The sequence below is a fragment of the Dipodomys merriami genome, unplaced genomic scaffold (assembly GCF_024711535.1).
Source record: "Dipodomys merriami isolate MVZ:Mamm:240054 unplaced genomic scaffold, mDipMer1.0.p SCAF_23, whole genome shotgun sequence".
NCBI lineage: Eukaryota > Metazoa > Chordata > Mammalia > Rodentia > Heteromyidae > Dipodomys > Dipodomys merriami.
Genome location: NW_027203715.1, coordinates 26,843,958 through 26,988,136, shown reverse-complemented (window position 1 = coordinate 26,988,136; position 144,179 = coordinate 26,843,958).

Sequence of the window (144,179 nt, the reverse complement as noted above, 5' to 3'; positions counted from 1 at the left end):
GCCTAAGACTCACCCTAACCCTAACCCTAAACCTAAACCTAATCCTCACCCTATCCCTAACCCTAACCCTAACCCACACACTCACCCTAGCCCCCACCCTAACCTCATCCTAACCCTATCCCTAAACTTAAACCTCACCCTCATCCTAACACTCACCCTAACCCTTACCCCTAACCTAATCCTATCACTGACCCTAACTTTAACCCTAAAACTCACACTAACCCTAACCCTCACCCTAATCCTAACCCTACCCCACAGCGTATCCCTCATCCTAACCCTAACCCTAATCATATCCCTCAACCTAACCCTAACCCTAACATTAACCTGAACCCTCACCCAAAACCTAACCCTCACCTTCACCCTCACACTCACCCTCAGCCTAATCCTAACACTAACCCTAATCCTAAACCTAACCCTCACCCACAGCCTCACCCTAACTCTAACCCGAACCCTAACCATAAACCTCCCCCTTCACCCAAACCCTCACCCGAACCCTCACACTCACCCTACGGCTCACCCTCACCTTAAAACCTAAACCTAACCCTAAACCTCACCCTCACCCTCAAACTCACCCTAACCCTAAGCCTCACTGTTACCCTAAACCTCACCCTAACCCTTAACCTTACACTAACCCTAAACCTCACACTAAACCTAAGCCTCACCCTCACCCTTACCCTAACCCTACCCTCACCCTAACCCTCAACCTAAACGTAACGCTCACCCTCACCCTATCCCTAACCCTAACCCTAACCCTCAACCTAACCCTAACCCTCAAACTCACACTAACCCTAACCCTCACACTAAACCTAACCCTCACCCTAACATTAACCCTACCCCTCACCCTACCCCTCACCCTCAACCTAGCCCTCACCCCTAACCTAATCCTAACCCTGACCCTAAACTTAACCCTAAAACTCACACTAACCCTAATCCTCACCCTAACCCTAACCCTACCACACAGCCTAACCCTCATCGTAACCCTAACCCTAACCCTATCCCTCACCCTAACCCTAACCCTAACATTAACACTAACCCTCACCCAAAACCTAACCCTCACCCTCACCCTCACCATCACCCTAAATCTAAACCTAACCTTACCCCTCACACTCACCCTCACCCTAACCCTAACCCTAACCGTCACCTTAACCCTCACCCTAATCCTAACCCTGATCCTAACCATCACCCTAAAGCTAACACTAAACCTAAACCTCACCCTCACCCTAACCGTCACCGTCACCCTAACCCTCACTCAAACCTGAACCCTCACCTCAACCTAACCCTCACCCTTACCCTAAACTTAAACCTAACCCTAATCCTCTCCCTAACACTCAACCTCACCTAAGCCTAACCCTAACCCTAATCCTAAACCTAACCCTCACCCTCACCCTAACCCTAATCCTAAACCGAACCCTCAACTTCACCCTAAATCTACCTCTAAACATCACCGTCACACTCACCCTTACCCTATCCCCAACCCTAAACCTTAGCCAAACCCTAACCCTCACCCTAACCCTAACCATAACCCTCACCCTAACCCTAACAATAACCCTATCCCTCACACTAACCCTTATCCTCACACTTACCCTAAACCTAACCCTAAAGCTCACACTAACCCTAAACCTCACCCCAACCCTGACCCTACCCCTCACCCTAAACCTCACCCTAATCCAAACCCTAACCCTAACCAACACCCTAAACCTAACTGTAACCCTCACCCTCATGCTAACCCTCATCCACACCCTAATCCTCACACTCACCCGAAACCTCACCCTCACCCTAACCCTCACCCTCACCCTAAACATCACCCTAAACCTAACCCTCACCCTAACCCTAATCATAAACCTCAAACTCACCCTCACCCTCAGCCTAACCCTAGTCCGTAACCTAATCATAATACTCACCCTCACCCTAACCCTCACACTAACCCTTACCCGATCCTTCACCTAACCCTAACCCTAACCCACACACTAACCCGAACACTCACCCTAACCATAAAACTAACCCGAACCCTTACCCGAACCCTAATCCTAACCGTAACAGTAACCCTAACCCTAAAGCTAGTCCTCACACTAACAATAACCCTCACCCACACTTTAACCCGAACCTTCACCCGAACGCTCACCCTAACCCTAACCATAAACCTAACACTAACACTCCCACTAAACCTAATCTTCACCCTAACTGTAACCCTACCCATCAGCCTAAACCTCAGCCTAACCCTAACCCTAACCCTAACCCTAATCCTAAACCTAATCCTCACACTCACACTCACCCTATCCCTAACCCTAACATTCACCCTCACCCTAAGGCTAACACTAACCCTCACCCTCACCCTCAGCCAAACCCTTAACCTCACCTTAACGCTAACCAAAACCCTCACCCTAACCCTAAAACTACCCCTGAAACTAACCCTAACCCTAACCCTCAACCCACCCATGATGCTAACACAAATGCTCATTCTCAAACTAACCCTTAGATTAAACTTTACCCTCAACATAACCCTATCCCTCACCCTCTCCTTAACCCTCACCCTATCCCTTCCCCTCCCCCTAAACCTCATCCTATCCCAAACCAAAACCCTAACCCTAAACTTCACCCTAACCCTCACTCTAACCCTAACCCTAACCCTCACCCTAACCCTCACCCTCACCCTAAACCTAATCCTAACCCTGACCCTCACCCTAGCTGACATCCTAACTCTTACCCTCACCCTAACCCTAACCCTAACCCTCACCATAACCCTAAAACTACCCCTCAGCCTAACCCTAACCCTAACCCTCAACCCAACCCTGATGCTATCACAAATGCTCACTCTCAACCTAACCTTTAGATTAACCCTTACCCTCACCATAACCCTATCCCTCACCCTAACCCTAACCCTTACCCTCACTCTAACTGTCATCATAAGCCTTACCCTCACCCTAAACCTAAACCTAATCCTAAACCTAACCCTCACCCTAACCCTAACCCTCACCCGAACCCTCAGTCTCACGTTCACCGTCACCCTAAACATCAACCTAACCCTCACCCTCACCCTAACCTTAACCCTAACACTGACCCTAACCCTAACCCTCACCTTAAACCTCACCCTCACCCTAATCCTCACCCTAAACTTAACCCTAAACTTTTCCTAAACAAAAACATCACCCTCACATTAGTCCTCACCCTAAACCTAACCCTAACCTTAATCCTCACCCTCATCCTCACCTTCACCCTCAGACTCAGCCTCAGCCTCACCCTAACCCTAAACCTAATCCTAACCCTAACCCTGATCCTCACCCTCACTCTAACCGTAACCCTAACCTACACCCTAGCCCTAACCCTAACCCTAACCCTAACCTTAACACTCAACCTAATCCTAAACCTAACCCTAATGCTAACCCTAACCCTCACCCTCACCCTAACCCACACCCTAACCCTCAACCTCAGCCTAAACATCTCCCTAACCCCAACCCTCACCCTAACTCTAAGACTAACCCTCACCCTGAACCTAACCTCAGCTTAATCCTCATCCTCACCCAAATCCTCACCCTAACCCTAACCTTTACCTAACCAAAACCCTCACCCTCACCCTCAGCCTAACCCTCACCCTCACCCAAGCCCTCACCTTAACCCTAAACTTAACCCTAACACGCACCCTCAACCTCCTCTTCCCCATCAGCCTTACCCTAACCATAACCCTAAGCCTAACCCTAACCCTCAACCCCACCCTCACCCTCACCCTAACCCTAACCCTAACAATAACCCTCACAATAACCCTTAAGGTTAGGATACCTTAACCCTAACAATAACTCTAACCCTAGCCCTAACCCTAAAACTCACCCTAACCCTAATCCTAACCCTAACCCTCAACCTCACCCTCACCATCATTCTAACCCTCACCTTCACGCTGACCCTCACCATCACACTAACCCACACACTAACCCTAACCCTCACCCTAGCCCTAACACTAACCCTAACCCTCACTTTCCCCCTGACCCTCAGCATAACCCTAACTCTAACCCTAATCCTAAACTAATCTCACCCTCACCCTAACCCTCCCCCTCAGCCTCACCCTCACCCTCACCCTCACACTAACACTCAACATCACCCTAAACATCACCTTAACCCTAAACCTCAAACTGAACCTAACCGTAATGCTCACTCTAACCCTAACCCTCAAACTAACCCTCACACTAAACATTATCCTAACACTAACCCTAACCCTACCCCTAACCTTCACACTAACTCTAACCGTCAGTCTAACCGTATCCCGACACCTCACCCTAACTCTCACCTTAACCCTAAAACTAACCCTAACACTCAGCCTAACGCTAACTCTAAACCTAACCCTCACCCTCACCCTATACCTCACCATCACCCTAACGTTCACCCTAACCCTAACCCTAACCCTCACCCTAACCCTTACTTTAACCCTAACCCTCACCCTAAACCTAACCCTCACCCTAACAATAACACTCACACTAAACCTAAACCTAGCCCTAACCCTCACCCTCACCCTCAACATAACCCTAACACTCATCTTAACCCTAACCCTAAACCTAAACCTCACAGTAAAACTAAACCTCACCCTAACCCTAATCCTCAAACTAAACCTAACAATCACTCTATCCCTAACCCTACCCCTCATCCTAAACCTCACCCTAAACCTAACCCTAACCCTAATCCTCACCCTATCCCTAACCTTAACCCTAACCCTCACCCTAACCCTCACCCTCACCCTAACCCTAATGCTAACCCTAAGCCTCACCCTCACCCTAACCCTCAACCTAACCCTTACCCTCACCCTAACCCTTACCCTGACCCTAACACTAACCATCACTCTCGCCCTAATCCTCACCCTAACATTTACCCATACCCTCACCCTAACCCTAACCCTCACCCTTAACCTAACCCTAACCCTAGCCCTAACACTCACCCTAAACCTAACCCTCACTCTTACACTCACCCTCAAACTCAGCCAAAACCTAATCCTAACCCTAATCCTAACCCTAACCCTCACCCTAACTCTAACCCTAACCCTCAACCTCACCCTAACCATATACCTATCCCTCACCCTAACACTAACACTCACCCTATACCACACCCTCCCCCTAACCCTAAACCAAAACCGAACGCTCACCCTAAACCTCACCCTAACCCTAACACTAAACCTAATCTTCATCCTCACAATAAACCTCACCCTATACCTTACCCTCACCATTACCCTAACCCAAACCTAAACCTAATCCTCAACCACACCCTAACCTTCACCCTCACCTTAACCCTCACCCTCACCCTAAACATCACCCAAACCCTCACCCTCATGGTAACCCTAACCTTAACCCTCACCCTAAACCTAAGCCTCACTCTCACACTAATCCTCACCATAAACCTAACCCTGACCTAAAAGGAACCCTCACCCTAACCCTCACACTAACCCTCACCCTCACCCTAGCCCTCACCCTAAACCTAACCCGAACCCGAACCCTAACCCTAAACCTAACCCTAACCCTATTCCTATTCCTAACCCTCAACCTAAACCTAACTCTAACATTAACCCTCACCCTCACCCTCACCCTCACTGAACACTCACCCTCACCATAAACATCACCCTAACCATAACCCACACCCTAACCTAACCTCAGATTAACCCTCACCCTTAACCTAATGCTCACCCTAACCCTAAGACTAACGTGAACGAATCCCTCATCCTCACACTAACCCTCACCCTAGCCCTAAACCTAACCCTAACCATAACACATACCCACACCCTAAAACTCACCCTCATCCTCACTCTAATCCTAATCCTAACCCTAATCCTAACCCTCATGCTCACCCTACCCCTCTCCCTAACCTTAACTGTATCCCTAACCCTCACCCTCATCCTAACCATCACGCTCACCCGAACACTCACCCTCAACCTAAACGATACTCACAATAAATATCAGGTTAACCCTAACCCTCAACCTAACCCTAACTCTAACCCTCAGACTAATGCTCAGCCGAACCCTAACCATAACCATAACCTTCACCCTAACCCAAACCCTACCCATAAAACTCACACTAAACCTAACCCTCACCCTCACCCTCAGGCTAACTCTAATACTAACTCTAACCCTCACCCTCAACCTAACTCTAAACCTAAACCTAACCCTAACCCTCACCCTCACCATATCCCTAAACCTATCCCTAACCCTCACCCTAACCCTAACCCAAAAACTATACCTCACCCTCACCCTAACCCTCACCCTAACCCTCACACTAAACCTCACCCTAAACACTTACCCTCACCATAAACCTCACTATAACCCTAATCCTCACCCTAAACCTAACCCTCACCAACAACCTAACCCTCACCCCCAGCGGAACCCTAACCCACACCCTAACACTCACCCTAACCCTAACCCTAACACTATTCCTCAACCTAAACCTAACCCTTAAACTCACCCTAACCCTACACCTACGCCTAACCCTCACCCACACCCTCACCCTAACCCTCACCCTCAACCTAACCCTCACCCTAACCATAACCCTACCCTTCACCCTAAACCTCACACTAACCCTAACCCTAATCCAAACCCTCAACCTAACCCTAAAGCTACCCCTAACCCTCAACCTCACACTAAACCTAAACCTAACACTAACACTCAATCTAACCCTAATTCTCACCCACACCCTAACCCTCACCCTCACCTTAACCCTCACCCTAACTCTAAACATCACCCAAACCCTAACACTCACCCTAACCCTAGCCCTAACCTTCACCTAACCCTAATCCAAAGCCTAATCATAAACCTCACCCTATTCCTCAACATAACCCTAACGCTTGGCTAAAAGAAACTCTCAATCTGAAACTCACACTAACCATCACCCTCACCCTAACCATCAGCCTAATCCTAACCCTAACCCTAACCCTCACCCTCACCCTAAACCTCACTCTAACCCTTACCCTCACCCTAACCCTAAGCCTAACACTAACCCTAAACCTAAACCTCAGCCTCACCCTCACCATCACCCTCACCTTTAGCCTAACCCTAACCCTAACCCTATTCCCAATCCTAACACTCTCCCTAAAACTTACCCTAACCCTCACCCCCACCCTAACTTTCACCCTCACCCTAAACATCACCCTAATAATAAAACTCACCCTAACCCTACCGCTAAACCTTACCCTAACCCTAACCTCATCTTAACCCTAACCCTGACGTAAACGAAACCCTCACCCTCAACCTCACACTAACCCTCACCCTCACCCTAGCCCTCACCCTCACCCTAACCCTAACTATAACCCTCAACCTCACCCTCAACCTCACCCTCAACCTAAACCTAACCCTAAGCCTAACCCTAACCCTCACCCTCACCCTCACCCCAACCCTAACCCTAACCCTAACAGTCACCCCAAACCTAACCCTCAACTTAACACTAACCCTCACTCTCACCCTCACCCTAATCCTAACCATAACTCTAATCCTAACCCTCACCCTCACCATAACCCTCATCCTAAACCATACCCTCACCCTCACCCTAAGTGTAACCCTAAACCTCACAGTAACCCTAACACTCAACCTAATCCTAACCCTAACCTTAACCCTCAACCTCATCCTAATCCTCAACCTAACATTTCCTTAACCCTTACCTAAACTAAACCTTCACTCTCACCCTCACCCTAACCCTCACCCTAACCCTAACCCTACCCTTCACCCTAACCCTCATACTAACCCTAACCCTAATCTTAACCGTCAACCTAATCCTAACCCTAGCTCTTACCCTCACCCTCACACTAACCCTAAACCTAATGCTAACACTCAACCTAACACTAATGCTCACCCACACCCTAACTCTCACCCTCACTCGAACCCTTACCCTCACCCGAACCCTCATCCTCGCTCTAATCCTCACCGTCACGCTAAACATCACCCAAACCCTAACCCTCACCCTAACCCTTGCTCTAACCCTCACCCTAACCCTAAACCTCAACCTAACCCTCACCCTCACGTTAATCCTCAACATAACACTAAACCTTGGCTAAAAGAAACCCTCACCCTAACCCTCATACTAACCCTCACCCTCACCCCAGCCCTCACCCTAATCTTAACCCTAACCCTAAACCTCACACTCACACTAAACCTCACTGTAACCCTTCCCCTCACCCTAACCCTAACCCTAACAATTAGCCTCACAGTACCCGTAACTCTCACCTTAACCCTAACGCTAACCCTAACCCAAACTCTCACCCTCACCCTCAGCCTCACCCTCACCCTCACCTTCAGCCTAACCCTAACCGTAACCCTGTTCCCAAACCTAAACCTCACCCTCACCCTTACCCTAACCCTCACCCTCACCCTAACCCTCACCCTCACCCGAAACATCACCCTATCCCTAAACTTCACCCTAACCCTAACCCTAACCCTAACCCTGAACCTAACCTCAGGTTAAACCTAACCCTGAGGTAAATGAAACCCTCACCGTAAACCTCATACTAACCCTACCCTCACCCTAACCAACACCTTCACCCTAACCTTAATCCTAAACATCAACCTCAACCTCACCCTCACCCTCAGCCTAAACCTAACCCTAAACCTAACCCTAACCCTCACCCTCACCCTTAACCCAACCCTAATCCTCACCCTAACACTAGCCATTCATCCTTACCATCACCCTAATCCTAACTGTAACTCTAATCCTAACCCTCACCCTCACCCTAAACCTCACCCTAACACTTACCCTCACCCTCACCCTAACCATCACCTTCACCCTAACCTTAATCCTAAACATCAACCTCAACCTCACCCTCACCCTCAGCCTAAACCTAACCCTAAACCTAACCCTAACCCTCACCCTCAACCTCAACCCAACCCTAATCCTCACCTTAACACTAACCATTCATCCTTACCATCACCCTAATCCTAACCGTAACTCTAATCCTAACCCTCACCCTCACCCTAAACCTCACCCTAACACTTACCCTCACCCTCACCCTAACCCTAACCCTCACAGTAATCCTAACCCTCACCCTAACCCTAATCCTCACCTTAACCCTCAACCTCACCCTAATCCTCACCCTAACCTAACCTTAACCCTTACCTAAACTAAACCCTCACCCTAAACCCCACCCTCACCCTAGCCCACCCCCTAACCCTAACCCTAAACATAACCCTCACAGTAACCCTAACCCTAACCCTCTGTCTGAACTTTATCCTAACCCTAAAGCTAAAACTAACCTTCAACCTAATCAAACCCTAACCCAAACCCTCACACTAACCCTAACTCTAACCCTCAGCCTAATGCTCATCCTAACCCTAACCATAAACCTAACCTTCACCCTAAACCTAACCCTAACCCTCAACCTAACCCTAAACCTCACCCTCAACCTCACACTCACCCTAAGCACAAACCTAGTGCTAACCCTAATCTTAACCCTCACGCTCAACCTAACTGTAACCCTAAACCAAACTCTCCCCCTTCCCCTCACCCTCACTCTAAACCTCACTCTAACCCTACCCCTAAACCTCAACCTAACTTGCATCCTAACCCTAACCCTAGCACTAACCCTAACCCTGACCCTCAATTTAACCCTCTCCATAACCCTAAGTCTAACCCTAAACCTCACCCTCACCCTAACCCTAATCCTAACACTAAACCTAAACCTCACCCTAACTCTCACAATAACCCTCAGCCTCACCCTAAACATCACCCTAAGCTTAACCCACACCCTAACTCTAACCCTAACCCTCACCCTCACCCTAACCACAGCTTAACCCTAACCCAGATGTAAACGAAATCCTCACCCTCACTCTCACCCTAATCCTCACCCTAACCCTAACCCTGATGTAAAAGAAACCCTCACCCTAACCCTCACACTAACCCGCACCCTCACCCTAGCCCTCACCCTCACCCTCACCCTAACACTAACCATCAACCTCACCCTCAGCCTAAACCTAACCCTAACCTAACGCTAACCCTCAACCTTACCCGCACCCTAACGCTAACAATAACCCTAACCCTCACCCTAATACTAAACCTCAACCTCACCCTAACCCTAATCCTAACCCTAACTCTAATCCTAACCCTCATCCTCACCCTAACCCTCACCCTAACCCTTACCCTCACCTTCACCTAAACCTAACCCTAACCCTCACACTAACCCGAACCCTCTCCCTAACCGTAACACTAACCTTACCCCTTAGTCTAAGACTCACCTTAACCCTAAACCTAAACCTAAACATAACCCTCACCCTATCCCTAACCCTAATCCTAACCCTCACACTAACCCTAGCCCTCACCCTAACCTCAGCCTAACCCTATCCCTAACCCTAAACCTCACCCTCATCCTAACCCTCACACTAACCCTTACCCTCACCCTAATACTAACCCTGACCCTAATCTTAACCCTAAATCTCACACTAACCCTAACCCTCACCCTAACACTAACCCTACCCCACAGCCTAACCCTCATTATAAAACTAATCCTAACCCTATCCCTCACCCTAACCCTAACCCTAATATTAAGCCTAACCCTCACCCTAACCCTAATCCAAAACCTAACCCTCACCCACACACTCACCCTAACTCTATCCCGAACACTAACCATAACCCTCCCCCTCCCCTTCCCCCTCACCCGAACTCTCACTCTCACCCTAATACTCACCCTCACCCTAACCTTAACCCTATCCCTAACCCTCACCCTAAACTTAAACCTCACACATACCATCAACCTCACACTCACCCTAACCCTCACCATCACCCTAAACCTAACCCTAACCATAAACCTCACGCTAACCCTAAACCTAACCCCTCCCCTCACCTGAAACTTCACCCTCACCCTCACCCTAACAATAACCCTCACCTTAATCCTAACCCTAACACTCACCCTAACCCTAACCCTCACCTCAGCCCTCAACCTCATCCTAATCCTCACCCTAAACTTACCCTAACCCTAACCTAAAGTAAACCCTCACCCTCACCCTAACCCAAAGCTAAAACTAACCTCATACTAACGCTAACCCTAATCCTCAGCCTAACGTTCATCCTAAACCTAACCCTAACCCTAACCCTCACCCTAACCCTAACCATAACCCTAACCCTCACCCTATCCCTAACCATCACCCTCACCCTCACCCTAAGCCTAATCCTAAACCTAACCCTCACCCTCACCCTAAAATTAATCCTAACCGTAACCCTCACCCTCACCCTGATCCTAACCCTCATCCTAAACCTAAGCCTCTCCCTAACCCTAAACGTAGCCCTAACCATCACCTTCATCCTCATCCTCACCCTTAACCTAATCCTAACCCTCGACCTAAACCTTACCCTCACCCTAACCCTAACCATAACCCGCACACTAAACCTAACCCTCACCCTCACCGTTACCCTAACCCTACCCCTCACCCTAACCCTCACGTTCACCCTAACTCTAACCCTAAACCTAACCCTAACCCTCACACTAACCCTAATCCTAACCCTCACCCTCACCCGAACCTTCACCCTCACCCTCACCCTAAACATCACCCTAACATTAACCCTCACCCTAATCGTAACCCTAAGGCTCAACCTAACCATAACCCTCAACTTAACCATCAATCTCACCCTAATCCTCACCCTAACCTAACTTTAACCCTTACCTAAACTAAACCCTCAACCTAACCCTCACCCTCACCCTAGCCCACACCCTAACCTAACGCTAAACATAACCCCCACACTAACCCTAAACCTAACCATCAGCCTAAACCTTATCCTAAACCTAAAACTAACCTTCACCCTAACCAAATCCTAACCCTAACATTAACCTTAACCCTAACCCTCACACTAACCCTAAACCGAACCCTCAGTCTTACACTCATCCTAACCCTACCACTAACCCTAACCCTAACCCTAAACCTAACCCTAACCCTCACCCTAAACCTCACCCTAACCCTTACTCTCACCATAACCTTAACCCTAACCCACACCCTAACCCTCACCTGAACCCTCACCCTCACCCTCACCCTAACCGTAACCGTAACCCTCACCCGAACCCTAACCCTAACCCTAACTCTAACCCTCACCCTCAATTGAACCCTAACCCGAACTCTAACCCTATACCTCACCCTAACCCTAACTCTAACCCTAACCCTAACACTTACTTTCATCCTAATCCTCACCCTAAGCCTTTTCCTCACACTAACCCTAAACCTAACCCTCACCATCACCCTAACCCTCACCCTCACCCTAACCATCACCTTCACCCTCACCCTCACCCTAAACATCACCCTAAACCTCACCCAAACCCTAATGCTCAGCCTAACGCTAATCCTAAACCTCACCTTAACCCTAAACCTCACCTTCAACCTCACCCTCAGCCTAATCCTAACCCTAAACCTAACCCTAACCCTTTCCTAACAGAAAACCGCACCCTCACCCTAACCCTCGCCCTCACCCTAGCCCTGACCCTCACCCTAAGCCTAAGCCAAACCCTAACCCTCACCTTCAAACTCATCCTCAACCGCAGCCTCACCCTAACCCTACACCTAATCCTAACCCTAACCCTCACCCTCACCCTCACACTAATCCTAACCCTAAACCTAATGCTAACCCTAAAACTCACCCTCACCTTAACACTAATCCTAACCCACACCCTACCCTAACCCTAACCCTAATGCTATACCTAAACCTAATCCTCACCCTAAGACTAATGCTGACCTTAATACTCAACCACAACCTAAATCTCACCCTAACACTTAGCCTCATCCTAACTCTAACCCTAACCCTAAACCTAAACCTAACGCTCACCCAAACATTCACCCTAACCCTTACACTAACCCTATTCCTCACCGTCACCCTAACCCTCACCATATCCCTTTTCCTCACACTAACCCTAACCCTTACCCTACACCTCATCCTAATTCTAACCCTAAACTCAACCCTAACCCTAACCCTCACCCTAACCCTAAACCAAACCCTCATCCAAACGCTCACCCTAACCCCAACACTAACCGTATCCCTCACCCTCACCCTAACCCTAACCCTTTACCCGCACCCTAAGCCTAACACTACCCCTAAAACTAATCCTAACCCTAACACTCACCCTCACACTCACCTTAACTCGAACCCTAAGCGTAAACCTAACCCTCAACCTAACCATAAACCTATCCCTAACCCACACCCTAACCCTAAACATCACCCTAAACCTAACCCTAACCCTCACCCTCACCCTAACCATAACACTCACCCTAACCCTTACCCTCACCGTCACCTTATCCCTCACCCTAAACCTAACCGTGACCCACACCCTAACACTCACACTCACCCGAACCCTCACCCACAGCCTCACCGTAACCCTAACCCTAACCCTCACACCGACACTAACCCTCACCCTAACCCTAACTTTAAACCTCACACTCACCCTAACCCTAACCCTAACCCTTACCCTAACCCTCACCCTAACCCTTAATCTAACCTTAACCCTCACTCTCACCCTAATCCTCAAACTAACCCTTAATCCTTACACTAACCCTAACCCTAACCCTCAAACTAAATCAAATCCTCACCCTAACCCTAACCATAACCCTCACCCTCACCCTAACCCTAACCCTCACCCTAATCCTAACCCTAAACCTAACCCTCACCCTCACCCTAACCCTCACCTTCAACCTAACTCTCACCCTAACCCTAACCCTCACCAACAACCTAAGCCACACCCTCAACCGAATCCTCCCTCTCACCCTCACCCTCACCCTAAACATCACCCTAACCCAAACCCTCAACTTAACCCTAACCCTAACCCGCACCCTAAACCTAACCCTCAACTTAAACCTCACCCTCACCCTAAACCTAATCCTAAACCATTCCTAACCAAAAACCTCACCTTCACCTTAACCCTTACCCTATCCCTCACCCTCACCCTAGCCCTCACCCTAAACCTAACGCTAAACTTAACCCTCACCCTCATGCTCACCCTCACCCTCAAACTCACTATCAGTCTCACCCTAACCATAAACCTAATCCTATCCCTAACCCTGACCCTCACGCTCACTCTAAACCTAACCCTAACCTGCACCCTAAGCCTAACCCTAACCCTAATGCTTACCCTAACCCTCAACCTCACCCTAACCCTAACCATAACACTCAACCTAAACCTAATCCTAATCCTAATGCTAACCCTAACCCTCACCCTCACCATAACCCTGACCATAACCCTTACCCTAACCCTCACCCTCACTCTATCCCTAACCCTAACACTCACCCTAACCCTAAATCTAACCCTAACCCTAATCCTATCCCTCAGCCAAACCCTCACCCTCACCCTAATCCTCACCCTCTCACTAACATTAATGCTAACCCTAACCATCAACCTCAACCCAACCGTCGCTCTAACCTTTACCTTCACCATAACCCTATCCCTCAACCTCAACCTAACCCTCACCGTAAACCTTACACTCAGCCTAACCCTCATCCAACCCTAACCCTAAACCTAACCCTAACACTCAACCTTACCCTAACCCTAAACCTAATCCTAACCCTAACCCTCACCCTCACCCTAACCCTGACCCTGACCCTAACACTTACCCTTACCCTCATCCTCACTCTCACCCTAACCCTCACCCAACCCTAAACGGAACCCTAAAACTCACCCTAACCCCTAGCCTAACATTCACCCTAAACCCAACGTTAACCCTAACCCTCAGTCTCAACCTAACCCTCACCCTAACCCTTTTCCTCACACTAACCCTAACCCTAACCATAAACCTCACAAAAAGCATAACCCTCATCCTAACCCTAACCCTGCCTCTCACCCTAACCCTAACCCTAACCCTAACGCTCAACCTAACCCTAACCTTCACCCTCACCCTAATCCTCACCCTAAACCTAACCCTAACCCTTACCTAACCGAAACCCTCACAATTAACCTCACCCTCTCCCTCACCCTCAGCCTAACCCTGACACTAACACTAATCCTAACCCTAACTCTTACCCTCAACCTAAACCTAACCCTAACCCTAACCCTCACCGTCACCCCCCCCACTCACCCTCACCCTCACCCTAACCTTCACCCTAACGCTTACTCTCACACTAAACCTAACCTTTCCACTAAACCTAACCCTCACCCTATACCTAACCATAATCCTCACCTTAACCCTCCTCCTAACCCTAACCCTAACCCTCAACCAAACCCTAACCCTAAACATTACATTAACACTAACCCTCACCCTCACCCTCAGCCTAACAATAACCCTAACCCTAATCCTAACCCTAACACTCACCCTCACACTCACCCTAACTCGAACCCTAATCGTAAACCTAACCCACACCCTAATCCTAAACATCACCCTAACCCTAACCCTAACCCTCACCCTCACCCAAACCCTAACCCTCACCCTAACTCTTACCTTAACCCTAACGCTAACCCTAACCCTCACCCTCACGCTAAACCTCACTCTAACCCATACCCTCACCATAACCCTAAGGGTAACCCTAAACCTAATCCTCACATTCACCCTAACCCTAACCATCACCCTACCGCTCACCTTAACCCTAACCCTCACCCTCACCCTAACCCTCACCGTCACCTTAACCCTCACCCTAAACCTAACTGTCACCCACACCCTAACACTCACACTCACCCTAAACCTCACCCTCACCCTCACCCTAACCCTAAACCTATCCCTCACCCAAACCCTAACCCTCACCCTAACCCTACCTTTAAGCCTCACACTCACCCCAACCCTAACCCTATTCCTAACCCTTACCCTAACCCTAACCCTTAATCTAACCCTAACCCTCACTCTCACCCTAATCCTCAACCTAACCCTTATCCTTACACTAAGTATAACTCTAACCCTCACACTAAACATATCCCTCACCCTAACCCTAACCATAACACTCACCCTAAACCTCACACTAACCTGAAACCTCACCAAAATCCTAACCCTCACTCTCACCCTCACCCTCACCCTAACCCTCACCAATACCCTAACCCACACCCTCAGCTGAACCCCCACTCTCACGCTCACCCTCACCCTAAACATCACCCTCACCCTAACCCTAACCCTCACCCTAACCCTAACTCTCACCTTAAACCTCACCCTCAACCTATTCCTCACCCTAAAACTAACCCTAACCCTTTCCTAACCGAAAACCTCACCTTCACCCTAACTTTCACCCTAGCCCTCCCCCTAACCCTAGACCTCACCCTAAACCTAATGCTAAACTTAACCCTCACCTTCACGCTCACCCTCACACTCAGCCTCACCGTAAACCTAATCCTAAACCTAACCCTAACCCGGACCCTCACCCTCAATCTAACCCTAACCCTAACCTGCAACCTAACCCTAACCCTAATGCTAAACATTACCCTCAACCTTACCCTAACCCTAACCCTAACACTCACCCTAAACCTAACCCTAACCCTAATGCTAACCCTAACCCTCACCCTCACCCTAACCATGACCCTAATTCTAACCCTACCCCTCAGCCTACCCCTCACCCTCACCCTAACCCTCACCCTCACCCTAACACTAATGCTAACCCTAATCCTCAACCTCACACTAACCGTTTCCCTAACCCTTACCCTCACCATAACCCTATCCCTCAACCTCAAACTAACCCTCACCCTAACCCTTTCGCTCACCCTAACCCTCACCCAACCCTAACCCTAACCCTCACGCTAACCCCCACCCTAAACTTCACCCTAACCCTAAGGGTAACCCTAAACCTCAGTCTCACCCTAACCCTCACCCTAAGCCTTATCCTCACACTAACCCTAACCCTAACCCGGAACCCTCACAATAAGCCTAACCCTCATACTAACCCTAACCCTACCTCTCACCCTAACACTCACCCTAAACCTAACCCTAACCCCAACCCAAACACTAACCCTAACCCTAATCCTCACCTGAACCCTAACACTCATGGTCACCCTAAGCCTCACCCTTACCCTAACCCTCACCTACACCCTAACAATTCCTCTACCCTGAACCCTAACTCTCACCCTAAACCTGACCCTCACCCTAAACATCACCCTAACCCTTACGCTCACCCTAACCCTCACCCTCACCCACACCCTAACCCTCACCGTCACCCGAAACCTCTCACTCTCCCTAAATTTCACCTTCACCTTAAACATCACCCTAACCCTCACTCTCACCCTAACCCTCACTCTAACACTTAACATCACCCTAACCCTAACCCTAACCCTAACTCTCACACTAAACCTAACCCTCACCCTAAATCTAACACTAAATCTACCCGTACCCCTAACCCTCACCCTAACCATAGCCATGAAAGCTAGGGTGAGTCTTAATCATATTCTCAACCTCAGCCTCACCTTAACCCTAACCCTAATCCTAGCGTTCAACCTAACCATAACTCTAACCCTAACCCTAACTCTGAACCTCACCTTCACCCTCACCCTCACCCTCACCCTAATCCTAACCCTAACCCTAATACTAACCCTAAACCTAACACTACACCTACATCTACCCCTACCCCTAACCCTAACCCTCACACTCACCCTCACACTTACCCTCACCCTCACCATAAACCTCACATTAACTCCAACCCTCACCCTCACCCTATACCTCACCCTCACCCTCACCCTACACCTAAACCTAACCCACAACCTCACGCTCACCCTCACACTCACCCTAACCCTAAACCTCACCCTCGCCCTAACCCGAACCCTAACACTCACAATAACCCTAACCCTAACCCTCACCCTCAGCCTCACCCTAACCCTAACGTTAACCCTCACCATAACCCTCACCCTAACCCTAATGCAAACCCGAAACCTCACCTCACCCTAAACCAAAAGCTAACCCTAACTGTCACCCTCACCCTAAACCTCACAATAACCCTTACTCTCATCCTAACTCTAACCCTAACCCTCACACTAACCCTAACCCTCAACCTAACCCTAAACCTAACTGTGACCCTAACCCTCACCCTATTCCTCACCCTAACCCTATCCCTCTCCCTAAACCTAACCCTAACCCTCACCCTAAACCTAACCCTAAACCTCACCCTAACCCTAACCCTCACACTCACCATCTGCCTACCACTAACCATAACCCTAATCCTAACCCTAAAGCTCACCCTCATACTCACCCTAACTCAAACCGTAACCCTAACCCTAACCCTATCCCTAACCCTCACCCTAACCCTAAACCTCATCCTAACCCTAATCCTAACCCTCATCCTAACCCTAACCCTAACCCTAATCCTAACCCTAACCCTCACCCTCACCCTCACCCTAACTCTAAATCTAAACCTAAACCTAACACTCACCCTCACCCTCACCCTAACCTCAAACTATCCCTAACCCTCACCCTAACCTTAAAACTCACCCTATACCTCACACTCACCCTAACGCTAACCCTAACTCTAACCCTCACCCTAACCCTGACCCTAACCCTAACAATAACCCTAACAGTCATCCACACACTAAACCTCACCCTAACACTTACCCTCAACATAACCTGAACCCTAAGCCTAAACCTAATCCTAACCCTAAACCTAACTCTCACCCACACACTAAAGCTAACCCTGACCCTAACCCTAATCCTAATCCTAAACCTAACCCTCACCCTCAAACTCAACCCACCCCTAACTCTAACCCTAACCCTCACCCTAACCCTAACCCTCACCCTAAACCTAACCCTCAACCTAACCCTAACCCTCACACTCACCCTAAACCTCACCCGAACCCTAACATTACCACTCTCCCTAACCCTCACCCTCACCCTCACCCTAACCCTAAACTTTACCCTAATCCTCATTCTAACCCTAACCCTTACCCTATCCCTAAACCTGCCCCTCAACCTAACCCTCATCCTCATCCTTATACTAACACTAACCCTCACCCTAAACCTAAACCTAACCCTAACCCTACCACTCAGCCTAACCCTCACCCAAATCATAACACTAATACTCACCCTATACCTAACCCTAACACTAACACTAACCCTCACCATCACCCTAGACCTCACCGTAAGACTAACCCTAACCATAACCATCACCCTCACACTAACACTAACCCTAACCCTAACACTAACCAAAATTCTCACCCTAACCCTCACCACCAACCTAACCCTAACCCTCACCCTTTCCCTCACCCAAACCCTAACCTAACCCTCACCCTCAATCTAACCCTCATTCTAAACCATACCCTCACCATAACCCTAACCCTAAACCTCACCGTAACCCTCACCCTAAACTTAACACTAAACCTAACCCTAACCCTAACCCTCACCCTCACCCTCACCCTCACCTAACACTAACCCTAAACCTAAAAATCACCCTAACCCTAACCCTACCCCTCACTCTCACCCTAACCTTCAACCTCACCCTAACCCTAACCCTAACCCTTACCGTCACACAAAAGCTAACCGTCAGAGAACCCGAACTCTCACCCTCAGCCTCATCCTCAGCCTAAATATCACACTAACCCTAACCCTCACCCTAACCCTAAACCTAACACTCAGCCTATACCTAACGGCCACCCTAACCCAAAACCTCACCCTAATCCTCAAACGAACCCTAACGCTAACGATGATCCTAACCCTAACCCTCACCCTCACCCTAACCCTCACACTAACCCTTACCCAGACCCTCACCCTAAACCTCACATTAACCCTAACCCTCAAACTAACATTAACCCTAACCCTAACCCTCACCCTCACCATAACCCTTACCTTCACCCTCACCCTCACCCTAAACCTAACCCTAACCCTCACCCTCACCCTCAACCTTACCCTCACCCTAACCCTCACCCTCACCCTCACCCTAAACCTGACCCTAACCCTAACACTCAACCTAAACCTAACACTCACCATAACCCTAAACCTAACCCTCACCCTCAACCTCACCCTAACCCTAACTCTAAACATCAACTTCACCCTCACACTCACCCTCACCCTCAGCCTAATCCTAACGCTAAACCTAACCCTAACCCTACCTCTAGCCTCATCCTAAACTTAACCCTCACCCTAACAATCACACTAACCCTTACCCTCACCCTCACCCTAAACCTCACATTAACCCTAACCCTCAAACTGATACTAACCCTAACCCTAAACCTCACTCTTACCCTCACCCTAATCCTAACTCTCACCCTCACCCTCACCCTAAATCTAACCCTAACCCTAACCCTAAACCTAAACCTAAACCTCACCCTCACCCTCACCCTCACGCTAATCCTAACCCTCACCCTCACCCTCACCCTAACCCTAACCCTAACCCTCACCATAACTCTCACCCTAACCCTAATGCAAACCCGAAACCTCACCTCACCCTAAACCTAAAGCTAACCCTAACTGTCAACCTCACCCTAAACCTCACAGTAACACTTACCCTCACCCTAACACTAACCCTAAGCCTCACACTAACCCTAATCCTCAACCTAACCCTAAACCTACCCGTGACCCTAACTCTCACCCTATCACTCACCCTAACCCTATCCCTCTCCCTAACCCTAACCCTACCCCTCAACCTAAACCTAACCTTAAACTTGACCCTAACCCTAACCCTCACCCTCACCCTCACCCTCTGCCTAACACTAACCCTAACCCTAATCTTAACCATAAAGCTCACCCTCATACTCACCCAACTCAAAACGTAACCCTAACCCTATCCCTAACCCTCACCCTAACCCTAAACCTCATCCTAACCCTAATCCTAACCCTCAACTTCACCCTAATCCTAACCCTAACCCTATCCCTCACTGTAACCCTAACGCTAACCCTAACTCTCACCCTCACCCTAAACCTCACCCTGACCCTTACCCTCTCCATAACATTAACCCTAACCCTAAACCTAATACACTAATTATAAACCCTAACACTAACCGTCACCCACACCCTAACCCTCACCCGAAACCCAAAACTCAGCCTCACCCTCACCCTAACCGTAACCCTAATACTCACCCCAAACCTAACCCTCACCCGAACCCTAACTCTAACCCTCACCCTCAACTTAACCCTAACCCGAACCCAAACCCTAAAACTCACCCTAACCCTAAAGCTAAACTTAACCCTAAATCTTACTCTCATCCTAATCCTCACTGTAACCCTTTTCCTCACACTAACCCTAACCCTAAACCGTACACTAACTCAAACCCTCACCCTAAACCTAACCCTAACCCTCACCCTGAACCTAACCTAACCCTTTTCCACACCCTCACCCTAATCCTCACCGTCACCCTAACCCTCACCCTAAACCTCACCCTCACCTATTCCCTAACCCTCACCCTCATCCCACACTTACCCTCACCCTAAACATCAACCTAACCCTAACCCTCAGCCTAACCCTAACCCTAACCCTCACCTTAACCCTAACGCTAACCCTAACCCTCACTCTCACCCTAAACCTCACACTAACCCATACCTTCACCATAACCCTAAGGATAACACTAACCCTAACACTCACCCTCACCCTAAACCTCACCCTAACCCATACCCTCAACATAACCCTAGGGGAAACCCTAACCCAAATCCTCACACTCACCCTAACACTTACCCTCACCCTTACCCCAACCCTCAATGTCACCTTAACCCTCACCCTAACCCTAACCGTCACCCACACCCTAACACTTACACTCATCCGAAACCTCACCCTAAGCCTCACCCTAACCCAAACCCTAACCCTCACCCCAACCCTAACCCTCACCCTAACCCTAACTTTAACCCTCATCCTCACCCTTACCCTAACCCTAATCTTTACCCTAACCCTCACCCTAAACCTTAATCTAACCCTAACCCTAACCCTAATACTCACTCTAACCCTAACCTTCATCCTAACCCTCACCCTCACCCTAACCCTCACCCTAACCCTAACCCTAACCCTAAACCTCACCCTAAACATAACATTAACCCTCACCCTCACCATAAGCCTCACCCTAGCCCTAACCGGAACGTTAAAACTCACCCTAACCCTAACCCAAACCCTTACTCTCACCCTCACACTCACCCTAACCCTCACAACTAATATTAAACCTCACCCTAACCCTAACACAATCACTAAACAAAACCCTCATCCTATCCCTCACACTAACCCTCACCCTCAACATCACCCTAAACCTAACACTAACCCTCACCCTCAACCTAATCCTTAACCTCACCTAACCCTAACCCTTACCCTTACCCTAACCGTCTCCCTAATCCTAACATTCACCCTAACCCTAACCCTACCCCTTACCCTAACCCTCATCCTAAACCTAATCCTAACCCTAACCCTCACCCTAACACTAACCCTAACCCTACCCCTAACCCTCAAATATACCCTAACCCTCACCGTAACCCTAATGCAAACCCGAACCCTAAACCTCACTCTAAACCTAACCCTAACCCTAAACCTCACACTAACCCTAACCATCAACCTAACCCTAAAATTCATCCTATCCTTAACCCTCACCCTAATCCTCACCCTGACCCGAATCCTAACCCTTACCTAACTGACACGCTCTCCCTCACCCTCTCCTTCTCCCTAACCCGCAACCTCATATTAGACCTCACCATAAACCTTACACTAAACCTAACAAAAACCCTCACACTAACCCTCACCCTCACACTAAACCTCACCCTAATCCATACCCTCACCCTAACCCTAACCCTAACTCTAACCCTCACACTAACCCTAACCCTCACCCTAAGCCTCACCCTATAACTAACCCTAACTCTAAAACCTAACCCTAACTCTCACCATCACCCTAACCCTCACCCTCAACCTAACCCTAAAATTAACCCTAACCCTCACCTTAACCCTCACCTAAACCTAACCCTAACCCTAAACCTCACACTAACAAGCACCCTAACCGTAAACCTAATCCTCACCATATTCCTAACACTCACACTAACCCTAACCCTCACCCTAAACCTAAACTTAACCCTATCCCTCACCCTCAAGCTCACCCTCAGTTTAACCCTAACCCTAACACTAATCCTAACCCTAACCCTCACCCACACTCTCACCCTCACCCTAACCCTATCCCTAACCCTCAACCTCACCCTCAGCCTCACCCAACCCTCACCCTCACCCTAACCCTAACCCTAACCCTATCCTGATCGCTCAGCCTAACCCTAACCCTAACCCTAATGCTAACCCTATCCCTCACCCTCACCTTAACCCTCACACTAACCCTTACCCTCACCCTTACCCTAACCATCCCCCTCATTCTAACCCTCACTCTAACCCTCACCCTAACCCTAACCCTAACCCTAACTTTAACACTAACACTAACACCAACACTAACCCTCACCCTCACCCTCACCCTCAGCCTAACCTAACCCTAACCCTCAACCTCACCCTAACGCTGACGCTAACCCTAACCCTCACCCACACCCTAACCCTCTCACCAACCCTAACCCTCATCCTAAACCTAACCCTCACATGAAAGGTAACCCTCACCGTAACCCAAACCCTCACACTAACCCTAAACCTAATGCTAACCCTAAACCTCACCCTCACCTTAGCCCTAATCCTAACCCTCACCCTAACCCTAACCCTAATGCTATACCTAAACCTAAACCTGACCCTAAGAATGATGCTAAGCCTAATAGGAGACCTCACCCTAACATTTACCATCAGCCTAACCCTCACCCTAACCCTATCCCACAGCCTAACCCTAACCCTCAGCCTAAACATTACGCTAACCCTAACCCTAACCCTCAGCCTAACCCTCATCCTAACCCTCAGCCTAAACCTCATCCTAACCCTCACCCTCACCCTCACACTAACTCTAAACCTAAACCTAAACCTAACACTCACCCTCACCCTCACCCTAACCTAACACTATCCCTAACCCTCACACTAAACCTAAACCTCATCCTATACCTCACCCTCACCCTAACGCTAACCCTAAACCTAACCCTCTCCCTAATCCTCACCCTAGCCCTAATAATAACCCTAACCCTCATCCACACACTAAACCTCACCCTAAACTTACCCTCACCATAACCTTAACCCTAAGCCTAAACCTAAACCTAACCCTCACACTCAAACTCACCTTACCCCTAAATCTAACACTAACCCTCACCATAAACCTAACCCTAAACCTAACCCTCAACCTAACCCTAACCCTCACACTCATCCTAAACCTCACCCTAACCCTAACATTACCCCTCTCCCTAACCATCACCCTGACCCTAACCCTAACACTCAACCTAACCCCACCCATACCCATCACCCTCACTGTCACACTAACCCTAAACCTAATGCTAACCCTCACCATACCCCTAATCCCACCCACACCCTAACCCGATCCCTCACCCTCACCCAAACCCTCATCCTCACCCTAACCCTCATCCTCACCCTAAACATCACCCAAACCCTAACCCTCACCCTAACCCTGACCCTCACTCTCAGCCTAACCCTAATCCTAACCCTATTGCTAATCCTAACTCTCACCCTCACACTCACCCTAAACCTAACCCTAACACTCACCCTCATCCTCACCCTAACTCTAACCCTATCCCTAACCCTCACCCTAACACTAACCCTCACCCTATACCTCACCCTCACCCTAACCCAAACCCTAAACCTAACCCTCACCCTAACACTCACCCTAACCCTCACACTAACCCTAATCCTCATCCTCAAACTAAACCTCACCTTAACCCTCACCCTCACCCTAACTCTAATGCTAACCCTAACCCTCACCTTCACACTCACTCTCAACCTAACCCTTACCCTTACCCTAACCCTAACTCTCTTCCTCAACCTTAACCTCACCCTAACCCTTACCCTCACCATAACCCGCAAACTAACCCTAAACCTAAACCTACCGCTCACCCTAACCCTCACCCTAAACATAACCCTAACCCTAACCCTAATGCTCACCCTAACCCTAAACTTGACCCTCACCCTAACACTCACCGTAACGCTTATCCTCACACTAAACTTATCCCTGACCCTAACCCTAATCCTAACTCTCAGCAGAACACTCACCCTCATCCTAACCCTCACCCGGACACTAAACATCACCCTAAAGCTAACCCTTACCCTAATGCTAAACCTAACCCTCACCTTCACCCTAAACCTCACCATAATCCTAACCCTCACAGTAACACTAAACCTAACCCTCACCCTACCCCTAACCCCTACCCTCATCCTAACTCTAACCTTCACCCTCACCCTCATCCTAACCCTAAACCTAACCCTAACACTCATCCTAAACCTAACGCTAAACGTAATGCTAACCCTAAACCTCACACTCACCCTAACCCTCACACTAAACCTTACCATCACCCTAACACTAACCCAACTCTCACACTAAACCTAACCTTCACCCTAACCCTCAGCCTACCCCTCCTCCTAACCCTCAACCTAAACCTAACCCTAAAGCTAATCCTCACCCTATCTTTAACCTTAACCCAAACCCTCACCCTAACCCTCATCCTCACCCTAAACTTAATGCTAACCCTAATCCTAACCCTCACCCTAACCCTCACCCTTACCCTAACCCACACCCTAAACTTCACCCTAACCCTAACCGTAAACCTAACCTTCACCCTAACCCTCACCCTAACCCTAACCCTCACACTCATCCTAACCCTCACCCTAAACTTTAGACTTACCCTAACCCTACACCTAACCCTCAGACTAACCCTAACCTTAAACCTCAGCCTAACCCTTATGCTAACCCTAAATATAATCCTAAACCACACCCTAAACATAAACCTAACCCTAACCCACACACTAAGCTTAACCCTCACCCTAACTCTAACCCTAACCCGAACCTTCACCCTCACCCTGACCCTCACCTCAGTCTGACACTAACACTAACCCTATTCCTAATCCTAACTCTCAGCCTCACCCTCACCCTAACCATCACCCTAACCCTAACCCTCACCCTAACCCTAACCCTAACCATCAGGCTAAACCTAACCTCAGGTTAACCCTCACCCTCACCCTAATCCTCACACTAACCCTAACACTTACATAACTGAAACACTCACCCTCACCCAAACCTCAAATTCACCCTAGCCCTCACCCTAACCCTAACACTAATCCTAACCCTAACCCTCAACCGACCCTCACCCTCACCCTAAACCTAACCCTAATGCTGAACCTCACCCTCACCCTCACCCTAAACCTAAACATAACCCTCACCCTAAACCTAACCCTCATCCTTACGCTCACCCTATACCTAACACTAACACAACACCACACCCTTACTCTAACCCTCACCCTCACCCTTATCCTCACAATAAACTTAATCCTAACCCTCACACTAACCCTAATCCTCACCCTATCCCTAACCCTAACCCGAAACCTCACCCTAACCCTCACCCTAACCCTTACCCTCACCCTAACCATAACCCTCACCCTAACCCTAAAATTCACCCTAATCCTTACCCTCGCCCTAACCCGCAAAATAACCCTAACCGTAAACCTACGGCTCACCTTAACCCTCACCTTAAGCATAAACCTAACCCTAACCATCACCCTAACCTTAACCCTCACCCTCACCCTAACCCTCACCCTAACACTTATCCTCACACTAACACTAATCCTAACCCTCACCCTAACTCTCACACTAACACTAATCCTTACCCTATCACTAACCCTAACCCTAACACTCACACTAACCCTAACCCTAAACCTTACACTCACCCTAACCCTAAAACTCACCCTCACCCTTAACCTCACCCTAACGATTACCCTCACCCTAACCCGCAAACTAACCCTAACCATAAACCTACGGCTCACCCTAACCCTCACCCTCATCATAACCCTATACCTAACACTCACCCTAACCCTAAACCTCACCCTCACCCTAAACCTCACCCTCACCCTAACCCTCACCGTAACACTTACCCTCACACTAACCCAATCCCTAACCCTAACACTAATTCTCAACAGAACACTCACCCTCACCCTAACCGTCACCCTCACACTAAACATCACCCAAACCTAACCATCACCGTAACCCTAACCCTACTCCTCACCCTAACCCTAACCCTCACCTTAACCCTAACTCTCACACTAATCCTAACCCTAACACTTACCCTCACCCTCACCCTCACCCTAACCCTAATCCTCATCCTAACACTAACCTTCACCCTCAGCCTCACCCTAACCCTAACCCTAACCCCAACCCACACCCTCACCCTACACCTCACCCTAACCCTAACCCTAACACTTACTTACATGAAAACCTCACCCTCACCCTCACCCTCACTCTAAACCTCACCCTCACCCTTGCCCTCACCCTAAAACTAACCCTAACACTAAACCTAACCCTAACCCTCACCATCACCTTAACCCTAACCCTAAACATAACCCTAACATTCATCCTAACCCTAACTCTAAACCTAATGCAAACCATAAACCACACAACCACCCTAAACTTCACCCTAACACTTACTGTCACCCTAACCCTAACCCTAAACCTAACACTAAACCTCACCCTCACCCTAACCCTAAGCCTTCCCCTCAGCCTAAACCTCACCATAAACCTAACCCTAACCCTAATCCTCAACATATCCTTAAGCTTAAGGCAAAACCTCACACTAACCCTCACCCTAACCCTAACCCTAACGCTAAACCTAATCTTCAGCCTCACCAGTACACTCACCCTAACCCTTACACTCTCCCTAACACTTACCCACACCCTCACCCTCACCCTAACCCTAAACCTAAACTTCACCATAACGCTCACACTAACCCTAACCTTCACCCTCAACGTAACCCTCAACCTAAACTTTACCCTCACACTAATCCTTACCCTAACCCTAAACTTAACCCTCACACTAACCCTAACCCTAACCCTCAGCCTAAACCTTATGCTAACACTAAATCTAACACTAACCCTCACACTAACCCTAAACCTAACCCTAACCCTAACGGTGACACTAACCCTAACCCTAACCCTCAGCCTAACCCTCATCCTAACCATAACCCTAACCCTAATCCTAACACTCACACTCACCCTCACCCTAACTCTAAACCTAAACCTAACACTCACCCTCACCCTCACCATAACCTAACACTATCCCTAACCTTCATCCTAACCCTATACCTCAACCTATACCTCAGCCTCATCCTAACCCTAACCGTAACCCTAACCGTAACCCTCACCCTAACCCTAAAACTAACCCTAAACCTCATCCTCACACTAAACCTAACCCTAAACTTTACCCTCACCATAACCTTAAACCTAAGCCTAAACCTAATCCTCACCCTAACCCTAAACCTCACCAACACACTAACCCTCACCCTCACCCTCACCCTCACCGTAACACTCACCCTAACCCTAAACCTAATCCTAATCCTAAACCTAACCCTCACCCTCAAACTCACCCTAACCCTAACCCTCAACCTCACCCTATCCATTACCCTCAGCCTAACCCTAATAATGACCTAATCCTAAACGTCACCCTCACCCTCACCCTAACTCTAACCCTAAACCTAAACCTAACACTCACCCTCACCCTTACCCATAACCCTAACAGTATCCCTAACCCTCAAACTAACCCTAACCCTCACCTAATCCTAAACCTAACCCTCACCCTCAAACTCACCCTAAGTCTAACGCAAACTCTACCCTTAACCCTCACCCTCACCCTCACCCTCAACCTAACCCTCACACTCACCCTAAACCTCACCCTAAACCTGACCCTAACCCTGTACCTACTCCTCACCCTAACCCTAACCCTAACCCTCAACCTACCCCTAACGCTAACCCACACCTTAAACCTAATCCTCACCTACACCCTAACCCTCACTCTCACTCTAAATATCAACCAAATCCTAACCCTCACCCTAACCCTAACACAAACCCTAATCCAAACCCTCACACTCACTCTAACCCTCACCCTAACCTTTACTCTCACCCTAACCCTTACCCTCACCCTAACCCTAACCATAACACTCACATTAACCATAACCCTCACTCTAACCCTAATCCTAACCCTGACCCTAACCTTCACCCTCACCCTTACCCTCAGACTCTGCTTAACCCTAACCCTAATCCTATTCCTAGCACTAACCCTCTGCCTCACCCAAAACAAAACCCTAACCCTTACCCTCACCCTCACCCTCACCCTCACCCTAACCCTCACCCTAAACATCACCCTAACCCTAACCCTCACCTTAAACCTAACACTACCCCTCACACTAACCCTCACCCTAACCCTAACCCTAACCCTCACCCTCACTTTCACCCTCACCCTCAGCCTAACCCTAACCCTAACACTTATCCTAATCCTAAACCTCACCATAATCCTCCACCTAACCCTGACCATAACCCTCACCCTCACCCTAACACTAACCCTAACCCTAACTCTCACCCTAACCCTAACCCTAACCCTCAACCTAACCCTAACCCTCACCCTGACCCTCACACTAAACCTAACCATAACCCTAACCCTCACTCTAACACTTACCCTGACCCTAACCCGAACCCTAAACCTAACCCGAACCCTCACCTTAACCCTAACCCTCATCCTAAACATAAGCCTCACCCACACTCTCACCCTCACCCTAACCCTAACCCTCATCCTAACCTTAAACCTAAACCTAACGCTAACCCTAAACCTCACCCTCACCCTAAACCTCACCCTAACCCTTACCCTCACCCTAAAACTAACCCTAACCCTCACACTAAACCTAAACTTCACCCTAAACCTAACCCTAATCCTCACACTTAACCTAACCCTCACCTTAACCCTCACCCTAAACCTAACCCTCACCCTTACCCTAACCCTAATGCTAACACTAACCATCACCCTCCTCCTAACCCTCACCCTCACCCTAACTCTCACTCTAACACTTACCCACACCCTAACCCACAAACGAACCCTAACCCTACACCTAACCTTCACCCTAACCCTCACGTTACCCCTAACCATAACCCTAACCCTAACCCTCACCCGAACTCTCACGGTAACCCTAGCCCTCAACCTCTCCACAACCCTCACTCTAAACTTTACCCTCAACCTAACCCAAACCCTATCCCTAAACCTAACACTCACACTAAATCTAACCCTTACCCTCAGCCTGGCCCTTAGACTAAACCTAAACCTAACAGTAACCCTCACCCTAACCGTAACCCTAACCCAAAACCTCACACTCAACCTCCACTTCCCCCTCAGCCTTACCCTTTACATAATCCTAACCCTAACCGTGAACCCCACCCTCACCCTAACCCTAACCCTAACCCTAACGCAAACCCTCACCCTCACCCACACCTAACCCAAACCCTAACCCTAACAATAAACCTAACCCTAACCCTCACCCTAAAACTCCACTTAACCTAATCTTAACCCTAACCCTCACCTTCACCCTCATTCTAACACTCACCCACACCCTGACCCTCACCATCACACTAACCCCCACACTACCTCGAATCCTCACCCTAACCCTAACCCTAACCCTCACCCTCACTTTCATCCTCACCCTCAGCCTAACCCTAACACTAATCCTAACCCTAACCCTCACCCTTACCCTAAACCTAACCCTAACACTCACCCTCACCCTCACCCGCACCCGCACCCTCACACTAAACCTCACCCTCACTCTCACCCTCACACTATCCCTCAACTTCACCCTAAACATCACCCCAACACTAACCCTCACACTAACTCTAATCCTAACCTTCACCTTACCCCTAAACCTCACCATAACGCTCACCCTAACCCTAACGCTAACCCTAACCCTCACCCTCACACTAACCCACACCCTAACTCTTATCCTCACACTAACGCTAACCCTAACCCTAACTCTAACCTTCACACTAACCCTAACCCTCACTCTAACCCTATCCCTACACTTCACCCTGACTCTCATACTAACCCTAATCCTCAACCACACCCTAATCCTCACCCTCACCCAAACACTCACCCTCACCTGAACACTCACACTCGCCCTAACACTCACCCTCACAATAAACATCACCCTAACCCTAAATCTCACCCTAACCCAAACCCTAAACCTCACCCTAAATCTAATCCTCAACCTAAACCTATCCCTCACCCTGACCCTCACCCTAAACCTAACCCTAACCCTAACCCTCACCCTTACCCTAACCCTAATACTCACCCTAAACCTAAACTTCACCCTCACATTAAACCTAACCCTCACCCTCACACTAAACCTAACCCTCATCCTAATCCTTACCCTCACCCTCAACCTCTCCCTCACCCTAACCCTCATCCTAAACCTAACCTCAAAACTAATGCTAACCCTAAACCTCAGCCTCACCCTAACCCTCACCCTAACCCTTACCCTCAACCTAACCCTAACCCTAACCAACACACTAAACCTAACCCTCACTCTAACCCTAACCCTAAACCTCACACTAAACCTAACCCTCAACCTAACCCTAACCCTACCCCTGAGCCTAAACCTCACCCTAAATCTAACCTTAACCGAAATCCTCACCCTATCAGTAACCTTAACCCTAACGCTCACCCTCAACCGCTCCTTCCCCCTGAGCCTTACCCTAACCATAACCATAATCCTAACACTCAACCTAACCCTCACCCTAAACCTATCCCTCAGCCTCACCCTAACCCTTACCCTAACCATTACCCTCAACCTAACCAAAACCCTAACCCTAAACCTAACACTCATATTAACCGTAACACTAACCCTCACCCTATCCTTATACTAACCCTAACCCTAAATCCAACCCTCACCCTAACCTGAACCCTCACACTAACCCTAAACCTAACCCTAACCCTCAGCCTAAACCTCATCTTAACCCTAAACCTAACCCTAACCCTCACGCTATCCCTAATCATCACCCTCACCCTAAACTTTACCCAAACCCTAACCCTATCCCTAAACCTAACCCTAACCCTATCTCTACCCGAACACTCACCCACACCCTAACCCTCACCCTCACACTAAACATCAACCTAACACTAACCCTCAACCTAACCCTAACCCTAACCCTCACCCTAACCGTAACCCTAAACCTCACATTAACACTAAGCCTAACCCTCACCCTCACCCGCACCCTCACCTTAACCCTATCCCTAACCCTCATCCTAACACTAACCCTCACCCTCACCCTCACCCTAACCCTAACCCACAACCTCACCCTAATCCTCACCCTAACCCTAACCCTAAAACTTACCTAACCGAAAACCTCACACTCACTCTCACCCTAAACCTAACACTCAACCTAGCCCTCCCCCTAAAATTAACGCTCACCATAACCCTAACCCTCACCCTCACACTCACCCTCACCCTCACCCTAAACCTAACCCTAACCCTCACCCTCACCCTAACCCTCACACTGAGCCTAACTCTCACCCTAAACCTAACCCTACCTCTCAGATTAACCCTCACCTTTACCCTAACTCTAACCCTCACCCTAACCCTAACACTATCACTAACCCTCACACTAACCCTAACCTTAATACTGAACCTAACCCTCACCCTCACCCTCACCATAACCCTAACACTCACCCTAATCCTAAAGCTAACAATAGTCCTCATGCTAAAACTTACCCTCACCCTCACCTAACCCTAACTCTCATCCTCACCCTGACCCTCACCCGAAGACTTACCGTGACCCTAACTCTAATCCTAACCCTAACCCTAACCCTCACTGTAACCCTAAACCTATCCCTAACCCTCACCCTAACCCTAACCCTCATCCTACCTCACACTCAACCTAACCGTCACCCTAACCCTTACCGTCACCCTAAACCAACCCTAACCCTCACACTAAACTTAACCTTCACCCAAACTCTAATGTTACCCCTCACCCTAACCCTTACCCTCAACCTAACCCTAACCCTAATCCTCACCCTATCCTTAACCTTAACCCAAAACTACACCCTAACCCTCACCCTCACACTAATGCTAACCATAACCCTCAGGCTCACCGTAACCTTCTCCCTAACACTTTACCCTCACCCTAACCCTCACCCTCACCCCAAAACTCACCCTAGCACTCTCCCAAACCCTAACCCTCACCTTAACCCTAATCCTAATCTTAACCTTGACGCTAACCCTCACCCTCAATCTAAACCTCACCCTAACACTTACCCACACCCTTACCCTCACTCTAACCCTAACCCTAAACCTAAAATTGACCCTAACCCTCAACCTAACCCTAAACCTCACCCTCACCCTAACCCTCACCCTAAACTTTACCCTCACCCTAACTCTTACCCTAACACTAAACCTAACCCTCACATTAACCCGAACCCTAATCCTCAGCCTAATCCTTATCCTGACCCTAAACCTAGACCTAAACCTCACCCTAACCCTAACCCTAACCCTTAGCCTAACCCTCATCCTAACCATAACCCTAATCCTAACCCTCACCCTAATCCTAACCGGAAACCTACACCTCACCCTAACCCTAACCCTCAACCTCATCCTCTCGATCTCCCTCAGCCTAACCCTAAATCTAACCTAATCCTAAGCCTAACCCTCACCCTCACCCTAACTCTAACCCTAAACCTAAACCTAACACTCACCCTCACCCTTACCCTAACCCTAACACTATCCCTAACCCTCAACCTAACCCTAACCCTCACCCTAATCTTAAACCTAACCCTCACCCTCAAACTCACCCTAAGTCTAACGCAAACCCTAACCCTAACCCTCACCCTCACCCTCAACCTAACCCTCACACTCACCCTAAACCTCACCCTAAACCAGACCCTAACCCTGTCCCTACCCCTCACCCTAACCCTAACCCTAACCCTCAACCTAACCCTATACCTACCCCTAACGCTCACCCTCACCCTAAAACTAATCCTCACCCACACCCTAACCCTCACCCTCAACCGAACCCTCACCCTCACCCGAACCCTCATCCTCACCCTAACCCTCACTCTCACTCTAAACATCACCCAAATCCTAACCCTCACCCTAACTCTAAAACAAACCCTAATCCAAACCCTCACACTCACCCTAACCCTCACCCTAACCTTTACTTTCACCCTAATCCTTACCCTCACCCTAACCCTAACCATTACCCTCACACTAACCGTAACCCTCACTCTAACCCTAATCGTAAACCTGACCCTAACCTTCACCCTCACCCTGACCCTCAGCATCAGCTTAACCCTAACCCTAATCCTATTCCTAATCCTAACCCTCACCCTCACCCTCACCCTCACCGAACACTCACCCTCACACTAAACATCACCCTAACCCTAACCATCACACTAATCCTAACCTCAGCTTAACCCTCACCCTCAACCTAATCCTCACCCTAACCGTAACACTAATGTAAAGGAAACCCTCACCCTCACACTAACCCTCACACTAACCCTCACCCTCACCCTAGCCCTATCCCTAACCCTAACCCTAATACTTACCAACACCCTATCGCTCACCCTCATCCTCACTCTAACCCTAATCCTAACCCTAATGCTCACCCTACCCCTCTCCCTAATCCTAACTGTAACCCTAACCCTCACCTTCATCCTAACCCTCATGCTCACCCGAAAACTCACCCTCACCCTAAAGGATACTCTCACAATAAACATCACCCTAACCCTAACCCTCAATCTAACCCTAACACTAACCCCCACACTAACACTAAACCTCACGCTAACCTTAACCCTAACCCTTACCCACAACATAATCCCATCCCTCACCCTCAACCTTACCGTCACCCTAACCCTTACCCTCACCCTAACCCTTATCCTAACCCTCACCCTAACCCTCACCCTAACCCTAACCCTCACCCTCGCCCTAACCCTCACACTAACCTTTATCCTCACCCTCACCCTAAACCTCACCCTAACTTTACCCTGACCCTAACCCTACCCTAAACCTTAACTTAACCCTCACACTTACCCTAAACCTAACCCTCAACCTAACCCTGATCCTAACCCTAAACTTAAACCTAACCCTCTCCCTAACCCTAACCCTAACCCTCACACTAACCCTAACCCTCACCCTCACCCTCAGGCTAACTCTAATACTAAGCCTAACCCTCACCCTCAACCTAATTCTAACCCTAAACCTAACCCTAATCCTCACCCTCACCCTCAACCTAACCCTAAACCTATACCTAACCCTCACCCTAACCGTAACCCAAAACCTATACCTCACCCTCACCCTAACCCTAACCATAACCCTCACACTAAACCTCACCCTAACCCTTACCCTCAACATAAACCTAATCCTAACCCTAATCTTCACCCTAAACCTAACATTCACCCGCACCCTAACCCTAACCCTATTTCTAAACCTAAACCTTAACCTTAAACTCACCCTAACCCTACACCTAACAGTAACCCTCACCCACACCCTCACCCTAACACTCACCCTCACCCTAAACCTCACCCAAACCCTAACCCTACCATTCACCCTCACCCTCAGACTAACCCTAACCCTAATCCAAACCCTCAACCTAACCCTAATGCTACCCATAATCCTCACCCTCACACTAAACCTAAACCTAACACTAACATTCAACCTAACCCTAATCCTCACCCACCCCCTGACCCTCACCCTCACTTAACCCTCAACCTCACGCTAAACATCACCCAAACCCTAACCCTCACCCCAACCTTAGCCCTAACCCTCATCCTAACCCTAACCCAAAACCTAATTCTCAACCTCACCCTATTCCTCACCATAACCCAAATCCTTGGTTAAAATAAACCCTCAACCTAAAACTCACACTAACACTCACCCTCACCTTAGCCTTCACCTTAATCCTAACCCTAACCCTAAACCTCACCCTCACCCTAAACCTCACTCTAATCCTTACCCTTACCCTAACCCTAACCCTAACCATAACCCTCACAGTAACCATTACCCTCACCCTCACCCTAAACCTAACATTAACCCTAACCCTAACCCTCAGCCTCACCCTCACCCTCACCCTCACTTTCAGCCCAACCCTAACCCTAACCTATTCCCAATCCAAACCCTCACCCTGACACTTACCCTAACCCTCACCCTCACCCTAACCTTCACCCTCAACCTAAACATCACACTAACCGTAAACCTCACCTTAAACATAACCCTAACCCTTACCCTAACCCTAACGTCATCTTAACCCTAACCCTCACGTAAACAAAAACCTCACGCTCACCCTCAACCTCACCCTCACCCCAACCCTAACCCTAACCCTATGACTCACCCCAACCCTAACCTTCACCCTAACACTAACCCTCACCCTCCACCTCACCTTAATCTTAACCCTAACTCTAATCCTAACCCTCACCCTCACCGTAACCCTCACGCTAACCCTTACCCTCACCCTCATGCTTAGCGTAACCCTAAATCTCACAGTAAACCTAATCCTAACCCTAACCCTTACCCTCACCTTAACCCTCAACCTCACTCGAATCCTCAACCTAACCTTACCTTAACCCTTACATAAAATAAACCCTCACCCTCACCCTCAACCTAGCGCACACCCTAACCCTAACCCTAAACCTAACCCTCACAATAATCCTAACCATAAGACTCAGGATAAAACTTATCCTAACCCTAAACCTAAAACAGAACTTCACCCTAACAAAACCCTAATCCTAACCCTAACCCTAATCCTAACCCTCACACTAACCCTAACCCAAACCCTCAGCCTAACGCTCATCCTAACCCTAACCCTAACACTAACTCTCACCTTAAACCTAATCCTAACCCTAACCCTCACCCTAACCCTAAACCTCACACTCAACCTCACCCTCAACCTCAGCCTAAACCTAGAGCTAACCCTACTACTAACCCTCACACTCACCCTAACTCTAACACTAAACCAAACCCTCACACTCCCCCTCACCCTCACCCTAACCCTCACCCTAACCCTAACCCTCACCCTCACCCCAACCCTCACCCTAACATTTACCCTGACCCTAAACCTAACTCTAACCCTAAACCTAACCCTCACATTAACACTAAGCATAACTCTCAACCTAACCCTTATCCTAATCCTAAACCTAACCCCAACCCTCACCCTAAACCTAACCCTAACCCTAATTCTTAACCCTCACACTAACCCTAACCCTAAACCTCAGCCTAACGCTCATCCTAACCCTAACCCTAACCCTCACCCTCACCCTAAACGTACCCCTAAGCCTAACACTTACCCTAAACCTAACCCTCACCCTCACCCTCAGGCTAACTCAAATATTAACCCTAATACTAACCCTCACCCTCACCCTAACTCTAACCCTAAACCTTACCCTAACCCTCACCCTCACTCTCACCCTAACCGTAAACCTATCGCTAACCCTCACCCTAACCCTAACCCAAACCCTATACCTCACCCTCACCCTCACCCTAACCCTAACCCTAACCCTAACTCTAAGCCTCACACTAAACCTCACCCTAACCCTTACCCTCATCATTAACCTAACTCTAATCCTAATCCTCACCCTAAACCTAACCCTCACCCATACCCTTACCCTGACCCTCACCCCAACACTCACTGACACCGTAACACTCTTCCTAACCCTAACCCTAACCCTACCCTTCACCCTAACAATCCTACTAAACCGAACCCTAATCCTAACCGTCAACCTAAACCTAACCCTAGCCCTAACCCTCACCCTCACACTAACCCTAAATCTAATGCTAATACTCAACCTAATACTAATCCTCAACCAAACCCTAACTCTTACAATCACTCGAACCCTGACCCTCACCCGAAAACTCATCCTCACCATAACCCTCACCCTCATGCTAAACATCATCCAAACCATAACCCTCAATATAACCCTTGCCCTAACCCTCACCCTAAACCTAACCCTCAACCTAACACTCACCCTCACCCTAATCCTCACCATAACACTAAACCCTGGCTAAAAGAACCCCTCACCCTTACCTTCACACTAACCCTCACCCTCACACAAGCCCTCACCCAAAATCTAACCCTAACCCTAAACCTCACCCTCAACCTAAACCTCACTCGAAACCTTCCCCTCACCCTAACCCTAACCTTAACACTAACCATAACCCTCACAGAAACCGTAACCCTCACCTTAACCCTAAACCTAACCTAATCCAAACCCTCACCCTCACTGTCACCATCAACTCCAGTCTAACCCTAACCCTAACCGTATTCCCAATCTTAACCCTCACCCTCGCCCATACCGTAATCCTCACCCTCACCCTAACACTCACCCTCACCCTAAACATCACCTAACACTAAACCTCACCTTACCTCTAAACCTAACCCTCACCCTAAAACTAACCTCAGATTAACCCTATACTTGATGTAAACGAAAACCTCACCCTCACCCTCACAATAACCATAGCCCTCACCCTATCACTCACCATCACTCTAACCATAACCCTAATGCTCAACGTCACCCTAACCCTCACCCTCAGCCTATTCCTAACACTAAACCTAACCCTAACCCGCACCCTCACCCTAACACAAACCCTAACCCTAAACTTCACCCCAACCCTAACCCTCACCCTAACACTTATCCTAATCCTCACCCTCACCCTAATCCTAACCATAACTCTAATCCTAAACCGCACCCTCACCCTAACCCTCACACTAACCCTTACCCTCACCCTCACCCTCACCCTAATCCTAACCCTCACAGTAACCCTACCCCGCACCCTAACCCTAACCCTCACCTTAACCCTCAACCTCACCATAATCCTCACCCTAACCTAACCTTAACACTTACCTAAACTAACCCTTCACCCTCATCCTCACCCTAACCCTCACCGTCAGCCTAGCCCACACCCTAACTCTAACCCTAAACCTAACCCTCACACTAACCCTAACCCTAACCTTCAGCCTAATCCTTAATCTAAGCCTAAACCTAAAATTAACGTTCACCCTAACCAATCCCTAACCCTAACCCTAACCCTAACCCTCACCCTAAAACTAACCCTAACCCTAACCCTCACCCTAACCCTAAACCTCACCCTCAGCCTCACCCTCACCCTCCGCCTAAACCTAGTGCTAACCCTAATCCTAACCCTTACCCTCAACCTAACTCTAACCCTAAAGCAAAATCTCCCCCTCTTTCTCACCCTTAATCTAACCCTCACTCTAACCCTAATCCTCACCCTCAACCTCACCCTCACCCTCAGCCTAACCCCTAGTCCTTAACCTAATCCTAACCCTTAACCTACCCCTGAACCTAACCCTAACCCTAACACTAACCCTAACCCTCACCCTCACCCTGACCATAGTCCACACCCTAAACCTAACCCTAAACCTATCCCTCACACTAAACCGTACCCTAACCCTCAGCCTAAACCTAATGCTAACCCTAAACCTAAAACTAACCTTCACCCTAACCAAACCCTAACCCTAACCCTAACCTAAACCTAAACCTCACACTAACCTTAAACCTAACCCTCAGCCTAACGCTCATCCTAACCCTAAACCTAACCCAAACCCTAAACCTCAACCTAACCCTCATCCTAACCCTAACCCTAACACTACCCTAACCCTGACCCTCAATTTAACCCTCCCCATAACCCTAACTCTAACCCTAAACCTCACACTCACCCAAACCCTAATCCTAACACTAACCCTAAACCTCACCCTAACTCTCACCCTAACCCTCACCCTCACCCTAAACATCACCCTAACCTTAACCCACACCTTAACCAAAACCCTAACCCTCACTGTAACCCTAACCTCAGCTTAACCCTAACCTGATATAAACGAAATCCTCACCCTCACCCTAATCCTCACCTTAACCCGAAACCTGACATAAACCAAACCCTCACCCTCACCATCACATTAACCCTCACCCTCACCCTAGCCCGCACCCTTACCCGAACACTATCCATCAACCTCACCCTCAGCCTAAACCTAACCCTACCCTAACCCTAACCCTCACTGACACCCGCACCCTCACTCGCACCCTAACCCTAACAATAACCCTAACCCTCACCCTAACACTAAACCTCAACCTCACCCTAACCCTAATCCTAACCCTAATTCTAATCCTAACCCTCACCCTCACCCTAACCCTAAGCCTAACCCTTACATCACCTTTACCTAACCCTACCCCTAACTCTCACACTAACCCGAACCCTCACCCTAACCGTAACACTAACCATAAACCTTACCCTCACAATCACCCTAACCCTAACCCTTACCCTCAGCCTAACCCTAACCCTAACAGTAAACCTAACTCTAAAACTAGTCCTCACAATAACCCTAATCCTCAACCACACCTTAACCCGAACCCTCACCTGAACCCTCACCCTAACACTAACCCTATACCTAACCATAAACCTCCCACTAAACCTATCCCTCACACTAACTGTATCCCTACCCATCAGCCTAAACCTCACCCTAACCCTAAACCTAACCCTAATCCTCACCCTATCCCTAAACCTAACACGCACCCTCACACTCACCCTAGCCCTCACCCTAACCCTACACCAAACCCTAACCCTCACACTAAACCTAACCCTAACCCTATACCGAACCCTACCCCTCAGCCTAAGACTCACCCTAACCCTAAACCTAATCCTAGCCCTATCCCTAACCCTAACCCTAACCCTCACCCTCACCCTAGCTCTCACCTTAACCTCACCCTAACCCTACCCCGAACCCTAAACCTCACCCTCAATGTAACCCTCAAGCTAACCCTTACCTACACCCTAAACCTAACCCTGACCCTAACATTAACACTAAAACTCACACTAAACCTAACCCACACCCTAACCCTAACCCTACCCCACAGCCTAACCCTCATCCTAAACCTAACCCTAACCCTATCCCTCAACTTAACCCTAACCCTGACATTAACCATAACCCTCAACCTAACCCTAATCCTCACCCTCACCCTCACACTCACCCTCAGCCTAACCCTAACCCTAACACTAATCCTAAACCTAACCCTCATCCACACCCTCACCCTAACTCTAACCCGAACCCAAACCATAACCCTCCCCCTACCCCTCACCCTCAACTGAACCCTCACTCTCACCCTAATGCTCACCCTCACCCTAAACCTAACGCTAAACATCACCCTCAATCTCACACGCATGCTGACCCTAACCCTAATGCTCACACTAACCCTCACCCTCACCCTCACCCTAACCCTAACCCAAACACTAAACCTAACCATTATCCTCACCCTAACCCTAAACCTACCCCTCACCCTAACCCTCACGCTCACCCTAACTCTAACCCTAACCCTAACCCTCCCTCTCACCCGAACCTTCACACTCACCCTCACCCTAAACAGCACCCTAACACTAAACCTAACCCTAATCATAACCCTAACGCTCACCCTAACCCTAACCCTCACCTTAACCCTCAACCTCACGCTAATCCTCACCCTAACATAACCTTTACCTTACCTAAACTAAACCCTCAACCTAACCTTCACCCTCACACTAGCCCACACCCTTAACCTAACGCTAAACATAACCCTCACGCTAACCCTAACCCTAACCGTCAGCCTAAACCTTATCCTAACCCTAAACCTAAAACTAACCTTCACCCTAAACAAACCCTAACCCTAACCCTAACCCTAAACCTCACCCTAATCCTAACCCTCAACCTCAACCTCAACCTCACCCTCAGCCTAAACCTAGTCCTAACCTAATCCTAACCCTCAACTTAACCCTTACTCTAACCCTAAACCTAACCCTCACCCTCTGACTCCCACTCACCCTAACCCTCACCCTAACCCTAAACCTCACCCTAAACCTCACCCTCACACTCAGCCTAATCCTCGTCCTAACCCTCACCCTGTACCTCACCCTCAAACTAACCCTAACCCTAACCCTCACCCTCACCCTCACCCTCACCTCACCATAACTCTATCCGTCACCCTCAATCTAAACCTGACCCTAACACTTGCCCTCACCCTAACCCTAACCATGAACCTAACAGTCACCCAAATGCTCACCCTAACCCTAACACTAAACCTAACCCTCACCCTCAGTCTAACCCTCACACTAACGCTTACCCTCACACTAAAACTAATCCTCACACTAACCCTAAACCTAACCCTAACCCTCAACTTAACCCTCACCTTAATATTAACCCTGACCCTAACTGTCAAACTAACTCTAACACTAAACCTAAACCTCACCCACACCTAACCCTCACCGTCACCCTAACCCTCACACTAAACCTAACCCTCACCCACACGCTAAACCTCACCCTCACCCTCACCCTCACCCTTACCCTAAACCCAAACCTAACCCTCAGCCTAACCCTAACCCTCACCCTAACCCTCAAACTCCCCCTCACCCTAACCCTAATGATAACCCTAACCCTCACCCTAAACCTCCCCCTAAACCTAACCCTAACCCTAACCCTACCCTAAACCTCACCCTCACCCTAACCTTCACCCTCACACGAAACCTCACCCTCATCCTAACCCTCACCCTCACCCTAAACATCACCCTAACCCTACCTCTCACCCTAACCCTAAACATAACTCTCACCCTCACCCAAACACTAACCCTAACCCTAAGCCTCCCCCTCAAACTCATGCTAACCCTAAACCTCACTCTTACCTTAAACCTTACCCTAACCCTTAAACTTACCATAACCCTAACACTAACCATGACCCTCACACTAAACCTAACCCTCACCCTCACACTAACCCTAACCCTACCTCTCACCCTAAACCTCAGCCTAACCCTAACCCTCATGCTAACCCGAACCCTAACCCTCACTTTCACCCTAGCCCTCACCCTTACCCTAATCCTAACACTTACCCTAACCCTAACCATAAACCTAACCCTCACCCTCACCCTAACCCTAACCCTAACCCTCATCTTAACCCTCCCCCTAATCCTAACCCTGATCCTAACCATCACCCTAAAGCTAACACTAAACCTAAACCTCACCCTCACCCTAACCGTCACCGTCACCCTAACCCTCACTCAAACCTGAACCCTCACCTCAACCTAACCTTCACTCTCACCCTAACCATAAACCTAACACTAATCCTCTCCCTAACCCTCACCCTCACCCTCACCTCACCTAAAGTCTAACCCTAAACCTAATCCTAATCTTAACCCTCACCCTCACCATAAACCTAACCCTAACCCTAATCCTAAACCAAACCCTCACCTTCACCATAACCTAACAGTAACCATCACCCTCACACGCACCCTTACCCTAACCCTAACCTTAAGCCTTACCCTAACCCTAACCTCACCCTAACCCTTACCCTAACCATAACCCTCACCCTCATTCTCACCCTAACCCTAACAATAACCCTATCCCTCACCCTAACCATTATCCTCACACTTACCCTAAACCTAACCCTAAACCTCACACTAACTCTAAACCTCACCCTAACCCTGAACCTACCCCTCACCCTAAACCTCACCCTAAACCTAACCCTAACCCTCACCCTCACCCTAACCCTCATCCACACCCTAATCTGAACCCAAACCCGAACCCTCACAGTCACCATAACACTCACCTCATCCTGAAAATCACCCTAACCCTAACCTGCACCCTAACCCTAAACATAACCCTCACCCTCACCCCAACCCTAATCCTAACTCTAACACGAACCCTCACCGTAACCCTCACCCTCACACTCACACTAACCCTAACCCTCACTCTCATCCTAACCTTCACCCTAACCATTACTCTAACCCTACCCCTCACAATAACACTTACCCTAACCCTAACCAAAACCCTAATCCTCACCCTCACCCTAGCCCTCATCCATACGCTCAACCTAACCTTAACAATCACCCTATCGCTCACCCTCACTCTAACCCTCACCCTAACACTTACCCTCACCCTAACTCTAACCCTCACACTAAATCTAACCCTCACCCGAACCATAACCATAATCCTCACTGTATCCCTCATCCTAACCCTAAACATAACCCTCAACTTAAACCTAAACATAAACATTACCCAAAACCTAACCCCCACCCTCACCCTCACCCTCAACCTCAGCCTAACACTAAGCCTAACCCTAATCCTAAACCTAACACTCACCCTCACACTCACGCTAATTCTAACCCTAACCATCACCCTAACCATAAACCTATCCCTAGCCTACACCCTAACCCTAAACATCACCCTAACCCTAACCCTAACCCTCACCCTCACCCTAACCGTAACTCTCAACCTAACTCTCATCTTAACACTAACGCTAACCCTAACTCTCACACTAACTCTAACCCTCACCAAAACCCTCACCATAAACCTCACCCTAACCCTAACCCTCAAACCCACCCTAACCCTTACCCTAACCCTTGCCCTCAACCTAACTGTAAACCTAACCCTAAGCCTCACACTAACCCTAACTCTAACACTCAGTCTAATCCTCATCCTAAACCTATCCCTAACACTAATCCTAACCCTAACCCTCACCCTCACCCTCACTCTAACCATAACCCTAACCCTAAACCACATGTTAACCCTCAACCTCACTCTCACCCTAAACCTAATATTAACAATAAAACTAAGTCTAACCCTAACCATCACCTTCACCCTCACCTAACCCTAATTCTTATCCTCACCCTAAACCAAACCCTAACCGTCAAACTCACACTCAAACTCACCCTCACCCTAACCCTCACGCTCAACTTCACCCTCACCCTAACCCTCATCGTCACCCTAAAAATCACCCTAACCCTAACCCTCACCCTAACCCTAACCCTTACCCTTACCATAACCCTAACACTTACCATAACCCTAACCCTAACTCTCACCCTAACCCTAATGCTAACTCTAACCCTACACCTCAACTTAAACCTCACCGTAAACCTTATCCTCACACTAACCCTAAACCTCACCCTCAGCCTCACCCTCACCCTAACCCTAACCCTAAACCTAAACCTTACTCTAACCCTAACCCTTACCCTAACCCAAACCTAATCCTAATCCTCACCCTAACCGTAACCCTAACACTAACCATCACCCTCACCCTCACCATAAACCTAAGCCTAAATATAACCCTCACCCTAACCCTAACACTTACCATAACCCTAAACCTACCCCTCAACCTAAACATCACCCTCACCCAAAACCTTACCCTGACCCTCACCCTAAACCTAACCCTAACCCTAATGCTAACCCTAAAACTAACCCTCACCGTAACCCTAACACTTACCCTAAACGTAACCCTAACCCTAACACAAACGTTAATCCGAACCGTAACCCTCAAACTAACCCTCATCCTAAACTTTGTCCTCATAATCACCCTAACTCTAACCCTAACCCTAAACCTCACACAAACCCTAACTCTCTCCCTAAACTTAACCCTACCCCTCACTCTAACCCTCACCCTAACACTTATCCTAACCCTCACCCTCACCCTAACGCTCACCGTCACCCTAACCCTCACCCTAAACTGAACCCTAAGCAACACCCTAACCCTCACCATCACCCTCACCCTCACCCTCACCCTCACCCTCAACATAACCCTCACCCTAACCCTAACCCTAACTCTAACCCTCACCCTCACACTAATCCTTAACCTCACCCTAGCCCTAACCCTTACCTTGCCCCTAACCCTCACCCTAATCCTAACATTCAGCCTAACCCTAACCCTACCCCTTTCCCTAACACTCATCCTAACCATAACCCTAACCCTCACCCTCACCCTAACCCTAACCCTCAAAAACACCCTAATCCTCATCCTCAACCTGATCCTATCCCTAACCCTAACCCTAATCCTAACCTTCACCCTCACCCTCACCCTCACTGTAACTCTAACACCCAGCCTCACCCTAAACCTAACCCTCATCCTAACCTTAAACCTAAACCTAATGCTGACCCTAAACCTCACGCTCACCCTAAACCTCAACCTAACCCTTACCCTCACCATAACCCTAACCCTAAGCCTCACACTAAACCTAACCCTCACCCTAAACCTAACCCTAACCCTCAGCCTAACCCTCACCCTATATATAACCCTAACCCTAATCCACACCCTATCCCTAAACTCAACCCTAATCCTCAACCTAACCCTCACCCTCACCCTAACCCTAATGCTAACACTAACCCTCCCCCTCCCCCTAACGCTAACCTCACCCTAACCCTCACTCTAACACTTACTGACACCCTAACCATCACCCTAACCCTATAAATAAACCTAACCTTCCCCTTACCCTCACGCTAACCCTAAAAATAACCCTAATCCTAACCATAACCCGAACCAACACCATAAATCTAATCCTCACCCTTTCCCTAACCCTCACCCTAACCTTTACCCTCAACAAAAGCCAAACCCTAACCCTAAACCTAACACTCAAACTAACCCTAAGCCTTACCCTCAGCCTAACCCATATACTAAGCCTAAACCTAACAGTAACCTTCACCCTAACCCTAACCCTCTACCTAGCCCTCCCTCTAACACTAATGCTCACCCTAACCCTAACCCTCACCCTCACCCTCACCCTAACCCTAAACCTAACCCTCTCACCTTAACCCTAACCCTCACACTAAGCCTAACCCTTACCCTAACCCTAACCCTACCTCTCAGACTAACCCTCACCTTAACCCTACCTCTAACCCTCACCCTAAGCCTAAGCATATCACTAACCCTCACACTAACCCTAACCCTAACACTGAACCTAACCTTCACCCTCACCCTCACCATAACACTAACACTCACCCTAATCCTAACCCTAACCATAGTCCTCACGCTAACACTTACCCTCAAACTCACCCTAACCCTAACCCTCAACCTCACCCTAACACTCACCCTAAGCCTTAGCCTCACCCTAACTCTAATCCTAACCCTAACCCTCACCCTCACCCTAATGCTAACCCTAACCAGCAGACTCACCCTAACCCTCACCCTAACACTTACCCTCACCTTAACCCTAACCCTCACTCTCAACCTAAACCTCACCCTAACACTTACCCAAACCCTAACACTCACCCTAACCTTAACCTTAAACCTAATCTTGACGCTAACCCTCACCCTCACCCTAAACCTCACCCTAACACTTACCCACATCCTTACCCTCACCCTAAACCTAACCCTAAACCTAAACTTGACCCTAACCCTCACCCTAACTCTCACCCTAACGTTTACCCTCTCCCTAACTCTTACCCTAACCCTAAACCTAACCCTCACACTAACCCTAACCCTAACCCTCAGCCTAGCACTTATCCTAACACTAAACCTAGCCCTAAACCTCACCTTAACCCTAACCCTAACCCTCAGCCTAACACTCATCCTAACCCTAACCTTAATCCTAACCCTCATCCTAAACCTAACCGTAAACCTAAACCTCACCCTAACCCTAAACCTCACCCTCACCCTAACTCTAACCCTAAAGCTGACCCTAACACTCACCCTCACCCTAAGTCCACCCCTTTCCCTACCCCTCACCCTAACCCTAATGCTAACCCTAACCCTCAACCTAACCCTAACCCTAACCCTAACGCTAATCTTCACCCTAACCTAATCCTCACACACAACCTAACCCTCACCCTTAACCAAACCCTCACCCTCACCCAAACCCTCACCCTCACCCAAACACTCATCCTCACCCTAACCCTCACACTCACTCTAAATGTCACCCAAACACTAACCCTCAACCTAACCCTAACCCACACCCTAATCCAAACCCTCACCCTCACCTGTACCCTCACTCTAACCCTTACCTCACCCTAACCCTAAGCATAACCCTCACAATAACCGTAACACTCACTCTAACCCTAACCCTAACCCTCACCCTAACCTTCATCCACACCCTGATCATCACACTCAGCTTAACCCTAACCCTACACCTAACCCTAACCCTAAACCCTAAAACTAACCCTAACCCTAAACCTCATCCTCATCCTCACCCTAACTCTAACCCTCACCCTAAACATCACCCTAACCCTAACCCTCACCCTAACCCTAACCCGAACCTTCACCCTGAACCTAAACTCAGCATAATCCTCAACCTAACCCTAACCTTTACCGAACCGAAACCCTCACCCTCACCCTTAGCCTTAACCCTCACCCTCACCGAAGACCTCACCCTAACCCTAACCTTAACCCTAAACCTCACCCTCAAACTCCCCTACACCCTCAGCCTTACCCTAACCATAACCCTAATCGTAACACTAACGCTCAACCCCAACCTCACCCTAACCCTAACCCTAACCCTAACAATAACCCTCACCCTCATCCTAACCCTAACCCTAACCCTAACAATAACTCTAACCCTAACCCTAACCCTAACCCTAAAACTCATCCTAACCCTAATCCTAACCCTAACTCTCAACCTCACACTCACCCTCACACTCACCCTCAACCTCACCCTAAATATCACATTAACCCTAACATTCACAATGAACCTAACCCTAACGCTTACCCTAACTCTCACCCACAAACTAACCCTCACCCTAAACATTATCCTCACACTAAACCAAACCCTAACCCTAACCTTCATACTAACCCTAACCCTCAAGCTAACCGTATCCCGACACCTCACCCAACTCTCACCCTAACCCTAACCCTAACCCTAACACTCACCCTAACCCTAACTCTAAACCTAACCCTCACCCTCACCCTAACCCTCACCATCACCCTAACGCTTACACTAACCCTCACCCTCACCCTAAACCTAACCCTCAACCTAAACATAACCCTCACCCTGATCCTCGCCCTAACCCTAACCCTAACGCTAACCCTCACCCTAACCCTTACTTTAACCCTAACCCTCACCCTAAACCTAATGCTCACCCTAACAATAACCCTCACACTAACCCTAACCCTAGCCCTCAACCTAACCCTCACCCTCAACCTAACCCTAACTCATCCTAACCCTAACCCTAAACCAAAACCTCAAACTAAACTTAAACTTCAACCTAACCCTAATCCTCACACTAAACCTAACAGTCACACTATCCCTAACCCTACCCCTCAGCCTAACACTCACCCTAAACCTAACCCTAACCCTAATCCTCACCCTATCCTTAACCTTAACCCTAACCCTAATCCTAACACTCACCCTCACCCTAACTCTAAACCTAACCCTGAAACTCACCCTAACCATATACTTAACCCTCACCCTAACACTAACACTTACCCTATACCTCACCCTCATCCTAACCCTAAACCAAACTCTAGCCCTAACCCTAAACCTAATCCTATCCGTAAACCTGACCCTCACCCTCACTCTAAACCTAATCCTAACCTGAACCATAAGCATAACACTAACCCTAATGCTAACCCTAACCCTCAACCTCACCCTAAACCTAACCCTAACACTCAACCTCAACCTAACCCTAACCCTAATGTTAACCCTAACCCTCACCCTAACTCTAACCCTGAACCTAACCCTTACCCTAACCCTCACCCTCACCCTATCTATAACACTTACACTCACCCTAAACCTAATTCTAATCATAACCCTAATCCTACCCCTCAGCCTAACCCTTAACCTCCCCCTAAACCTCACCCTCTTCCTAACATTAATGCTAACCCTAAATATCAACCTCACCCTAACCATCACCCTAAACCTTACCCTCACCATAACCCTATCACTCAACCTCAACCTAACCCTTACCCTAACCCTTACACTCACCCTAACCCTCACCCAACCCTAACCCTAACACTAACCCTCACCCTAACCCCCACCCTAACCTTCACCCTAACCCTAAGTCTAACCCTAACCCTCAGTCTCACCCTAACCCTCACCTTAACTCTTATCCTCACACTAATCCTAACAATAACCCGAACCATAACCCTCACACTAAGACTAACCCTCATCCTAACCCTAGCGCTACCTCTCACACTAACACTCACCCTAACCCTAAACTGAACCCTAACCTGAACTCTAACCCTAACCCTAATTTGCCCCCGAACCCGAACCCTCACCTACACCCTAACCCTTCCCCTTCCCTGAACCCTAACTCTCACCCTAAAACTCACCCTCACCCTAAACATCACCCTAACACTTACCCTCAACCTAAAACTCAACCTCACCCACAAGCTAACCCTGCCCCGCACCATAATCCTCACCCTAAACCTAAACCTAACCCTTACCTAACTGAAACCCTCACCCGCAACCTCATCCTCTCCCTCACCCTCAGCCTAAACCTTACCCTAACCCTAACACTAACCCTAATCCTAACCGTAAACCTAACCCTAACCCTAACCCTAACCCTCAGCCTAACCGTCACTTTCACCCTCACCATCACCCTAATGCTCACCGTCACCCTAAACATCACTCTAAACCTAACCCTCACGCTAACCCTAACCCCTACCCTAACCGTAACACTAAACCAAACTCTCACCCTAACAATAACCGTAATCCTAACCCTCACCCTAACAATAACCCTCACCCTAACATTAACCCTCACCCTAACACGTACCCTCAACGTAACCCCAACCTTAACCCTAACACTAACCCTCACCCTAACCCTATCCCTAACCCTAATCCTAACCCTAACCCTAACCTTTACCCTACCTCTAACTCTTACACAAACCCTAAGCCTAACCCTAAACCTCACCCTAACCCTAAACCTAACGCTCATCCTCACCCTAACACTTGCCCTAACCCTAACCCTCACCATAACCCGAACCCTTAACCTATACCTAAACCTCATCCTCAACCTAACCCTAACCCTAACCCTCACTGTAACCCTAACCCTCACGCTAAACCTCAGCCTCACCCTAACCCTCACCCTAACCCTAACCCTCAGCCTAAACCTCATACCCCACCCTAATCCTCATGCTAACCATAACCCTAAATCTTACCTAACCGAAACAATCAACCTCACCCTCATCCTCTCCCTAACCCTCATTCTCACCATAGCCCTCACCCTAACCCTCACCCTCAACCTCAGCGTAACCCTTACAGTAATCCTAATCCTAACCCTAACCCTTATCCTCACCCTAAAACTAACCCTAACCGTCACCCTCACACTCACCCTAACCCTCATGCTCAATCTCACCCTAACCCTCACCATCACCCTAAAAATCACCCTAACCCTAATGCTAACCCTAACCCTCAACCTCACCCTAAACCTCACCCTAACCCTAACACTAAAACTAACACCAACCCTAAACCTCGGCCTCACCCTCACTCTAACCCTAACCATAAACATAACCTTCACTCTAACCCTAACCCTTACTCTAAGCCTGAACCTAACCTTAACCCTCACCCTAACCGTAACCCTAACCCTAACCCTCACCCTCACCCTAAACCTAACCCTAAACATAACCCTCACCCTAACCCTGTCCCTTAGCCTAACCCTAACCCTACCCCTCAACCTAAACCTCACACTCACCCAAACCCTAACCCTGACCCTCACCCTAAACCTAACCCTAACTTTAACCCTAACGCTAACCCTAATCCTAAACCTCACCCTAACTCTAACACTTACCCTAAACCTAACCCTAACCCTAACCCTCACACTAAGCCTAACCCTCAACCTAACCCTCACCCTAACCTTTATTCTCATACTAAACCTAACTCTAACCCTAACCCTAACCTTCACACAAACCCTAACCCTCTCCCTAACCTTAACCCTACTCCTCGCCCTAACCCTCACCCTAACCCTAACCCTCATCCTAAAACTTATCCTAATCCTCACCCTCACCCTAACCATCACCGTCACCTTAACCCTCACCCTAAACCGAACGTTAACCCACACCCTAACCCTCACACTCACCCTCACCCTCACCCTCACCCTAACCCTAAACCTAACCCTCATCCTAACACTAACCCTCACCCTCACCCTCACCCTAACCCTAACCAAAAACCTCACACTAACCCTAACCCTAAACTTTACCTAATCGAAAACCTCACCCTCACCCAAACCCTAACCCTCAACCTAGCCCCCCCAACACTAACCCTCACCCTAACCCTAACCCTCACCCTCACACTCACCCTCACCCTAACCCTAAACCTAAACCTAACCCTAACCCTAATGCTAACCCTAACCCTACCTCTCAGACTAACCCTCACCCTAACCCTAACCCTATCACTAACCCTCACACTAACCCTAAACCTAATACTGAACCTAAACCTCACCCTCACCATAACCCTAACACTCACCCTAATCCAAACCCTATCCGTAGTCCTCACCCTAACACTTACCCTCACCCTCAACCTCACCCTAACACTCACCCTAAGTTATACCCTCACCCTAACTCTAATCCTAACCCTAAACCTCACCCTCACCCTCACCCTAATGCTAACCATAAGCCTCAGACTCACCCTAACCTCACACTAACAATTACCCTCACCCTAACCCTAACCCTCACCCTCACCTAAACCTTACCCTAACACTTTCCCAAACACTAACCCTCACCCTAACCCTAACCCTAAACCCAACCTTGACACTAACCCTCAACCTCATGTTATACTTCAACCTAACACTTACCAACAACTTTACACTCACGCTAACCCTAACCCTAAACCTGAAATTTACCCTAACCCTCACCCTAACCCTAAACCTCACCCTCACCCTAACTCTCACCCTAACATTTACCCTCACCCTAACACTTACCCTAACTCTAAACCTAACCCTCACACTAACCCTAACCCTAACCCTCAGCCCAACCTTTATCCTAACCCTAAACCTCACCCTAACCCTAACCCTATGCCTCAGCCTAACCCTCATCCTAACCCTAACCCTAATACTTACTCTCACCCTAAACCTAAGCCTCACCATCATCCTAATATTCACCCTAACCCTAACCCTCACCCTAAACCTAATCCTCAACCTAAACATAATCCTCTCCCTGACCCTCACCCTAACCCTAAGCCTAACACTAACCCGCACCCTAAACCTTACTTTAACCCTAACACTCACCTTAAACCTAACGCTCACCCTAACACTAACGCTCAAACTAACCCTAACAATAGCCCTCACCCTCACCCTCACCCTCAACCTAAACCTCACTCTAAACCTAATCCTCACACTAAACCTAAGATTCACTCTATCCCTAACCCTACCCCTCAGCCTAACCCTCACCCTAAACCTAACCCTAAGCCTAACCCTCACCCTAACCCTAACACTAACCGTAACCATAAGCCTAACCCTAACCTTTACCCTAACCTTAACCCTTACCCTAACCCTAACCCTAACCCTAACCCTCACCCTAAACCTTATGCTAAACCTAAAACTCACCCTCACCTTAATCCTCACCCTAACCCTTATCCTCACACTAACTCGAACCCTATCCCTCAGCATCAACCTCACCCTAACCCTAAACCTGAAACTAAACCTCACCATAAACCTAACCCTTACCCTAAACCTAAACCTAACCCTCACACTATCCCTCACCCTAACCCTAGGCCTAACCCTAATCCTCACCCTCACCCTCATCTTAACCCCAACCCTAAACCTAACCCTCACCCTAACCCTAACCCTTACCCTATCCCTAAACCTACCCCTCAACCTAACCCTCAGGCTCACCCTAATCCTAACCCTAACCCTTACCCTAAACCTAAACCAAACCCTAACGCTCACCCTAACCCTAAACCTAACCCTCAACCTAACCCTAACCCTTACCCTAAACCTAACACTAATCCTATCCCTAAACCAAACCCTAACCCTCACCCTCAACCTCACCCTCACCCTAACACTCACCGTCACCCTAAACCTCACCCTAAACCTAAGCCTAAAGCTAACCCTCATCCTAACACTAAGCCTGACCCTCACCCTCACCCTAAACCTAACCCACAACCTCACCTTAATCCTCACCCTAACCCTAACCCTAAACCTTACCTAACCGAAAACCTCACCCTCACCCAAACCCTAACCCCCAACCTAGCCCTCCCCCTAACACTAACCCTCACCCTAACCCAAACCCTCACCTTCAAACTCACCCTCACCCTCACCCTAAACCTAACCCTAACCCTCACACTAAGCCTAATCCTCACCCTAACCCTAACCCTACCTCTCAGAGTAACCCTCACCTTAACCCTAACTATGACCCTCACCCTAACCCTAACCCGATCACTAACCCTCACACTAACCCTAAACCTAATACTGAACCTAACCCTCACCCTCACTCTCACAATAACCCTAACACTCACCCTAATCTGAACCCTAAAATTAGTCCTCAAACTAAAACTTAGCCTCCCACTCACCCTAACACTAACCCTCAACCTCACCCTAACCCTCACCCTAAGCTTTACTCTAACCCTAACTCTAATCCTAACCCTAACCCTCACCTTCACCCTAATGCTAACCCTAACGCTCAGACTCACACTAACCCGCACGCTAACACTTACCCTCACCCTAACCCTAACCCTCACCCTCACCCTAAACCTCACCCTAACACTTACCCAAACCCTAACCATCACCCTAAACCTAACCTTGACGCTAACTCCATCCTCACCCTAAACCTCACCCTAACACTTACTGACACCCTTACCCTCACCCTAACCCTAACCCTAAACCTAAATTTTACCCTAACCCTCACCCTAACCCTAAACCTCACCCTCACTCTAACTCTCACCCTAACCTTTACCCTCACCCTTACTCTTACCCTAAACCTAAGCCTATCCCTCACACTAACCCTAACCCTAACCCTCAGTCTAACCCTTATCCTAACCCTAAACCTAGCCCTAAACCTCACCCTAATCCTAACCCTAACCCTCAGCCTAACCCTCATCCTAACCATAACCCTAATCTTTACCCTCACCCTAACCCTAACCGTGAACCTAAACCTCACCCTAAACCTAACACTCACCCTCACCCTCTCCTTCACCTTCAGCCTAACCCTAATCCTAACCTAATCATAACCCTCACCCTCACCCTCACCCTAACTCTAACCCTAAATCTAACCATAACACCCACCCTCACCCTTACCTTAACCCTAACAATATACCTAATCCTCAACCTAACCCTAACCCTCACCCTAATCCTAAACCTAACCCTCACTCTCAAACTCACACTATCTCAAACCCAAACCCTAAACCTAACCCTCACCCTCACTCTTAACTGTACCCTCACCCTAACCCTAATCTTCACCCACACCCTAACCCTCACCCTCAACCGAACCCTCACCCACAACCAAACCCTCATCCTCACCCTAACCATCACCCTCAATCTAAACATCACCCAAAACCTAACCCTCACCCTAACCCTAACCCAAACCCTATTCCAAACCCTCACACTCGCCCTAACCCTCACCCTAACCCTTACCCTCACCCTAACCCTTACCCTCACCCTAACCCTAACCATAACCCTCAAAATAACTGTAACCCTCACTCTAGCCCTAAACGTAACCCTGACCCTGACTTTCACCCACACCCTGATCCTCACCCTCAGCTGAACCCTAACCCTAATCCTATTCCTCTTCCTAACCCTCAGCCTCACATTAAACCTAACCCTAACCCTAACCCTCACCCTCACTCTAACCTTCACCTTCACCCTAAACATCATCGTAACCCTAACCCTCACCCTAACCCTAAACCGAACCCTCACCCTGAACCTAACCTAAGATTAATCCTCACCCTCACCCTAATCCTCACCATAACCCTAACCTTTAACTAACCGAAACCCTCACCGTCACCCTCAGCCTAAGCCTCACCCTCACCCAAGCCCTCACCCTAACCCTAACCTTAACCCTAACACTCACATTCAAATTCCCCTTCCCCCTCAGCCTTACCCTAACAATAACCCTAATCCTAACACTAACCCTCAACCCCACCCTCACCCTAACCCTAACCCCAGCAATAACCCTCACCCTCATCCTAACCCAAACCCTAACCCTAACAATAACTCTCACCCTAATCCTAACCCTAAAACTCACCCTAACCCTCATCCTAACCCTGAACCTCAAACTCACTGTCACCCTCACACTAACCCTCAACCTAACCCTAAACATCACCTTAACCTAACCCTAACGTTCAATCTAACTCTCACCCTAAAACTAACCCTAACCCTAAACATTATCCTCACACTAACCCTAACCCTAACCTTCACACTAACCCTAACCCTCAACCTAACCGTATCCCGACACCTCACCCTAACACTCACCCTAAACCTAACCCTAACCCTAACACTCACCCTAACCCTCACCATCACCCTAACACTCACCCTAACCCTAACCCTCACCCTAAACCTAACCCTCAACCTAAACCTAACCCTCACCCTGATCCTCACCCTAACCCTAATCCTAACGCTAATCCTCACCCTAAACTTTACTTTAACCCTAACTCTCACCTTAAACATAACACTCACCCTAACACTAACCCTCAAACTAACACTAACCCTAGCCCTCACCCTCACCCTCACCCTCAACCTAACACTAACACTCATCCTAAGCCTAACCGTAAACCTAAAACTCACACTAAAACTAAACCACACCCTAACCCTAATCCTTACCCTATCCCTAAACTTAACCCTAACCCTCACCCTAACCCTCAACCTCACCCTAACCCTAATGCTAACCCTAACCCTCACCCTCAACCTAACCCTCAATCTAACCCTTACCCTCACCCTAACACTTACCTACACCCTCACCCTAACCCTAACACTCATCCTAATCCTAACCCTAACCGTAGTCCTCACCCTAACACTTACCCTCACCCTCACCCTAATCATAACCCTCAACCTCACCCTAACCCTCACCCTAAGCCTTGCCCTCACCCTAACTCTAATCCTAACCCTAACTCTCACCCTCACCCTCACCCTATTGCTAACCCTAACACTAAGACTCACCCTAACCCTAACCCTAACACTTACCCTCACCCTAACCCTAACCCTCACCATCACCCTAAACCTCACCCTAACAATTAACCAAAACCTAACCCTCACCCTAACCCTAACCCTAAACCTAACCTTGATGCTAACCCTCACCGTCACCCTAAACCTTACCCTAACACTTACCCACACCCTTATCCTAACCCTAAACCTCACCCTTCCCCTGATTCTCACCCTTACCTTTACCCTCACCCTAACTCTTACCCTAACCCTAAACCTAACCCTAGCCCTACCCCTAACGCTTACCCTCACCCTAAGCCTAATCCTCACCCAAACCCTAACCCTCACAGTCAACCGAGCCCTCACCCAAACCCTCATCCTCACCCTAACCCTCACCCTCACTCAAAACATCACCCAAACACTAACCCTCACCCCATTCCTAACACAAACCCTAGTCCAAACCCTCACACTCACCCTAACCCTCACCCTAAACCTTACCCTCACCCTAACCCTTACCCTGACCCTAACCCTAACCATAACACTCACAATAACCGTAACCCTCACTCTAACCCTAACCCTAAACCTGACCCTAACGTTCACCCTCACCCTGATCCTCACACTAAGCTTAACCCTAACCCTAATCCTAGCCCTCACGCTCACCCTAACCCTCACCCTCAGCCTAAACATCACCCTAACCCTAACCCGAACCCGAACCCTAAACCGAACCCGAACCCTGAACCTAACCTCAACTTAATCCTCACCCTAATCCTGACCATAACCCTAACCTTTACCTTACATAAACACTCACCCTCACCCTCAGCCTAACCCTCACCCTAACTCAAGCCCTCACCTTAACCCTAACCTTAACCCTAACCTTAACCCTAACCCACACCCTGAAACTCCCCTTCCCCCTCAGCCTTACCTTAACCAATACCCTAATCCTAACACTAACCCTGAACATCACCCTCACCCTCACCCTAACCCTAACCCTAACAATTACCCTCACCTTCATCCTAACCCTAACCCTAACAATAACTCTAACCCTAACCCGAACCCTAAAACTCACCCTAACCCTAATCCTATACCTAACCCTCACCCTAACCCTCACCCTCACACTAACCCTCAACCTCACCCTAAACATCACCTTAACCCTAACTCTAAACCTAACCATCACCCTCACCCTAACCCTCACCATCACCCTAACGCTCACCCTAACCCTAACCCTCACCCTAAACCTAACCCTCACCCTAAACCTAACCCTCACCCTGACCCTCACCCTAAACCTAAACCTAAGTCTAAACCTCACCCTAACCCTTACTTTAACCCTAAACCTCACGCAAAACCTAAGGCTCACCCTAACACTAAACCTCACACTAACTCTAACCCTAGCACTCACCCTCACCCTCACCCTCAAACTAACCCTAACACTCATCCTAACACTAACCCTAAACCTAAACCTCACACTAAACCGAAACCTCACCCTAACCCTAATCCTCACACTAAACCTAACAGTCACTCTATCCTTAACCCTACCCCTCAGCTTACCCCTCACCCTAAACCTCACCCTAACCCAAACACTAACACTACCCCTCACAATAAACCTCACCCTATACCGCACCCTCAACATAACCCTAACCCTAACTCTAACCCTAATCCTCAACCACACCCTACCCTTCACCCTCACCCTAAACATCACCCAAACCTTAACTCTCTCCCTAACCCTAACCCTAACCCTTACCCTAAACCTAACCCTCACCCTCATGCTAATCCTCACCATTACCCTAACTATGACCTAAAAGAAACCCTCACACTAACCCTCACCCTCACCCTAGCCCTCACCCTAACCCTAACCCAACCCTAACCCTCACCTTCACCCTAACCTTCATCCTAAACCTTACCCTTACTGTAACCCTAAACCTAACCCTTATCATAACCCTCACACTAACCGTAACCTTCACAATAACCATAACCCTAACCCTAACCCTAAGCTTCACACTCACACTGACTCTCACCCAAACCCTAACCCTATTCCTAATCCTAACCCTCACAATCACCCTCAACCTAAACCTAACCCTAACACTAACCCTCACCCTCAAGCTCACGGAACACTCACCCTCACCCTAAATATCACCCTAACCCTAACCCTCACCCTAAACCTAACCTCAGCTTAACCCTCACCCTCAACCTAATCCTCACCCTATCCCTAACCCTAACTTAAACAAAACCCTCACCCACACACTAACACTCACCCTCACCCTAGCCCTAACACTAACCCTAAACATAACACTTACCCACACACTAACTCTCACACTAATCCTCACTCTAACCCTAATCCTAACCCTAATCCTAACCCTAATGCTCACCCTACCCCTCTCACTAACCCTAACTATAACCCTAACGCTCACCCTCATCCTAAACCTCATGCTCACCCGAGCACTCACCCTCACCCTAAACCATACTCTCACACTAAACATCACCTAAACCCTAACCCTCAACCTAATCCTAACCCTAACCCCCACTCTAACACAAACCCTCACACTAACCCTCACCCTAACCCTTACCCACAACATAATGCTATCCCTCAAACTCAATCTTACCATCACCCTAACCCTTACCCTCACCCTAACCCTAACAATAACCTTCACCCTAAACCTAACCCTCAGCCTCGCCCTAACCCTCACACTAACCTTTATCCTCACCTTCACCCTAACGCTCACCTTCACCCGAGCCATCACCCTCACCCTAAACCTAACTATAACCCTCAACCTCACCCTCAACCTCAGCCTAAACCTAATCCTAACCCTAACCCTAAACCTCACCCTCACCCTCACACCAACCCTAACCCTCACCCCAACACTAAACCTCACCCTAACACTAACCCTCACCCACACCCTCACCCTAATCCTAACCCTAACTCTAATCCTAACCCTCAACCTCACCATAACCCTCACCCTAACCCTTACCCTCACCTTCACCTAAACCTAACCCTAACCCTCACACTAACCTGAAACATCACCCTAACGGTAACACTAATCCTAACCCTTACCCTCACAATCACAATAACTCTAACCCTTACCCTCACCCTAACCCTAACCCTAACAGTAACCCTAACCCTAAAACTAGTCCTCACACTAACCCTAACCCTCATCCACACCTTAACCCAAACCCTCACCCGAACCCGAACCCTAACCCTAACGCTAAAATTAACCCTAACACTCCCACTAAACCTAACACTCACCCTAACTGTAACCCTACCCATCAGCCTAAACCTAACCCGAAGCCTAACCCTAAATCTAAACCTCACCCTATCCCTAAACCTAACCCTAACCCACACACTCACCCTAGCCCTCACCCTAACCCTACCCCAAACCCTAAACCTCACACTAAACATAACCCTCACCCTATCCCTAACCCTACAACTCAGGCTATGACTCACCGTAACCCTAAACCTAACCCTAAACCTAAACCTCACCCTATCCCTAACCCTAACCCTAACCCTCACACTCACCCTAGCCCTCAACCTAACCTCACCCTAACCCTATTACTAACCCTAAACCTCACCCTCATCCTAACCTTCACCCTAACCCTTCTCCTCACACTAATCCTAACTCGACCCTAACCTTTACCCTAAAACTCACACTAAACCTAACCCTTACTCTAAACCTAACCCTACCCCACAGCCTAACCCTCATCCTAACCCTAACCCTAACCCTATCCCTCAACCTAACCCTAACCCTAACCCTAACCCTCACCCTAACCCTCACCCTCACCCTCACCCTCACACTCACCCTCAGCCTTACCATAACCCTAACCCTAATCCTAAACCTAACCCTCACCCACACCCTCACCCTAACTCTAAACAGAACCCTAACCATAACCCTCCCCCTCCTTCGAACCCTCCCCCGAAACCTCACTCTCACCCTAACGCTCACCCTCACTCTAACCCTCACCCTAACCCTCATCCTAACCCTCACCCTCAACCTCACACTCAACCTAACCCTCACCATCACCCTAACCATAACCATAACCCTCACGCTAACCCTAACCCTAACCCTCCCCCTCACCCGAACCTTCACCCTCACCCTCACCATAAACATCACCCTAACAATAACCCTCACCCTAATCCTAACCCTAACGCTCACCCTAACCGAAACTCTCACCTTAACTCTCAACCTCATCCTAAACGTCACCCTAATCTTACCCTAAACTTTACCTAAACTAAACACTCACCCTCTCCCTAACCTTAACCCTAAACCTAACCTGCACACTAACCCTAACCCTAACCCTCAGCATAACGCTAATCCTAACCCTAACCATACCCATAATCCTCACCCTAACCCTAACCATAACCCTAACCCTCACCCTAATCCTAACCCTCACCCTCATCCTCACCCTCACCCTCACACTATGCCTAACCCTAACCCTAATCCTAAACCTAAACATCACCCTGACCCTAAACCTAACACTAACCATTACTCTGATCCTCACCCTCACCTTTACGCTAACCCTCACCATCACCCTAAACCTCACCCAAACCCGAACCCTCACCTCAACCTAACCCTCACTCTCACCCTAACCCTAAACCTAACCTTAATCCTCTCCCTAACCCTAACAATAACCCTATCCCTCACCCTAACCGTTATCCTCACACTTACCCTAAACCTCACACTAACCCCAAAACTCACCCTAATCCTGACCATACCCCTCACCCTAATCCTAACCCTAACCCTAACCCACACCCTAAATCTAACCCTAACCCTCACCCTCATCCTAACCCTCATCCACACCCTAATCCTCACCCTCACCCGAACCATCACTGTCACCCTAACCCTCACCCTCACCCTAAACATCACCCTAAACCTAACCCTCACCCTAACCCTAAACATAACCCTCAACCTCAATCCAACCCTAATCCTAAACAAAACACGAACCCTCACCCTAACCCTGACCCTCACACTCACGCTAAACCTAACCCTCACCCTAACCCTAACCCTAACCCTACCCCTCACACTATCCCTCACCCTAACACTTACCCTCACCCTAACACAAACCCTAAACCTCACCCTCAACCTAGCCCTCACCCTAACACTAATCCTAACCCTAACCCTAACCCTAAAACTAACCCTCACCCTAACCCTCACCTTGACCCTCACCCTAACCCTAAACCTAACCCTAACCCTAACCCTCACCCTCACCCTCACCCTAACCCTAATCCTAACGCTAATTCAAACCCTAACACTCACCCAGACCCTAAACCTCACCCTAATCCTTAGCCTCACCCTCACCCTAACCGGAACCCACACATTAACCTTAACCCTCACCGTACCCCTAACCCTAACCCTCAACCTCACACTCACCCTAACCCTAACCCTCACCCTCACCCTCACCCTAACCCTAAACCTAATGCTAACCCTAACCCTCATCCTCACCCTAACATTAACCCTACCCCTTATCCTAACCCAAAACCTAACCCTAATGCTAAACCTAACCCTCATCCTCACCCTAATCCTCACCCTAACCCTTACCCTCACCCTCTCCCTAAACCTTACCTTAAACATACACATGAGCCTAACCCTCACCTAAACCCTTACCCTCACTATAAAACTAACACTAACCCTAATCCTCACACTAACCCTAAACCTAAGCCTAACCCTAACCCTCACTTTAACCCTCACCCTAATCCTAACCCTGACCCTCACCCTCACTGTAACACTAACACTAAACCTAAACCTCACCCTCACCCTAACCCCCACTGTCACCCTAACCCTCAATGTCACCCTAACCCTAACACTCACCCTAAACCTCACCGTAACCCTTACCCTAACCATAAACTTAACTTTAACCCACAGCCTAAACCTCACCAGAATCCTCACCGTCACCCTCACCCTCACCCTAACTGTAAGCCTAAGACTCACCCCAACCCTAACCCTCACCCTAAACCTAAGTCTAACCCTCACCCTCAACCTAAGCCTAACCCGAACTCTAACCCTATACCTCACCCTAACCCTAAGGCTAAACCTAACCCTAACTCTTACTCTCATCCTAATCCTCACCCTAACCCTTTCCTCACACTAACCCTAATCCTAACCCTCACACTAACCCTAACCCTCAACCTAACCCTCAACATCAACCTAACCCTAACCCTCACCTACACCCTAACCCTCTCCCTCACCCCCAACCTCACCCTCACCCTAAACATCACCTTAACCCTAACCCTCAGCCTAACCCTAACCCTAAACCTTACCTTAACCCTAACCCTCACCTTCAACCACACCCTCAGCCTAATCCTCACCCTAAACTTAAACCTAACCCTTTCCTAACCAAAAACCGCACCCTCACCCTAACCCGCACCCTAACCTTCGCCCTCACTCTAGCCCTCACACTAAGCCAAACCCTAACCCTAACCCTCAAACTCAACCTCATCCTCAACCTCAGCCTCACCCTAACCTTAAACATATTTCTAACCCTAAACCTCAGCTTCACCCTCACTCTAACCCTAACTGTAAAACTAATGCTAACCCTAAACCTCACCCTCACATTAACCCTAATTCTAACCCTCACCATAACCCTAAACCTAACCCTAATGCTATACCCAACCCTAACCCTCACCCTAAGACTAATGCTAGCCCTAATACTCAACCACAACCTAAACCTCACCCAAACCCTTACCCTCATCCTAACACTCACCCTAACCCTAACCCTAAACCTAAAACTCACCCAAACACTCACCCTAAAATTTACCCTAAACCTCACCCTCACCCTGACCCTAAACCTAATGCTAACCCTAACCCTCATCCTCACCCTAACATTAACCCTACCCCTTATCCTAACCCAAAACCTAACCCTAATGCTAAACCTAACCCTCACCCTCACCCTAATCCTCACCCTAACCCTTACCCTCACCCTCTCCCTAAACCTTACCTTAAACATACACATGAGCCTAACCCTCACCTTAACCCTTACCCTCACTATAAAACTAACACTAACCCTAATCCTCACACTAACCCTAAACCTAAGCCTAACCCTAACCCTCACTTTAACCCTCACCCTAATCCTAACCCTGACCCTCACCCTCACTGTAACACTAACACTAAACCTAAACCTCACCCTCACCCTAACCCCCACTGTCACCCTAACCCTCAATGTCACCCTAACCCTAACACTCACCCTAAACCTCACCGTAACCCTTACCCTAACCATAAACTTAACTTTAACCCACAGCCTAAACCTCACCAGAATCCTCACCGTCACCCTCACCCTCACCCTAACTGTAAGCCTAAGACTCACCCCAACCCTAACCCTCACCCTAAACCTAAGTCTAACCCTCACCCTCAACCTAAGCCTAACCCGAACTCTAACCCTATACCTCACCCTAACCCTAAGGCTAAACCTAACCCTAACTCTTACTCTCATCCTAATCCTCACCCTAACCCTTTCCTCACACTAACCCTAATCCTAACCCTCACACTAACCCTAACCCTCAACCTAACCCTCAACATCAACCTAACCCTAACCCTCACCTACACCCTAACCCTCTCCCTCACCCCCAACCTCACCCTCACCCTAAACATCACCTTAACCCTAACCCTCAGCCTAACCCTAACCCTAAACCTTACCTTAACCCTAACCCTCACCTTCAACCACACCCTCAGCCTAATCCTCACCCTAAACTTAAACCTAACCCTTTCCTAACCAAAAACCGCACCCTCACCCTAACCCGCACCCTAACCTTCGCCCTCACTCTAGCCCTCACACTAAGCCAAACCCTAACCCTAACCCTCAAACTCAACCTCATCCTCAACCTCAGCCTCACCCTAACCTTAAACATATTTCTAACCCTAAACCTCAGCTTCACCCTCACTCTAACCCTAACTGTAAAACTAATGCTAACCCTAAACCTCACCCTCACATTAACCCTAATTCTAACCCTCACCATAACCCTAAACCTAACCCTAATGCTATACCCAACCCTAACCCTCACCCTAAGACTAATGCTAGCCCTAATACTCAACCACAACCTAAACCTCACCCAAACCCTTACCCTCATCCTAACACTCACCCTAACCCTAACCCTAAACCTAAAACTCACCCAAACACTCACCCTAAAATTTACCCTAAACCTCACCCTCACCCTGACCCTAAACCTAATGCTAACCCTAACCCTCATCCTCACCCTAACATTAACCCTACCCCTTATCCTAACCCAAAACCTAACCCTAATGCTAAACCTAACCCTCACCCTCACCCTAATCCTCACCCTAACCCTTACCCTCACCCTCTCCCTAAACCTTACCTTAAACATACACATGAGCCTAACCCTCACCTTAACCCTTACCCTCACTATAAAACTAACACTAACCCTAATCCTCACACTAACCCTAAACCTAAGCCTAACCCTAACCCTCACTTTAACCCTCACCCTAATCCTAACCCTGACCCTCACCCTCACTGTAACACTAACACTAAACCTAAACCTCACCCTCACCCTAACCCCCACTGTCACCCTAACCCTCAATGTCACCCTAACCCTAACACTCACCCTAAACCTCACCGTAACCCTTACCCTAACCATAAACTTAACTTTAACCCACAGCCTAAACCTCACCAGAATCCTCACCGTCACCCTCACCCTCACCCTAACTGTAAGCCTAAGACTCACCCCAACCCTAACCCTCACCCTAAACCTAAGTCTAACCCTCACCCTCAACCTAAGCCTAACCCGAACTCTAACCCTATACCTCACCCTAACCCTAAGGCTAAACCTAACCCTAACTCTTACTCTCATCCTAATCCTCACCCTAACCCTTTCCTCACACTAACCCTAATCCTAACCCTCACACTAACCCTAACCCTCAACCTAACCCTCAACATCAACCTAACCCTAACCCTCACCTACACCCTAACCCTCTCCCTCACCCCCAACCTCACCCTCACCCTAAACATCACCTTAACCCTAACCCTCAGCCTAACCCTAACCCTAAACCTTACCTTAACCCTAACCCTCACCTTCAACCACACCCTCAGCCTAATCCTCACCCTAAACTTAAACCTAACCCTTTCCTAACCAAAAACCGCACCCTCACCCTAACCCGCACCCTAACCTTCGCCCTCACTCTAGCCCTCACACTAAGCCAAACCCTAACCCTAACCCTCAAACTCAACCTCATCCTCAACCTCAGCCTCACCCTAACCTTAAACATATTTCTAACCCTAAACCTCAGCTTCACCCTCACTCTAACCCTAACTGTAAAACTAATGCTAACCCTAAACCTCACCCTCACATTAACCCTAATTCTAACCCTCACCATAACCCTAAACCTAACCCTAATGCTATACCCAACCCTAACCCTCACCCTAAGACTAATGCTAGCCCTAATACTCAACCACAACCTAAACCTCACCCAAACCCTTACCCTCATCCTAACACTCACCCTAACCCTAACCCTAAACCTAAAACTCACCCAAACACTCACCCTAAAATTTACCCTAAACCTCACCCTCACCCTGACCCTCACGCTAACCTTTACCCACACCCTCACCCTAAACCTAACCATAACCCTCACACTAAACCTAACCCTCACCCTAACCCTAACTATAATCCTCACCCTAAACCTTATCCTAACCCTAAACCTAATCCTCAAACTAACCCTAAAACAAAACATTACCCTAACCCTAACTCTCACACTCACCCTCAGCCTAACACTAACCCGAACCCTAATCCTAACCCTAACCCTCACCCTCACACTCACCTTAACTTGAATCCTAACCGTAAACCTAACCCTCACCCTAACCATAAACCTATCCCTAATGCACACCCTAACCCTAAACATTACCCTAAAGCTAACCCTAACCCTAACCCTTAACCTCACCCTAAACATAACTCTCACCTTAACTCTCACCTTAACCCTAATGCTAACCCTAAACCTCACCCTCACCCTAAACCTCACCCTAACCCAAACCCTCACCATAGCCCTAAGAGTAACCCTAACCCTAATTCTCACACTCACCCTAAACCTAACCTTCACCCTATCGCTCACCCTAACCCTAACCCTCACCCTCACCCTAAACCTCACCCTCACCTTAACCCTCAGCCTCATCCTAACCCTAACCCTCACCCCAACCCTAACCCTCACTCTAACCCTAACTTTAACCCTCACCCTAAACCTTAATCTAACCCTCACCCTCACTCTCACCCTAATCCTCAACCTAACCCTGATCCTTACACTAACCCTAACACTAACCCTCACACTAAACCTAATCCTCACCCTAAACCTAAACATAACCCTCACCCCAACCCTCACCCTAACTCTAACCATAACACTCACCCTAATCCTAACCCTAAACCTAACCCTCTCCCTAACCCTAACCCTACACCTCACCCTAAACCTAACCCTCACTCTTACCCTTATTCTAACCCTCAACCTGACAGTAACCCTCACCTTCACCCTAACCCTCACCCTAACCCTACCCCTCACCAACACCCTAACTCTCACCCTCACCCGAACCCTCATTCTCACCCTAACCTTCACCAACACCCTTAGCCACACCCTCAAACGAATCCTCACTCTCAACCTCACCCTCACCCTAAACATCACCCTAACCCTAACCCTCAACTTAACCCTAACCCTAACCCTCCCCCTAACCCTAACCCTAAATTTAAACCTCACCCTCACCCTAATACTCAACCTAAACCTAAATCTAAACCTTTCCTAACAGAAAACCTCACCTTCACCCTAACCCTCACCTTAGCCCTGACCCTCACCCTAGCCCTCACCCTAAACCTAACGCTAAACTTAACCCTCACCCTCACGCTCACCCTCACCCTCACCCTCAGCGTCACCCTAACCCTCAACCTAATCCTAACCCTAACCCTGACCCTCACCCTCACTCTAAACCTAACCCTAACCTGCAACATAAGCCTAACCCTAACATTAATGCGAACCCTAACCCTCAACCTCACCCTAACCCTAAACCTAACACTCAACCTAAACCTAACCCTAACCCTAATAGTAACCCTAACCCTCTCCCTCATCCTAACCCTGACCCTAACCCTTTCCCAAACCCTCACCCTCACCCTATCCGTAACCCTAACACTCACCCTAACCCTAACTCTAACCCTAACCCTAATCCTACCCCTCAGCTTAACCCTCATCCTCACCCTAACCCTCACCATCTCCCTAACATTAATGATAAGCCTAAACATCAACCTCACCCTAACCGTTGCCCTAACCCTTACCCTCACCATAACCCTATCCCTCAACCTCAACCTAACCTTCACCCTAACCCTTACACTCACCCTAACCCTCACCCAACCCTAACCCTAACCCTAAACCTCACCCTAACCCCCACCCTAACATTCACCCTAACCCTAAGGCTAACCCTACACATCAGTCTCACCCTAACCCTCACCCTAACTCTTATTCTCACACTAACTCTAACCCTAAACCTAACCGTAACTCTCACACTAAGCCTAAACCTCATCCTAAACCTAACCCTACCTCTCACCCTAATACTCACCCTAACCCTAACCTTAACCCTAACCCGAACCCTAACATTAACCCTAATCCTCCCCCGAACCCTAAAACTCATGGTTACCCTAAGCCTTACCCTCACCTACACCCTATCCCTTTCTATTCTTTGAAGCTTAACTCTCACCCTAAACCTCACGTCAACCTAAACATCACCCTAACCCTCACCCTCACCCAAACCCAAACCCTCAATCTCACCCACAACCTAACCCTCACCCTCACCCGAACCCTCTCACTGTCCCTAATTTTCATTTTCACCTTAAACATCACCCTAAACCTAACACTCACCCTAACCCTAACCATAACCCTCACCCTCACCCTAACCCTAACCCTAACCCTAACCCTTACCCTAACACACAACGTGACACTTAGGCTAAACTTAACCTTCACTCTTACCCTAACACTTACCATCACCCTAACCCTTACCCAAACCCTAACCCTCACACTAAACAAAAGACTCACCCTAACTCTAACCATCTACCCCTCACCCTAACCCTAGCCATGAGGGCTAGCGTGAGCCTCACTCATACCCTCAACCTCAGCCTAACCCTAACCCTAACCCTAATCCTAAACCTAACCCTCAGACTCGCACTCAACCTAAACCTAACCCTAACCCTCATCCTCACACTAAGGCTAACCCTAACCAACCCTCACCCTCACCCTCACCCTAACCCTTAACCTCACCCTAACACTAACCTTAACCCTAACCCTAACCCTCACACTAACCCTAAAACTACCCCTCAGCCTAACCCTAACGCTCACCCTAAACCCAACACTGATGCTAACACAAATGTTCACTCTCAACCTAAGCCTCAGGCTAACCCTTACCCTCACCATAACCCTATCCCTCACCCTCTCCCTAGCCCTCAACCTACCCCTTCCCCTCACCCTATCCCTCACCCTAACCCGAACCCTAACCCTAACCCTAAACTTCCACCTAACCCTCACCCTAACCCTAACCCTAACCCTCACCCTAACACTAAACCTAAGCCTAACCCTCACCCTCACCCTAACTGTCATCCGAACCCTTAACCTCACCCTAACCCTAACCCTAACCCTCACCCTAAACCTAACATTCACCTTAAACTTCACCCTCACCCTAAAACTCACCCTAAACCTAACCCTAAACCTTTCCTAACCAAAAACATCACCCTCACCCTAGCCCTCACCATAAACCTAACCCTAAACTTAACCCTCACCGTCACCCTTAGCCTCACCCTCAGCCTCACCCTAAACCTCACCCTTACTCTCACCCTAACCCTAACCCTTACCATAACCCTATCCCTAACCCTCAACCTAACCCACACCCTAACTCTTACGCTCACCGTAACCCTCACCAAACCCTAACCCAAACCCTAACCCTCACCCTAAACCCCACCCAACGTTTTACCATAACCCTAACGCTAACCCTAACCCTCAGTCTCAACCTAACCCTCACCCTAAACCTTATCCTCACAATAACCCTAACCCTTACCGTAACGGTCACACAAAGCCTAACCCTCATCCTAACCCTAACCCTACCTCTCACCCAAACCCTCACCCTAACCCTATCCCTAACCTTAACGCTCAACCTAACCCTAACCCTCACCCTCACTCTAATCCTCACCCTCAACCTAACCCTTACCCTTACCAAACCGAAAGCCTCACCGTCGCCCTCACCCTCAACTTAACGTTTACACTAACCCTAATCCAAACCCTAACTCTTACCCTCAACCTAAACCTAACCCTAACCCTAATCCTCACCATCACCCTCTCACTCACCCTCACCCGCACCCTAATCCTCACGCTCTACCTCACCCTAACCGTAACCCTCAAAGTCACCCTTAACATCACCCTAAACCTAACTCTCACGTTAACCCTAACCCTTACCATAATCCTAACCCTAACCTTAACCCTCAACCTAACCATAAACCTAAGCCTAACCCTCACCCTAACTCTAACAATAACCCTAACCCTAAACCTCAACCTAACCCTCATCCTAACCCTAACCCTAATACTAACCCTAACCCTGACCCACAATCTAACCCTCCCCTTAACCCTCACCCCACCCTAAACATCACCCTCACCATAACCCTAACACTAACCCTAACGCTGACCCTCAATCTAACCCTCCCCTTAACCCTCACCCTCACCCTAAACATCACTCTCACCCTAATCCTAATCCTAACACTAACCCTAAACCTCACCCTAACCCTAACCTCAGCTTAACCCTAACCCTGATGTAAACTAAACCCTCACCCTCAACCCCCTAATCCCTACCCTACCCCTAACCCTGACGTAAAGGAAACCCTAACCCTCAACTTCACACTAACCCTCACCTTAACCCTCACCTTAATCCTGACCCTGATCTTAACCCTCAGCCTAACTCTAACACTAAACCTAAATCTCACCCTCACCTAATCCTCACCATCACCCTAACCCTCACCCTAAACCTAACTCTCACCCACACCCTAAACCTCACCTTCACCCTAGCACTCACCCTCACCCTAATCCTAACACTAACCATCAACCTCACCCTCAACCTCTGGCTAAACCAAAACCTACCCTAACCCTTAACCTCACCCTCACCCTCACCCTCACCCACACCTTAACACTAACACTAACACTAAACATCAACCTCTCCCTAACCCTAATCCTAACCCTAACTCTAATACTAAACCTCAACCTAACCCTCACCCTAACCCTAACCCTCACACTAACCCGAACACTCACCCTAACCGTAACACTAACCCTAACCCTTACCCTCACAATCACCCTAACCCTAACCCTTACCCTCACTCTAACCCTAACCATAACAGTAACCCTAACCCTAAACCTAGTCCTCACACTAACCCTAACCCTCACCCACACTTTAATCCGAACCCTCACCCGAACCATCACCCTAACCCTAACCCTAAACCTAACCCTAACACTCCCACTAAACCTAACCCTCACCCTAACTGTAACCCTAGCCATCAGCCTAAACCTCACCCTAACCCTAACCCTAACCCTACCCCAAACCCTAACCCTCACACTAAACCTAACCCTCACCCTATCCCTAACCCTTCCCCTCAGCCTAAGGCTCACCCGAACCCTAACCCTAACCCTAAACCTAATTCTCACCCTATCCCTAACCCTAACCCTAACACTCACACCCACCCTAGCCCTCACCCTAAACATACCCTAACCCTATCCCAAAACCTAAACCTCACACTCATCCTAACCATCACCCTAACCCTTCTCCTCACCATAAACCTAACCCTGAACATAACCTTAACCCTAAAACTCACACTAAACCTAAGCCTCACCCTAACCCTATACCTACCCCACAGCCTAACCCTCATCCTAAACCTAACCCTAACCCTAACCCTATCCCTCACCCTAACCCTAACGCTAACATTAACCTAACCTTCCCCCTAACACGAACCCTAACCTCACCCTCACACTCACCCTCAGCCTAACCCTAAACCTAACCCTAATCCTAAACCTAACCCTCAACCACACCCTCAACCTAACTCTAAACCGAACACTAACCATAACCCTCCCCCTCACTCTCACCGGAACCCACACTCTCACCCTAAGGCTCACCCTCACCCTAACCCTCGACCTCACCCTCAACCTCAACCTCACCCTCAACCTCACCATCACCCTAAACCTAACCCTAACCATAACCCTCATGCTAACCCTAACTCTAAACCAAACCCTCACACTCACCTTAACCCTAACACTCACCTTAACCCACACCCTAACCCACACCCTAACCCTCACCCTCACCCTCAACCTCAACCTCGCACTCACCCTAACCCTCACCATTACCCTAACCCTAACCCTAATCAAAACCCTCACGCTAACCCTAACTCTAACACTAAACCTGACACTCACTTTAACCCTAACCCTCACCCTCACCCTTACCGTAACCCTAACCCTTACCCTAACCCTCACCGTCAACCTCACCCTCACCCTGACCCTCAACCTAAGCCTAACCCTAACCCTAATCCTAAACCTAATCCCAACCCTCACCCTAAACCTAATCCTATCTGTAACCCTCACCCTCACCCTCACCCTAACCCTCATCCTAAATCTAACGCTCATGCTCACCCTAAACCTAACCCTAATAATCACCCTCATCCTCACCCTTACCCTTACCCTAACCATAACCCTCACCCTCACCCTAACCCAAACCCTAACCCTCACCCTAAACCTAACCCTCACCCTCACCCTAACCCTAACCCTAACCCTCACCCTAAACCTAACCCTCACCCTCACCCTAACCCTAAACCTATGCCTCACCCTAACCCTCACGCTCACCCTAACTCTAACCCTAACCTCAAGCTAACCCTAACCCGAATCCTCCACCTCACCTTAACCTTAACCCTAACCCTCACATTTAACCCTAAACCTAACCCTCAGCCTAACGCTCATCCTAACCCTAAGCCTAAATCTAATCCTAACCCTAACATTAACCCTCACCTTCACCCTCACCGTTACCATAACACTAACCCTAAAAATAAACCTGACCCTAACCCTCACCCTAACCATAACACTCACCCTAACCCAAACCCTCACCCTAACACTTACCCTCACACTAACCCTAACCCTAACACTAACACTAACCCTCACACTAACCCTAACCCTTACCCTAACCCTAAACCTCAACCTCACCCTCACCCTCAGCCTAACTCTAGTACCTACCCTCAACCTATACCTTCCCTTCAACCTAACACTAACCCTAACCCTCACCTTCACCCTCACCCTCACCTCACCATAACCCTATCCCTCAACGTCCACCTAAACCTAACCCTAACACTTGCCCTTACCTTAACACTCACCCTAACCCTAACCCTGAACCTAACCCTCACCCAAATGCTCACCCTAACGCTAACACTAAACCTATCCCTCACCCTCAGTCTAACCCTCACCCTAAAGCTTACCCTCACCCTAAACCTAATCCTCACACTAACCCTAAACCTAACCCTAACCCTAACCCTAAACCTCACCTTAACCTTCACCTTAATCCTGACCCTGATCTTAACCCTCAGCCTAACTCTAACATTAAACCTACATCTCACCCTCACCTAACCCTCACCATCACCCTAACCCTCACCCTAAACCTAACTGTCACCCACACCCTAAACCTCACCCTCAGGCTCACCCTCGCCCCAAAGCTAACACTAACTGTAAACTTCACCCTCACCATCATACTAACACTAATCTTAAACCTAACCCTCACACTCACCCTAAACCTAGCCCTAACCCTCACCGTCACCCTCACCCTTACCCTAACCCCAAACCTAACCATCAGCCTAACCCTAACCCTAAACCTAACCCACACCCTAAACCTAACCCTAACCCTAAACCTCACCCTCACCCTAACCTTCAACCTCACCCTAAACCTCACCCTCATCCTAACCCTCACCTCAAACCTAAACATAAGCCTCTCCCTTACCCTAACCCTCACGCTAACCCTAACCCTCACCCTCCAACTCACGCTAACCCTAACCCTCACTCTTACCCTAAACCACACCCTAACCCTTAACCTTACCATAACCCTAATACTAACCCTAACACTCACACTAAACCTAAACCTCAACCTCACCCTAACCCTAACCCTACCCCTCACATTAACCCTAAGCTCACCCTAACTCTAACCATAACCCTCACCCTCACCCAAAACCGAACCCTCACCTCAACCTAAACCTCACTCTCACCCTAACCCTAAACCTAACCCTAATCCTCTCCCTAACCCTCACCCTCACCCTCACCCTCACCTTAAGCCTAACCCTAACCCTAATCCTAAACCTAACCCTCACCCTCACCCTAAAACTAACCCTAACCCTAATCCTAAACCAAACCCTCACCTTCACCATAAACCTATCACTAACCATCACACTCACACGCACCCTTACCCTAACCCCAACCTTATGCCTTACCCTAACCCTAACCCTCACCCTAACCCTCACCCTAACCGAACCCGAACCCTCACCCTCACCATCACCCTAACCCAAAAAATAACCCTATCCCTCACTCTAACCCTTATCCTCACACTTACCCTAAACCTAACCCAAAACCTCACACTAACCCTAAACCTCACACTAACCCTGACACAACCCCTCACCCTAAACCTCACCCTAATCCTAACCCTAACCATAACCCACACCTTAAACCTAAACCTAACCCTCACCCTCACTTTAACCCTCACCTTAATCCTAACCCTGACCCTAACCCTCACTGTAACGCTAACACTAAACCTAAACCTAACCCTCATCCTAACCCTCACTGTCACCCTAAACATCACCCTAACCCTCACCCTCACACTCACGCTAACCCTAACACTCACTCTCACCCTAACCCTCACTCTAAATCTTAACCTTACCCTAACAATAACCCACACCCTCACACTAAACCTAACCCTCAACCTCATCCCAACCCTAACCCTACCCGTCACCCTAATACTTACCTTCACCCTAACCCAAACCCTAACCCTCACCCTCATCTAGCCCTCAACCTTACACTAATCCTAACCCTAAACCTAAACCTCACCCTCACCTTGACCCTCACTCAAACCCTAACTCTAACCCTAACCCTCACCCTCACCTTCACCCTAACCCTATCTCTAATTCAAACCCTAACCTTCACCCATACCCTAAACCTCACCCGAATCCTTAGCCTCACCCTCACCCTAATTGGAACCCACACCTTAACCTTAACCCTCACTCTACCCCTGACCCTAAACCTGAACCTAACACTCACCCTAAACCTAACCCTAACCCTCACCCTCAACCTAACCCTAAACCTAATGCTAACCCTAAACTTCATCCTCACCCTAACCCTAACCCTACCCCTCACCCTAACCCAAACCCTAACCCTAAGGCTAACCCTAACCCTCAACCTCACGCTACCCCTCACTCTAATCCTTACCCTCACCCTCTCCCTCACCCTTACCCTAAACCTACCCATCAGCCTAAACCTCACCTTAACCCTTACCCTCACTATAAACTTAAAACTAACCCCAACCCTAACCCTAACCCTCAATTTAACCCTCACACTAAGCCTAACCCTGACCCTAACCCTCACTGTCACCCTAACCCTCAACGTCACCCTAACCATCAACCTAACCCTAACCCTCACCCTAAATCTCACCCTAACCCTTACCCTCACCACAACCTTAACCCTAACCCACACCCTAACCCTCACCCGAAACCAAACCCTCACCCTAACCGTAACACTAACACTCACCTCAACCCTAACCCTCACCATAACCCTAACTCTAACTCTCAACCTCAACCTAACCAACACCCGAACTCTAACCCTATACCTCACACTACCCTTAATGCTAAACATAACCCTAAATCTTAGTCTCATCCTAATCCTCACCCTAACCCTTTTCCTCACACTAACCCTAATCCTAACCCTCACACTAGCCCTAACCCTCAACTTAACCCTCACTGTCACCCTAAACCTCACCCTAACCCTAACCCTCACCTACACCCTAACCCTCACCCTCACCCTCACCCTAAAAATCACCCTAACCCTAATCCTCACCCTAACCCTAACCCTAACCCTCACCTTAACCCTAACCCTCACCTTCAACCTCACCCTCAGCCTAATCCTCACCCTAAACCTAATCCTAACCATTTCCTAACCGAAAACCGCACCCTCACCCTAACCCTCATCCTAACCTTCGCCCTCACCCTAGCCCTCACCTTAAGCCTAACCCTAACCCTAACCCTCAACCTCAACCTCATCCTCAACCTCAGCCTCACCCTAACCCGAAACCTAATCCGAAACCTAACCCTCACCCAAACCCTCACTGTAACCATAACCGTAAACCTAATGCTAACCCTAAACCTCACCCTCACCTTAACCCTAATCCTAACCCTCACCCTAACCCTAACCCTAAGCCTAATGCCATACCTAACCCTAACCCTCACACTAAGACTAATGCAACCCTAATACTCAACCACAACCTAAACATCACCCTAACACTTACCCTCATCCTAACCCTCACCTTAACCCTAAACCTGAACCTAATCCTCATCCAAACACTCACCCTAACCCTTACAGTAACCCTATCCTTCACCCTCACCCTAACCCTCACCATATCCCTTATCCTCACACTAACCCTAACCCTAACCCTACACCTCACACTAACGCTAACCCTTAACTCAACCCTAACCCTAACCCTCACCCTAACCCTAAACCTAACCCTCATCCAAATGCTCACCCTAACCCTAACACTAACCTTATCCCTCACCCTCACCATAACCCTCACCCTAACACATACCCTCACCCTAACCCTAACCCTAACCCTAACACTCAACCTAACCCTAACCCTAACACTAATGCTAACCGAAACCTCACCATCAACCGAACCCACACCCTCACCCTAACACTCACCTAATCCTCACCCTAACCCTAACATTACCTAACCAAGACCCTCACCCTCACACTCAACTTCACCCTAACACTCACCCTCACCCTAGCACTCACCCTAACCGTAACCCTAACCCTAAACCTCACCCTCATCCTCAACCTCAGCCTAAACCTATCCCTATCCCTAATCCTAACCGTCAACCTCAACCTAAGCGTAACCCTAACACTCAACCCTCACCCTAAGCCTCACCCTAACCCTAACTCTAACCCTAACCCTCATCCTAGCGCTCAACATAACCCTAACTCTAATCCTAACCCTAACCCTAAACCTCATCTTCACCCTCAGCCTCACCCTCACCCTCAGCCTAATCCTAACCCTAACCCTAATACTAACTCTAAACCTAACCCTAACCCTACCTCTACCACTAACCCTAGCCCTCACCCTCACTCATACCCTCAACCTCAGCCTGACCCTAAACCTAATCCTAAACCTTACCCTCACACTCACACTCACCCTTACCCTAAACCTAATCCTCACCCTCACCCTTAGTCTAACCCTAAACCTCACCCTCACCCTAACCCTTAACCTCCCCCGAAACCTAACCCTAACCCAAACCCTTAAACTACCCCTCAGCCTAAGTCTAACCCTCAACCTCAACCCAAACCTGATGCTAACTCAAATGTTCACTCTCAACCTAAGCCTCAGCCTAACACTTACCCTCACCATAACCCTATCCCTCCCCTTTCCCTAACACTCACCTTACCCCCTCCCCTCACCCTAAAACTCACCCTAACCCAAAGCCTAACCCTAATCCTAACCTTCACCCTAAGCCTCACCCTAACACTCACTCTAACCCTAACCCTAACCCTCACCCTCAAACTCACCCTAAACCTAAACCTAAACTTAACCCTCACCCTCACCGTAACTGTGATCCTAACCCTTACCATCACCCTAAACCTAACCCTAACCCTAACCCTAACACTCAACCTAAACCAAACCCTAACCCTAATGCTAACCCTAACCCTCACAGTAACCTAGACCCTAACCCTTACCCTTACCATCACCCTCACTCTCACCCTAACCCTAACCCTTACCCTCACCATAACCCTATCCCTCACTCTCAACCTAATCCTCACTCTAAACCTTAAGCTCACCCTAACCCTCACCCAACACTAACCCGAACCCTAAACCACACCCTAACCCCCACACTAACCTTCACCCTAACCCTAACGCTAACCCTAACCCTCACTCTCAACCTAACGCTCATCCTAACCCTTATCCTCACATTAACCCTAAACCTAACCGTAACCCTCACACTAAGCCTAACCCTCAACTTAACCCTAACCCTCACCCTCACCATAATCCTCACCCTAAACATAACCCTAACCCTTACCTAACCGAAACCCTAACCCTCACCCTCACCCTCACCCTCAGCCAAACCCTTACCCTAACCCAAATAGTACCCTAACTCTTATCCTCACCCTAAATCTAACCTTAATCCTAACCCTCATGGTCACCCTCCCACTCATGCTCACCCTCACCCTAACCCTCACGCTCAACCTCACCCTCACCCTAACCCTCACCGTCACCCTAAACATCACCCAACCCCTAACCCTCACGCTAACCCTAAACCTTACCCTAACCTAACCCTAACCCTAACCCTAACCCTAACCCTCGCCCTAAACCTTTTGCTAAGCCTAACTCTCATCCTCACCCTAATCCTCACCCTAACCCTCATCCTCACACTAACCCTAACCCTAAACCTCAGCATCACCCTAACCCTAAACTTAAAACTAAAACTAACACTCACCCTGAACCTAACCCTTACCCTTACCCTAAATCTAAACCTCACACTAACCCTCACCCTAACCCTCACCCTAAACTTAAACCTCACCCTCACCCTCACCCTAACCCTAACCTTTACCCTATCCCTATCCCTACCCCTCAACCTAACCCTCACCCTCACCCTAACACTAACACTAACCCTCACCCTAAACCTAACCCTAACCCTAACCCTCACCCTAAACCTAAACCTAACCCTCAACCTTGCCCTCACCCTAACCCTAAACCTAACCCTAACCCTCACCCTAACCCTAAACAGAATCCTAACTCTAACCCTCACCGTCACCATCACCCTCACCCTAACCCTCAATCTCAAACTTACCTTCACCCTAAACCTCAAACTAACCCAAACCCTCACCCTAACCCTAACAATCTCCCTAATCCTAACCCTACCTTTCACCCTAACCTTAACCCTAAATGTCACCCTAACCCTAAACCTCACCCTCACCCTCACCCTCTGCCTAACACTAACCGTAACCCTAATCCTAACCCTAACTCTTACCCTCATACTCACCCTAACTCAAACTCTAACCCTAACCCTATCCCTATCTCTAATTCTCACCCTAATCCTAAACCTCATCCTAACCCTCACCGTCACCTTAAACTTCACCCAAACACTAACCATCACGCACACACTAACCCTAACCCAAAACCGAAACCTCAACCTCACCCTCACCCTAACTGAAACCCTAACACTCACCCCAAACCTAACCCTCAACCTAACCCTAATTCTAACCCTCAACCTCAACCTAACCCTAACCCTAATCCTAACCCTAAACCTCACCTTAACCCTAACACTAAACCTAACCTTAACTCTTACTTTCATCCTAATCCTCACCCTAAACCTTTTCCTCACACTAACCCAAACACAAACCCTCACACTAACCCGAACCCGAACCCTAACCCTAACCCTAAACCTAACCCTCAACCTGAACCTAACCCTAACCCTTTTCCACAACCTCACCCTAACCCTCACCGTCACCCTAACCCTCACCCTAAAACTAACCCTCACTTATACCCTAAAACTCACCCTCAACCTCACCCTCACCCTCACCCTAAACATCACCCTAACCCTAACCCTCATCCTAACCCTAAACCTAAACCTCACCTTAACGCTAACCCTCACCTTCAAACTCACCCTCACCCTAACCCTCACCCTAAATCTCACTCTCACCCTAGCCCTCACCCTAAACCTAAACCTAACCCTAACCCAAAACCTCACCCTCAAGCTCATCCTCAACCTCAGCCTCACCCTAACCCTGAACCTAATCCTAACCCTAATCCTCACCCTAACCCTCAGTCTAACGCTAACCTTAAACCTAATGCTAACCCTAAACCTCACCCTCAACTTTACCCTCATCCTAACCCTCACCCTCACCCTAACCCTAACCCTAATGCTATACCTAACCCTAACACTCACCCTAAGACTAATTCTAAGCCTAATACTCAACCTCACCTGAAACCTCACCCTAAAACTTACCCTCAGCCTACCCCTCATCCTAACCCTAAACTTAAACCTAACCTTCAGCAAACAGTCACCCTACCCTTACACTAACCCTATCCCTCACCCGCACCCTAACCCTCACCTAACCTTTATCCTCACACTAACCCTAAACGTAACCCTAAACCTCAGACTAACTCTAATCCTCTCCCTAAACCTAACACTAAACCTCACCCTAAACCTAACCCTAAACTCAACCCTAACCCTAACCCTAACCCTAAACCTAATCCTAATCCTCACCCAAATGCTCACCCTAACACTAACACTAAACCTATCCCTCACCCTCACCCTATCCCTCACCCTAACGTTTACCCTCACACTAACCCTAAAAATCAAACTAAACCTAACCCTCACCCTAACCCTAACCATAATCCTCACCCTAACCCTCATCCTAACCCTAACCCTAACCCTCAACCTATCCCTAACCCTAAACATTACCCTAAACCTAACCCTCACCGTCACCCTAACCCACACCCTCAGCATAACACTAACACAAAGCCTAATCCTAAACCTAACGCTCACACTCACACTCACCCTAACTTGAACCCTAACCATAAACCTAACTCTCACGCTCTCCATAAACCTATCCCTAACCCACACCCTAACCCTAAACGTCACCCTAAACCTAACCCTAATCCTCACCCTAACTCTAACCCTCACCCTAATCTCAACTTAACCCTAACGCTAACCCAAACACTCACCCTCACCCTAAATCTCACCCTAACTGATACCCTCACCATAACCCTAAGGGTAACCCTAACCGTAAACCTCACACTCAATCTGACCCTAAACCTCACCCTATCACTCACCCTAACCCTAACCCTCACCCTCACCTTAACACTCACCGTCACCTTAACCCTCACCCTAAACCTAACCGTAACCCACACACTAACACTCACACTAACCCTCACCCTCATCCTCACCTTCACCCTAACCCCAACCATAACCCTCACCCTAACCCTAACTTTAACACTCACACTCACCCTAACCCTAACCCTAACCCTTACCCTAATCCTCAACCTAACCATAACCCTCAGCCTAACCCTCACCCTAACCCTAACCCTAATCCTAACCCTAACCCTAACCCTCACCCTCACCCTAAACCTCACCCTAACCCTAAAACTAACCCTAATCCGAAACCTCACCAACACCCTAACACTCACGATCACCCGAACCCTCACTCTCACCCTAACCTTCAGCAACACCGTAACCCACACCCTCACCCGAACCCTCACTCTCACGCTCACCCTCAGCCTAAACATCACCCTAACCCTAACCCTCACCCTAACCCTAACCCTGACCCTCACCCTAACCCTAACCCTCACCTTAAAACTCACCCTCACCCTAATCCTCACCCTAAACCTAACCCTAACCCTTTCCAAACCGAAAACCTCACCTTCACCCTCACCCTCACCATAGCCCTCACCCTCACCGTAGACCTCACCCTAAACATAACCGTAAACTTAACCCTCACATTCACTCTCAACCTAATGCTCACCCTCACCCTCAACCTCACCCTAAACCTACACCTAATCCTAACCCTAACCCTGACCCTCACCCTCACTGTAACCCTAACCCTAACCTGCACCCTAACCCTAACCCTTACCCTAATGCTAACCCTAACCTTCAACCTCACCCTAAACGTAACACTCAACCTAAACCTAACCCTAACCGTAATGCTAACCCTATCCCTCACCCTCACCCTAACAGTGACACTAACCTTTACCCTAACCCTCACCCTCACCCTAACCCTAACTCTAACCCACACCCTAACACTAACCATAACCCTAACCCTCAGTCTACCCCTCACCCTCACCCTAACTCTCACCATCACCCTAACACTAATGCTAACCCTAACCCTCAAGCTAACCCTAAACCTAAACCTTACCCTCACAAAAACCCTATTCCTCAACCTCAACCTAACCCTCACCCTAAACCTTACAATCACCCTAACCCTCACCCAACCCTAACCCTCATACTAACCCTCACCCTAACCCCCACCCTAACCTTAACCCTAACCCTAAGGCTAACCCTAACCCTCAGTCTCACCCTAACCCTTACCCTAACCCTTATCCTCACATTAACCCTAACCCGAACCCTAACCCTAACCCTCACAAAAAGCCTAACCCTCATCCTAAACTTAACCCTAACACTCACCCTAACCTGAACCCGAACCCTAACCCTAACCCTAATCCTCCCCTGAACCCTAACCCTCATGGTCACCCTATGCCTCACCCTTACACTAACCCTCACCTACACCCTAACCCTACCCATTCCCTGAACCCTAACTCTCACCCTAAACCTCACCCTCACCCTAAACCTCACCCTCACCCTAAACATCACCCTAACCCTTACTCTCACCCTAACCCTCACCCTCAACCAAACCATAACCCTCATTCTCACCCAAAACCTCTCACACTCCCTAACTTTCACCTTCAGCTTAAACATCACCCTAAACCTCACTCTCACCCTAACCCTCACTCTAACACTTACAATCACCCTAACCCTCTCATTAAACCTAAATCTCACCCTAAATCTAACCCTAAACCTACCACTCACCCTAACCCTAGCCGTGAGGGCTAGGGTGAGCCTCACTCATACCCTCAACCTCAGCCTAACCCTAACCCTAATCCTAAACCTAACCCTCACACTCACACTCACCCTAACCCTAACCCTAACCCTCACCCTCACCCTGTGGCTAACAATAACCCTCAACCTCACCCTCACCTAAACCTTAACCTCACCCTAAGCCTAACCCTAACTCTAACCCTAACCTTCACCCTAACTCTAAAACTACCCCTCAGCCTAACCCTAACCCTCACCATTAACCCAACCCTGATGCTAACACAAATGCTCACTCTCAACCTAACCCTCAGCCTAACCCTTACCCTCACCATAACCCTAACCCTCACCCTCTCCCTAACCCTCACCCTACACCTGCCCCTCACCCTAACCCTCACCTTAACCCAAACCCTAACCCTAACCTTCACCCTAACCCTCACTCTAAACCTAACCCTAACCCTCACCCTAACCCTCACCCTAAACATAAACCTAACCCTAACCCTCACCCTCACCCTAACTGTCATCCTAACCCTTACCCTCAACCTAACCCTAACCCTACCCTAACCCTCACCCTAACCCTAACCCTCACCCGAACCCTCACTCTCATCTTCACCCTCACCCTAAAAATCACCCTAACCCTAACCCTAACCCTCACCTTAAACCTAACCCTCACCCTAATCCTAATCCTAAACCTAACCCTAAAACTTTCCTAACCAAAAATATCAACCTCATCTTAGCCCTCACCCTAAACCTAAACCTAACCTTAACCCTCACCCTCACTCTCACCTTCACCCTCAGCCTCACCCTAAGCCTCACCCGTACCCTAAACCTAATCCTAAACCGAACCCTGACCCACACCCTCACTGTAAACCTAACCCTAACCTGCACACTAACCCTAACCCTAACACTCAACCTTACCATAACCCTAACCCTAATGCTAACCCTAACCCTCACCCTCACCCTAACCCTGACCCTAACGCTTACCCTTACCCTCACCCTCACTCTCAACCTAACCCTATCCCTTAACCTCACCATAACCCTAACCGTCACCCTCAACCTAACCCTCACCCTAACCATTACCCTCACCCTAACCCTCACCCAACCCTAACCCGAACCCTAAACCTCACCCCAACGCCCACTCTAACCTTCACCATAACCCTAACCCTAACCATAACACTAAGCTTAAGGCTAACCCTTACCCTAAACCTAACCCTTACTGTAAACCTAACCTTAACCCTAACACTGACCCTAAACCTTATGCTAACCCTAACCCTCACCCTAAACCTCAACCTAAAACTAACCGTCACCCTAAACCTATCCCTAACCCTAAATCTTACCCTCATCCTCACCCTAACCCTAACCCTTACCCTATCCCTAACCCTACCCCTCAGCCTAACCCTCACCCTCACGTTAATCCTAACCCTAACCCTCACCCTAAACATAACCCAAAACCTAACCCTCACCCTAACCCTAAACCTAACCTTCACACTAACCCTAACCCTTACCCTAAATCTAACCCTAAAACTATCCCTAACCCTCACCCTCACCCTAACCCTAACCCTAACCCTAACCTAAAACCTCACCCTAACCCTAACCCGAATCCTAACCCTAACCCTCACCGTCACCATGACCCTCACCCTAACCCTCAACCTCAAACTCACTTTCAGGCTAACCCTCAAACTAACCCTAACAGTCACCCGAACCCTAACCCTTATCCTAAATCTAACCCTACCCCTCACCCTAACCCTCACCCTAAACCTAAGCCTCACCCTAACCCTAATCCTAACCCTCACCCTCATCCTAACCCTCAATGTCACACTAAACCTCACCATAAACATAACCCTAACCCACAACCTAAACTTCACCCTCACCCGAAACCTCACCCTCCCCTAACCCTAACCCTACCCCTTACCCTAACCCTCACCCTAATCCTAACCCTCACCCTAAACCTAATCCTAACCCTCACCCTCATCCTAACACTCAATGTCACACTAAACCTCACCCTAAACATAAACCTAACACACACCCTAAACTTCACCGTCACCCGAACCCTCACCCTCCCCTGAACCCTCACCCTCACCCTAACCCTCAGCCTCACCCTAACTCTCACCCTACCCGTAACCCTCAACCTAAGCCTCACCCTCAACCTAATCCTCACCCTAACCGTAACCCTAACCCTTACCTAACTAAAAACCCTCACCCTCACGCTCACACTCACCCTAACCCTCATCCTCACCGGAGACCTCACCCTGACTCTATCCCTAAACCTAACCCTAATCCTAACCTTCACCCTCACCCTCACTGTAACTCTAAACCCCACCCTAAACCAAAACCTCACCCTCACTCTAATCCTAACCCTCACCCTCACACTAACAGTAACCCTAACACTCAACCCTCACCCTAAGCCTCACCCTAACCCTATCGCTAACCCTAACTCTCACCCTCATCCTAGCGCTAAACATAACCCTAACTCTAAACCTAACCCTCACCCTAAAACTCAACTTCACCCTCACCTTCACCCTGACCCTCAGCCTAATCCTAACCCTAACACTAATACTAAACCTAAACCTAAACCTAACCCTACATCTACCCCTAACCCTAGCCCTCACCCTCAGTCATAACCTCAACCTCTGCCTAACCCTAACCCTAACCCTAATCCTAAACCTAACCCTCACACTCACACTCACCCTAACCCTAACACTAATCCTCACCCTCACCCTAAGCTCAACCCTAACCCTCACCCTCACCCTCACCCTAAACCTTAACCTCACCCTAACCTTAACCCTAACCCTCAGCCTAACCCTAAAACTACCCCTCAGCCTATCCCTAACCCTCACCATCAGCCCAAACCTGATGCTAACACAAATGCTCATTCTCAACCTAAGCCTCAGCCTAACACTTATTCTCACCATAACCCTATCCCTCACCCTCTCCTTAAACCTCACCCTACCCCTATACCTCAACCTAACCCTCACCCTAACCCAAAACCTAACCCTAACCCTAACCTTCATCCTAAGCTTCACCCTAACCCTCACCCTAACCCTCACCTTAACCCTCACCCTAACCCTAAACCTAACCCTAACCCTCACCCTCACCGTAAATGTCATCCTAACCCTTACCCTCACCCTAACCCTTACCTGAACCCTCACTCTCACCTTCACCCTCACCCTAAACATCCCCCTAACCCTAACCCTCACCCTAACCCTAACCCTAACACTCACCCTAACCCTAAACCTCACCTTAAACTTCACACTCACAATAGCCCTCACCCTAAAACTAACCCTCATATTAACCCTCATCCTCACCCTCACCCTCACCCTCAGACTCACCCTCAGCCCCACCCTAACCCTGAACCTAATCCTAACATTAACCCTGACCTTCACCCTCACTCTAACCCTAACCCTAACATGCACCCTAAACCTAACCCTAACCATAAACCTAACACTCAACCTAACCCTCACCCAACCCTAACCCTAACCCTAACCCTCACCCTAACCCCCACCCTAAACTTCACCCTAACCCTAACTCTAACCCTAACCCTGAGTCTCAACCTTACCCGCACCCTAAGCCTTATCCTCACACTAAACCTAACCCTAACCGTAACCCTCACACTAAGCCTAACACTCAACCTAACCTATACCTCACACTCAACCTAATCGTCACCCTAAACATAACTCTAACCCTTACCTAACAGAAACGCACACCCTGAACCTCACCGTCACCCTAACCCTCAGCCTAACCCTTACCCTAACCCTAATATTAACCCTAAATCATACCCTCACCCTAAACCTAACCCTAACCCTAACCATCACCGTCACCCTCCCACTCACGCTCACGCTCACACTAACCCTCACGCTCAACCTCACCCTCACCCTAACCCTCACCGTCACCCTAAACATCACCCTAACCCTAACCCTCACCCTAAATCTAACCCTAAGCCTATCCCTCACTCTAACCCTAAACCTAACCCTAAGCCTAACCCTGACCCTTACCCTAACCCTAACCCTTATCCTAACCCTAACCTTAACCCTAACCCTCACCCTAAAACTTATGCTAACCCTAACCCTCACCCTCACCCTGAAACTAACCCTAACCCTTTTCCACACCCTCAAACTAACCCTCACCGTCACCCTTGCCCTCACCTTGAACCTAAGCTCACCTATACCCTCACCCTCACCCTCACCCTAAACATCACCCTAACTCTAACCCTCAAGCCTAACCTTAACCCTAACCCTCACCTTAAGCCTAAACCTCACCTTCAACATCACCCTCACCCTAACCCTCACCCTAAACCTCACCTTCACCGTAGACCTCACGCTAAACCTAACCCTAACCCTAAACCTCACCCTCAACCTCATTCTCAACCTCAGCCTCACCCTAACCCTTAACCTAAACCTAACCCTCACCCTCACCCTCACTATAACCCTAACCCTAAACCTAATGTTAACCCTAAACCTCACCCTCACCATAACCCTAATCCTAAACCTCACCCTAACCCTAAGGCTATACCTAACCCTAATCCTCACCCTAAGATTAATGCTAAGCCTAATACTCAACCTCACCTGAAACCTCACCTTAAAACTTACCCTCAGCCTAACCCTCACCCTACCCTAAAACCTAAACCTAACCCTCACCATAATCCTAACCCTTAGCCTAAACCTAAAAATAACCCTAACCCTAAACCTAACACTAATACTTAGCCTCACCCTCACCCTTACCCAAACCCTAACCCTAACCCTCACTCAAACCCTAAGCCTAACCCTAACCTTAACCCTCACACTCACCCTCACCCTAACCCTAATCCTAAACTTAACCATATCCCTAACCCTAAACCTCACCCAAAACCTCACCCTAACCCTAACCCTAATACTAACTCTCATCCTCACACTAGCCCTCACACTAACCCTAATTCTAACCCTCACCCTCAACCTAACCCTGACCCTCAGCCTCACACTAACCCTAACCCTAATCCTCAATCTAACCCTCACCCTAACCCTAACCCTAACCCTTACACTAACCCTAAACCTAACCCTAACCATCAGCCTTATCTTAACCCTCACCCTCAGCGTAAAGGTCAGCTTTATCATTACCATCATCCACACCCTGACCCGCACCCTAACCTTAAACCTCTTCCTAACCCTCACCCTAATCGTAAACCTAACCATCACCCTAAGCCTAACCTTCACTGTCAACTTCAAGATCAACCTAAACTTAAGCCTAAGTCTATGCCTTACCCTAACCCTCACCCTCACCCTACCCCTCACCTAACCCTAAACCTAACCATCACCATAACCCTAATCCTCACAACCACCCTCACCCTCAGCCTAACCCTAAGCCTAAGCCTAACTGTAACGCGCACCCTCACCCTCAGCCTAACCCTAATCCTAAACTTAACCCTAACCCTAAACCTCAACCTAACACTCACTCTAACATTAACCCTAACACCAACCCTAACCCAAACCCTCTACCTAACCCTCCCCATAACCGTAAATCTAACCCTAAACGTCAACCTCACCCTAACCCTAATCCTTACCTTAACCCTAAACCTCACCCTAACCCTCAACCTCACCCTCACCCTCACTGTAACTCTAACCCTAACCCTAACAATGACACTAATCCTAACCCTAAACCTAACCCTAACCCTAAACCTAAACCTAATCCTAACACTCACGCTCACCATAACCCTAATTCTAAACCTAACCCTCACCCTAACCCTAACCTTCACGTCACCGTAACCCTAACTCTAATCCTAGCCCTCACCCTAACCCTAACCCTAACCCTCACCCTAACCCTAAACTTAACCTGAACCCTAACTCTCACCCTAACCCTAACCCTAACCCTCACCCTAACCCTCACGCTCACCCTCACCCTCAACCTAACCCTAAGCCTAACCCTAACCCTAACCCTAACCCTCACACTCACCCTAACACTTACCATAATACTAATCCTAACTCTAAGCCTAACCCTCAACTTCAACCTAACCCTCACCCTAACCCTAAATCTAACACTAACCCTAAACCTAATCCTCAGCCTCAGCCTCACTCTAACCCTAACTCTAACCCTAAACCTAACCCTCACCCTAACCCTAAACCTAACCCTAAACCTCACCCTAACCCTAACCCTAAACCTCACCCTCACAATAGCCCTCACCCTAAACCTCATCCTAAACTTAACACTCATCCTAACTCTAACCCTAACACTAACCCTAACCCTAACTCTAACCCTAAACCTTACACTCACCCTAAACCTAACTCTAACCCTGAACCTAATCCTAAACCTCATCCTAACCCCAACCGTAAGCCTCACACTTACCGTCACCGAAACCCTAACGCTAACACTAAACCTAACTCTAAACCTAACCCTAACCCTAACCCTCACCCTAACAATAACACTCACCCTAACACTAACCCTAACCCTCATGCTCGGGCTAAGCCTAAGCCTAGGCCTAAGCCTAACCCTAACCCTCACCCTCACCCTAACCTTAACCCTAACACTAACCCTAACTCTAACCCTAAAAATCACCCTCACCCTAAACCTAACTCTAACCCTAAACCTAAACCTAAACCTCATCCTAACTCCAAACCTAACCCTCAACCTTACCCTCACCATAACCCTAACCCTCACACTAACCCTAACTCTAACCCTAACACTAACCCTGACCCTCACCCTAAACATAACCCTCACCCTAAGACTAACCCTCACCCTAACATTAACCTAACCCTAACATTAAACCTCACACCAACCCTAACCATCACCCTAACCCTAAAACCCACCCTAAAACTAACCCTAACCCTCACCCTCACCAAAGCCATGACCCTAACCCTAACCCTCATCCTCGGCCTAACCCTCACTTTTAGCATTACCGTCACCCCCACCCTAACCCTCACCCTAACCCTAACCTTCACCCTAACCCCCACCCTAATTCTAACTCTACCCCTAAACCTCACCCTCACCCTAACCCTAAATCTAACCCTAACCCTAACACTAAACCTAAGCCTACCCATAACCCTCACATTCACCCTCAACGTAAATGTAACCCCAAACCTAACCCTAACCATAAACCTAACCCTAAACCTAACCCTCAACCTAATAATTACCCTCCCCTAACACTAACCCTAACCCTCACACTAACACTCACACTAACCCTAACTCTCACTCTAATCCTAAACCTCACCCTAACCCTAACCCTAACCCTAACCCTCACCCTCACGGTATCCCTCACGCTAACCCTAATTCTAACCCTCACCCTCACGCTAACCCTATTCCTCATCCTCACCCTAAATCTCACACTAACCCTAACCCTATTCCTCAATTTAACCCTCACCCTAAACCTAAACCGAACCCTTACCCAAACCCTCACCCTAATCCTAACCCTCACCCTTACCTTAACCCTCACCCTCAGCCTAACCCTCACCTTTACACTTACTATCACCCTCAACCTAACGCTCACCCTAACCCTAATCCTCATCCTAACCCTCACGCTAACCCTAAACCTAACCATCACCCTAACCCTAATCCTCACCCACACCCTCACCCTCAGCCTAACCCTAAGCCTAAGCGTAACCCTAACCCTAACCCTCACACTCACCTTAACCATAAAGCAAAACCTAACCCTAACCCTAAACCTCAACCTAATCCTCACCCTAACCATAACCCTTATCCTAACCCTAACCCTGACCCTAACCCTAACCCTAACCTTAACCCTAACATTACACCTATCCCTAATCCTCTACCTAACACTCCCACTAACCCTAACTGTAACCCTAAAACTCACCCTAACCCTAACCCAAATCCTAACCCTAACCCTCGGCCTAACCCTAAACCTCACCCAAACCGTAACCCTAACCCTCATCCTACTCATAAACCTAAATCTAAACCTCACCGAAACACTAACCCTAGGCCTCACCCTCACCCTAGCCCTCACACTAAGCCTAATCCTAACCCTAATCCTCATCCTAACCCTCACCATAACCCTAACCCTAATCCTCACCCTATCCCTAAACTTAACCTGAACCCTAAATTTCACCCTAACCATACACCTAACCCTCACCCTAACCCTAACCCTCACCCTCATCCTCAGCCTAAACCTAAGTCTAACCCTAACCCTAACCCTAACCCTCATACTCACCCTAACCTTCACCCTAACCCTAATCTTAACCCTAACCCTAACCTTAAACCTAAACCTCAAGCTAACCCTCACCTTAAACTTAAACATAACACTAACCCTAACCCTAACCCTCACGCTCAGCCTCACCCTAACCCTAACTCTAACCTTAAATCTCACACTCACCCTAACCCTAACCCTAAATCTCACCTTAACCCTAACCCGAAAACTCAACCTCACCCTGGCCCTCACCCTAACCCTAATCCTAACCCTAACTCTCATCCTAATCCTCACCCTAACACTAACCCTAACCCTCACCCTCACCCTCACCCTAACCCTAATCCTAACCCTAACCCTCAACCTAACCCTAACCCTTACCCTGAAAATAACCCTTACCCTAACCCTCAACCTAAACGTAAACTTAAACCGAACCCTAACTCTCACCCTAACCCTAACCCTAAACCTCACCCTAACCCTAACCCTAAACCTCACCCTCACCCTAGCCCTCACCCTAACCCTAATCCTAACCTTAACCCTCATCCTAAGCCTCCAACTAACCCTTACCCTTAACCTCACCCTAACCCTACCCCTCACCGTCAACTTCACCTTCATCCTAAACCTAAGCCTAAGCCTAAACCTAACCCTAACACACACCCTCAACTTAACCCTAACCCTAATCCTAACCCTATCCCTAACCCTACTACTAACTCTCACCCTAACCCTAACCCTAACACTAACCCTAACCCTAACCCTCAACCTAAACCTCACCCTAACCCTAATTTTAACCCTAAACCTCACCCTAACCCTAACCCTAACCCTCACCCTCACTGTAACCTTAAACCTAAACCGAACCCTAAAAATAACCCTAACCCTAATCCAAACCCTAACCTAACCATTACCCTCACCCTAACCCAAACCCTGACCCTAACACTTACCCTCACCATAACACTAACCCTAACCCCAACTCTAACCCTCACACTAACCCTAACCTCACCCTAAAACTAAAGCTATCCTTCAACCTAACCCTAACCCTTACGCTCAACGTAACCATAACCCTAACCCTAAACCTCACCCTAACCATAACCCTCACACTAACCCTAACCCTCATCCTAAAACTTACCCTCAGCCTAACACTAACCCTTACCCTAATCCTAACCCTCACCCTCACTCTCACCGTAACTGTAACCCTAACCGAAATGCTAACAATAACTCTAATCCTAACCCTAAACCTCACCCTAACCATAACCCTCCCCCTAACCCTAACCCCCACCCTAACACTTACCCTCACCTTAACCCTAACCCTCATCCTCACCATAAACCTCACACTAACCCTCACACTTATCCTAAATCTAACCCTTACACTCACCCTAACACTAACCCTCACCCTAACACTAACCCTCACCCTTATCATAACTCTCACTCTCATCCTAAACCTCACCTTTACCCTTACCATCACCCCCACCTAAACCTCACCTTAAACTTAACCCTCACCCTAACCCTAATTTTACCCCTAAACCTCACACTCACCCTAACCGTGAATATAACCTAACCCTAACACTAAAGCTCACCCTAACCTAACCCTAATCCTCATCCTCAACCAAACCCTCAGCCTAACACTAAGCCTAAGAGTAAAAGTAACCCTAACCCTCACACTAACTCTCACAGTAACCCTCACCCTCACCCTAACCCTAATCCTAACGCTAACCCTCATCCTAACCCTCACCCTAACACTAACACTAACAATCACCCTAACTCTAATCCTCACTCCCACCCTCACCCTCAGCTAAACCCTAAGCCTAAACCTATGCCTAACCCTAACCCTCACACTCACCCTCACCCTAACCCTAATCCTAACCCTAACTCTAACAATAACCCTAAACCTCAACCTAACCATCACCCTAACCTTAAACCTAAAACTAACAGTAACCCTAACCCTCGAACTAACCTTCCTACTAATCCTAAACCTAACCCTCACCCTAACCCTAATCCTAACCCTAAACCTAAACCTCACCCTAACCCTAAAGGTAAAACTCAGCCTCACCATAACTCTAACCATAACCCTTACCCTCACCTTTAGCCTAACCCTAACTTAATCCTAACATAATCCCTAACCCTAAACCTCACCCTAAACCTAGCCCTCAGCCTAACCCTAATCCTACCCCTAACTCTCATCCTAACCCTCCCTCTAAACCTTACCCTAACCCTCACCCTAATGCTAACCCTCACCCTCAACCTCAGCCTCAGCCTAAACCTAAGCCTAAGGGTAACACTCACCCTAACCCTCACACTCACAATCACCCTAAACCTAATCATAAACCTAACCCTAACCCTTACCTTAACCCTCACCCTCAGCCTAACCCTCACCTTTAACCTTACCCTCACACCCACCCTAACCCTCACCCTAAGCCTAACACTCACCCTAACCCTATCTCTACCCCTAAACCTCACCTTCACCCTAATCCTAACTCTAACCCTAACCCTAACAATAACACTAACCCTAACACTTACCATCACCCTAACCTTAATCCTCACCCCCAACATCACCCTCAGCCTAACCCTAAGATTCACCCTAACCCTCACGCTAACCCTCATACTCACCCTCACCCTAACCCTAATCCTAAACCTAACCCTATCCCTAAACCTCAACCTAACCCTCACCCTCATCCTAACCCTAACCTTAAACCTAACCCTAACCCTCCCCTGAACCTTAACTCTAACCCTAAACCTCACCCTCACCCTAACCCTAACCCTAAAACTCACCCTACAACTCACCCTAACCTTAACACTCAACCTCACCCTCAACCTAACCTTAACTCTAACCCTAACCCAAACAATAACACTAACACAAACTATAACCATAACCATAACCATAACCCTCACCCTCACCGCAAACTTCACCCTAACCATAACACTAACAGTAACCATAACCCTAACCCTAACAGTAACCCTCACCCTAACCTTAACACTAACCGTAACAATAAACATCACCCTAACCCTGCCCCTAAACCTAACTCTAAACCAAAACCTCACCCTAAACCTCACCCTAACCCTAACCCTAACACTAACCCAAATCCTAAGCCTAACCCTAACCCTCAACCTAACCCTAACCCTCACGCTCACCATAACCCTAACCCTAACACTCACCCTATCCCTAAACTTAACCAGAACCCTAAATCTCACCCTAACCCTACCCCTAACCTTTACCCTAACCCTAACCCTCACCCTCACCCTCACCCTAACCCTTACCCTAATCCTAATCCTAACATTAAGCCTAAACTTCACTTTGACCCTAAACCTCACCATATCCCTAACTCTAACACTAACTCTAACACTAACCCTAAACCTAACCCCCACCCTCAGCCTAAACCTAACCCTAACTCTAACCCTAAACCTCACCATCACCCTATCCCTAACACTAAACCTAAACCTAAACCTCACCCTAACCCTAAACCTAAACCTCACCGTCACCCTAGCCTTCGCCCTAACCCTAATCCGAACCCTAACCCTCATCCTAACCCTCACCCTAACACTAACCCTAACCCTCACCCTCACCCTCACCCTAACAATCACCCTAACCCTAACCCTCAACCTAACCCTAACCCTCACCCTCACTGTAACCCTTACCCTAATCCTCACTCTAACCCTAAACTTAACCCGAACCCTAACTCTCAGCCTAACCCTAAACCTAACCCTCACCCTAACAATAACCCTCACCCTCACCCTCACCCTCAGCCTAACCCTAAGCCTAACACTAACGCTAACCCTAAACCTCACACTTACCCTAACCCTAACCATATTCCTAATCCTAAACCTAACCCTAAACCTCACCCTCACCCTAACCCTCACCTAAAGCTTAACCCTCAAATTAATCCTAACCCTAACCCTAATCCTAACACTAAACCTCACCCTAACACTAACCCTAACCATCACCCTAACCCTAAGCCTCACCCTAACACTAACCCTAACTCTCATCCTCACCCTAGACTTCACCCTAATCCTAATCCTCATCCTCAACCTAAACCTCACACTAACCCTAAAACTAATCCTCAATCTAACCCTCACCCTCACCCTAACCCAAACCCTATCCCTCCCCCTAACCCAAACCCTAACCCTTAGCGTAACCCTCATCCTCAGCCTAAACCTCACCTTTACCCTTACCGTCCGACCCACCCTAACCCTTACCATCACCCTAACCTTAATCCGTACACTCACCATCAACCTTAGCCTAACCCTAAGCCTAAGCCTAACCCTCACCCTAACACTCACACTCACCCTCACCCTAACCCTAATCCTAAACCTAACCCTATCCCTAAACCTCAACCTAAGCCTCACCCTCATCCTAACCCTAACCCTAAATCTCACCCTAACCCTCTCTTCAACCCTAACTCTAACCCTAAACCTCACACTCACCCTAACCCTAACCCTAACCCTAACCCTAAACCTCACCCTAAAAATCACCCTAACCCTAACACTCACACTCACCCTCAACCTAAACTTAATTCTAACCATAACCCTAACAATAACACTAACACTAACCCTAACCCTAACCATAACCATAAACCTCGCCCTAACCCTAACACTCATCCTCACCCTCACCCTCAGAATAACCCTAAACCTAACCCTAACAATAATCCTAAGCCTAACCCTCACCCTAACCATAACCCTCACCCTAACCCAAAACCTCACCCTAAAACTAACCCTAATCCGAACACTAACCTTCACACTAACCCTAACCCTAACTCTAACCCTAAACCTCAACCTAACCCTCAACCTCCCCATAACCCTAACACTAACCCTAACCGTCACCCTCAACCTAACCCTCCCTCTAACCCTATAACTAACGCTAAACCTCACCCTCACTATACCCCTAAAAAACCCTAAACCTAAACCTCACACTAACCCTCACCCCCACGCTCACACTAAGAGTAACTCTAACACTAACCCTAAAAATAACACTAACACTAACCCTTACCATCCCCCTAACCTTAATCCTCACCCCCACCCTCATCCTCAGCCTAAACCTCAGCCTAAGCCTAACCCTCACCCTTACCTTCACACTCACCCTCACCTGAACCCTCATCCTCAACCTAACCCTATCCCTAAACCTCATGGGAACCCTCATCCTCAACCTAACCCTAAACATAAACCTCACGCTAACCCTACCCTAACCCTAACTCTACCCCTAAACCTCACCCTCACGCTAACCCAAATCCTAACCCTAACCCTAAACCTTAATCCAAACCTCACCCTAACCCTCCCCTCACCCTAACCCTCAACCTACCCTTAACTCTAACCCTAACCCTAACAATAACACTAACCCTAACCCTAACCCTAACCATAAACCTCACCCTCAGCCTCACCCTCACCACAAACTTAACCCTAACCATACCACTAACAATAACCCTAACCCAAAAAATAACCCTAACCCTAAACCTCACCCTAAACCTAACACTAACCCTAACCCTAAACCTCACCCTAAACCTGCCCCTAAACCTAACTCTATCCCTAAACCTCACCCTCACCCTAACCCTAACCCTAACCCTAATCCAAAACCTCACCCTAAATCTCACCCTAACCCTAAACCTAACCCTCACCTTAATCCTATGCCTCACCCTAACACTCAACCTAACCCTAAACCCCATGTTCACAGTAATCCTAAACCTAAACCTCACCCTAACCCTGCCCCTAAACCTAACGCTAACACTAAACCTCACCCTCACCCTAAACCTAACCCTAACCTTAATCCAAAATTTCACCTTAAACCTCACCCTAACCCTAACCCTAACCCTCACAATAATCCTAAGCCTAACCCTAACCCTCAGGCTCACCCTAATCCTAAACCTAATCCTCACCGAACCCTAAACTTAACCTGAAACCTAACTCTCACCCTAACCCTACCCCTATCCTTTACCATAACCCTAAGCCTCACCCTCACCCTCACCCTAATCCTAAGCCTAACCCTCACCCTCAACCTAACCCAAACAATCACGCTCACTGTAACCCTAATCCTCACACTCACGCTAACCCTTACCCTAAACCTAATCCTAACACTAAGCATAACCCTCACCCTCACACTTATCCTCACTGTAACCCTATCTCTAACACTAACACTAAACCTAACACTCAACCTCAGCCTCACCCTAACCCTAACAATAACCCTTAACCTCACCGTCACCCTATCAGTAACCCTAACCCTAACCCTAAACATCACCCTAACCCTAACCCTAAACCTCACCCTCACCCTAACCCTCACCTTAAGCTTAACCGTCACATTAATCCTAACCCTAACCTAACACTAAACCTCACCCTAACACTAACCCTAACCCTCATCCTCACCCTAGACCTCACCCTAACCCTAAACCGCATCCTCACCCTAAACCTCACACTAACCCTAACACTAATCCCCAATCTAACCCTAACCCTCACCCTCACCCTAACCCTAACCCTATCCCTCCCCCTGACCCTAACCCTAACCCTTACCGTAAACCTCACCCTCAGCCTAAACCTCACCTTTACACTTACCGTCACCCCACTCTAACACTCACCCTAAGCCTAACACTAACCCTAACCCTATATCTACACCTAAACCTCACCCTCACCCTAATCCTAAACCTAAAACTAATCCTAACAATAACACTAACCCTAACCCTTACCATCACCCTAACCTTAATCCTCACCCCCACCATCACCCTCAGACAAACCCTAAGCCTAAGCCTAACCCTCACCCTAACCCTCACACTCACCCTCACCCTAACCCTAATCCTAAACCTAACCCTATCCCTAAACCTCAACCTAACCCTCACCCTCATCCTAACCCTAACCTAAACCTCACCCTAACCCTCCACTCAATCCTAACTCTAACCCTAAACCTCACCCTCACCCTAAACCTAACCCAAACCCTAACCCTAAACCTCTCCCTAAAACTCACCCTAACCCTAACACTCACCCTCACCCACAACCTAACCTTAACTCTAACTCTAACCCTAACTCTAACCATAACCATAACCATGACCCTCACCCACAGCATCACCCTCACCGCAAACTTCACCCTAACCATTACACTAACAATAACCCTAAACCTAACCCTAACCCTAACCCTCACCGTAACAATAACCTCATCCTCACCCTCAGCCTAACCCTAATCCTAACCCTAAACCTCCTCCTAAACCTCACCCTAACCTACCCTAACCATCACCCTAACCCTAATCCTCACCCCAACCTCACCCTCAGCCTAACCCTAAGCCTAAGCCTAACTCTAACCCTAACACTCACCCTTACCCTAAACCTCTACCTAACCCTCAACCTTAACTTAACCCTAACAGTAACCATAATCCTAACCCTCAAAGTAACCCTCCCCCAACCCTATATCTAAAACTAAACCTCGCCCTCACCCTTGTCCTAATCCTAACCCTAACCCTAAACCTGATCCTAACCCTAACACTAATCCTCACCCTCACCCTCAACCTCACCCTCACCATAACTCTAAACCTAAACCTAACAATAACACTAATCCTAACCATAACACTAACAATAAGCCTAACCCTAAGCCTAACCCTAACCCTAAACCTAACCCTCACCATAACCCTAAACCTAACCCTAAACCAAACCCTAACCATAACCCTCACCCTAACTCTAAGCCTAACCCTAACCCTAACCCTAAGCCTCACACTCACCCTCACCCGAACCGTAATCCTAAACCTAACCCAATCCCTAACCCTAACCCTCAGCCTAGCCCTCACCCTAAACCTAACCTTAACCCTAAACCTCATCCTAAACCTGACACTAACCATAACCCTAACCCTCACCCTAACCCTCACCCTCATGCTCCGCCTAAGCCTAAGCCTAAGCCAAAACCTAACCCTAACCCTTACCCTAACAATAACCCTAACACTAACCCTAACTCTAACCCTAAATCTCACCCTCACCCTAACCCTAAATCTAAACCTAACCGTAACCCTAACAATAACCCTAACCCTCACCCTAACCATAATCCTCACCCTAACCCTAAACCTCACCCTAACACTTACCCTCACCCTACCCCTAACCTTAACCCTAAACTTAACCTTCACAATAACCCTAACCCTAACCTCACCCTAACCGTAACCCTAACCCTAACCCTCAACATAACCCTAACCCTCACGCTCAAAGTAACCCTAACCCTAACCTTGACCCTCATCCTAACCATAACCCTCACCCTAACCCTAACACTCACCCTAACACTTACCCTCACCCTAACACTAACCCTAATCCTAAACCTAACAATAACCCACACCCTCAACTTAACCGGAACCCTAACCCTAACAACAACCCTAACCCTAAACCTAACAAAAACCCTAACCCTAACCCTAACCCTCACCCTAATCATTACCCTCACCCTAAACCTAACCCTCACGCTAACACTTACCCTCACCATAACATTAAGCTTAACCCAAACACTAAGCCTCACACTAACCCTAACAATCACCCTAACCCTGAACCTCACCCTAACACTAACCCTATACCTCAACCTAACCCTAGCCCTAACCCTAATATCCTCATGTTAAACTTCACACTAACCCGAACACTAATCATCAATCTAACCCTCACCCTCACCCTAACCCTAACCCTCGACCTAACCCTAACTCTCACCCTTACCGTGACCCTAACCCTCAGCCTAACCCTCAACTTATCCTTACAGTCACCCACAACCTAACCCTCACCCTAAGCCTAAATTCACCCTAACACTAACTCTTCCCCTAAACCTCACCTTAATCCTAACTCTAACCCTAACCCTAACACTAAACCTCACACTAACCCTAACCCTCACCCTCAACCTCACGCTCAGCTTAAACCTAAGCCTAAGCCAAACCCTTACCCTAACCCTCACCCTCACCCTAGCCCTCACCCTAACACAAATCCTAACTCTAAACCTAATCCTAACCCTCTCCCTCACCGTAAACCTTACCCTAACCCTAACCCTCACCCACCATTAAACCTAAACTTATCCCTCAACCTCAACCTAACCCTAACCCTCACCCTCACCGTAACCCTTACACTAACCCACACTCTAAACCTAAACTTAACCTGAATCCTACTCTCACCCTAACCCTAACCCTAACTCTCACCCTAACACTAACATTAAACCTCACCCTCACCCTAAAACTCACACTTACCCTAACCCTAAAACGCACCCTAACCCTATCCTTCACCCTCACCCTCAACCTCACCATAACTCTAGCCCTAACCCTAACAATAACACTAACCCTAACCCTAACCCTCACCCTTCCCCTCAACCTCACCCTCACTGCAAACTTAACCCTAACCATAGCATTAACAATAAACCTAACCCTAAGCCTAACCCTAACCCTAACTCATATTCTCACCCCCACAGACACCCTCAGCCTAACCCTAAGCCTAACCCTAACCCTTACCCTAACCCTCACCGTAACCCTAAACCTAACACTAACCCTAACGCTAAACCTAACCCTAAATCTAACCCTAAACCTAACCCTAATAATCAGCCTCACCTGCACCCTAACCCAAACTCTAACCCTAACCCTCACCCTAACTCTAAGCCTAATCCTAACCCTAAACCTAAGCCTCACACTCACCCTCACCCTAAACCTAATCCTAAACCTAACCCTATCCCTAACCTTAACCCTCACCCTAACCCTCACCCTAACCCTCACCCTAACCCTAAACCTCATCCTAAACCTGACACTAACCATAACCCTAACCCTCACCCTAACCCGCACCCTAATCCTCACCCTCATGCTCGTCCTAAGGCTAAGCCTAAGCCTAAGCCTAAGCCTAACCCTAACCCTCACCCTAACCCTAAACCTCACCCTAACTCTAACCCTAAATCTCACACTCACCCTAACCCTAACTCTAACCCTAATCCTAACCCTAACAATAACCCTAACCCTCACCCTAACCATAATCCTCACCCTAACATTAAACATCACACTAACACTTACCCTCACCCTACCAGTAACACTAACCCTAACACTAACCCTCACACTAACCCTAACCCTAAACTCACCCTAACCCTAAAACTAACCCTCAACCTAACCCTAACACTCACGCTCAATGTAACCCTAACCCTCACCCTGACCTTCACCCTAACCATAAACCTCACCCTAACCCTAACCCTCACCCTAACACTTACCCTCAACCTAACACTAACCATAATACTAATCCTAACCCTAGCCCTAACACTCACCCTCACAGTAACAGTAATCCTAACCATAATCTTAACAAAAACCCTAACCTTAACCCTAACCCTCACCCTAACCCTTAACCTCACTCTAAACCAAACCCTCACCCTAACACTTACCCTCACCTTAACACTAAACGTAACCTGAACACTAAGCCTCACACTAACCCTAACCATCACCCTAACCCTAAATCTCATCCTAACACTAACCCTAAACCTCAACTAAACCCTAGCCCTAACCCTAACCCTAACACTCATTCTCACGGTAAACCTCACACTAACCCTAACACTAATCCTCATTCTAACCCACACCCTCACCCTCACCCTAACCCTAACCCTCACCCTAAACCTAAACCTCACCCTTACCATAACCCTCACCCTCAGCCTAACCCTTACTGTCCCCCCCACCCTAACCCTCACCCTAACCCTAACCTTCACCCTAACACTAACTCTACCCCTAAACCTCACCCTCACCCTAATCCTAACTGTAACCCTAAAACTAACACTAAACCTCACACTAACCCAAACCCTAACCCTCACCCTCAACCTCATGCTCAGCTTAACCCTAAGTCAAACCCTTACTCTAACAATCACTCTCACCCTATCCCTCACCCTAACACAAATCCAACCCAAACCCTCCACCTAACCCTAACCCTAACCCTCACCGTAACTCTTACCCTAACCCTAACTCTCACCCTAAACTTAATCTTAACCCTAAACCTCAACCTAACCCTAACCTTCAACCTCACCGTAACCCTTACCCTAACCCTCACCCTAACCCTAAACTTAACCCGAATCATACTCTCACAGTAACCCTAACCATAACTCTCACACTAACCCTAACATTAAACCTCAACCTCACCCTAGCCCTCACCCTAACCCTAATCCTAACCCTAACCCTCATCCTAAACCTCCCCCAACCCTTAACCTAACCTTTAAACTAACCCTAAACATCACCCTCAACCTCACCATCAGCCTAACCCTGAACCTAACCCTAAACCTAACCCTAAAACAAACACTCACCCTCACTTGAACCCTAATCCTAACCCTAAACCTCACCCTCACCCTCAGTGTAAACCTAAGCCAAACCCGAACCCTAACCCTAAGCCTCAAAATCACCCTAAACCTCACCTTAATCCTAATCCTAACTCTAACCTTAACCCTCAACCTCAGCCTCACCTTAACCCTAACTCTAACTCTAAACCTCACCCTAACCCTAACCCTAAACCTGACCCTCACCCTAGCCCTCACACTAACCCTAATACTAACCCTAACCCTCATCCTAACCCTCCCCATAACCATAAACCTAACCCTCACCCTAACCCTAACCCTCACCCTCACCCTAACCCTCAGCCTAACGCTAAGCCTAACCCTAACCCTAACCCTATCCCTAACCCTCACAAACACCCTAACCCAACCCCTAATCCTAATCCTAAACCTAACCCTAACCCTCACCCTCAGCCTAACCCTCACCCTCATCCTAACCCTCCAGCTAACCCTTACCCTAACCCTCACCCTAACCCTAACCATAACCCTCAACCTCACCCTCACCCTAAACCCAAGCCTAACCCTAAACCTAACCCTAACACACACACTCACCCTCAACCTAACCCTAAACCTAACCCTTAACCTCACCCTCACCCTCACCCTCAGTGTAACCCTAAGCCTAATCCTAACCCTAACCCTAAAACTCACACTCACCCTAACCCTTACCCTAATCCTAATCCTAACACTAAAAATCACCTTCACCATCAGCCTCACCTTACGCCTAACTCTAAACCTAAAACTCACCCTCACCCTAAACCTAACCCTAAACCTAAACCTCAACCTCACCCTAACCCTTATCCTAACTCTAACAATCATCCTAACCCTCCACATAATCCTAAACCTAACCCTCAACCTAACACTAATCCTCACACTCACCCTCACCCTCAGCCAAACCCTAAGCCTAACACTAATACTCACCCTAAACCTACGCCTTACACTCACCCTAACCCTAACCCTAATCCTAATCCTAACCTTAACCCTAACACTCACCCTCACCCTAACACTCACCCTAACCCTCACCCTAACCCTAACCCTAAATCTAACACTAACCCTAACCCTAACCCTCACCCTCAGCCTCAACCTAACTCTAAACATAAACTTAACCCTCACCATAACCCCAACCCTAATCCTAACTCGAAACCTCACCCTAATCCTAACCCTAACCCTAATTCTAACCCTAAACCTCACCTTTACCCTAACCCTAACCCTAAAACTCACCCTAACCCTAAACTTCACCCTCACCCTCAACCTCACCGTAATTATAGCCCTAACCCTAACAATAATACTAACCCTAACCCTAAACCTAACCCACACCCTCAGCCTCACCCTCACCACAAACTTAACCCTAAACATAACACTAACATTAACCCTAAACCTAAACCTAAACCTAACTCTAACTCTAATCCTCACCCCCAAAAATCACCCTCAGCCTAACCCTAACCCTAACCCTAACCCTAACACTAAACCTAACCCTGAACCTAACCCTGAATCTAACCCTAAACCTAACCATAATACTCAACCTCACCTGCACCCTAAACCAAACCCTAACCCTAACCCTCACCCTAACTCTAAGCCTAACCCTAACCCTAAGCCTCACACACACACACTCACCCTAACCCAAATCCTAAACCTAATCCTATCCCTAACCCTAACCCTCACCCTAACCCTCACCATAACCCTAAAACTAACACTAACCCTAACCCTAAACCTAACCCTAAATCTAACCCTAAACCTAACGCTAATCCTCAGCCTCACCTGCACCCTAACCCAAACTCTAACCCTAACCCTCACCCTAATGCTAGTCTAATCCTAACCCTAACCCTAAGCCTCACACTCACCCTCACCCTAATCCTAATCCTAACCCTCACCCTAACCCTAACCCTAACCATCACCCTAAATCTAATCCTCAGCCCCACCCTCACCTTCAGCCTAACCCTAAGCCTAAGCCTAACCCTAATCCTAACCCTCATACTCACTCTCACACTAACCCTAATCCTAACACTAATTCTAACACTAACCCTAAACCTCAACCTAACCCTCACCCTAACCTTAACCCTAAAATTAACCCTAAGCCTAACCCTCGACCTAACCCTCCAACTAACCCTAAACCTAACCCTAAACCTCACCCTCACCCTAACCCTAATCCTAACCCTAAACCTAAACCTCACCCTAATCCTAAATCTAACCATCACCCTCACCCTCACCCTCATCCTCACCATAACTGTAACCCTAACCCTAAAAATAACACTAATCCTAAACCTAAACCTAACCCTAACCCAAATGCTAACACTCACCCTCACCCTAACCCTAATCCTAACCCTAACCCTAACCCTAAACCTAAACCTCACCCTCACTGTAACCCTAACCCTCATACTAACCCTCACCCTAAACCTAACCCTAACCTTAAACCTTACCCTAACACTAACCCTAATCCTCACCTTCACCCTAGCCCTCAACCTAACCCTAATCATAACCGTGATCCTCATTCTAACCCTAACCCTAACCCTAATCCTAACCCTCACCGTAACCCAAACCCTAACCCTCAACCTAACCCTTAACATCACCCACACCGTAACCTAACCCTAACCCTCACCCTAACCCTAAACTTAAATTGACCCCTAACTGTCATGCTAACCCTAACCCTAACCGACAACCTAAAGCTAACCCTCACCCTCTCCCTCATCCTAACCCTAAGCCTAAGCCTAACCCTAACCCTAACCCTCACCCTAAAACTAACTCTACCCCTAAACCTCACCCTCACTCTAACCCTAACACTAACCCTAACACTAAACCTCAACCTAACCCTAATCCTAACCGTTATCCTCAACCAAATGCTCACCCTAACCCTAAGCCTAAGCCTAACACTTACCCTAAGCCAGACCCTCACCCTAGCCCTCACCCTAACCCTAATCCTAACCCTAACCCTCATCCTAATCGTCATCCTATCCCTAACCCTAACCATCACCCTAACTGTAATCCTCACCCCCACCCTCACCCTCAGCCTAACCCTAAGCATAAGCCTAAGCCTAACCCTAAACCTCACACTCACCCTCACCCTAACCTTAACCCTAAAACTAACCCTAACCCTACCCCTCGACCTAAGCCTACAACTAACCCTAAACCTAAACCTAAACCTCACCCTCACCCTAATCCTAATCCTAACCCTAAACCTAAACCTAACCCTAACCCTAAACCTAACCCTCACCCTCACCCTCACCCTCAACATAACTCTAACTCTAACCGTAACAATAACACTAATCTTAACCCTAAATCTAACCCTAAGCCTAAACCTAAGGCTAAAACTCACCCTCACCCTAAACCTAATCCTAACCCTAACCCTCACCCTAACCCTAACCCTCACCCTAACCCTAAACTTAATCTGAACCCTAACTCTCAAGCTAACCCTAACCCTAACCGTCAACCTAAACTAACCCTCACCCTTTCCCTCAGCCTAAACCTAAGCCTAAGCCTAACCCTAACCCTAAACCTCACACTCATCTTAACCATTACCCCAATCCTAAACCTAAACCTAAGCCTAACCCTCACCCTCACCTTAACCCTAACCCTAACCCTAACTCTAACACTAACCCTAACCCTAACCCTCAACCTCAGCCTCACCCTTACCCTAACTCTCAACCTCACCCTCAGCCTAGCCCTCACCCTAAGCCTAAGCCTAAACCTAAACCTAACCCTAACACACACACTCACCCTCAACCTAACCCTAAACCTAACCCTTACTCTCACCCTCACCCTCACCCTCAGTGTAACACTAAGCCTAATCCTAACCCTAACCCTAACACTCAAACTCATCCTAACCCTTACCCTAATCCTAATCCTAACCCTAACCCTCACCCTCAACATCAGCCTCACCTTAAGCCTAACTATAAACCTAAAACTCACCCTCACCCTAACCCTAACCCTAACCCTAAACCTCACCTTCAACATAGCCCTCACCCTAACCCTAATCCTAAATCTAACAATCATCCTAACCCTCCCCATAATCCTAACCCTAACCCTCACCCTAACACTAATCCTCACACTCACCCTCACCCTCAGCCAAACCCTAAGCCTAACCCTAATACTCACCCTAACCCTACCCCTCACACTCACCCTAACCTTAACTCTAACCCTAATCCTAAACCTAACACTATCCCTAACCCTAACCCTCACCCTAACCCTCACCTTAATCCAAAACCTAACACTAAACCTAACGCTAAACCTGACCCTAAATCTAACCCTAAACCTAAACCTAATCCTCAGCCTCACCTGCACCCTAACCCAAACTCTAACCCTAACCCTCACCCTAACTCTAATCCTAATCCTATCCCTAACCCTAAGCCTCACACTCACCCTCAACCTAACCCTAAACCTAAACCTAACGCTATCCCTAACCTTAACCCTCACCCTAACCCTAACACTAGCCCTCACCCTAACCCTAACCCTAAGCCGAAACCTCATCCTTAAACTGACACTAACCATAACCCTAACCCTCACCCTAACCCGCACCCTAACCCTCACCCACATGCTTGGCCTAAGCCTAAGCCTAAGCCTCAGCCTAAGCCTAAGCCTAACCCTAACCCTAACTCTAACCCTAAGTCTTATCCTCACCCTAACCCTAATTCTAACCCTAAACCTAACCTTAACAATAACCCTAACCCTCACCCTAACCATAATCCTCACCCTAACCCTAAACCTCACCCTAAAACTTACCCTCACCTACCACTAGCCCTAACCCTAACACTAACCCTCACACTAAGCCTAAACCTAAACTCACCCTAACCCTAAACCTAAACCTAACCCTCAATCTAACCCTAACCCTCAGGCTCAATGTAACCCTATCGCTAACCCTGAACCTCACCCTAACCATAACCCTCAGCCTCAACCTAACCCTTATCCTAACACTTACCTCATCCTAAAACTAACCCTAATAGTAATCCTAACCCTACCACTAACACTCACCCTTACCCTACCCCTCACCGTAACCCTAAATCTAACACTAAACCTAACCCTAAACCTAACCCTAAATCTAAACCTAAACCTAAACCTAATCCTCAGCCTCACCTGCACCCTAACACAAACTCTAACCCTAACCCTCACCCTAACTCTAAGCCTAATCTTAACCCTAACCCTAAGCCTCACACTCACACTCACTCTAACCCTAATCCTAAACCTAACCCTATCCCTAACCCTAACCCTCACCCTAACCCTAACCATAGCCCTCACCCTAACCCTAACCCTAAGCCGAAACCTCATCCTTAAATTGACACTAACCATAACCCTAACCCTCACCCTAACCCGCACCCTAACCCTCACCCACATGCTTGGACTAAGCCTAAGCCTAAGCCTAACCCTAAACCTGACACTCACCCTAATCCTAACTCTAACCCTAAATCTTATCCTCACCCTAACCCTAACTCTAACCCTAATCCTAACCCTAACAATAACCCTAACCCTCAACCTAACCATAATCCTCACCCTAACCCTAAACCTCACACTAACACTTACCCTCACCTACCACTAACCCTAACCCTAACACTAACCCTCACACTAAGCCTAACCCTAAACACACCCTAACGCTAACCCTCAACCTAACCCTCAACTTAACCCTAACCCTCACGCTCAATGTAACCCTAACCCTAACCCTGACCCTCACCCTAACCATAACCCTCACCCTCACCTTAACCCTCACCCTAAAACTTACCCTCACCCTAACACTAACCCTAATACTAATCCTAACCCTATCGCTAACACTCACCCGCACAGTAACAGTAACCCAAACCATAATCCTAACAAAAACCCTAACCTTAACCCTAACCCTCACGCTAAACATTACCCTCACCCTAAATCTAACCCTCACCCTAACAATTACCCTCACCTTAACACTAACCGTAACCCGAACACTAAGCCTCACACTAACCCTAACCTTCACCCTAACCCTAAACCTCACCCTAACACTATCCCTAAACCTCAACCTACCACTAGCCCTAACCCTAACCCTAACACTCATCCTCACGGTAAACCTCACACTAACCCTAACACTAATCCTCAATATAACCCACACCCTCACCCTAAAACTAACCCCAACCCTCACTCTAAACCTAAACCTCACCCTTATCGTAACCCTCACCCTCAGCCTAACCCTCACTTTACCCTTACTGAAAACCCCACCCTAACCCTCACCCTAACCCTAACCCTCACCCTAACACTAACTCTACCCCTAAACCTCACCCTCACCCTAATCCTAACTGTAACCCTAAAACTAACACTAAACCTCACACTAACACTAACCCTAACTCTCACCTCAACCTAACCCTAGCCATCACCCTAACCCTAATCCTAACCCTAACCCTCATCCTAAACCTCCCCCTAACCCTTAACTTATCCCTTAAACTAACCCTAAACATCAACCTCAACCTCACCATCAGACTAACCCTGAACCTAACACTAAACCTAACACTAAAACACACACTCACCCTTACCTGAACCCTAATCCTAACCCTACACCTCACCCTCACCATCAGTGTAACCCTAAGCCAAACCAGAACCCTAATCCTAAGGCTCACAATCACCCTAAACCTCACCTTAATCCTAATCCTAACCCTAACCCTAACCCTCAACCTCAGCCTCACCTTAACCCTAACTCTAACCCTAACCTCACCCTCACCCTAACCCTAAACCTAACCCTAAACTGAAACCTCACCCTTACCCTAACCCTAAACCCGACCCTCACCCTAGCCCTCACCCTAACCCTAATACTAACCCTAACCCTCATCCTAACCCTCCCCATAACCATAAACCTAACCCTCACCCTAACCCTAACCCTCACCCTCAACCTAACCCTCATCCTAACGCTAAGCCTAACCCTAACCCTAACCCTACCCTTAACCCTCACATTCACACTAACCCTACCCCTAATCCTAATCCTAATCCTAACCCTAACCCTCACACTCAGCCTAAACCTCACCCAAACCCTAACCCTAAACCTAACACTAACCCTAACCCTAAAACTCACCCTCAGCCTCACCCTAAAACTAACTCTAACTCTAAACCTCACCCTCACCCTAAATCTAACCCTAACCCTAAACTTCACCCTAACGCTAACCCTAAAGCTCACCCTCACCCTAGCCCTTACCTAACCCTAATCCTAACCCTAACCCTCATCCTAACACTTCCCCTAACACTAACCCTCAACCTCAACCTCATCCTCACCCACACCGTAATCATAACCGTAACAATAAGGCAAACAATAACCCTAAACCTAACCCTAAGCCTCACCCTAACCACAAGCCTCAACCTAAAACTAACCCTCAGCCTAACACTTACCCTCACCCTAACACTAACCCTAACCCTAACACTAACCCTCAAACTAACCCTAACCATCCCCCTAACCCTAAACCTCACCCTAACACTAACCCTAAACCTAACACTCACCTTAGCCCTCACCCTAACCCTAACCCTCATCCTCACCCTAAACCTCACACTAACCCTAACACTTATCCTCAATCTAACCCTCACCCTCACTCTAACCCTAACCCTAACCTTCACCCTTACCATAACCCTCAACCTCAGTCTAACCTTCACCTTTACCATTACCGTAACCCCCACCCTAATCCTGACCCTAACCCTAACCCTCACCCTAACCCTAACTCTACCCCTAAACCTCACCCTCACTCTAACCCTAACCCTAACATTAAACCTCACCCTAACCCTAACCCTAAACCTTATCCTCAACCAAACTCTCAGCCTAAACCTAAGCCTAAGCCTAACACTTACCCTAACACAGACCCTCACCCTAGCCCTCACCCTAACCCTAATCCTAATCCTAACCCTCACCCTAACCCTAACCCTAACCATCACCCTAAATCTAATCCTCAGCCCCACCCTCAACTTCAGCCTAACCCTAAGCCTAAACCTAAGCCTAAGCCTAACCCTCAACCTCACCCTCACCCTAACCCTAATCCTAACACTAATTCTAACACTAACCCTAAAACTCAACCTAACCCTCACCCTAACCTTAACCCTAAAATTAACCCTAAGCCTAACCCTCGACCTAACCCTCCAACTAACCCTAAACCTAACCCTAAACCTCACCCTCACCCTAACCCTAATCCTAAGCCTAAACCTAAACCTCACCCTAACCCTAAACCTAACCCTCACCCTCACCCTCACCATAAATCTAACCCTAACCCTAACAATAACACTAATCCTAACCCTAAACCTAACCCTAACCCTAACCCTAACGCTAACACTCACCCTCACCCTAACCCTATTCCTAACACTGACCCTCACCCTAACCCTAACCCTCACCCTCACCATAACCCTAACCCTCATACTAACCCTCACCCTAAACCTAACCGTAACCTTAAACCTTACCCTAAAACTAACCCTAATCCTCACCTTCACCCTAGCCCTCAACCTAACCTTTATCTTAACCCTAATCTTCATCCTAACCCTCACCCTAACCCTAATCCTAACCCTAACCCTAACCCTAATCCTAACCCTCAACCTAACCCTAAACAGCACCCTCACCGTAAACCGAACCCTAACCCTCACCCTAACCCTAAACTTAACCTGAACCCTAACTGTCAAGCTAACCCTAACCCTAACTGTAAACCTAAAGCTAAAACTCACCCTCTCCCTCATCCTAACCCTAAGCCTAAGCCTAAGCCTAACCCTAACCCTCACACTAACCCTAACTCTACCCCTAAACCTCATCCTCACTCTAACCCTAACACTAAACCTCACCCTAACCTAACTCTAACCCTTATCCTTAAACAAATGCTCAGCCTAACCGTAAGCCTAAGCCTAAAACTTACCCTAACCCACACCCTCACCCTAGCCCTCACCCTAACACTAATCCTAACCCTAACCCTCATCCTAATTCTCAAACTAACCCTAAACCTAACCATCACCCTAATGCTAATCCTCACCCCCACCCTCACCCTCAGCCTAACCCTAATCCTAACCCTAACTCTAACAGTAACCCTAAACTTCAACCTAACCCTCACCCTAAATTAACCCTAAAACTAACCCTAACCCTAACTCTCGACCTAAGCCTCCAACTAACCCTAAACCTAAACCTAAACCTCACGCTCACCCTAATCCTAATCCTAACACTAAACCTAAACCTCACTCTAACCCTAAACCTAACACTCACCCTCACCCTCACCCCCACCCTCACCATAACTCAAACTCTAACCCTAACAATAACACTAACCCTAAACCTAAACCTAACCCTAACACTAACCCTAATGCTAAAACTCACCCTCACCCTAAGCCTAATCCTAACCCTAACCCTAACCCTCACCCTCACCGTAACCCAAACACTCATCCTAACCCTCACCCTAAACCTACCCCTAACCTTAAACCTTACCCTAACTCTAACCCTAAGCCTCACCCTCACCCTAGCCCTCAACCTAACCCTAATCGTAAACCTAATCCTCATCCTAACCCTCACCCTAACCCTAAACCTAACCCTCACCCTAACCCTAATGCAAACTCTCAACCTAACCCTAAATATCACCCTCACCATAACCCTAAACCTAACCCTCACCCTAACCCTAAACTTAACCTGAAACCTAACTCTCAAGCTAACACTAACCCTAACCGTCAACCTAAAGCTAACCCTCACCCTATCCCTCAGCCTAGCCCTAAGCCTAAGCCTAACCCTAACCCTAAACCTCACACTCACCCTAAACATTACCCTAATCCTAAACATAACCCTAAGCCTAACCCTCACACTCTCCTTAACTAACCCTAAAACTAACTCTAACACTAACCTAACCCTAACCCTCAACCTCAGCCTCACCCTTACCCTAACTCTAAACCTAAACCTCACCCTCACCCTAACCCTAATCCTAAACCTCACCCTAACCTTAACCCTAAACCTCACCCTCAGCCTAGCCCTCACCCTAAGCCTAATCCTAACCCTCATCCTAACCCTCACCGTAACAATAACCCTACCCCTCACCATACCCCTCACCCAAACCCTAATCCTAACCCTAACCCTCAACCTAACCCTAACCCTCACCCTCACCCTCACCGTAACCCTTACCTAACTCTCACCCCAAACATAAACTTAACCTGAATCCTAACTAACACCCTAACCCTAACCCTAAACCTAACCCTCACACTAAACCTAACCCTAAACCTCACCCTCACCCTAGACCTCACCCTAACCCTAATCCTAACCCTAACCCTCAACCTAACCCTCCCCCTAACCCTTACCATAATCCTCACCCTCACCCTAACCCTAAACCTAACCCTTACCCTCACCCTCACCCTCACCCTCAGTGTAACCCTAAGCCTAATCCTAACCCTAACCCTAACACTCACACTCACCCTAACCCTTACCCTAATCCTAATCCTAACCCTAACCCTCACCCTCAACATCAGCCTCACCTTAAGCCTAACTCTAAACCTAAAACTCACCCACACCCTTACCCTAACCCTAACCCTAAAACTCACCCTCATCCTAGCCTTCACCCTAACCCTAATCCTAACTCTAACAATCATCCTAACCCTCCTCATAATCCTAAACCTAACCCTCACCCTAACCCTAACCCTCACACTCAACCTTACCCTATCCCTAATCCTAATCCTAACCTTAAACCTAACCCTCACCCTCACCCTAACCCTCAACCTAACCCTAACCCTAAACCTAACACTAACCCTAACCCTAACCCTCACCCTCAGCCTCACCCTAACCCTAACTCTAACCCTAAACCTCACCCTCACCATAACCCCAACCTTAACCCTAACCTGAAACCTCACCCTAAACCTGACCCTAACCCTAACTCTAACCCTAAACCTCACCCTCACCCTAACCCTAACCCTAACCCTAAAACTTACCCTAACCCTGAACTTCACCCTCACCCTCAACCTCACTGTAACTCTAGCCCTAACCGTAACAATAATAATAACCCTATCCCAAACCCTAACCCTCACCCTCAGCCTCACCCTCACCGCAAACTTAACCCTAAACATAACAATAACATTAACACTAACCATAAACCTAAACCTAACCCTAACTCTAATCCTCACCCCCACAATCACCCTCAGCCTAACCATAACCCTAACCCTAACACTAACACTAACACTAACCCCAACCCTAAACCTAACCCTGAATCTAACCCTAAACCTAACCCTAATCCTCAACCTCACCTGCACCCTAAACCAAAACCTAACCCACACCCTAACTCTAAGCCTAACCCTAAACTTAACCCTAAGCCTCACACTCATCCTCATCATAACCCTAAACCTAAACCTAACCCTATCCCTAACCCTAACCCTTACCCTAACCCTCCCCCTCACCCTCAACCTAACCCTAACCCTAAACTTCATCCTAAACCTGACACTAATCATAACCCTAACTCGCACCCTAACCCGAACCTTAACCCTTCCCTAACAATAATATTAACTCTAACCCTAAATCTCACCCTCACCCTCACCCTAATCCTAACTCTAACTGTAATTCTAACCCTAACAATAACCCTAACCCTAACCCTAACCCTAACCATAATCCTCACCCTAACCCTAACCCTAATCCTAACACTTACCCTCACCATAACCCTAACCCTAACGCTAACAATAACCCTAACCCTCACCCTCACCCTAACAATAACCCTCACCCTAACCCTAAGCTCACCCTAACACTAACCCTAACACTTATTCTCAATCAAACCATCACCCTCACTCTAACCCTAACCCTAACCCTCACCCTGACCCTAACCCTCAACCTTACATTAACCCTCACCCTCACTCTAACCCTCACCTTTACCCTTACTGTAACCCCCACCCTAACCCTGACCCTAACCCTAACACTAACCCTAACCCTAACTCTACCCCTAAACCTCACCCTCACTCTAACCCTAACTCGAACACTAACAATAACACTAAAACTCACCCTAACCCTAACCCTAACCTTATCCTCAACCAAATCCTCAGCCTAAACCTAAGCCTAAGCCGAATATTTACCCTAACCCACACCCTCACCCTAACCCTAATGCAAACTCTCAAACTAACCCTAAACATCACCCTCACCATAACCATAAACCTAACCCTCACCCTAACCCGAACCCTAACCCTCACCCTCATGTTTCGCCTAAGCCTAAGCCTAAGCCTAAGCCTAACCCTAACCCTCACCCTAACACTAACCCTAACACTGAATCTAACACTAACCCTAAATCTCAAAATAACCCTAAACCTAACTCTAAACCTAAACCTAACCCTAACAATAACTCTAACCCTCACCCTAACCATAATCCTCACCCTAACCCTAAACCTCACCCTAAAACTTAACCTCACCCTAACACTAACCCTAACCCTAACACTAACCCTCACATTAACCCTAACCCTAACCTCACCTTAACCCGAACCCTAAGCCTAACCCTCAACCTAAGCCTAACCCTCATGCTCAACATAACCCTAACCCTAAACCTGACCTTCAACCTAACCATAACCTTCACCATAACCCTAACCCTCACCCTAACACCCTCACCCTAACACTAACCCTAATCCTAATCCTAACCCTAAACCTAACCCTCACCCTCACAGTAATTGTAACCCTAACCCTAAACTTAACAAAAACACTAAACCTAACCCTAACCCTCACCCTAACCATTACCCTAACCCTAAACCTAATCCTCACCCTAACACTTACCCTCACCTTAACAATAACCATAACCCGAACACTAAGCCTCAAACTAACCCTTTCCATCACCCTAACCCTAAACCTCACTCTAACACTAACCCTAAACCTCAACCTAACCCTAGCTCTAACCCTAACCCTAACACTCATCCTCCCGGTAAACCTCACACTAACCCTAACACTAATCATCAATCTAACCCTCACCCTCACTCTCATGCTCACCATAACCCTAATCCTAACCCTAACCCTCATCCTAAGACTCCCCCTAAACCTGACCCTAATCCTAATCCTAACACTAACCCTAACCCTCACCCTCAGCCTCACCTTAACCCTAACTCTAACCATAAACCTCACCCTCACCCTACCCCTAAACCTAACCCTAACACTAAACCTCACCCTAAACCTAAACCTAAACCTCACCCGCCCCCTAGCCCTCATCATAACTCTAATCCTAACCCTAATCCTCACCCTAACCCTCCCCATAACCCTAACACTATCCCTGACCCTAACCCTAACCTTCACCCTCACCCTAACCCTCAGCCTAACCCTAAGCCTAAGCCTAAGCCTAACCCTAACCCTCACACTCACCCTAACCCTAACCCTAATCCTAATCCTAACCCGAAACCTACCCTCACCCACAGACTAACCCTCACCCTAACCCTACCCCTAAATCTAACACTAACCCTAACCCTAACCCTCACCCTCAGCCTCACCCTAACCCTAACTCTAACCCTAAACCTCACCCTCACCCTACCCCTAACCCTAAACTAACCCTAAACTTCACCCTAACGCTAACCCTAAATCTCACGCTAGCCCTTACCCTAAACCTAATCCTAACCCTAACCCTCATCCTAACCCTTTCCCTAAACCTAACCCTCACCCTCAACCTCACCCTCAGCCTAACCCTAAGCCTAAATCTAAACCTAACCCTAAAACATAACCTAACCCTCACCATAAACCTAATCCTATCCCTAACCCTAACCCACACCCTATCTCTCACCCTAACCTTAACCCTAACAATAACCCTAACCCTAACCCTCAACCTAACCCTCACCCTAACCTTTACTCTAACCCTAAACCTCAACCTCACCCTAACCCTAACTCTAACACTAACCCTAACAGTAAAACTCACCCTAACACTAAACCTAAACCTCACCATCACCCTCACTGTAACCTTAACCCTAAACCTAACCCTAACAATAACGCTAACCCTAACCCTCACCCTAACCAAAACCCTCACCCTAACACTTACCCTCACCCTAACACTAACCCTAACCCTAACAATAACACTCACACTAACCCTAACCCTCAGCCTAATCTTAAACCTCACCCTAAACCTAACACTAAGTCTAACCCTCACGCTCACCCTAACCCTAACCCTCATCCTCACCCTAAATCTCACACTAACCCTAACCCTTACACTAATCCTCAATCTAACCCTTACCCTAACCCTAAACCTAACCCTAAACCTAACCCTAGCACTCACCTTTATCTTAACCCTCACCCTCAGGCTAAACCTCACCTTTACCCTTACCATCATCCTCACCCTAGCACTAAAACTCATCCTATCCCTCACCCTAACCTTAAACTTAACCATCACCCTAACCCTAACTCTCACCCTCAAACTCACACTCAGCCTAACCCTCACCCTAACCCTAATCCTAAACCTCACCCTTACCCTAGCCCTCAGCCTAACCCTAATCCTAAACCTAATACTCATCCTAACCCTCACCCAAACCCTAAACCTAACCATCACCCTAACCCTAATCCTCACCCCCACCCACACCCTCAGCCTAACCTTAAGCCTAAGCCTAACCCTAACTCTAACCCTCACACTCACCCTCATGCTAACCCTAATCCTAAAACTAACCCTAAACCTCAAGCTAACCCTCACCCTAACCTTAACCCTAACACTAACCCTAAATCTAAACCTCGACCTAACCCTCCCCCTAACCCTAAATGTAACCCTAAAACTCACCCTAACCCTAACCCAAATCCTAACCCTAACCCTCACCCTAACACTAACCCTCACCCTAACACTAACCCTCACCCTCACCGTAACCCTAACCCTCATCGTAACCCTAACGCGAACCGTAAACCTCACCCAAAAACTAACCCTAAACCTCACCCTCAGTCTAGTCCTCACCCTAAACCTAATCCTAACCCTAACCCTAATCCTCATCCTAATCCTCACCCTAACCCTAACCCTCACCCTAATCCTAAACCTAAGCCTAAGCCTAACCCTCAACCTAACCATAACCCTCACACTCAACATAACCATAACCATAACCCTCAACCTAACCCTAAACATAACTTGAACCCTAACTTTTACCCTAACCCTATCCCTAACACTTACCCTAACCCTAACCGTAACCCTCACTATCACCTTCAGAATAAACCCTAGCCTAACCCTAACCCTAACCCTAACCCTCACACTCACTCTAACATTAACCCTAACCCAAATCCTAACCCTAACCCTAACTCTAAAACTCAACCTCACCCTGGCCCTCACCCTAACCCTAATCCTAACCAGAACCCTCATCCTAATCCTCAACGTAACACTAACCCTAACCCTCACCCTCACCCTCACCGTCACCCTAACCCTTCCCCTAACCCTAACCCTCAACCTAACCCTAACCCTCACCCTCAACATAACCCTTAACCTAACCCTCAACCTAACACTAAACTTAAATCGAACTCTAACTCTCACCCTAACCCTAAACCTAACTCTCACCCTAACCCTAACCCTAAAACTCACCCTCGCCCTAGCCCTCACCCTAACCTTAATCCTAACCCTAACACTCATCCTAACCCTCCCCCTAACCCTTACCCTAACCCTCACCCTAACGCAAACCCTCACCCTCAAGCTCACCCTCAGCCTAACCCTAAGCCTAAGACTAAACCTAACCCTAACACACACACTCACCCTCACCCTAACCGTAATCCTAAACCTATACTTAACCCAAAATCTAACCCTCAACTTAACCCTCACCCTAACCCTAACTAATGCTAAACCTCACCCTCACCCAAAACCTAAATATAACCATAATGCAAACACTAAACCTCACCCTAACCCTCACCTTAACCCTCACCCTCACCCTCACCATAACCTTAACCCTAAACCTAACCCTAATATTAATCTTAACCCTCAACCTACCCATAATCCTCACTCTAACCCAAACCCATACCCTAACACTTATCCTAACCCTAACACTAAAACTAACCCCAACACCAACCCTCACACTAACCCTAAACCTAACCTCACCCTAACCCTAACCCTAAAACTAAACCTCAACCTAACCCTAACCCTCATGCTCAATGTAACCCTAACCATAACCATAACCCTCACACTAACCCTAACCCTCATCCTAACACTTATCCTCACCCTAACAATAACCTTAATCCTAATCCTAACACTAACCCTAACCCTCACCCTCACCCTCACCCCCAGCGTAACCCTAACCTTAACGCTAACAATAACCCTAAACCTAACACTAACTCTCACCCTAACCATAACACTCAGCTCACCCTAACACCCTCACCCTAACACTAACCCTAACACATAACCTCACACTAACCCTAACCATCACCCGAAACCTAAACCTCACCCTAACACTAACCCTAAACCTCACCCTCTCCTTAGCCCTCACCATAACCCTAAACCTCATCCTCACCCTAAACCTCACACTAACCCTAACACGTATCCTCAATCTAACCCTCACCCTCACTCTAACCCTAACCCTAACCCTCACCCTTAACATAACCCTCAACCTCAGCCTACCCTCAACTTTACCCTTACCGTCAAACTCACCATAACACTCACCCTAACCCTAACCCTCACCCTAACCCTAAATCTACGCCTAAACCTCACTCTCACCCTAACCCTAACTCCAACCCTAACCCTAACACTAAACCTCACCCTAACCCTAACCCTAAACCTTATCCTCAACCAAATGCTCAGCCTAACCCTAAGCCTAAGCCTAACACTTACACTAACCCACACCCTTACCCTAGCCCTCACCCTAACACTAATCCTAACCCTAACCCTCATCCTAATCCTCATCCTAACCCTAACCCTAACCATCACCCTATCTCTAATCCTCAACCCCACCCTCACCTTCAGCCTAACCCTAAGCCTAACCCTAACCCTCACACTCGCACTAACCCTAACCCTAATCCTCGCCCTAACTCTAACACTAACCCTAAACCTCAACCTAACCCTCACTCTAACCTTAACCCTAAATCTAACCCTAAACCTAACCCTCAACCTAACCCTCAAACTAACCCTAAACCTAACCCTAAACCTCACCCTCAGACTCACCCTAATCCTAACCCAAAAACTAAACCTCACCCTAACCTTAAACCTAACCCTCACCCTCACCCTCACTCTCACCATAACTCTAACCCTAACACTGACAATAACACTAATCCTAACCCTAAACCTAACCCTAACCCTAACCCTAAAGCTAACACTCACTCTCACCCTAACCCTATTCCTAACCCTAACACTCACCCTCACAGTAACCCTAACCCTCATACTAACTGTCACCCTAAACCTAACCCTAACCTTAAACCTTACCCTAACACTAACCCTAATCCTCACCCTCACTCTAGCCCTCAACCTAACCCTAATTGTAACCCTCACCCTAAACCTAACCCTAACACTCAACCTAACCCTAACCGTCACGCTCACTGTAACCCTTATCCTAACCATCACCCTAACCCTAAACTTAAACTGAACGCTAACTGTCAAGCTAACGTTAACCCTAACCCTCAACCTAAAGCTAACCCTCACCCTCACCCTCTCCCTCAGCCTAATCCTAAGCCTAAGCCTAACCCTAACCCTAACCCTCACAGTCACCCTAACCTTAACCCTAATCCTAACTTTAACCCTAACCCACACCCTCACCATAACCCTCACCCTAACCCTAACCCTAAAACTAACACTAGACTTAACGCTAATCCTCACCTTCAGCCTCATCCTAACCCTAACTCTAACCCTAAACCTCACCCTCATCATAACCCCAACTCTAACCCTAACCCGAAACCTCATCCTAACCCTAATGCTAACCCTAACTCTAACCCTAAACCTCACCCTCACCCTAACACTAACCCTAACCCTAAAACTCAACTATCCCTAACCTTCACCCTCACCCACAACCTCAACCTAACTCTAGCCCTAACCCTAACAATAACACTAACCCTAACCCTAACCCTCACCCTCACCCTCAGCCTCACCCTCACCACAAACTTAAGCCTAACCATAACACTAACAATAACCCTAACCCTAAGCCTAACCCTAACCATAACTCTAATCCTCACCCCCACAATCACCCTCAGCCTAACCCTAAGCCTAAGCCTTACCCTAACCCTAAACCTCAAACTCACGCTCACCCTAACCCTAATCCTAACCATAACATAACTCTAACCCTAAACCTCAACCTAAACCTCACCCTAACCTTAACACTAACACTATCAATAACCCTAACCCTCGACCTAACCATCCCCCTAACCCTAAATCTAATCCTAAACCTCACCCTCACCATTACCCTAATCCTAACCCTAGCCCTAAACCTCACCCTAAAGCTAACCCTAACCCTCACCCTCACCCTCACCTTCACCCTCACAGTAACTCTAACCCTAAGCCTAACAAAAACACTAATCCTAGCCCTAACCCTAAACCTAACGCTAATCCAAACACTCACCCTCATCCTAACCCTAAACCTCACACTCACCCTAGCCGTCACCCTAACCCGAATCCTAACCCTAATCCTCATTCTAACCCTCACCTTAACCCTAACCCTAACCCTCACCCTAACCCTAATCCTAATCCTCACCCTCACCCTTACACTCAACTTCACTCTAACCCTAACACTAACAATAACCCTATCCCTAAACCTAACCCTAAACTTCGCACTCACCTTCACCCTTAGCCTAATCATAACCCTACACCTAACCCTTACCTTAACCCTCCCCCTAACTCTCACCCTAATACTAACCTTAAGCCTAACACTAACCCTAACCCTGACCCTCACCTTAACGCTAACTGTAACCCTAATCTTCACCCTCACCCTAAACCTAACTCTAACCCTAACCCAAACCCTAAACCTAACCCTAACAATAACCCTAACCCTAATCCTAACCCTCACCCTAACCATAACCATCACCCTAACCCAAACCCTCACCCTAACACTTACACTCACACTAACACTAACCCTAACCCTAAAACTAACCCTCAAACTAACTCTTACCCTAACCCTAACCCTAAACTAGAACGTAACCCTCACCCTCACCCTAAACCTAACACTAACCCTATCCCTAAAGCTCCCCCTCCCCCTCCCCCTAACACTATATCTAACCGTAAACCTCACCCTCACCCTCACTCTAAACCTAACCCTAAACCCCACCCTAACCCTAACCCTAACCCTCACCCGCACTCTCTTGCTCACTGTAACTCTAACCCTAACCATAAAATAGCATTAACCCTAACCCTAACCCTAACCCAAACCCTAATCCTCACCCCCACCCTCACCCTCAGCCTAACCCTAAGCCTAATCTTAACCCTCCCCCTAACCCTAACCCTCCCCCTAACACTAACTCTAACCCTAAACCTCACCCTCACCCTAACCCTAAACCTCACCCTAAACCTCACTCTAACACTAACCCTCACCCTCACCCTCCACCTCAACGTAACTCTAACCCTAATCCTAACAATAACACTAACCCTAACAGTAACACTAACCCTAACCGTAACAGTAAACCTAAGGGTAACCATAAACCTCACCCTCAGCCTCATCCTCAGCCTAACCCTAACCCTAACCCTCACCATAACCCTAACCCTAACCCTAACCCTATACCTAACCTTAACACTAAACCTAACCCTGACCCTAAACCTAACCCTAATCCTCAGCTTCACCCTCACCCTAATGCAAACCCTAATCCGAACCCTTACCCTAACCCTAAGCCTAACACTAACCCTAATCCTAACCTTCAAACAAACTCTACCCTAACCCTAATCCTAAACCTAACCTTATCCCTAAACCTAACCCTCACAGTAATCCTCACCCTAGCCCTCACCCTAACCCTAATCCTAACCCTAAACCTCATCTTAACTCTCATCCTAACCCTAGCCCTAACCCTCAACCTCTTGCTCGGCCTAAGCCTAACCCTAAACCTAAACCTCACCAGAAACCTAAAGCTACCACTAACCCGAACTCTAACCCTAAACCTCACTCTCACGCTAACCCTAACTCTAACCTTAACCCTAAACCTCATCCTAACCCTCAGCCTCAACCTAACCTGAACCATAACCCTAACCCTACCCCTAACAGTACCACTAACCCTAACCGTAACCCTCACCCTAACCATAACCCTCACCCTAACACTAATCCTAACCCTCACACTAACTCTCTAACCCTAACCATCACCCTAACCCTAAAACTCACCCTAACCCTAACACTAACCCTCACCCTCACCCAAGCCCTCACCTTAAACCCTAACCCTCATCCTCACCCTAAACCTCACCCTAATCCTAACACTAATCCTCAATCTAACCCTCACCCTACCCCTAATCCTCACCCTATCCCTAACTCTACCCATAAACATCACCCTCACCCTAACCCTAACTCTAACCCTAACCCTAACACTGAACTTCACCCTAACCCTAACACTAACCCTCACACTAATCCTAACCCTCACCCTCACTCTCACCCTCAGCCTTACCCTAAGCCTAATCCTAACCCTAACTCTAACCCTCACACTAACCCTAACCCTAACACTAACCCTAACCCTAACCCTCACTTTCAACCTCACCCTCAGCCTAACCCTAAACCGAACCCTAAACCTAACCCTAATACACACACTCACCCTCACCCTAACCCTAATCCTAATGCTAACCCTAACCCTCACCCTCCCCCTAACTCTCACCCTAACCCTAACGCTATCACTAACCCTAACCCTCAACCTAACCCTCATCCTAACCCTACTCTAACCCTAAATCTCACCCTCACCCTAACCCTAACTCTAACCCTAACCCAAACCCTAAACCTCACCCTAAACCTAAACCTAAACCGCATCCTTACCCTCACCCTCACCCTAACCGTAACCCTAAACCTAACCCTAACAATAACCCTAACCCTTTTCCTAACCCTCACACTAACCATAACCCTCACCCAAAACCAAACCCTCACCCTAACACTTACTCTCACCCCAACACTAACTCTAACCCCAAAACTAACCTTCACCCTAACCCTCCTCCTAACCCTATATCTAACCCTCAACCTGACCCTCAACCTCACCCTAACCCTAACCCTAAACTCCACCCTAACCCTAACCCTAGCACTCACCCTCATGTTCAGCCTAAGCGTAAGCATAAACATAAGCCTAACCCTCACCCTAACCCTAATACTAACACTAACCGTAATTCTAACCCTAAACCTCACACTCACCCTAATCCTAACTCTAACTTTAACCTGAAACCTGAACCTAAGCCTAAACCTAACCTTCACCCTCACCCTCATTATAACCCTAACCCTAACCCTAACCCTAACAAAAACCCTCATCCTAACCATAACCTTCACCCTAAACCTAACCCTCACCCTAACACCCACCCTCACACTAACCCTAACCATAACCCTAACCCTAAACCTCACCCTAACCCTAACCCTCACCCTCAACCTAGCCCTCAACCTAAACCTAACCATCATTCTAAACCTAATCCTCATCCCCACCCATACCCTAAGCCTAACCCTAAGCCTAAGCCAAACCCTAACCCTAACCCTCACACTCACCCTCAATGCAAACCTAATCCTAAACCTAACCCTAACCCTAATATTAAACCTCAACCTAAACCTCACCCTAATTCTAACTCTAACGCTAACCCTAACCATCCGCCAAACCCTCCCCCTAACCCTAACTCTAACCCTAAACCTCACCCTCAGCCTAAACATAACCCTAATCCTAAACCTAACCCTAACCCTGATCCTAAACCTCACCCTCACCGTCACCCTCACTGTTACTCTAACCCTAACCCTAACTGTAACACTAACCCTAACCCTAACCCAATCCCTGACCCTCACCGTAACTCTAACGCTAACCCAAACCCTCTCCCTACCCCTAAACCTAACCCTCAACCTCACCCTAACCCTCACCCTCACTGTAACCTTAACCCTAACCATAAACCTCACCCTAACGCTAACCCTAACCCTCACCCTAACTCTAACTCTCACCCTCACCCTAATGCTAAACCTAAACCTTATCCTAACACTCACCCTAACCCTAAAACCCTAACCTTAACCCCCACCCTCACACTTACACTCAGCCTAAGCCTAAGCCTAAGCCTAAGATTAACCCTGACCCTCACACTCACCCTCACCTTAACCCTAACCATAACACTAACCTTAACCCTAACCCTCAGACTAACCCTCACCCTAATGCTAAATCTAACCCTAAACCTCACTCTCACCCTAACCCTAAACCTCACACTCAGCCTCACCCTCCGCCTAACATTAAGCCTTACCATAACCCCAACCCTAACACTAACACTAACCCTAACCCTCACCCTACCCCTCACCCTAACCCTAACCCTCACCCTCACCCTCACCCTAGCCCATACCCAAACCCTAAGCCTAAGCCTAACCCTCACCTTAACGCTCACTCTAACCCTAACCCCAACACTCACCCTAACCTAACCCTCACACTCACCCTCACGCTAACTCTAATCCTAACCCTAACCCTAACTGTAACCCTCATACTCACCCTCACCTTAACCCTAACACTAATCCTAAACCTAACACTAACTCTCACCCCTACACTAAACCACAGCCTAACCCTAATGCTAACAATAAACCTAACCCTAACCCTAACCCGAAACCACACCCTAACCCTAACTCTAACCCTAAACCTCACACTCACCCTAACCCTAACACTAACCCTAATCCTAAACCTCAACCTAAACCTAAACCTTACCCTAACATTTACCCTCACCCTAACACTAACAATAACCCTAACACTAGCGCTCACACTAATGCTAACCATCACCCTAAACCTAAACCTCACCCTAATCCTAACCCTAACCCTCAACTTCACCCTAGCCCCACCTAAACCTAACACTCATCCTCACCCTAAACCTCACACTAATGCTAACACTAATCCTCAATCTAACCCTTACCCTCACCCTAACCCTAACCCGAACCCTCACGCTTACAATAACCCTCACCCTCACCCTAACCCTCATCTTTACTATTACTGTCACCCTCATCCTAACCCTCAGCTTAAATCCAACCCTCATCCTAACCCTCACCCTAACCGTAACACTAACGATCACCCTAACCCTAACTCTCACCCTGAACTTCAGCCTCAGGCTAACCCTAAGCCTAAACCTAAACCTAACCCTAAACCTCACACTCACCCTAGCCCTCACCCTAACCCTAATCCTAACCCTAACCCTAAACTTATACCTAAACCCCAACCTAACCCTCACCCTAACCCTAACCCTCACCCTCACTTTAGTCCTCACCCTAACCCTCAGCTCAAAACTAACCCACACCTTCACCGTAACCTGAACCCTAACACTCACCCTAACCCTACCCCTAACCCTAACCCTCACCCTCACCCTCACCCTCCACCTAACACTAAGCCTAACCCTAAACCCAACCCTAACCCTAACACTAAGCCTCACCCTCACTCTCACACTAACCCTAATCCTAACCTTAACCCTATCCCTAAACCTCAACCTAACCCTCAACCTCGCCCTAGTGCTAACACTAAACCTAACCCTAACTCTTTCCCTAACCCTCCCCCTATCCCTAACTCTAAACCTAAACCTCACCAGCACCCTAACCTTAACCCTAACCCTAAACCTCACGCTAATCCTCACACTAACCCTAAACCTCACCCTCACTTTCACCCTGACCGTAACTCTAATCCTAACCCAACAATAATGCTAAACCAAACCCTAACCCTAACACTAACACTAACCATAACCCTCAACCTGAGCCTCACCCTCACCCCAAGCTTAACCCTAACCATAACACTAAAAATAACCCTAAACCTAACCCTAACCCTCACTGTAACCCTAACCCTAACACTAACCCTAAATCTAACCCTAACCCTAACACTGACCCTAACCATAATCCTCACCCTCACCCTCACCCTAACCCAAACCCTAACCCTAACCCTCACCCTATCCCTAACCCTAATCCTAAACCTAACCCTAAACCTAAATCTAACCCTAACACTAACCCTAAACCTAACCCTAAACCTCATCCTAACCCTCACCCTAAATGTAACCCTAAACCTAACCCTAACCCTCACCCTCATGCTCGGCCTAAGCCTAAGCCTAACCTGAACTCTAACCCTCACCCTAACCCTCACCCTAACCCTAACCCTAACTCTAAGCCTAAACCTCACCCTCACCCTAACCCTAACTCTAACCCTAACCCTAAACCTAAACTTCACCCTTACCCTCACCATAACCCTCACCCTCACCCTCACCTTAACCGTAACCCTAACCCTAATGCTAACAATAACCCTAAACCTAAACCTAACCCTTACCCTAAATATAACACTCAACATAACCCTAACCCTCAATCTAACCCTCACCCTCACCCTAACCCTAACCCTAACACTCACCCTAACCCTAATTCTAACACTCACCCAAACCCTCACCCTAACCCTAACCTTGATCCTAGTCCTCACCCTAAAGTTAACCCTAACCATCACTCTAAACCTAACCCTCAGCCTCAGCCTCAGCCTCAGCCTAACCCTAATCCTAAACCTAACCCTAACCCTAAACCTCAACCTCACCTTAGCAGTCACCTTAACCCTAATCCTAACACAAACCCTCATCTTAACACTCAATGTAACCATAACCCTATCCATCATTCTAAACCTTATCCTCATCCCCACCCTCACCATAAGCCTAACCCTAAGCCTAAGCCTAAACCTAACCCTAACCCTAACCCTAACCGTCACTCTAACCCTAACCCTAACCTTCACCCTAACACTCACACTCACACTAAACCTCTCCATCACCATAACCCAAATGCTAACATTAATCCTCAACCTCACACTAAACCTCGCCCTAACCCTTACACTCACCTTAACCTATCCCTCACCCACACACTAACAGTCACCCTAACACTTCTCCTCACCCTAACCCTCACCCTAACCTTAACACTAACCTTCACCCTAACCCTCACCCTAACACTAACACTCACCTACACCCTAACCCTCACCCTCACCCTAACCCTTACCCTCACACGAACCCTAACCCTCACCCTCAGCCAAACCCTCATCCTAAACCTAAACCTAACCCTAACCCTCACCCTAACCTTAATTCTAACCCTAACCCTAACCCTCACATTAACCCTAACCCTCGCCCTCACCCTCAAACTCACCCTGAGCCTAACCCTTACCCTAACCCTCACCCTCACCCTAAACCTAACCCTCACCCTCACACTAACCCTAACCCTCATCCTAAACCTAAACCTCACCCTCACCCTCTCCATAACCCTAAACCTCATCCTATCCCTAACCTTATACGTAATGCTAACCCTAAACCTCACCCTCACCCTAACCCTTACCCTCACCCTAACCCTAACCCTAAACCTCACACTAAACCTAACACTCAACCCTAACCATAACCCTACCCTTCAGCCTAACCCTAAACCTAAATCTAACTGTAACCCATATCCTCACCCTATCCCTGACTTTAACCCTAACTTTCACCCTCAACCTCAACTTCCCCCTCAGCCTTACCCTAACCGTAACCCTAATCCTAACCCTGAACCTAACCCTCACCCTAACCCTAACCCTCAGCCTCACCCTAAACCTCACCCTAACATTTACCCTCAACCTAACCCAAATGCTAACCATAAACCTAACAATCACACTAACCGTAACCCTAACCATCACCCTATCCTTTATACTAACCCTAAACCTAACCCTAACCCTCACCCTAACCTGAACCCTCACACTACCCTAAACCTAAACCTAACCCTAACCCTCTCGCTAACCCTAAACCTCACCCTCAACCTAACTCTCACCCTCACCCTAACTCTCACTCTAAACCTTATCCTCACCCTAACCCTATCCCTAATGCTAACCCTAACCCTAACTCTCACCCAAACACTCACCCTCACCCTAACCCTCACCCTCACACTAAACATCACCCTAAATCTAATCCTCACCATAAACCTAATCCTAACCCTCACCCTAACCGTAACCCTCACCGTAACCCTAACACTCACATTAACCCTATGCCTAACCCTCACCCTCACCCTCACCCTAACCCTCATCCTAACACTAAACCTCACCCTCACCCTCACCCTAACCCTAACCCACAAGCTCACCATAATCCTCACCCTAAACCTAACCCTAAACCTTACCTAACTGAAAAACTCACCCTCACCCTTACCCAAACCCTCAACCTAGCCCTCCCCCTCACACTCACCCTCACCCTAAACCTGAACCTAACCCTAACGCTCACCTTAACCATAATCCTCACACTAAGCCTAACCCTCACCCTAACCCTAACCCTACCTCTCAGACTAACCCTCATCTTAACCCTATCTCTAACCCTCACAATAACCATAACCCTATCACTAACCCTCACATTAACCCTAACCCTAATACTGAACCTAACCCTAACCCTCACCCTCACCATTACCCTAACACTCACCCTAACCCTAATCCTAACCCTAGTCCTCACAATAACACTTACCCTCACCCTCACCCTAACCCTAACCCTCAACCTCACCCTAACCCTCACCCTAAGCCTTACCCTAACCCTAACTCTAATCCTAACCATAACCCTAACCCTCACCCTACCGCACCCTCACCCTAACCATCACCCTAACCCTTACCGTCACCCTAACCCTAACCCTAACCCTCACACTAAACCTAACCCTCACCCAAATTCTAATGTTACCCCTCACCCTAACCCTCACCCTCAACCTAACCCTAATCCTAATCCTCACCCTATCCTTAATCTTATACCAAAACTTCACCCTAACCCTCACCCTCACCCTCACCCTAATGCTAACCCTAAACCTCAGCCTCAACCTAACCCTCACCGTAACACTTACCCTCAACCTAAACCTCACCCTCACCCTAACCCTAACCCTAAACCTCACCCTAATACTAACCTTCACCCTCACCTTCACCCTAATCCTAAACCTAAACCTAACACTCATCCTCAACCTAAGGCTAAACCTAATGCTAATCCTAATCCTCACACTCACCCTAAAACTCACCCTAACCGTTATCGTCACTCTAACCCTAACCCTAACCCTCACACTAAACCTAACCCTCACCCTAACCCTAAGGCTACCCTTTCGCCTAACACTCACCCTAAACCTAACCCTAAACCTAATCCTCACCCTAACACTTACCCACACCTTAACCTTCACCCTAAGCCGAACACTAAACCTAAACTTCACCCTAACCGTCACCCTAACCCTAACCCTCACACTCACCCTAACCGTCACCCTAAACTTTACCCTCACCCTAAACCTAAACCTAACCCTCACACTAACCCTAACCCTAACCCTCAGCCTAACACTTATTCTAACCGTAAACCTAGCCCTAAACCTCACCCTAACCCTAACCCTAACCCTCAGCCTAACCCTCATCCTAACCCTTACCCTAATCTTAAACCTCACCCTAACCCTAACCCTAACACTAACCTAAACCTCACCCTAAACCTAACCCTCACCCTCACCTCCCCATCACCCTCAGCCTAACCCTAATCCTAACCTAATCCTTCTGCTCACCCTCACCCTAACTCTAACCCTAAACCTAACCCTAACACTCACTCTAACCCTTACCCTAACCTAACACTATCCCTAACCCTCAACTTAACCTTAACCCTCACCCTAATCCTAAACCTCAAACTCACGCTAACTGTAACCCAAACCCTAACCCTAACCCTACCCTCACTCTCAACCTAACCTTCACACTCACCCTAAACTTCATCCTAAACCTAACCCTTCCCCTCTACCTACCCCTCACCCTAACCCTAACGCTAACCCTAACCCTCAACCTATCCCTAACCCTACCCCTAACACTAACCCTCACCCTAACCCTAATCCTCACCCTAACTCTCACCCTCATTCTAATCATAACCCAAAACTTAACCCTCACCCTAAACCTAACAAAAACCTATTACAAACCCTCACACTCACCCTAAACCTCACCCTAACCCTTACCCTCACCATAAAACTTATCTTCACCCTAACCGTAACCATAAACCTCACACTAACTGTAACCCTCACTCTAACCCTAACCCTAAACCTGACACAAACCTTCACCCTCACCCTGATGCTCACCCTCAGCTTAACCCTAAGCCTCATCCTATTCCTAATCCTAACCCTAACCCTCACCCTAAACCTAACCCACACCCTAAACATCACCCTAACCCTAACCCTTACCCAAAAATTAACCCTCACACCCACCTTAACAATAACCCTCACCATGAACCTAACCTCAGCTTAATCCTCACCCTCACCCTAATGCTCACCCTAACCCTAAATTTTACCTAACCGAAACCCTCACCCTCAACCTCAGCCTAACCCTCACCCTCACCCAAGTCCTAACCCTAACCCTAAACTTAACCGTAACCCTCACCCTCAACCTCCCCTTCCCCCTCAGCCTTACCCTAAACATAACCCTAATCCTAACCCTAACCCTCAACCCCACCCTTACCCTAACCCTAACCCTAACCCTAAAATAACCCTCACCCACATCCTAACCCTAACAGTAACCCTAAAAATAACTCTAACCCTAACCCTGAACCTTCAACTCACCCTAACCCTAATCCTAACCCTAACCCTCAACCTCACCCTCACCCTCATTCTAACCCTCATCATCACGCTGACCCTCACCATCACACTAACCTTCACTATCAAACTAACCCCCACCCTAGCCCTAACCCTAACCCTCACCCTCACTTTCCCCCTCACCCTCAGCCTCACCCTAACTCTAACAATAATCCTAAACTAACCTCACCCTCACCCTCACCCTAACCCTAACCCTCAACCTCACCCTCACCCTCACACTAACCCTCAACCTCACCCTAAACATCACCTTAACTCTAACCCTCACATTGAACCTAACCATAACCCTCACCCTCAAACTAACCCTCACCCTAAACATTATCCTCACACTATCCCTAACCCTAACCTTCACACTAACCCTAACCCTCACCCTAACCGTATCCCGACACCTCACCCTTCACCCTAACCCTAACACTCACCCTAACCCTAACTCTCAACCTAACCCTCACCCTCACCCTAACCCTCACCCTGACCCTCACCCTCACCATCTCCCTAGTGCTCATCCTAACCCTAAACCCTCACCCTAAACCTAACCCTCAACCTAAACCTAACCCTCACCCTGACACTCACCCTAACCCTAACCATAACCATAACCCTCACCTTAACCCTTACTTTAACCCTAACCCTCACCCTAACCCTAACCCTCACCCTCGCCCTTTACCTTTACACTTACCCTCACAATAACCCTCAACCTAACCTTTACCCTGACCCTAACCCTAACCCTCAGCCTAACACTCATCCTAACCCTAACCCTAATCCTAACCCTCACCCTAACCGTAACCCTACCCATAAAAGTAACCCTAACCCTAACCCTCATGCTCATGTTAACTAACTCTAATACTAACCCTAACCCTCACCCTCACCCTAACTCTAACCATAAACCTAACCCTAATCGTCACCCTAGCCCTAACCCTAACCCTAACCCTCACACTAAACCTCACCCTAAAACTTACCCTCACCATAAACCTAACTCTAACACTTATCCTCACCCTAAACTTGACCCTCACCCACACCCTAAACCTGACCCTCACCGGAACCCTCACCCACACACTAACGCTCACCCTAACCCTAACCCTAAGACTATTCCTAAACCTAAGCCTCACCCTTAAACTCACACTAACCCTACACCTAACTCTAAGCCTCACCCACACCCTCACCCTAACCCTACCCTTCCCGCTAACCCTCACTCTAACCCTAACCCTAATCTAAACCCTCAATCTAACCCTAACACTACCCCTAACCTTCACCCTCACACTAATCCTAAACCTAACACTAACACTCAAACTAACCCTAATCCTCAACCACACCCTAACCCTCACCCTCACCTTAACCCTAACCCTCACACTAAACATCACCCAAACCCTAACCTTCACCCTAACCCTAGCCCTAACCCACACCTTAACCCGAACCCAAAACCTAATCCTCAACCTCACCCGATTCCTCACCATAACCCTAACCCTTAGCTAAAAGAAACCTTCAACCTTCAACTCACACTAACCCTCACCCTCACCCTACCACTCACCCTAATCCTAACCCTAACCCTAATCCACACCCTCACCCGAAACCTCACTCTAACCCTTACCCTCACCCTCACACTAACCCTAACCATAATCATAACCCTCAGAGTAACCATAACCCTCACCCTAACCATAACCCTAACCCTAACCCTAACCTTCAGCCTCACCCTCACCTTCAGCCTAACCCTAACCGTAACCTTATTCCCAATCCTAACCCTCACCCTCACCCTTACCCTAACTCTCACCCTCACCCTAACCTTCACCCTCACCCTAACCTTCACCCTCACCCTAAACATCACCCAAACCTCAGCCTAACCATAACCATAACCCTTACCCTAACCCTAACCTCAACTTAACCCTAACCCTGACATAAACGAAACCCTCACTCTCACCCTCAGATTAACCCTCACCCTCACCCTAGCCCTCACCCTCACCCTAACCCTAACTCTAACCCTCAAACTCAACCTCACCCTCACTCTCAACCTCAGCCTAAATCTAACCCTAACCCTAACCATAAACCTAACCCTCACCCTCACCCTCATCCCAACTCTAAACCTAAACCTAACCCTCACCCCAACCCTAACCCTCACCCTAACACTAACCCTCACCCTAACCCTAAACCTAACTCTAATCCTAACCCTCACCCTCACCATAACCCTCACCCTAACACTTACTCTCACCCTAAGCGTAACCCTAAACCTCGCAGTAACCCTAACACTCACCCTAACTCTAAACCTCACCTTAAACCTCAACCTCACCCTAATCCTCATCCTAACCTTACCTTAACCCTTACCTAAACTAAACCCTCACCCTCACCCTAAACCCTAGCCCACACCCTAACCCTAACCCTAACCCTAAACCCAACCCTCACACTAACCTGACACTACTCTTAAACCTAACCCTAAGCCTAATGCTAACTCTCACCCTAAACGTATCCCTAAACCTAACCCTCACCCTAAACCTAAACTTCAACCTCAACCTCACCCTCACCCTCAGCCTAAACCTAACCCTCACCCTCATACTAACTCTAACCCTAAACCAAACTCTCCCCCTCCCCCTCACCCTCACTCTAATTCTCACTCTAACACTAACACTCACCCACAACCTCACCCTCACCCTCAGCATAACCCTACTCCTTACCCTAATCCTAATACTCAGCCTACCCCTGACCCTAACCCTAACCATAACCCTAACCCTCACCCTAACTCTCACCCTCACCATAGTCCACACCCTAACCCTAACCCTAAACCTAACCCTCACACAAACCCTAACCCTAACCCTCACCCTAAGCCTTATCCTAACCCTAAACCTAAAACTAACCTTCACCCTAACCTAACCCTAACCCTAACTATAACCTAACCCTAACCCACACACTAACCCTAACCCTAACCCTCAGCCTAACGCTCATCCTAACCCTAACCCTAACCCTAACCCTAAACCTCAACCTAACCCTCATGCTAACCCTAACCCTAACACTAACCCTAAACCTGACCCTCAATTTAACATTCCCCACAACCCTATCTCTAACCGTAAACCTCACCCTCACATTAACCCTAATCCTAACACTAACCCTAAACCTCACCCTCACTCTCACCCTTACCCTCACCCTAAACATCACCCTAACCTTAACCCACACCCACACCCTAACCCTAACCATCACTCTAACCCTAACCTCAGCTTAACCCTAACCCTGAAGTAAACGAAACCCTCAACCTCACCCTCACCCTAGCCCTCACCCTCACCCTAGCCGTCACACTCACCCTAACCCTAACACTATTCATCAACCTCACCCTCACTCTCACCTTCAGCCTAAGCCTAACCCTAACCTAACCCTAACCCTCACCCTCACCCTCACACTCAACCGAATCCTAACACTAACAATAAGCCTAACCCTCACCCTAACACTAAACCTCAACATCACCCTAACCCTAATCCTAACCCTAACTCTAATCATAACCCTCACCCTCACCCTAACCCTCACCCTAACCCTTACCCTCACATTCACCTAACCCTAACCCTAACCCCAAACCTCACACTAACCTGAAACCTCACCCTAACCTTAACACCAACCCTAACCCTCACTTCACCCTCACCCTCAGCCTAACCTAACCCTAACCCTCAACATCATCCTTACCCTAAGGCTAACCCTATCCCTCACCGTAACCCAAAACACCTCACCAACCCTAACCCTCATCCTAAACCTAACCTTAACCCTAACCCTCACATGCAACCTAACCCTAACCCTAACAGAAACCCTCACCCTAAACCTATCTCTAACCCTAAACCTCACTTCACCCTAACAATCACCCTAAACTTAACAGTCACCCTCACCCTAACAATCACACTAACAGTAACCCTCACCCTAACCCCAACCCTAACACTCACCCTCACCCTCACCCTCAGCCTAACAAAAACCCTAACCCTAAACCTCACCCTCACCCTCACCAAAACCCTTACCCAAACCCTTACCCACACTCTAACCCTCACCCTATCCCTAATGCTAACCCTAACATTCACCCTCACCCAAACCCTCACCCTAACCTTTACCCTCACCAATCCTCTCCTTATCCCTAACTCTACCCTAACCCTAACACTCACCCTCACCCTAGACCTCACCCTAACACTAACAATAACCCTAACCATCACCCTCACCCTAACCCTGACACTAACCCTAACACTAACCAAAAGCCTCACCCTAAGCCTCTCAATCACCCTAACCCTAACCCTCACCCTACCCCTCACCCTAAACCTAACCCTAACCCTCACCCTCACTCTAACCCTCACTTTAAACCTTACCCTCACCCTAGCCCTAACCCTAAACCTCACTGAAACCCTCACCCTAATCATAACCCTAAACCTAACCCTAACCCTCACCCTAACCCTCACCATAACCCTAACCCTAATCCTCAACCTCACCCTAAACCTAACCCTAACCTTACCCTCACCCTAACCATAACCATAACCCACACAGTAATCCTAACTCTCACCCTAACCCTAACCCTATCCCTCCCTGTAATCCTCACCTAACACTAACCTTAAACCTAAACCTCACCCTAACCCTAACCCTAACTCTCATGCTCACCCTAACCTTCAACCTCACCCTAACCCTCACCCTAAACATCACACTAAACCTAACCCTCACCCTAACCCTAAACCTAACACTCAGCCTAACCCTAACAGTCACCCTAACCCAAAACCTCACCCTAATCCTCAAACTAACCCTAACACTAATCATTACCCTAACCCTAACACTCACCCTCACCCTCAACCTTAACCCTCACCATCACCCTAAACCTAACACTAACCCTAAGCCTCACCCTAATCCTTAACGTCACCCTAACCCTATCCCTTACCATTAACCTAACCATCACCTTAATCCTAACATTCACCCTAATCCTAACCCTACCCCTTATCCTAACCCTCATCCTAACCCTAACACTAACCCTCACCCTCACCCTAACACTAACCCTAACCCTACCCCTAACCCTCAAAAACACCCTAACCCTCACCCTAACCCTAATGCAAAACAGAACCCTAAACCTCACCCTAACCCTAACCCTAACCCTAAACCTCACACTAACCCTAACCATCACTCTAACCCTAAACTTCATCCTATCCCTGACCCTCACCCTAATCCTCACCCTAACCCTAATCTTAACCCTTACCTAACCGAAACGCTCACCCTCACACTCAGCCTCACCCTAACCCTCAACCTCACAATAGACCTCACCATAAACCTTACCCTAAACCAAACAATAACCCTCACACTAACCCTCACCTTCACCCTAAACCTAACTTAAGCCTTACCCTCATCCTAGCCCTAACCCTAACTCTAACGCTCACACTAACCCTAACCCTCACCCTAACCCTAACCCTAACTCTAACCCTCAAACTAACCCTAACCCTCATCCTAACCATCACTCTAACACTTATCCACAACCTAACCCTAACCCTATCCCTAACCCTAACCCTAAACCTAACAATAATCCTAACCCTAACCATAACCCTCACACTAACACTCACCCTAACCGTAACATTAACCCTCCCACTCACCCTAACCCTCAAACTAACCCTAACCCTCACCTTAAACCTAAACCAAACCCTCACCCTCACCCTCAGCTTAACCCTAACGCTAACACTAATCCTAACCCTAACCCTCACCTACACCCTCACCCTCACCCTAACCATAATCCTAACCCTCAACCTCACACTCAGCCTCACCCTAACCCTCACCCTCACCCTAACACTAAACCTAAACCTATCCCTATCTCTCACCCTAACCCTAATACTAACCCTAACCCTCACTCTCACCCTAACCCTAATGCTAACTCTAACCCTCAAACTCACCCTAACCCTCACACTAACCCTTACACTCACCCTAACCCTAACGCTCACCGTCATTCTAACCCTCACTCTAACACTTACCCACAACCTAACCTTCACCTTAACCCTCACCCTAACCCTAACACTAAAACTAACACCAACCCTAACCTTCACTCTCACCCTCACCCTCACCCTCAGCCTAACCTAACCCTATCCCTCACCCTCATCCTAACCCTAATGCTAACCCTAACCCTCACCCTCACCCTAACCCTCTCACCAACCCTAACCCTCATCCTAAACCTAACCCTAACCCTAACCCTCACATGCAACCTAACCCTCACCCTAAAACAAACCCTCACCCTAACCATATCCCTAACTCTAACCCTCACTTCACCCTAATCATCACCCTAACCGTTATAGTCACCTTCACCCTAACAATCACCCTAAATTTAACCCTCAACCTAACCCCAACCCTAACACTCACCCTCACCCTCACCCCCAGCCTAACAAAAACCCTAACCCTAAACCTCACCCTCACCCTAACCCTAACCCTAACCCTCATCCTAACCCTAACCCTAACCCTCAACCACACCCTCAGCCTATCCCTAACGCTAACCCTAAAGCTAAACCTAACCCTCACCCTCACCCTAACCCTAACCGTACTCCTCACCCTAACCCTCATCCTAACCCTAACCCAAACCCTAACCCTAAACCTCATCTTCACCTTCAGCCTAACCCTAACCCTCACACTCACCCTAACCCTCAACCTAATCCTAATATTCACAATAACCCTTAACCTCACCCTAATATTAACCCTAACCCTCACCCTCACCCTAATCCTAATATTAACTCTAACCTTCTGCCTATCACTCAACCTAATCCTAACCCTAACCCTGACCCTAAAGCTCACCCATACCGTAACCCTCAACCTCAACCTAACCCTCACCTTACCCCTTACCCTCAACCTCACCCTAGCCCTCACACTAACCCTAATACTCACCCTAAACCTAAAGCTAAACCTAAGCCTGACCTTAACCCTAATGCTCAAACTAACCCTCACCATCACCCTAACCCTCACCCGAACACTTACCCTCACCTTAACTCTAACCCTAAACCTAACCCTACCCCTCACACTAAACCTACATCTCACCCTAACACTAAAACTAACATTCTCCATTCCCCTAACACTAAACCTCACCTTAACCCTTACCCTAACCCTAAACCTAAACCTAACCCTAATCATCACCTTATCCCTAACCCTAACCCTAACCCTCACCCTCACCTTAGCCCTCACCATAACCCTCAACCTAACCCCAACCCACAACCTAATCCTTACACTTACCCTAACCCAAACCCTCACACTCAACCTAATCCTGACCCTAAACCTAACCATACCACTAAGCAAAACCCGCAGCCTAAATCTTGCCCTAACCCTAACACTAATCCGACAACTCAACCTACCCCTCACCCTAACCCTAACCCTAAGTCTCACCCTCACCTTAATCCTCACCTGAACTCTTACCCTCAACCTAACCCTCACCCTATCCCTAACCCTAACCCTCACCCTAACACTCACCCTAATCCTAACCCTAACACTCTAACCCTCACCCTAACCCTCACCCTAACCCTAACCCTAAACCTAACCCTTACCCTCACCCTAACTCTCACCCTAACCCTTAACCACAACCTAACTCTAAACCTAACCCTGAACCTAACCCTGACACTAACCCTAACCCTAACCCTAAACCCAACCTTAGCCTTTACACTAAACCTCATACTATCCCTAACTTTAAACCTAACCCTCTCCTTAACCTTAATTCTAACCCTAACCCTCACACAAATACTAACCCTCACGCTCACCTCAGGCTAACCATAGCCCTAACCCTAAAGATAAACATAACCCTCACCTTCACCCTAACCCTAACAATATTCTTAACCCTAACCCTCATCCTAACCCTAACCCAAATCCTAACCCTAACCCTCACCCTCAACCTCAGCCTAACCCTAACCCTAAAGCTCACCCTCGCCCTAACCCTCAACCTAACCCTAATACTCACAATAACCCTTAACCTCACCCTAATCCTAACCCTAACCCTCACCCTCAACCTAACCCTAACACTCACCCTACCCTTACCCTCACACTAACTCTCATGCTAACACTAACCCTAACCCTAACCCACCCCATAAACCTCAGACTCATCCTAACCCTCAACCAAAACCTAACCCTCAACCTAACCGTCACCATAACCCTAACCCTTACTCTAATCCTCACCCTCACTGTAACCCTCAACATAACCCTTACCCTCACCCTAACCCTAACCCTAACCCTAACAATAATCCTAACCTAAACCCTAACCCTAACCCTAACCCTAATCCTAACCCTCACCCTCACCCTAAGGCTAATCCTAAACATAACACTAACACTCACCCTCACCCAAACCCTAACCCTCAACTTCACCCTAAGCCTAACCCTTACCCTAACCCTCACTCTAACCATCACCCTAACACTCACGATTACCCTAACCATCACTCTCATCCTAACCCTCACCCTAACCCTCACCCTAGCCCTAACCCGAACCCTAACCCCTAGCCTAACCCTTTCACTAACTCTCACCATAAACCTCACCCTCACCCTCACCCTATCCCTAACCATAACGCTAATCCTAACCCTAACCCTCACACTAACCGTTAAGCTCACCCTAACCCTAAACCTAACCCTATTCCTCACCCTCACACTAACCTTCACTCTAACCGTAACTCTAACCCTAACATTATCCCTAACTCTAACCATCACCCTAACCCTAACCCTAACCCTACCCCTCACCCTAACCACAACCCCTACCCTACCCCTAAACCTAACCCTCACTATAACCCTCACCATAACCCTAATACTAACCCTAAATGATAACCTAAACCTCAACCTCAACCGCACCCAAAACCTAACCCTAACCCTTAAACTAACCCTAGCCCTAACCCTCAACCTTATCTTATCCCTCACCCTCAGCCTAAACGACACCTTTACACTTACCATCATCCTCACCCTAACCCTAAACCTCATCCTAAACCTCACCCTAACCGAAACCCTAACCATCATCCTAACCCTAATCCTCACTCCCACCCTCACCCTCAGCCTATCCCTAAGCCTAAGCCTAAGCTTAACCCTAACCCTCACACTCACCCTCATCATAACCCTAATCCTAACCCTAACCCTCACCCTAACCGAAACACTCACCCTAACCCTTACCCTCACACTAACACTAACCCTAACTCTAACCCACCCCATAAACCTCAGCCTCATCCTAACCCTCAACCAAAACCTAACCCTCATCCTAACCCTGACCATAACCCTAACCCTTATCCTAATCCTCACTCTCACCTCACCGTAACCTTCACCATAACCCTTACCCTCCCCTCACCCTAACCCTAATCCTAACACTCACACTAACCCTAACCCTCACCCTAAACCTAACCGTAACCGTCAACCTAGCACTCATCCTAAACCTAACCCTAACTGTAACCCTCACCTTCACCCTCACCCTCATCCTAACCCTAACCCTAACCCTAACAATAACCCTAACCCAAACCCTAACCGTAACCCTAACCCTAACCCTCACCCTAACCCTCACCCTTCCTAACCCTAACATTCACCCTAAACCTCACCCTAACCCTAATGCTAACCCTAAACCTTACCCTCACCCTAATCCTCAACCGAACCCTTAACCTCACCCTAACCCTAAATCTAACACTAACCCTCAACCTCACCCTAAGCCTCACCCTAAACCTAACCCTCACACCAACACTTACCCTCACGCTAACCCTCACCCTAACGCTAACCCTAACGCTAAACCTCACCTAACCCGAAACCTCACCTTAACCGTAACCCTAACCCTAACAATAACCCTAACCCTAAACCTAATCCTTACCCTAACCCACACACTCACCCTCACCTTCACCCTAACCCTAACACTAACCCTCTCCATAACCCTAATCCTCACCCTAATCCTAACCCTCACACTCACCCTAATACTCACCCTAAAACTTACCCTCACCCTAACCCTCACTCTAACCCTAAACCTAACCCTAAACTTCACCTTAAGCCTTACCCTAAACCCAACAGTAACGGTAACCCTCAAACTAACCCTGAACCTCACCCTAAACCTAACCCTACCCCTCACCCTAACCATCATCCTAACCCTAACCCTAACCCTCACCCTAATCCTAAACCCAACCCTAAACCTCACCCGCACCCTAACACTCACACTCACCCACACCCTCAACCTAAGACTCACCCTAACCATCACCCTATCCCTAACCCTCAATCTAACTCTAAGCCTAACACTCCCCCTAATCATAACCCTCACCTTAACCCTCACCCTTACCCTAAACCTAACCCCAATCCTAACCCTAACCCTAACCCTAACCCTCACCCTAACCATAACCCTAACCATAATGCTCACACTCAACATAACCAAAACCCTCACACTCACCCTCACCCTCAGCTTAAACCTAAGCCTAACAATAACCCTAACCCTAACCCTCATACTCACCCTCACACTAAACCTAATCCTAACACTAAACTTAACCCTCTAACTCACGCTCACCCTCACCCTCACCTTAACACTAACCCATACCCTCAACCGAACCCGAACCCTCATCCTCACCCTAAACCTCTACCTAAACATCACGGTAAACCTAACCGTCAACCTAACCCTTAGCCTAACCCTTACCCTAACCCTCACCTTCACCCTCACCCTCAGGTTCTCCCTAAACCTAACCCTAACCCTAACCCTCACCCTCAGCCTTAACCTAACCCTACCCCTAACGCTAACCCTCACCCTAACCCTAACCTCCAACCTTAACCTAACCCTCAACCTAATACTAACGCTAACCCTCACCCTAACCCTAACCTCCAACCTTAACCTAACCCTCACCCTAACACTAACGCTAACCCTCACCCTAACCCTAACCAACATGCTCACAGTCACCCTCAGCGTAACCCTAACCCTAAACCTAACCCTATCCCTAACCCACACACTCACTCTCACCCTAAACCTAACCCTAAGTCTCACCCTCACCCTCAAACTCAACCTAACCCTAACCCAACCCTCAACTGAACCCTCACCTTCAGCCTCACCCTAACCCTCACCCTCACCCTAAACATCACCCTAAACCTAACCCTCACCCTTACCCTCACCTTAGCCCTAACCCTCATACTAACCCTAAACCTCAACCTAAACCTAACCCTCAACCTAACTCTTACCTCACCCTAACAGTAAGCCTAAACCTAACATGAACCCTCACAGTAACCCTAAACTTTACCCTAACCCTAACCCTCACAATAACCCTAACCCTCACCCTAACCCTAACCCTAACCCTACCACTCACCCTAACCCTCACTCTAACCCTAAACCCAACCCTAACCCTCACCCTCACCATCACCCTAACACTCACCCAAACCTAAATCTCACCCAAACCCCACACCTCATACTCTTCCTTACCCTCACCCTCACTCTAACACTCACCCTCATCCTCATCCTAACCCTCACCCTAACCCTAACCCTATCAGTCACCCTCACCCTCACAATCAGCCTAACACTAAACCTAACAGTCCTCCTAACCCTAAACCTCACCCAAACCCTCAGCTTAACGCTAAACCTAACCCTCACTTTCACCCTAACCCAAACCCTCACCGACACCCTAAAATTCACCCTAACCCTAACCCTAACCCTACCCCTCAACCTAACCCTAACCCTAATCCTAACCCTCACCCTAAAACTTACCCTCAGCCTAACCCTCATCCAAACTCTAAACCTAAACCTAACCCTCACCTTAAACATCATCCTAACCCTAAACCTAATGCTAACCCTCAAACTAACCCTAACCCAAATCCTAACCCTAACCCTACTCCTCATCCTAACCATCATCCTAAACCTAACCCTAACCCTCACCCAGCCCTAAACCTAACCCTAAACCTCACACGCACCCTAACACTCACGCTCACCCTCACCCTAACCATTACCCTATCCCTAGCCCTCACTCTAACCCTAAGCCTAACCCTCACCGAGCCCTAAACTTCACCCTCACTATCACCCTCAGCATAACCCTAACCCTAATCCTAACCCTAAAATTCACGCTAACGCTCACCCTACCCCTAATCCTCAACCTAACCCTAACCCTACCCCTCATCCTAAGCATCATCCTAACCATAAACCTAACCCTCACCCTCACACTAAACCTAACCCTTACCCTCACCCGCACCATAACACTCACCCTAGCCCTCACCCTAACACTCACCCTCACCCTAACCTTCACCCTATCCCTAACACTCACCCTCACCCTAAGCCTAACCCTCGCCCTAACCCAAAACTTCACCCTCACCCTCACCCTCAGCCTAACCCTAAGCCTATTCCTAACCCTAACCCTCACCTTAACCCACACCCTCACCCTAAACCTAACCCTCTCTCACCCTAACCCTAAACCTCACACTCACCCTCACCCTCAGCCTAAACCTAAGCCTAACCTTAACCCTAACCCTAACCATCACATTCACCCTCACCCTAAACCTAACCCTAACACTCAACCGAACCCTAACCCTTAGCCTAACCCTCACCCTAACCCTCACCCTCACCCTCACTCTCAGGCTCACCCTAACCCCAATCCTAACCCTAACCCTCACACTCAACCTTATCCTCACCCTCACCCTAACCATAAGCCTAACAATAACCCTAACCCTAACCCTGTACCTAACCCTCACCCTAACCATAACACTCACGCTAAGACTTTCCCTCACCCTCACCCTCATCTTAACCCTAAGCCTAACCCTAACCCTCACCCTAACACTCACCTTAACACTAAACCTAAACCTAAACCTCAATCTAACAGTAAATCTAACCCTCACCCTTACTTTATCCTCAACCTAACCCTAACCCTCACATTAACCATAAGGCTCACCCTAACTCTAACCCTACCCCTCACCCTAACCCTCACCCTAATTCTAACCTTAACCCCTAACCTAACCGTCTCTCTAACCCTAACCATAACCCTCTCCCTCACCCTAACCCTCACCTAATCCTCACCCTAACCCTAACCCCTACCTAACCGAGACCCTGACCCTCAACCTGGCCCTCACCTTCACCCTAACACTCACCCTCACTCTACCCCTCACCCTAACCATAACCCTAATCCTAAACCTCACACTCACCCTCAACCTCACCCTCAGGCTAACCCTAACCCTAAAGCTAATCCTAACCATAACCCTCACCATCACCCTAACCCTCACCCTTAACACTTACCCTCATACTCACCCTAACCCTAACCGTAACCCTCACACTAAACCTAACCCTCACCCTAAACCTAACCCTAACCCTCACCATATCCCTCTCCCTAAACTTAACCCAAATCCTCACCCTAACCCTAATCATCACCCTCATCGAGCCATCACCCTAACCCTAACCCACACCCTAAAACTCAACCTCACCCCACCCTCAAACTAACACTAAGGCTAACTCTCACCCTAACACTAACCCTCACCCTAAACCTAACCCTCACCCTATCCCTCAACATAACCCTAACCCTAAGAATCACCCTCACTCTCACCTTAACCCGAACCCTAATCCTAAACCTCAACCTAAACCGAACCCTTACCCTAACCCTAACACTCACCTAAAAAGTTACAATCACCCTAACACTAACCCTAACCCTAACACTAAGCCTCCCACTAACCCTAACATTCCCCCTAAGCCTAACACTAACCCTAACCCTAAATCTCACCCTCACCCTAAACCTAACCCTAACCCTAACCCACACCCTCACCCTCACCCTCATCCTCACCCTCACCCCAAACCTAACCCTAACAATAACCCTAACCCTAATCCTAAACCTAACCCTCACCCTAACCCTAACCCTCATGCTAACCCTCAACCTCACCCTCACCGTCACCCTTAATTCATCCTCACCCTATCCGTAACCCTCACATTAACCCTAATGATCACCCTAAACTTAACAGTACACCTCACCCGAACCCTCACCGTAACTCTAAACCTAACCCTAAACCTAACCCTCACCTAAACCTAACGTTACCCTAACCCTCACCATCACCCGCACCCTCACCCTAAACCTAACACTCACCCACACCCTAACCCTAAAGCTCACCATCACCCTAACCCTCACCTAATCCTCACCCTAACCTTAACCATTATCTAACAAAGACCCTCACCCTCACCCTAACCTTCACCCTAACCCTCACCCTCACCCTAGCCCTCACCCTAAACGTAACCGTAACCCTAAACCTCACC